The 102394-nt window shown below is 33.5% G+C and overlaps 10 protein-coding genes, 1 long non-coding RNA gene and 2 pseudogenes across 15 annotated transcripts; 6 read left to right on the top strand and 7 right to left on the bottom strand.

Moving 5' to 3' along the window:
- Positions 1-886: 886 nt before the first annotated feature.
- On the top strand, positions 887-2533 carry LOC18596140 (putative acetyltransferase At3g50280 pseudogene; annotated as a pseudogene).
- Positions 2534-16593: 14060 nt separating this feature from the next.
- LOC18596139 (beta-fructofuranosidase, insoluble isoenzyme CWINV1-like) lies at positions 16594-20166 on the top strand. Its single transcript, XM_007024428.3, has 7 exons — positions 16594-16854; positions 17081-17089; positions 17275-18137; positions 18381-18539; positions 18733-18971; positions 19067-19157; positions 19691-20166. The coding sequence occupies exons 1-7, from the start codon at positions 16665-16667 to the stop codon at positions 19877-19879; spliced, it is 1740 nt and encodes a 579-aa protein (XP_007024490.2). The 5' UTR covers positions 16594-16664; the 3' UTR covers positions 19880-20166.
- A 3225-nt stretch (positions 20167-23391) lies between these two features.
- On the bottom strand, positions 23392-27400 carry NAP1;4 (nucleosome assembly protein1;4). Of its 3 annotated transcripts, XM_007024424.2 has the most exons (11): positions 27170-27400; positions 26927-26970; positions 26565-26660; positions 25558-25650; positions 25269-25356; positions 25118-25179; positions 24843-25030; positions 24583-24760; positions 24443-24486; positions 23902-24100; positions 23392-23677 (listed from the first exon to the last, which is right to left on the bottom strand). In XM_007024424.2, exons 1-11 carry the CDS (start codon positions 27237-27239, stop codon positions 23609-23611), a joined length of 1131 nt encoding a protein of 376 aa, XP_007024486.1. In that variant the 5' UTR covers positions 27240-27400; the 3' UTR covers positions 23392-23608. The 3 variants fall into 3 exon arrangements, with proteins under 3 accessions (XP_007024486.1, XP_088663669.1, XP_017979439.1); XM_088807543.1 differs by lacking the exon at positions 25558-25650; XM_018123950.2 differs by lacking the exons at positions 26927-26970; positions 27170-27400 and having other exon boundaries at positions 25558-25790; positions 26565-26654.
- A 782-nt stretch (positions 27401-28182) lies between these two features.
- LOC18596138 (SMAD/FHA domain-containing protein) lies at positions 28183-29650 on the bottom strand. The gene is made up of 2 exons (XM_007024427.3): positions 29172-29650; positions 28183-29001 (listed from the first exon to the last, which is right to left on the bottom strand). The coding sequence occupies exons 1-2, from the start codon at positions 29590-29592 to the stop codon at positions 28505-28507; spliced, it is 918 nt and encodes a 305-aa protein (XP_007024489.2). The 5' UTR covers positions 29593-29650; the 3' UTR covers positions 28183-28504.
- A 1568-nt stretch (positions 29651-31218) lies between these two features.
- Positions 31219-38519, top strand: LOC18596136 (WD-40 repeat-containing protein MSI4-like). Of its 2 annotated transcripts, XM_018122492.2 has the most exons (15): positions 31219-31554; positions 31931-31994; positions 32477-32563; positions 32698-32760; positions 33109-33174; positions 33323-33397; positions 33695-33770; positions 34708-34933; positions 35136-35217; positions 36349-36422; positions 36710-36821; positions 36946-37020; positions 37192-37271; positions 37707-37806; positions 38282-38519. In XM_018122492.2, the coding sequence occupies exons 1-15, from the start codon at positions 31310-31312 to the stop codon at positions 38378-38380; spliced, it is 1524 nt and encodes a 507-aa protein (XP_017977981.1). In that variant the 5' UTR covers positions 31219-31309; the 3' UTR covers positions 38381-38519. The 2 variants fall into 2 exon arrangements, with proteins under 2 accessions (XP_017977981.1, XP_017977982.1); XM_018122493.2 differs by lacking the exons at positions 36349-36422; positions 36710-36821.
- A 1423-nt stretch (positions 38520-39942) lies between these two features.
- On the top strand, positions 39943-44757 carry TMN7 (transmembrane nine 7). The gene is made up of 7 exons (XM_007024418.3): positions 39943-40249; positions 41671-41835; positions 41960-42069; positions 42256-42364; positions 42444-42556; positions 43019-43169; positions 43253-44757. The coding sequence occupies exons 1-7, from the start codon at positions 40148-40150 to the stop codon at positions 44408-44410; spliced, it is 1908 nt and encodes a 635-aa protein (XP_007024480.1). The 5' UTR covers positions 39943-40147; the 3' UTR covers positions 44411-44757.
- A 954-nt stretch (positions 44758-45711) lies between these two features.
- On the bottom strand, positions 45712-49936 carry GLYR2 (glyoxylate reductase 2). Of its 2 annotated transcripts, none has more exons than XM_007024416.3 (12): positions 49589-49936; positions 48625-48703; positions 48251-48316; positions 47625-47700; positions 47482-47537; positions 47136-47220; positions 46936-46996; positions 46633-46685; positions 46444-46514; positions 46287-46359; positions 46082-46186; positions 45712-45990 (listed from the first exon to the last, which is right to left on the bottom strand). In XM_007024416.3, the coding sequence occupies exons 1-12, from the start codon at positions 49791-49793 to the stop codon at positions 45919-45921; spliced, it is 1002 nt and encodes a 333-aa protein (XP_007024478.3). In that variant the 5' UTR covers positions 49794-49936; the 3' UTR covers positions 45712-45918. The 2 variants fall into 2 exon arrangements, with proteins under 2 accessions (XP_007024478.3, XP_007024477.3); XM_007024415.3 differs by having other exon boundaries at positions 45712-45998; positions 49589-49933.
- A 544-nt stretch (positions 49937-50480) lies between these two features.
- Positions 50481-55512, bottom strand: LOC18596133 (CA-responsive protein). Its single transcript, XM_007024414.3, has 7 exons — positions 54633-55512; positions 52512-52564; positions 51981-52068; positions 51784-51882; positions 51066-51193; positions 50893-50979; positions 50481-50808 (listed from the first exon to the last, which is right to left on the bottom strand). Exons 1-6 carry the CDS (start codon positions 55251-55253, stop codon positions 50943-50945), a joined length of 1026 nt encoding a protein of 341 aa, XP_007024476.2. The 5' UTR covers positions 55254-55512; the 3' UTR covers positions 50481-50808; positions 50893-50942.
- A 4123-nt stretch (positions 55513-59635) lies between these two features.
- Positions 59636-66452, bottom strand: BGAL1 (beta galactosidase 1). The gene is made up of 19 exons (XM_018123450.2): positions 65899-66452; positions 65546-65641; positions 65311-65423; positions 65157-65223; positions 64894-64986; positions 64582-64725; positions 63948-64036; positions 63718-63823; positions 63550-63637; positions 63248-63366; positions 62991-63155; positions 62523-62701; positions 62260-62369; positions 61839-61948; positions 61636-61746; positions 61444-61554; positions 60976-61181; positions 60550-60886; positions 59636-60210 (listed from the first exon to the last, which is right to left on the bottom strand). Exons 1-19 carry the CDS (start codon positions 66073-66075, stop codon positions 60100-60102), a joined length of 2532 nt encoding a protein of 843 aa, XP_017978939.2. The 5' UTR covers positions 66076-66452; the 3' UTR covers positions 59636-60099.
- Positions 66453-74727: 8275 nt separating this feature from the next.
- Positions 74728-75475, top strand: LOC148762221 (uncharacterized). The gene is made up of 2 exons (XR_016027208.1): positions 74728-74828; positions 74965-75475. It is a non-coding gene; the product is annotated as an uncharacterized LOC148762221 (long non-coding RNA).
- Positions 75476-82204: 6729 nt separating this feature from the next.
- Positions 82205-83157, bottom strand: LOC18596131 (antimicrobial ginkbilobin-2-like protein). The gene has a single exon (XM_007024412.3). It carries the CDS (start codon positions 83113-83115, stop codon positions 82387-82389), a length of 729 nt encoding a protein of 242 aa, XP_007024474.2. The 5' UTR covers positions 83116-83157; the 3' UTR covers positions 82205-82386.
- A 4217-nt stretch (positions 83158-87374) lies between these two features.
- LOC18596130 (Ribonuclease III family protein) lies at positions 87375-90632 on the bottom strand. Its single transcript, XM_018122614.2, has 7 exons — positions 90375-90632; positions 89993-90132; positions 89698-89787; positions 89567-89619; positions 88991-89093; positions 88146-88251; positions 87375-87653 (listed from the first exon to the last, which is right to left on the bottom strand). Exons 1-7 carry the CDS (start codon positions 90577-90579, stop codon positions 87634-87636), a joined length of 717 nt encoding a protein of 238 aa, XP_017978103.1. The 5' UTR covers positions 90580-90632; the 3' UTR covers positions 87375-87633.
- A 6910-nt stretch (positions 90633-97542) lies between these two features.
- LOC18596128 (inorganic pyrophosphatase 2-like) lies at positions 97543-99820 on the top strand (annotated as a pseudogene).
- The last annotated feature ends 2574 nt before the right edge of the window (positions 99821-102394 follow it).

Below are 102394 nucleotides of genomic sequence, written 5' to 3'. Positions count from 1 at the left end.
TTTAAAATTTTTGGGGGTCGTGTGAAGGGATGTTCTTCCCCTAACAAGTAAGTTTCATGAGTTTTTTTCATATTTGAGTTGTTCTAAAGAGTTTGACTTTGTAACTTAGATATAGAAGTAGTTAAAAGGGTTTTCTCTAAACTTTTCCTTAAAGTACACTTGTTTTACCTTTTTCTTTTTTCTTTCTTTACACTACACGTGACATATTTTTAAGTGTCTCTACACCACTATCCAAAACCTACGCATATTATCCGATTACATACTCATCCCATAACATTCAATAAGCTGTTATTTAATGTGCTCTTCCCATAAGCTATTATTCCCACAGTGAACATGCTCTTCTCATAAAAAGCACATTCTTCCATACAAAACATGTTCTCTTAGAAATACTATTCAATTATATACTCTTCTCATAACTTCTAACTTCTAATAAGTCGATCTTCCCATAATAGATATACCTTCCTGTAACAAGCATGTTCTTTCATACAGAATGTGTTCTCTTAAAAATACTCTCTGTCTATCAATAATTCTTAAGAGAACGATCCTATTTAGTATAAATATGAAAATTTCGTAATTAAGTAAGAGAAAAACAAATCATCAGAGATTACTCTCAAAAATCTTTATAAGTTCTTCCAAATATACTCTCCACCCAACTCTTTCTATTTGTCATGTTCTATTGTTTTCTCCATTTTTCTATTTCCTCACCACCTACGTTTCAAGGATAGCGCATCTCATTTTACTTATTATAATAACACCTCCTTTCTCTCTCTACCATCTACATTGGCTATACTTAGATATATCTAACAACCACCACCTAACTTTGAATCTGTGAGTTATAAATTACTGAACAACATCCAGCACTTATTTTTAGCTGTACTTACCTTTCCTTTGAATGCATACAGACATTGAAGAGTATACGTCGAATTTTGGACTATATGCAAACATGAAGGTCCAGCAATTGAGTGCTGGGGTCCAGAATTGAGAGGTGGGATAGCAAAATGACAGGAATTCGGCTGATCTCCACCAGCATTGTCCAAGCTGCAAATCCCAAGGGACAAGCTCAGAAGATATGACTTAACCCCACGCTATCTTCAGTTCCTTCTAGCAGGGTACATTCAGAGGGGCCTTCTCTTTTACATGCCAGAGTTGAATCAGGAGGAAGAATCAGAAACCGTTTTGGTACACTACGTTTAAACCTCTCTTTCACAGGCTCTGGACCACCTCCCACCTCTTGCCGGTCGCCTTGCCACCATTGAACATGACAACGACCCACTTCCTTTTCCATTGACTGCACTAATGCTGGGGCTCGCTTTGTCCATGCAACAGTTGATGATGAGGTAACCACTCAAGATATCACCCAACCTGTTTATGTTCCTTCCGTTGTCGACACGTTTTTCCCGTTCAATGGAGTTAAAAATTATGAAGGTACTGTCAAACCATTACTTGCTGTACAAGTAACTAAACTTGCCGATGGCGTCTTCATTAGTGTTTCCATCAACCACACAGTCATCGATGGTGCATCCTTTTTCCATTTCTTCAGTTCTTGGTTGGAAACTGCTAGGGGTTCCTCTTGTTTATCTAAACAACCTATTTTCCAACGTTGGTTCCTTAATGCTACAGATTGTCCTATTCGCATCCCTCATTCTTATATCAATCACATTGATAAAAATGAGTTCAGCCCATCAGTACCCGTAAAAGTAAGGGTTTTTCATTTCACCAAGGAGGTTATTGCAATACTCAAAGAAAAAGCTAATGCGGAGGTTGGCACCCACGAGATCTCCTCTCTTCAAGCTCTCTCGTCTCACTTTTGGCAATCCGTTGTTCGCAACAAGAAGAATATTGACCCCGATGAAGCGACCAGCTATTGCTTGCTGATCGGTGCTAGACAAAGATTGCAGGAGTTGTCTGAAGGATACTTTGGGAATGCGTTGGAGGTTGGGATTGTAACTATGAACGCTAAGGAGCTGCTAGACCACGGACTTGGCAACGCGGCATGGGAAATGAACAAGGTAGTTGCTTCCTGTAACATGAAAAAGCTAAGCAATTTCTTGGAATCTTGGACAAAATGCCCTAAGATAAAGAAAATGAGCAATATGGTACGGAATGCTATTGGCACGAGTGATTCACCTCGATTCGATATTTACGGTGGTGACACTGGATTGGGAAGGCCAGTTGCAATACGAAGCGGGCCAGCCAACAAGTTTGATGGGAGGATCACAGTGCACTGTGGAGTAGAAGAAGGGAGTATTGACATTGAAGTTTGCCTTTCACTTGAGACATTCCAAGCCATGGAAAAGGATAAAGAGTTCATGGATACTGTCAGCATCAAATCTAATTGGCCCTCCAAAACCTTTAAGGGATGATATATAATTAATATTGTGATAAACAGGGGACATATCAACAGATTGCTTTTTTAATCTTTTATTAAATGGTTGGTTTTCTGTGGAGCTTTTTTTTTTTTTTTCATTTATATGGATACGAAAGCTTGCTGTTTAGTTATGGAATATGTAACCCCACCCCCCACCTCCCCAAAAAAAAAAAACTCAGAAGTTTATCAAATAAAAATGTATCTAATATTTATTATATATGTTGTGACAAAAAAAAAATTGAACATAAAGCGATAGGCAAAGCTCCCTATACCTAATCCCATTGATGAACTGCTTTTTCTACTAGACTCATCTCTTTTACAAATATAAAAAATTTTAATATAACGTATATATACTTCTTTCTGAATAAAGTCCATTAAATTCACTCGAAATGGAAAAGAATTACTTGGGAGTAAAAATGATGTCAACTTTAAGCCTTTAGCTTTTGTCTCTGTTAATTTTTACAGAGACAGTCAAGTAAGAAACGATTTCCAGAGGACAGAGCCCACCTCACAAATTGGGCCTCTCTTATTACCCTAGAGAAAACAACTCATCTGTCAACTAAATTGCACACGCATAAAAGGGACATTGGGCTTTTCTTTCTGATATACTATAGAAAAATAACTTTGACTATGACTGGGATGGAGCCCAATAACGAATCGGGCCATTCCAATGAGCAAAGCATATGCTTCCCCGCCTGGGTTCATCTGTACCTTTTGTTATATTATCATGACTCAAAAGGAAAATGAAAGGAAAAGAAAAAGGATACGAAAACATGTGATGTAATGTTGAGTTGGGAACAAATATGTTGTGGAGTGCATTCAAGTTGTAAAAGATTACAAGTTTTTATATATAATTTCCTTATGTCAATTTATGTTTACACTTTATAGTGACCCTTCCACTAGTCGTCACTCTTGAGGTGTGCTCTTATGTATAATGTGAAAATTGTTTTCAGGTTTTTTTTTTTTTTTAAATCCATCAAGTCTTTGTTCTTACTATATATTCTTAATTTTTCTATACTAACTAATTATATTAGCAGTAACTGTAATACGCCCAAAAAGATCACAGCTTGTACCAATTAATAAATAACACTTGAGACTTCGATTTAGAGTATTGATAGTAATATTATAAAATATTTTCTTTTAAATTTATTTTCCCTGGTCCTTTCTTGGAGTATATGCAAGAACTTTGTTCCAAAGGAGCATATACGACTTCTAGTCATAAGAATACGTACGCATGGTGATGGGGCAAATATAATAAGTATAAAGAAGGATGGGGATTGGCTTTGGCCTTTGTCCACATACTCAAGACTTTTCAACGATTCGTCCCATAAAGGAATAAAAAGTCAGTTTCGTCAACTTTCCTTTCAATATTTAATTATATATCTATAGATATGGGTATAGCCCTTACTTATATTTGCATATATAGATATATCGAAATCCAATCTTATTATTATCTCACCAGCTCTCTTTTGCTCCTTTCTGTAGCCGCATTCCCATTTCTTTTCTTTTTCTAATATTTTATGCCGATTTAAGCTGATCCAGAATTAGATAATTGAACAGGAGGAATTTATTTCATATTATTTAAATCATCCACTGATTTTTTTTTCATTATATTATATAATGTATGATGTATAACGTGCAACCATGACCCTATTAAAAATAAAAGAAGCATTGAAGAAGATTAAGTAAAAGATTTATGTATCTGCTAAGAAGCTGTATAGCATGCATGAATTTGCCAAGAAACAGTTTGCTTTTGGCTTTTACCTTCCAACTTCATTGGCATTTGGCTAATGCATTGAGATGGATCATGAGCCACGTGTAATTTTTTAACTAATTATACAAGACCAATTTTCCAGTTTTCCCTTTCTTTTTTAATTTTTTTTTATCATTTTTGAAGTCAAAACTAGATTACATAAGGCGAATCTAAAATATCCCACCTAGCAAGTCAGGAAGAATAGATAGCAATTAAAAAAGATTATTTTTTAAATGAAATAATCTTCAGGTTTAGCGAAGCATAAGTGGTTAAACACTTTGATTATTCTTATCATGTGAATAAAATAAGGAGACAATATCGTGGATTTTTCAAATTTTATCATTGATTGTAATTAATTTTTGTAAAAAATATTATTGAATAAAGAAATGAGAAATTAAGATTTATTTTAATAAAAATCTAAATGAATTTTTTCTATAAATAAAAAAATTAAAAATAACGATCAAGTACCCTACTTCTACTTAATTTTGTTTCCATAATTTATGTCATACAACTACTTAATGAATCAATTAGGCAGTGTACGCATATAACAAGGAGGGAGGGCTTCATCGTCATTAATTACCAAGGAAGCTAATTAACTTATTGATTTGAAGTGAAATTAAATTGAAATGTGAGAATACATTAAATTAGGTTTTACATAAATTAGCAGGGAACTTACATGTTTTGGCGTTTAAAACGAGCGACCGAGCTTTTAAGTCGTAGCCTGAAGTTCACCCCGTTGGCTACCCTACGCACCCAGCCGACTTGGGTTCTACCGCTCCGATCCCAACTCTTCAGTGTCATGTTGTGTTGCATCATCAATAGTCAATGCTCAGGTTTCTTTTGGTATTTTGTTGAAAATGAAATTACACGTTAGGTATAATATGAAAAATAATGATAAGTAATGTGATTATTGATAAGATTAAATTATAATATTTGATTTAAAAATATTTTATTGAAAATGTATTGTAAATATACAAAATTATCTTATAAATGAAAATATAAAGTTGAACACTTATATTCGTTTTAATATAAATTTTTAAATGTACATTTCTTTTATAAAAATTGATTGAAGTAAAAAAATATAAAATTATTTATTTTTTTAAAATGATAAATAAAATTATAAGGAGAAAGAAATAAAAACACCAAATAAAAAAAGAAAGGCAACGAAATCCAAGGACTGTTGAAAGCCTTTGGCAAAGCAAAAATTACTCAACAAGCTATGGCTCTGCAAAGTAAAAAGATTAGATCCAACTTCTAATCATACCACAAAATGCTCTGAGCTAGAAAGAGAAGAACAGAGATGGACCTATTTTGATGATAGGTCTTAATGCTATTGGTAAAGCCACTATTTTGTACAAGCTTTTAATTTGATGAAAAAATAAAAAACCATGACCACTGGTATTAAGATCATTTTTGGAAGAAGAAGAGAGAGGGTCAGATTATGATGAGGATAATTTGAGAGAAAAAAACTATAATTTTATTTTCACGGAAAGAAAAATAGCTTTCCCTCCGTGAGAGAAGGAAATGATATTCCATTTGCGCTCTGCAATCACTTTACAATGAGAAGATTTTCCTACATCTTTTTTACAAATCAAACGCTGTAAGCACATTACAGCCAATTAAAATGTGGAGAATCTTTCCTGCTTACACCATACCAAACGGCGAACACTCCCTCCACACTAATCAATCCCATTCAATTTTATATATTTCTATATCTATATTTTCGTGTATATCTATATTTGTAATCTACAATCTACTTATATTTATAAAATATATAAAAGTATGGATTACAAAAAAAAAATTGATTGGTAAAAGTGGACATACTTAGTATGGATTACAAAAAAAAAATTGATTGGTAAAAGTGGACATACTTTTTATTATATTTCTAAATTGTTATTTTAATAATAATAGTAATATTTTTTAATTTATAAATAAGGATCCCTAATTATATCAAATAATTTTCATTAAAAACATTTTATATTATAAATATTAATAAGTTTTATCCAATTTATAAATAAGAATTTTATTTAAATTAAATGACTTTTATTAAAAAATGTATTTCTTAATTCTAATAGTCTTAAATGATTTATAAATTAATATTTGTAGACACCCTAAACCATCCCCTCACCATCCCTTCACCATCCTATCCCTTCACCATCCTTTCCCATCAAGTCCCCAACCACCACGCACCAGGGGTTTTGGCCACTAACTCCCTGGTGCCAGAACCCCCCCTCGCCGGGTTGTCCAAATTTTTGGACAACCCGGCTCTTTAAAAAGACACAGACCAGAGGAGACAATAAAAAAAAAATCACCAACAGTTGGCCACAGAAAAAGAACAAAAAAAACAAAAAAAAAGCAAGCAAAAAAAAGAGAGAAGAAGAAGAGAGAGAGAGGTGAGAGGTCGGCAAGGGAGAAAGGAAAGAAAGAAGAAGCCAACGGGGAGAAGAAGGAGAAGGAGAAAGAAAGGAAGAAAGAAGAAGAAGAAAAAAGAGAAGGGGGACCCGCGGGGAGAAAGGAGAGAAAGAGAAGGAGAAAGAAAGAAAGAAAGAAGAAGCCAACGGGAGAAGAAGGAGAAAGAGAAAGAAAGGAAGGAAGAAGAAAAAGAAAAAAGAGAAGGGGGACCCGCGGGGAGGGAGAAGAAAAGAAAGAGAAAAAGAAAAAAAGAGAAAGAAAGGAAAGAAAGGAAAAAAAAGGAAAAAAAGAAAGAAAAGGAAAATAAAAAAGAAGATAATGTAAGTTGATCAAGAAACAAGACAAGAAAAAAATGTGGGCTTTTGAATTCACCTGGATTTCGTCGGACTCAAAATTAGGTAAGTTTTGTATTTTATATTATTTGAGTTATTATATTATTAGTATTAATTTTATTAACATTCAATATAATTTTTACAAAAATTATAAATGTATTTATAAAATAATAAATAAGAAAAAATATATTTAAGAAAAATAAATAAATAATAATAATAAATAATATAATTGGAACAAATATTTGAGCATTACCACCAAAAAGGAGGTAAAGAGTTGCCTCTTTCCGGTGGATATTTTCGGGTGCGAAGTTAGAGACAGATTTTCACCGAAGCGTCGGGATAAATCTGAACTCTAAATTTCAAAACCCATTAAGCCAAATAGTCATTATTAAAAAATAATATATGTAGAAAGATTTTGTTAATTCAAATAAATATTACTAAACAAAGTTAAATTAATCGTTTAAAAGTTAATTAATTAATTATTTAGATAAGCTTTGTAAACAAGTAAAAAAATTGACCAACAACAAACATGGATTTAAATAACCAAAAAATAAAGTATATATATAAATAAAAAAATAATAAAATAATAAATAACAAATAATCAAAATTTTTAAATAATCAATAAACGCGTGCATGTAGATACCATCGTTTTATACTGTCATTGCATGCCACTCTTATTTTGCAAATGGCACGGGAATCCCGATGATGAGATTTCCCCGAGGAGCTTGTAGAGACGAGTTCTTCCGGGGATATCTCTAGGTGAGGAGGATTTCGAGACTTCACCAAAGCGTTGGGATAGTCTTCGAATAATTTTCCAATAAAAGATTACCGACTCCATCATTTAAAATAAATAAGTCACGACATCATTCTACGCTTGCATCATATGCATACGTAAGACCAAGTGAATAACTCAGTCTGACAATTCAATAAAAAATTTAATTAATGAAATAGGGATTAAACTAAGAAAATACTATATTAAGATAACTTAAGATTGAATGGTACCGTTCGTAGAACGGGCGTCACGGAGGTGCTAACCCTTCTCCGTGCGTAACCGCACTCCCGAACCCATCTATAAAACGTGGACCAGTTCTCGTTCTTTCGACGGACCTAAAATTAGTTTAGGACTTCGTCGATTAAGAATCGGGTTAATAGGTGACCAATCACACCTAGATAAAAAAAGATTGGTGGCGACTCCCACACCTTGCGATTTTAATTTTCGCCCCGCGTCTGGCGGACGGGTTCCCGGACCCGCACGTCACGACAATATTACAAATTTCATTTATTTAAACTTTAAAGTTACACTTTAGAAATATTTATTTATATATATAATTATTATTTAAAAATAAATTAAAAAACAAGTATTCATGTGTATTGCACATGATAGGAAATACATTGTTTCAGCCCAACCTGTTCCATATATTATCAAATTTGTAACTTGAAATAAGAGATTTACTGATGATCGGTGCTTTAAAATCATTTTATAAGGACAGTACTTAGAAAAGAGAATTCCTACTAACATGAATTATTGGAAATGACTGCCTGTACCTACTAACAATTTGCTATAGCATAGTTAATTTATAATACATTAATTGAATTAAATATAAATATTTTAAGGGACATTTATTATATATTCTTTATCACAATCTTTTAAGGTTAATAGTGTCACCCTGATTGTCAAACCCTATTCTATAAAATAATTACGACGTCATTTACATGCTCAATAGAATGTTTGCATGTTTAGGAAATTCGAGAAATCGTTAAAAGACGATATTGCCCCTAATTGTACAATTAAGTCGATTAAGCCTCGAACTAATTCAAATAGGAATTTTAAGGTGAAATTAAGAGTTTCACTGTTCAAGGATGACTCAAAATGGTAATTCGGAGTTCGAGGATCAATTTGGAGTCAAACCGAAATTTTCACTATCCATGGGCAAAATGGTCATTTGCCACTTGGGGATAAAATGAAAATTTTGAAACAAGATTTTTTTGGCCCCATTTAATTTATTGGAGTATGATTTGAGGTTTAGAAGTGAAAAAAAAAATTTAATTTCGGTAAAATTTTCAAGTTACAATGCTATAATACTTGACATGATAGGAAATACATTGTTTCAGCCCAACCTGTTCCATATATTATCAAATTTGTAACTTGAAATAAGAGATTTACTGATGATCGGTGCTTTAAAATCATTTTATAAGGATAGTACTTAGAAAAGAGAATTCCTACTAACATGAATTATTGGAAATGACTGCTTGTACCTACTAACAATTTGCTATAGCATAATTAATTTATAATACATTAATTGAATTAAATATAAATATTTAAAAGGACATTTAGTATATATTCTTTATCACAATCTTTTAAGGCTAATAGTGTCACCCTGATTGTCAAACCCTGTTCTATAAAATAATTACGACGTCATTTATATGTTCAATAGAATGTTTGCATATTTAGGAAGTTCGAAGAATCGTTAAAAGACGATATTGCCCCTAATGGTACCATTAAGTCAATTAAGCCTCGAACTAGTTCAAATAGGAATTTTAAGGTGAAATTAAGAGTTTCACAGTTTAGGATGACGCAAAATGGTAATTCGGAGTTCGATGATCAATTCGGAGTCAAACCGGAATTTTCACTATTTAGAGGCAAAATCGTAATTTTTCCACCCGCGGATAAAATTTGAGATTTTGAGAGAATTTAGATCACATTTGATAAATTGGAGAATGGTATGAGTATAAGGGATGAAAAATATATCTATGGGCAATTTTTCAGTTTTTGGAGCAAAAATATAATTTTTCACTTTATGAGGGTAAAAGTGTAATTTTTAAAAATTTGCTCCACCAAAACTTTGAAAAAGTCTAAAAATTTCATGGAAGACATGGATAAGTGAAAAGGATTGAGTGGTAGAAAAAAAAAGTTAAAAAGATGACTAGAAAAAAATAAAATAATAAAATATTTAAATAGTAAATAAAATAATAATATTTTATTAAGCCTATTAAAAGGCTTGAAAATTTCAGAATTCTTCATTGGGAGGGTCAGCCAAAACCAGCAGAAGAGAGAGAGAAATAAGAACAAACCCTAGAGTGAGAAAATTCAAAGAAAAAGTGAGATTTTTCAAGGAATCAAGTGTTTAAAGGTATGATTTTTCAAGCTTAGCTTAAGATTTATCATTTTCACGCATTTCTCCTTATTTTTCATAATTAAATTATGTGTTTTGATGATGGATTCAAATCTGATCATATGGATTTAGAGAGAGAAAATTGTTAGATTAATTTGATTTTGAACTATGTTAGTGTTTAGTGTTAGTTTAGCATGTTTATGAGTAAAACAATAAGAAAAATATTCATTTTCTTCATGAATTTCTCTAGGCCCAATCTAGCCAATGGTGTGTGAGGATGAGGTTGACTTTATTTTAAGAGAATTAGATGGAAAATGATGAATTATGAGGTTGAAAATTAAATGGGAATTTTTGGTGCCAAAAATTGAAATTTTTACCCACTAGAGGTAAAAGTGTAATTTGTGGTCCGAGCTGATAAATTGGACCACATTCACAGTCATTGAGGTATTGTGGATATAATTGGATAATTGAAATTGAAATGGATGGAATTGGAGTTGAATTTGAGATTTTAGAAATTTACACCGTGTATAGGCGAGTTAGGTCGGATACTGTGATTAAGCGATTGTCCAAACATTTCACACCCTATTTAGTGCATACGCATGGATAAGAGCCTGAAATAATATATATTGATTTGACACAAATTATTGAATTTTTTGTGTCATGTATTGTGGATAGGTGGTGAACTATCTGATACGGGTAAAAGACTACACCCGAGGATCGAGAATAGGAGTATATCTACTCCTAGTACAGTGAGTAAACTTACTATCATCTTAATTATCTAGAGTAGATTTATTTAATTGTGTGATTTTATGGAAAAATGGTTTAATTGAAAAATTATTGTATTTTATGGGAAAATGGGATTTTATAAAATAATTTTATAAAAATTTTAAAAATTTAGTAATGATTTCAAAAATAGAGTAATTGGAGACCTATACTATGATTGTGTTGTTTATTCATGATTTTACATTAAATGGCTTATGATAAATGTCGGTATGACTGGTTATTTTTATGATTTAAAGAATATGTGAATTGCTTTTATTTGCCTTGAATGTGTTAAGTGAGTCATGTCATACTATTGTGATTTTATTGGTTGGTGGATTATAAAGTGGGCACTGCAGTGACGGGGGTTCCGTGGGCCAGCCTAATTAGAGGGGCACGGTTCTCAATTATTGAGCTTACCTCAATTGGAGAGGCGCGTAGGATAACTCTCGAGGTAGGATTTGAGTACACTTTACGCTGGCCACCACGTGAAACTGGGACTCAGCTAACGTCGAGGAATGGCTGTGTTGTCAGAGGTGAAATGTGTTTGTGTGTGTGATAATAAACAGCCTTGACGGTCTCGGTAAGATGCCTTCGTGGGGTATCCCCGAGAATGGATTTTTGGCAAGGGTTAAGTTTTTAAAAAGTACATAAGCCATGTTGAGTAATTGGATGAAATCCAATTATTTATATGGGTTGCGATGAATTATTTTAATTGTCTCCTATTACTCGGCTTTAGATTATTTTGATGATGTCTGTCTACTCACTGGGATTTTATAATCTCACCCCTTCTTCCTATACATTTTTCAAGTTCAGAATAGGCAGTAGACTGTCAATTGCATCGAGAAATAAATTTCAGAGTTGCATCATAGAAAGCAAGGTTATAGACTTAAACCTTCTCAGTTATTTTGGGGCACACGTGTCATTGTAATTTAAATTGCATACTCCAGTTTTCTATATTACAGTATGTATAAATTATTTTGTTTTTATGTGCAGAAAATTAATTTTTGATGTTTCAAATATATATATATATATATATATATATATATATATTGTTTTACATTAAAATAGATTACTTTAATTAATATTTTTATTTTATTTTATTATTCAAAAAAAAAAAGAAAGAGAGAGGAATGAAAAAACTGGTACAAAAGCCTTGCGAGGTCTAGAAAGGCATTCGAGGAAAAAATGTCTGTCGAGGCTTCGCGGCTGTTGTCACGGATTCGATGGGAGTTCCGGGTCGTGACAATTCTAAACAGTAAATATTTAATTATGAGGACCACAAGTAGGCTCTGTGTGCTATTATCGAAATTGATTTACCTTTCCAAACTTTCTTAATAATTATTGCAAAGGGCTCCTTGGGAGCATGCTTTTCATCAAGTAAATTTTTCCGTTGATGCTATGCTAAGAGTGTGGGAACAAAGCTAGAACAAGATATCATTTTAATTAATACGATGCCTAGCAAACTATATAGGATGGAGTTTACTTATACTCGAAATATATAGTAACCCAAAATTAATAATTAGTAAAGCTTACTTTTAGGGCTAACCTAACGTACTTTGGTACATTATTAAATTAAAATTTAATAATTAAGTGTGTGAATTTATTACTTATCTCATATTAATAAGAAATGAAATGAGTTTTAAATTTATAAGTGAAATTTTTTTTTGTTAAATATATATGCCTTTAGCTTTTCAGAAAAAAAAAAAAGATTGGTTTGTCTTTGGTTTAGAAATGTGGGTTTGAAATATATTATTGTATTTGAAAAATTGAATTTGAATCTTCACTTCTTCTAAATCAAAATAAAAAAATTAAAATAAAACTAACCAAATTTATCTAACCAAAAAAGAAAAAAAGTGTATAAGTATATATTTTGACTTTGTATATATTGTTTAAATTAGATTTTATTTGGTCAATGTTAGAACATTGAAGAAATTGAGGTGTATATCAATGTCACTATCCTTAAAGTTTTATTCGTCTTCACTTATAATGTGTAAAACAGTTACTGGTGTATAAACATCGAAGATACAATGAAATTCAATAATTGACAGCGTTTTGTACTGACGAAATCAATCGATTGAACACTCATCAGAGTATAACAAGATTTTCAAATTTTTATAAAATTTTTCTACAATAAAATGATATAAAAGAAAACTTAGAAAATGTTTGAGAAAGAAAGGAAAGACATTATTACTTTCTGTTATAAGTTTTGTTGGTAAAGAAAAGTCCTTTTTATAAACTTTGATGCCTATTATTCTCAACAGACACAATTTGTATTTCTGTCAAACAGTTACACCTATCTATTTCAAATAGATATAATTTTTTTATTTTTCTCAATGGACGTGACTCCTCTTTTATTTTCTTATTTTCAATAAATATAATTTTTCAAATATAATTTTTTCAATATAATTTTTCAATAGATATTTTATTTGAAAATGTTCCAACTTAGTTAATACTTTTGTAACATAATTTATTTATAATTTTTCAAAAATAGCATTAATATTTGTTTTATATCTAAAAGCACTTAATTTTTTTCGTCTTTAAAAAGAATGAATAATTAAAATAATCATTAAATGGAGTACACGAACAAATTTTCCCCTAGAAACGAGTTTTCGATTAAGACTAGTCAACGAATAATATTGGTGAGTAATTGTTTTGAATGAGACCCATCAAATTGTGTCATACACATATGGGCGACGGGACTTTCAAATCTTGAGGCTTTGAATATAAGATAAAAGATGAGTGCTAATAGCCAAGCCGTTGGCTTTTGACTTTAAATTTAATTTGCTTACTTCTCCAAAATCCATCTCATTTTCTATTTACTTGCTTCCTTAGGCCGGATGAATTTTATTCATATTTAAGTTTCAATAATATTACCATTGCAAAGCATGGCATCATCGAGCTGAATCACAGATTTTTCAATAACCAAAAAAAAATTAAAAAATAGAACTAGAATTTTCTCTTATTATTTTTTGCATTTGGTAAAATTAGCTGTTAAAGGATTGATACTTATCTTATTAAGTATATTTAAAAATAAATAAATAATTAATTAATATATGGATATATGATAATTATTTAATTATATTTATAAAATAGTAAAATTTTATCATTAATATATTAATATTTTTGGAAAAAATATTCTAATTAAATAAGAAAAACATATCCTTTATATATCGTTTATCGATAAATTTCGAATATGGGAGAATTATAGAATACATAGTCATCTTTTATATTAAAACCCTTATTAACCATAGGTTAGAGTATATGCTTTCTTAAAGATAGGCCGCGTTCTAACTTTCCATTGGCGCTGAAGTAGTTGCTGAATGATTGACAACATGGATGACTATTAAACGAAGCAATGAGCATTAAATTTAATTCCTGATTAATTTTTCTTAACGTGAAAAGCATTTTAAAAGTCATAGAATCGCGTTTTAATTTGTTATAATTGACTAACCCCTTGGCCTTCGTAAGCTTAATACAAAAAGGTCAATAAATAAAAGTGAAAGAGGTTAGGAAAAGGGATGAGATAAAAAAAAAAAAAGAAATTGACGATAAAAATGATTATTTTAATTGAAAAGCAACAGTATGCTTGGGGAAATAAAAAAAAAAATTCAGTGGACTTTTCCATGTGTATTTAGCACGTGGAATACCACTAAAAAATGCTTGGGGCACGGACTATCAAGTGCCTTCCCAACACTTTTCCATTTTACCTATTTTATGCATGATCATCATGAGAAACAAAAAGCCATGAAAAGCATTTCATAGATTTGGAAATCCAAATCCTTATCTGTTCAATTTCCACATAATGCCACATTTGACTCACATATCAAGAATATATGTATTTTTTATTCCCCAAAAAAAATTGTATTTGAATTTTTTATTTCTTTCGAAAACAAAATTCATATTGTGTTACTTCTTTACAAGATTTCAAGTAATGATGAAATTTATTACTGATTATTTCATATATTATAAGTTTTATTCACCTGATATCTAAATTAAATTAACTGATTAAAAATATTTTTTTTCATTAAAAAAAATCTTGTTGTAACTTCAATATTGAAAAATAAACTTTCTTTAAAAAAAGAAGAGGTAGGTACCGAACAAAAATCATTTAATCTCTATTTGTGCTTCTTACCCTATGTATTTAACTTTATTCTTTATTTGAATATAAAGATAGCATAATACTAACAAAATATTTTCATTTTTTTTTACCGGTTGGATTGATCCAGAAGTATTAATTCGTCGTTCTCATATCTTTAATCTATTTTTTGAGGACTTTACAAATTTTTGAACATATAATATATACTATATAATGTTCTTAATACTTGTTGTTTTTTAACATAATTTAAGATCCAATTGGTCGGCTTATTTGTAGAGGGGTTGAGGCTATGTATCAAGTAATAATAAATATACTAGCAATATAGAATATGAATATCTATCCATCCTTAGATGTAGGACATTAATATTATAGATAAATCATAAATAATTGTACATGTTGTTTTGAATTTGCCAGTGAAAAAAAATAATTGTACTAGCTATCTGTGGCGGGGTATCTCGTGTTATGGAGCCGTTGGCCAAGAATAAATAACTTGCAGAAGGGTAGACGTAGACAGATCCCAAGAATTGAATCCATGGGTGGATGGTGGACTTTTATCAGCTCATGACTCGAGATCTACGAGAAGCAAAATTTGCTTTAGAAAACCCAATGGGAAAACTGCAATCCTAGGCAAAGAAAGAAGGAAAAACAAACTCAATGGTCGGTACCCAAAACATAGAATTATATTTAGTAGTCAAAACCTGACAGATTAATTCCAAAAGTGCACATAAACAAATCAATATGTATAAGCAATGGTATTGGTAGAAGTGAAGCCAAAGACTTAGGTGCTTTGTCCGTTAACTAGGCCTTATCAAGAAAATAAAATACTAGTTATTTGTTAACTGACATATATGACCTGTTGCTAAATCATAATCATTAAATTTAATATAGTTAAGTTGGATGATAATAATTAACTTAAGTTTAGTCTTATAGTAAGAGCTAGTACTATTACTTTTCTTTTGTATGAAATTAACTTTGTCAGTCACAGAAGAAAAGAACGTAAGAATCAAACCATCTTTCAATATGTAAATTGATCCTTTAAGGGAGGATTCAATGCACCTAATGCTTAGCCAAGTTTTCAGGTGCAAATTGATCCCAATTTCAACACGTTTTTTTCCAGTTTTTTTTTTATTTTTTCACTTGGAAATTGGATAAACTTTCCTAATAAAAAAAGTCTTCAACGATTAAGGAAGCATCAGCTTAAACTCCGGAGTAGAGCTTTGAATCTTTTGATAACTGCATTTTTCTGAAGTTGAGGGGATGGCTAAGTTGCATCAGGCCAAGGCTACTTTGAGTATCTTTAGATTTTCATATAATGTTGTTTTCGTTTATGCAGTAGGATTAGATTAACCCATAATTTACTCCATTTGTATAATCATATTTAGCAAGCTAAGCCAGCCTTTAGGCCGACATAAGCTCAATTTTATTTTCTCACTAGTTTTAGATAATGCGTTAGCCAATTTGATAATGTGTTTGAATTGCATCCTTTTAACCAAACCCTCTGATTCCTTGTACGAATAAAAGTCAACCTGTAATACAGTATGCAGAGAGTGATAAAACAATGGAAAACCAAAAAGGGGAGAAGAATATAGAGATAAATAAATTTCCACGTAATGTTGTTGTCTCAACTTGACTTTTCACTTTGAACGGAAAACGCAGTGGAAATGTCAGCAACTTCTGTGTCGTTTCTCACCCAAAGACTTTGATGACAGCTTTGAATTCTCATTTTTATTCACTTCATTGTTCATATCCTGCCAAAGGAAGCATTTTCTCTTCCTATAAATATACGCCTTTGATAGGTTCAGCCTTCAGTTCTCATCCATCCCCAGCTATGCTAAACATGGCTCACTCTTTCGTTGGCTTCTGTTTGTTCTTTGCTCTCTTGTTTGGCCATGGAGTTGTGGAACTTGAAGCTTCACACCATGTTTACAAGAACCTTCAAACTGACCAATCTACTGCATCTGCAAATCAACCTTACAGAACTGGCTATCATTTTCAGCCTCCCAAGAATTGGATAAATGGTATATATTCCTTCACCTAATTATAATCTCTCAGGTGCCTTTTGAACTTTCCATTTCTTTTTTTTTGCTTTTCTTTGCTTTCTTATGTTATCTGTATTAACTTTATTATCTCCTGCTAAAGTTCATTTTTGTATCTCTAATTATGTGTCTTCTTGTTTCCTCGTTTTCTTATCATTTGATGTGCTCTGACTTTGGAATGGACAAATGACTACCTCTGGATGAACAGATCCTAATGGTAAGTTCCTCTTCCTGTTTCTTGTTTTTTGCTCCTTGATTTTTTGTCCTCAAGCACATCCTTTGTTCTGGGAATTATTCTTAGATTAAAAAATAAAAAGGAAACCAGACAAGCTGAATTCTAATCCTAGATTTCTATGATATTGTTGAATAACAAAAATGCCTAAACTTACTGCTAATTTACAGGACCCATGGTTTACAAGGGACTTTACCACCTGTTCTACCAATACAATCCAAAAGGCGCTGTGTGGGGCAACATTGTCTGGGCTCACTCTACATCAAAAGATCTTGTGAATTGGACCCCTCATGATCCTGCCATCTATCCATCCCAGCCATCTGATATCAATGGTTGCTGGTCTGGTTCAGCCACAATCCTCCCTGGTGGCAAGCCAGCTATTCTGTATACTGGAATTGACCCCCAAGACAAGCAAGTCCAGAATCTGGCGATGCCCAAGAATTTATCCGACCCTTACCTTAGGGAATGGATTAAGTCATCAAAAAATCCTTTAATGCAACCCACTGCTCAGAATCAGATTAATGCAAGTTCATTCAGAGATCCAACCACAGCCTGGTTAGGCCCTGACAAGAAATGGAGGTTGATCATTGGAAGCAAAATTCATCGCCAGGGCCTTGCTATCCTTTACAAAAGCGAAGATTTTGTCCACTGGATTCAAGCCCAAAGCCCTCTGCATTCTGCTAAGGACACTGGAATGTGGGAATGCCCTGACTTTTTCCCTGTTTCAGTTCGTGGCCAAAATGGTGTTGATACTTCTGTTAATGGTCCTTTTGTCAAGCATGTGCTTAAGGTCAGCTTAGATGATACCAAGCATGAATATTATACTCTTGGCTCATATGATACTGTCAAGGACATCTATACACCAGACAAGGGATCTGTGGAGAGTGATTCAGGCTTGAGATATGATTATGGCAAATTTTATGCTTCTAAGACTTTCTTTGACACTGCCAAGCACCGGAGAATCTTATGGGGTTGGATTAATGAATCATCAAGTGTCCATGATGATGTTAAGAAAGGATGGGCAGGAGTTCAGGTACATTTCCATCTAATTATTGATTGTTTATTAAGTAACTTAAGTCGAAAGTTCCAACCAAAATATAAGATGCCGAGCAAAGGGCCAAATCCAACCTTAACTAGTCAAAAACTTGATTAGATTACTATTTAATTTACACTTGAAAATAGCAAGTTTGGTTTGATGGTTTAATCAAGACACGAAGATTTGTTTCTTGACAGCTGCAAAGTCTGTTCAAATCACCATTATGGTCTCATTTTGCAGGCAATTCCTAGGAAACTTTGGCTGTCCAAATCTGGAAAACAATTGGTACAATGGCCAATAGTGGAAATACAGAAGCTACGTTCAAACCACTTGCGCTTGCCTAGCAAATTGCTCAAGGGAGGATCAGAAATTGAAGTTTCCGGTGTCACTGCTGCACAGGTAAGTTGGTTGTTTATTCTTCTTTATCTTAATCAATTGATGAGCAATTCATCCATTGCTGGCAAAACCAGGCACTGGGTTTTTGCTACGTGCCCCGCGCATGAAGAATTTTAGAGTCAACATGTAAATCATATGGCAATTTGACATACTTCTCCCACTTATTTGATTATTCTTTTTAATTCCTCTTGTGCAGGCAGACGTTGACATCTCATTTAAGGTAACTGACTTTGAGAAAGCTGAAGTGTTGAAACCAAGCTGGACCAATCCACAGCTCCTATGCAGCCAACAGGGTGCGTCAGTTAAAGGTGGTCTTGGTCCATTCGGGTTGCTGGTTTTGGCTTCAGAGGGCCTAAAAGAGAACACGGCGGTGTTCTTCAGAATATTCAAAGGCCAGAACAAATATGTGGTGCTAATGTGCAGCGACCAAAGCAGGTCTTCCCCTTAACACACTTAAAATTCTTCAAACCTTTTCAATTTTCTCCCAAAAGGACAAAATTCTTCAGCTCTTTGTGTGCTTTTGTCGACAGGTCCTCCCTAAATGAAGATAACGACAAGACCACATATGGGGCTTTCCTGGATGTGGACCCTGAGCATCAATACTTGTCATTGAGGAGCTTGGTGAGTTGATTTAGATAATATATGGAATCAAAAATATAGTTTACTTTTTGAAGGTTCAGAGTCAACCAAGTACCCCTGCTCAGTAACTTTACTAGAAGCGAGCATGATGTGGAAATCCAGCTTTCCAAAAGGTTAATTGAACATTTTGCAGTCTTATCCAATTACCTAAACTCTTTCGTCCAACCGATGGGATTTCATTTTAGTTCTCATACGTATAAAATTTGATCAGATTAGGAGGTTAAACTTTTCAAGAAAAAGAAGTTGCTACTTGGTTCCATTTCTTCACCATACACAGCTTTGCTTCTTTTTGACAATTACGTATGTCTTGTATCTCCGTTGATAGCGAAAGAGCCATCGCGTGTAGGGCAGCAGGCCCACTATCATCAAGTGGAAAAATTCAGACATCATTGAGAAAAAGTTTTCTTTTACCATCCCAAAGTTTCAGGATTTGGAAATAATTTGAGATCAAATGAGTCTTTCATTTTGGATAAGTTTTTGTCTCTTACACACTTCAAATCATCCTTCTTTTGCAGATAGATCATTCCATAGTGGAGAGCTTTGGTGGAGGTGGCAAAGCTTGCATCACAGCTAGAGTTTATCCCACCTTGGCAATTAACAACGCTGCCCACTTGTACGTTTTCAATAATGGGAGCGAGGCCGTGAAGATTGCAGAGTTGAATGCTTGGAGCATGAAGAAAGCCAAACTCAATTTGAAAGATTAGGTCAAAAGATACAGAGGATGAAGATCCGAGAATAGCAAACGACATTTTAATCATGGATTCATTGTTGCAATAAAAAGATAGCTAGAGAGAAACCCATTGATGTTATCCCAAGCAAACCATTTCTACTGTAACTACATATTTATGTTATTCACCTCACATTTTTATTATTACCCTTTTTTTTTTTTTGCTCAATTTTTATGATTACCTTACGCTATATGTTATAGATTCAATTAAGCTTTGTATTTCATCTCTTAGGATAATGAAATAAAACTAATAATTCGACCGTAGATCAAGTTATTCAAACAAATTTCAATTGCATTGTATTGGATTTGGATGCCCTCCAATTGGTATAATACAACATTTATAAGTGTTACACATCTTAACCCAATTATCATTTAATTCAAGCATTAAGTGGATTTGACAGGGATTTATCTACAATAATTGTGCTGAATTAATCTTCTGGAGTAGCCAGCAGCAAATGGAAATGTGTAGCAGTTCAACTTTGATGATGCACTAAATGAAGGAAGAAGGAAAGAACTAGTGGTATTTCAAAAACTCAAACGAGGCAAAGGTGATGATGGCCCTTCAAGCTACATGGCTGCTGCTATAAGCGAGGCGGCAAACAATAGTTTTCACATATGGCTCATATTTGTTGGGGAATAGTACTGCTTTAATTAATGATGACGAGCAATGTGCTAATGACAGTGCATTGCACTCCAAAAAATTGAGAATAAGGACTTGTGAAAAGCAAGCACGATCATTGAACACGTAAAGAGAAAACCGACTAAGCATCCTTTTGTAGACTAGGCGGCTATTAACAAGGCCAAGCATGCCTTGGGAGGTGCAGACTACAGAGCTAGAATTCAACCTGGCTTGAACATGCCCTTGTTGCTCCTTTCTTGCAAACTGGTTCTGATATATACATGGAATGTTAATTTGTTGGGTTTTTTTTTTCATTTATCAATTTGAAGCAAGCACCCATATCTATATCTTACAGTATATACTTGTTTAGCCTAGGTGTAATATTAGAAAACTGTCATCTGATTCCATGTTAATAATCACCACTTGACCAAAAAACAGATGTTCCAAAAAGCCTACAAATTAAGTTACCATTATTACTTTCTAATAAACAAAGAAATCCTGCCATTTATGAACTTCCACAAAGAACTCCTTCGCGATTGAAGCAATTCACCTTGCATATTGAAGCTCTCAGGTTGGCAGATTTCTCTCCTATGCCTCGGGTCATCAATGATATTGCATATGGTCTTGCCAAATCAACTAGAACTCAGGATTTTCTGCTTTTGAAATAGTTAATTTGTGTTGCTGCTGCAGAGTTGGAAGATTATTTCCTGCTTACTGGTTTACGTGTTCTACTATGCATAGCAACTTGCTTCTTTGCTCATATGCTTTTGCTTTTCGTCTTTATTAAAGAAATTGACTTTTGCCTTTCAAAACATATAACTCAAACTCAAGTTAAAGAAAAATATATAGAATGAATGCATATAGCCAAAAGAAAAAAAGAAATAGACTCTTCTCTTTTCATCCCCACAAAGGGAAACATGGTCAGCTCTTTTGGTTCTTTTCTCACTTTGTTAACCATGGTGTTGTGTGGAGATAAAAGCTTCATCTCATGTCCACGAGGGACTTAAAACTCTTGAATCTACTGTTCCTACAAATCAACCATAGACAAGTGCCTATCATTTCCTGCCTCTCAAAAATTGGATTTATGGTATTCATTACCCCTTCAGTTCCTTTTTTTTTTTTTTTGTTATGAATTAATGTACATCGTGAATTTTGTGGTCTCTTGCTGCTCTGCTTGTTTGTATTTCTAACTTTTTCTTCTCTCTCCCTCCTTTATGTGGTGAGCATAGATTAATGGACAAATGGTGGCACTGTTGACTCTTTTTTTGGGATAGCCAGTTTTGAATTATTTGCCTAACATGGTAGTGTTATTCGGCAAGAAGAAAAAAAGTTCGTTTATTTGGCATACATTACATATCAATGCGGGACCCATGATTCACAAAGGAATTTATCACTTGTTATACCAATACAGACCAGAAGGTGTGGTCCGGAGCTTTAAGGCATGGGATCACTCCACATATACGGATCTCCTCAACTGAACCCCCATTAATCACGCCATGCCATCTATCTATCACTAGCCGTACGATCTGGTCGGTTGCTGGTCTGGACCGGTTGGCCATTCTCTACAGTGTCACAATCGACTCCAAAGACGGCCAGGTCCAAACACACTACTGACCAACACTTTAGAGCATGGATCCAGTCACCAAAAGATCCTCTGATGGCACCCACAGCCCAGACCAAAATCAATGCAAAGTTCATTTGGAGACCCAACCACGGCTGGTCAGGCCCTGACGGGAAATGATCAGGGACTAGCACTTGTATACAAAACAAAAGCACATTTGGTTCAGGCTACACACCCTTTACATTCTGACGAGGACACTGGAAGTGTCGGAGTTCCCAGATTTTTCCCTGCTTCTGTTCGTAGCCAAGATGGTGTTCAATTATTGGTCCTAATGCTAAACACGTGCTCAAAGTCAGCTCAGATGACACTATTGGAACATATGACGGTGCCAAGGGTATCCATGTTCCAGATAAAGGAGCTGTGGAGAGTGATTCAGGTTTAAGATATAAATTATGGAATAGTTTATGCCTCAAAGACTAGTTTAGACAGCAGCCAAGAATCGGCGAAATCTTATGGGGTTGGATTAACGAATCATCTAAGCTTGGATGATGATATCAAGAAAGGATTGTCTAAGATCCAGCAACTATCAATATCGCAACTATATTTAATACCTTCGACATGAGTACCCGGTTTACAACGCTTAACCATGTTGCCATAGTTGCAACATGTTTAATTATGGAGAATGACTATTCAGTTCTCCGCTTTTGATTTTGTTTAATTCTCTTCTTTTAATTTTATTTAGTTCACAGAGTGACCATTTTGAGAGAAGTCAAAATAGTTATTATCAACCCCTTCGGTAATAACTATTCCAAAAGGATTGAAATGAATTAAACAAAATTTGAACAAAAATACCCTTGCAAATTTTGTGAAATTACTACCTGATATATAATAAAACCTAACCCTAACATAGAAAACTTTTCTTTTTCCACTTTTTCCTTCACTTTACCTCATTTGCCTTTCTCTTGCTCTCTCTAAATTTCTCCACCCTCTTCGTCTTCAAACATAGAAGATAGTGGCAAGGGCAGTGGTCGACCGACGCCTCCAAAGCAAATTATTCTTCTAATTAGAAATTTTTTTGAAAAAGTTTCTAATCTATTCTTCTAACTTGAATCTTTTTTAAAATATTTTTATTATGAATAAATCAAACAAGCTTTCTTATTTCCTAACTTTTGCTCCTAATCCCTGTCAACTAGGGAATTATTCTCCATTACCAAGCAAATTAAGAGATTATAGAACTTGAAAAATGGAAAAACAAATTCGTAATCTTCCGAAGGCTAATCAGAAAATGCTGAGAACAACAGTGGAACGATTTCAACAAAAGTTGCACAATACTATATTAACTGACCATTTACAATTTAAACAGTGCATACGTTTAGAGTTTCCACTGCAAAATAACAGCAATGGCCAACCAAATACTCCATAAAAGAAAAACATTAAAACAAAAGTTAAACCAAAGCAATGGGCAAACAATTAGGGAGAATATTGATCACTCAAAATTTTATGCAACCAACAAGGCATCAAAAATACTACTGTTGCTGGCACAGTGGAGGAAGCTCACCTTGCTGACCTCGACCAGCTTTTGCACTTCCATTCCTCTGCAATTTAAAGAGGACGTTATCAAATCACAAAAACATCACATGCCTTGTAAAGCCCACGTCTAGAGTGTACATATAGTACCATCTCATCATAGGCCCAATAACTGAATGCAGGAAATTTTCAACAAACGAAATGATAAATAGACGGAAATTTCAGAAACAAGCCAGTACAGAAGTTCAAGTGCAAGATTATGGGTTCAGTGAAATGTTAATGAGCTATTAACCTTTTTTTTCCCCTTGCCTTCTTCTTCCTCATCTTCCTCATCTTCTTCCTTGTCGCCATCTTCATCCTCTTCATCGTCACCATCTTCGTCATCACTGTCATCGAAATCACCTTCTAAGCCATCATACTCATTCCCCTGAACAGCTTCCCCCGTAAACCATGATACTGCATGAGGAATTAGTTTGTCCCGAATCGTCGAACTACACACAACACTCCAACATGTCACTTGAGCAATGAAAAACAGATAAGATCCAACACCTATCTCATACAAGCAAAGTGAAAGGATGACATATTTCACTTATGGCACTAGTTTCTTCACATTTCAAGAAATAGCGATGAAAATTCTCACTTACAATTTTCCCCATTTTCATTTCTTACGTAGCATCAATGACAATTCTTCTCAGTGCAAAATGATTTTATTCTTAAAAAGGTACTAAATGAAAAACATTTTTAATGCCACAATGACCTTACCCTGGCAAGGTAATAAACAAATAAATCAGTCTTCTTATTATATCTAATGAAGAGAGATACCAGAACCTCACCCAATGTTATAGTCATGCTCCATCCGATCTTGAAGTTCTTCAGCCTGTTGATAGATACATCAAAGGAACTAAGAAAAATAATCCATACAATTATTGAATTTTCCTTGGCTTCTTATTTCAAAAGAAAATGCTGAACTTACAAGCTCATCATCAATATCATCATCATCATCAGGAATCTGCGGAGGGTTGAAGAAGTTGAAGAAACTGTTACAATTTTCAGTTTTTGTGATGGGCTTAACGATCTTCGATCCTTTTTTTGGCTTCTTTTTCAGGACCTTCTGTGTTAGGCATTTTCCAGGATACCATTCTATCTTCGTTCTACAAATTACCCAATGTTATAAGATATTTATAGAAGGGGTGATGTAAAATGTTCTCAGTACAGCAGCATACATTAACTTACCCAATTGCTTTCTCCAAAATGGGCTCATTTTCATCATCAACCACATGATATGTTTTTGCCAGGACAGAGTTCTTAAAATAAGGATTAGAATCAAAGAAAAATTCCAGCTTGAAACCCTTAGGATCATTGATTCTACCCCACTTGATATCTTTAAGATATTTGAGAGCCCCTTCATCCCGTTCTGAAATCTATGCCAGAAAAGAATATATCACAACATACATTTTCCAAAACCAAAGATAAAACTCCTTAGACAAAGGCTTATACAATTCACATACTTTGTCAGCCAACATTTCATTACTTTTCATTGCAGTGAGCCAAAAGTCAGGCACTCCTTTTTCTGCATTTAAGATTACATCAACCCAAGCTCAGGAATAATGCATTGATACAATTTCAGAAATATTGCATGAGATAACCAAACTCCAATACCTTCTGCACTTTTATTCCCTCCTCCGTCGATTACAGCTTCATTTGTTTCTCCTTCAACTTTCAATACTCCATTCACAATTTCATATCTCTGCTTTTTTATTATTATTATTATTGAAAAAGAAGAAAGAATGAAGATAAAGAGGAAGGCTAACACAATCAGCCAAGCAATACCAGAAGAAATATGCATGTGAATAAATCAAGCCTCATGAAACAAGAAACATCATAATATACCAAGGTTGAGATATGAAATAATGAAACATTAACATCCCAAAAAATAGTCCCTACAGACCTTAGTATAAAGCGGTTCATAAAATTTCTCATATTTAGCCTCCAATGCAGCTCTCTCCTCAAAAAACTTCTTCTCCAGCTCATCATGTTCACTCTGCAAATTGAATGTGTGTGACAGTATTCTTCTTATAAAACCAAACAAAGTCATAGTCCAATACTCCAACTAATTTCAGGAGCAAGAGTGTCAAACTCCAATTATGTTTAACATCACCATTCTTCAGCCAAATCCCATCACTGTAAGCGTTAAAGACCAAGTGAAAAATCATCTTAAATCCCACCATCAGTAATATGGTAAATAGAAAAGTCACACAAGGAAATCTGGTTTTGAGTTCAAGGAAAGTTGATACTAAAGGAACCAAAGAAAAAAATAAGAGCTAAGCTTGAAAACACTATGAACATTATAGTTATACATGATGTGCATGAGCCGTAATTCCTATCAACTGTTCAGGTATTCATAAAACCAGTATTTAAGGAGATGTAAGTAAGGTCTCTCTGAGTAACTCAACATATTAACTAGTTGAAAACAAGCAATTTTGAGAACAACAGCCAGAGAAACCAAACAACAGAACGTTTATACCTGAATGTCAAACTGTTGTGACTTAGAAATCAAACAATCAAAGCAACCACAATTGAAAAGTGATCCATGTAACTTATTCAAACATCAATCAGCATTCCAATAAATTATCCTCAAACAAGCACAGCATACTCATTAGCACAAGTTACTTTTACAGAGCAAAAGTTTATTCGCAAGGCAACAAATTGACAAACCACAAATTGCCAACTCCCACTCGAAAGAATGACGGTGAGTTTCTCTAAGTAAAGACCAATATAACAACTTTGAGAAGCTAGCAATCTTGATTGGGGAAAAGCATGAATTGGCATGTTGAATCACATCACTCAAATTGCCAACAAGGAGCATGTAATTAGATGTACAATACACACACGTGCATGGAGTCAAACAACAAAACAGGAAGAAAAAGAAGAAGAGAATTTGAAAAGGACACAAACCTGAGTCTCTCTGAGAACCTCCACACGCTTTCTGACATTTGGTGATAGAGTTTCTAGAATATCATTATGTTGTCCCGCTAAACTTTGAAGCTTATTCTGCAAAAATAGCCAAGAAAAGAGGGGAAAACACACAAATCTAAATCACATCGTAATAATAACACAACTTCACAGTTCACATACCATCCTCAAAACTATGTATATGAATGGTGAGCGATCAGTGCTCAAAACTTTAAGACCGCTTCTAAATAATACAAGCTAAGCATTGCTTTCATATGTTTGTTTCTATTCTAAAAAAGATTTCCATTCCATTTTGACATCAAAATAGAAAAGCAGAAGCATTATAAATAACAAGAATCACTTGCCTTAAGCGCATTAACAAGCCCGGCGCGATCTTCTGCGCTAAGAGCTAGAGACAAAACAATGAGATGATCAAGAAACTTCAGATAATCTCAAATACTGATTAATCAGACACTGATTTCAAATAAAATCACAAGCGAACTCATAAAAAAACTGCAAAATAGGTAAAAGATAATCAAAAGGATTATTCCACACGCCATTTTAACAAAAGCGAGACAGGAAGAACGTAAGGGTTTAAGGTGGGATACCGGCAGCAGCAGCCGGGAGGGCCGCGCGGAGGTCAGACACGTCGACGTTATCTGCGTTGTCGTTACTCATTTTCTGGCGTAAAATGGCTGTTTTGGAAGCGAGAAAAGGAAAAGGAAAGGGAAAGACAAAGGAAACTCGGCAAGGGGAGAGGAAAAAGAGGGGGTGAGAATGAGTGATAGGAATCGTTATTTTAATGGAGAGTAAAGTGAGGGAGTCCCAGAGACACTGACTGAGGGTGGTAATTGAATGTCACGCGCGGTTGAGGAACGTCCTACTTAACAAGGAAGTGGATATGTCAGTTGGACCCACAAAAACCACCTGAACTGACTGTTTTGCTGATGACAAGATTAAACGGCTAATTTGCCGCCTTTTTTATAAATAAATTTGAAGAAAATAGATTTAGGGAGAACAAGATAGAAAGTAAGATATAGTTTCATTTTATTTTGTAGGATTGAACTGACATTACCATAAATCCATAATAACAGATCAATTAATGAAATTACTGGAGATATCTACTACCATCAGTGAAATGTGTGGAGATTCGTACTAACTATATTTATCAAGACTCTTTGAAATTTGAAATTTGAAATCTGAAATGACGCTTGTAATGCTTTCTTTGTATTACTACTTTTCAACCACCCTTTTGTTTTATTTGTTTATTTGGAAATTTGGCTTTTACAAGGTAAAAATAATAAATAGAAATAGCATGTATTATTTCATTAAAAATTTCGATAAATTTGTACTTAAAATTAGTTTTGGGATAATTCAATGAATGGCTTTTATACAGTAGTGCCAAGAAGAAGAATGACGATGCGGTTTCTTTCTTTCTGGTCTTGAATAAAACTGAAATGAAGTGTTTCTATGCTTTCCACTTCCCAATTCCCATGCCATCCTAACCCAAACAGATCACAAGGTTTTAAGTTTCATAGCAGTTTGAAATTTGAATGCCCCCGACAGATATTCCTTCCCGGAAATGAGATTAGCAAGCATTTCTACATCAGAAATATGCAAGTTGCCAAAAAAGCTGAGGCATCTTCACCTCCTTTGTCAAAGCCTTTAAGGCATATTCCTCGGATGCAGCTCATAGCATTCATCAGGTAACTACTAAAAGAAACAAACCGAATAGCCTATGGACTATATATATCACAAAAAAAAAAATATATATATATATATATATATAACTCATTGAAATTAGCCTTACAAAAGATTCAAGAAATAAACTACAACACTTGTTGCATACTCATTGTTCTTCACCCCATGTTTGCAGACAAGACAGCCACTCTTAACTTGGATGTCATGCTAGTTAAAACAGGTTAAATGGGAAAGCTGTCTACTTACTCATCATCCTCGTTGTCCTCATCTTCATCATCAAAATCTTCCTCCTCTTCTTCATCCAATTCGCTTTCTTCTTCTAATTCTGCATCATCATCCTCCACAATAAACCCTCCAAGTGTTTCATCATCTTCATCTGCACCGTTTCCTTCCCCTGCAGAAACAGATTTCTTCCGCACAGAACTTCTATTTTTTCCACCACTATCCTTCTTTGATTTGTCACGTTCCTTTGATCTCGTAGAATAAACTGCTCTCTGAACCTTTCTTCCTTTCGCGTTAACATCCTTATCATCCTCACTCTCACCAGTCCAGTCGTCATCATTGTCTCCTTTCCTTCTCTTGCTCCCCTTACGTCCCCTCCTCCTTTCTCCACCAGCTTCATCATCATCCTCACTATCTTTTCCGGATTCCTCAAGGAACCAGTCCCAATTCTTTATATTACGGATGCTTTCATTCGGATATTGATCAAACTCATGCCCCATTACGAGAAAGCCAAATTCTGCATTTACCACTTTATTATACAACTAGAAAAAATAAATTTGCCAAATATGAAAGTTATAAACAGTTCAAATGAAAGATGATTAAAATTAATCTTCCTGGATTTTCTTTTCTCAGTGATCGAACTCAAACTAAATCTAACGAACTTAACAAAGAAAAAGTCATTCTTACCTTTAACAGGGTCAATATCTTCTATATCAACAATCTCTGCTCCACTCTCACTCCCTAAATCTCCTTCTTCTTCTTTTCCATTTTCTTCACTCTTCTTCAAGACAAACCAAACAGGGATTCGACTCGAAACGCAGAGCCAATCGCCATCTGCCAGCTCATCTTTGTCGGAATTTTTAAAAACCTTAATCGCTCCGTTTTTTCTGCTACGTACCCAAACCGGGTTCTTGCCTGTAACTTCGAATGAAACCCTAGGCTCCTTTTGGGTCTCGCCTTTTTTGTCTACCGGAGTTCCGAGCTCAAGTAAAACGTGATGGCGAGACACGGTCCGGTCGCTGGTGTTGAACCCTGAGCCTCTTCCGAATACGGTCTTGAAACCATACTTTAGCGCCAATTTTGAACCATTTGCTCCTTCGATTTCCATCACCTTTTTCCCTGCTCTTTTAACAACGGTTTGGTCGATTGAATTTTGAAATGAACATTTGGATCTTTAATTTTGGTCTAGGCGCTTAGCGCCGCTATAAAGACGGCACCGTTTCATTTGCTCTTTTTCTTCCCACCAACGAATGACTCTTTAAATAATAATAATTAATTAATACTAATAGCAAAAACTCATCGGAATCAAGGGGAATGAGGGCACATACATTCTTTGTAGCGTACTCAATTAAATTCAACAAATCACTGATTACGATGTAATTATATTATATTACATTTCGTAATATTATTAAAAATATTTTTATTTTATTACTTTATTAAAAATATTTTAAAAATATTATAATTTTTTTATATATATAAATTTCAAAAAATATCTCCTTGTTACTTTTCGTAGTATTTTTTATTTGATGATGGATGATAACTGTTAATAAAATTTATATTATTTTTAAAATAAAATATATAACATAAATAATTATATTAAGTATGAAAATAAATAATATATGACATTAAAAATATATATAATATTATATAAAAATTAATAATAAAAAATGTAAGTATGTTAAACTTATATTTTAATAAATAAAAGTAATTTTATAAATTTATATTATATTCTTAGTTAAGTACTTATAAACTAAATGTTGTAATATTGTTTGTCTTATATTTTAATTATTACTTTATTTATATACCAAATATTACAATGTTATCTTCTCTCAATCATATTAATTGTAATTACATTACTTATAATCATATTTAATTGTAAAATACCAAATGTCACCCTAATATTAAACTTATTCAAAATGACAATATTCCTTTTACAAATGTTACTTTATTTCGTCCATTATTTGAGAGTCCAGTCTATCTCAAAGTGGCTTGCTTGATATTATTAATGTCTTTCATTTAGTCGGTCGACTTATAATTGCTTTCTATACATCTCATTTTTTTAGTTATCTTGCAAATCCTCCCTCAACCACCAAGTATTATTTCTTTTGGATGTTTCTCACATTATTTTGAAGTAAGAAGTACGCTATACCTACCCATTCTAGCATTGAGTCTGAATATCATGCTTTTACATATGCTACTTCAAAATGACTTTGGTTTTGTTTAATATTGGAGGATACATGCATCGCCCAATCTTCTGTCATTGCCCTTCACATTGATGTTCAGAGAGCTGTCCAAATTGCTTACAAATCATGTGTTTCATGAGCACACCAAATATATTAAAATTAATTATTATTTTGTACATCATCATGTCACTCGAGGGACTCTTCATTTTACTTTCATGTTTTCTTCAAATCAAATTACTAATATCATTGCTAAAAACTCATATTCCATACCACCTTAAATTTATTGGAGAGTGTTATAATTATACTAAGGGTTCGCTGGGTAATTAAAAAATAATTTATTAAGTAAAATTTTTTGTGTAAAATATGTTATAAAAAAATTTAATATTTTAAATTATTTAAATAAACAGTTAAAAATATTTTCTGTTATTTGAATTATACATAAAATGTTTTAAAAATAAAATTTTCGTCTTTTTATCAGGATAATGTATACATATATATTCTATAATATAAAAATTAAATTCAAAATATTACCTATTTTTCTTGTCTGCCGTACCATGGCTAGTTGATCAGTACGGCTGAATCAAAACGAGTCCATAATGACAGGTCTCTCCTCACGGGGACACGGGAACGCGACTCAACTCTATGCAAAACCCAAGAAAATCGGCGGAGGCGGGAAAATTTATTAGACATAAAGAAAACAAAGGCAAAAAGAAAAACAAAGAGAGGGAGGAGAGAGAAACTAGAAGAAGGGAAAGGGTAGGGAAAAAAATGGAGGCTGAGAAAGGGAGATCAGTGGAGGAGAGATACACTCAATGGAAGTCTCTGGTGCCTGTCCTCTACGATTGGCTCGCTAATCACAACCTCGTTTGGCCTTCTCTCTCTTGCCGGTCCGTATACACACACACTCACACACTCTCTCTCTCTCTCTCTCTCTCTCTCTCTCCCGCCTCTCTAGGGCTTCGACTTTAAGAATTTTTGATAATGTGTTTGGTTTCTGAGAAAATGAAGGAAAGAGCTAAAAGGGAAAATAAATAATTTTTGCAATGTACCAAATGTTTGCTGTTGTTTTGGATTTTATATTTCTGTTTTTGGTTTTTTTCAGGCGCATTTAATGTCTTTTTTATTAAATTTGATACTGTTATAATTAGTAATTTTTTGTGTATGGAAAATGGCGATGAATATGCAACTCTTTTAAGTTACAGAGTTTCAACCATCAAACTGGAAAAGGAGTGGCAGTTATATTTTGTAGTTTTCTGATTTTAGGTGGGGCCCGCAACTAGAGCAAGCTACTTACAAGAATCGCCAGCGTCTTTACCTTTCAGAACAGGCAAGTCGCTGTTTGTGGAAGAATTTGAAATTGGATCCTTATTGTTCTACTACTATGTTTATATCTAACAGAAGAAAAAGGCAGTTACCCTTAGTGCTACATTTGAACGGGAAACTTGTTATTCGAAGGTGGTTATTGAGTTGCTCTTTGTACATTAATTCTAGTAAATGAGAGGAGTTTACTGGGAAACCCCATTAATTTTTGTTTTGCTTCTTCTTGCTGTTGGATTTGAGTGAGCCTGGTAACTTACTTCCACGTTGGCCTTCACAACGGGTAAAGCTGCAGACATAAAACATTATTGTGTTTTTGAAATTTTTCCATGCGTGAGAAAGAAGTGTGAACTTATGGTGTTTTTTTATTTGGCTTTATACATACCAATCTACTTTAGAGAACGGTCGTTTGTTCTGATTGACTCTCGACATTCTTTTGCTTGTTTTTTGATTCATCCTGGTTGCTCAAGTTTCATTTGTGTCTAAAACCAGACTGATGGAAGTGTTCCAAACACACTTGTAATAGCGAACTGTGAGGTTGTTAAACCTAGGGTTGCAGCTGCAGAGCACATTTCTCAGGTGATATGATTTATAATACTATTTCCTTTTTCCCTATTTAGCTCATATGCTTTCCTTTATAATCAAAATTTTTATCTGGATTTTGTCTAAATTATTGGAATTGCTGTGGTACTCGTTTCTTGCTTGATTTGCAGTTCAATGAAGAAGCACGCTCTCCCTTTGTGAAGAAATATAAAACTATTATACACCCTGGCGAGGTATTTGTGACTCCCATTCTCCCCTTGTTTTAAACTTAACTAATTAGTTGCTCTGGTAGTTTATTGATCTGATAAAAACTAAGTTTTCATTAAGATGGTGCCTCCATGGAGTAGTTTTTAATTACTGAAATAAAAATGGAGAAAAAATAGATTGCTTTCTAGAAAGGACAGGGTTTATTCAAAGAACTTCTGATATAACTTAATACACAGGAGAAAGTCATTTATCTATTAAGTTATATGAAACCTTTCTTTATGATTCTCTAAATGATGAAACTTTCTTGTAACTCCAATGGAATTTTGAAGGAATCTGTTGGAGTCATTTAGCATGCTATGATTGTCATTTTGCAGGTGAATAGAATCAGAGAACTTCCACAGAACAGCAAGATAGTGGCAACACACACTGATAGTCCTGATGTAAGCATTTATTACTTTCGTCTTTCTCTTTCAGATAAAGAAAACTAAGGATGCAAAGATGTCTAACTTATGTTTGTTTTTGTTGTATTTGAAACGTATAAGCCATTGATGCTCAATGTGGACTGAGTAGTTTGAATTTTCGACATAGGTCCTCATTTGGGATTTAGAGGCCCAACCAAATCGTCATGCTGTGCTGGGAGCTACAGATTCTCGCCCAGATCTGGTGTGTGCTGAAGGGAATTAAGTTTTTGATATTTTTATCAATGCCTTTTTGTCTTTAATTTTCATTTGAAAATTTTGTGACTATATCTGTATACTTACCCGTAACAATCAAGCCAATCTGCTTGTTTAATTATCCAAAAAGAAAAAATATCTGCACATTTCATGATTGCATAAATTACATTAAAACTTTTACTTACAGACCTTCAGAAAATTATAATAGTAGCTTCTGCTAGATGGAAATTTCATTTCATGTTCTTGTCATCAGGTTGTCTTTAACTTAGAATCTACTATCTTACAGATATTGACTGGACATCAGGATGATGCTGAATTTGCTCTTGCTATGTGCCCAACTGAACCCTTTGTGCTATCTGGAGGTTGGAATCATTTTCTTACATTCATGGACTTTTAAAATCTTTGTATAACGTAATTCTTGGCTAGGCCATAGTTAGATAACATAGGGTGCATATGCATGTTGCTCTGCATATTTACTATTATTATTCAAGTATTACTGAGTGATGTAGTTGTCATATGTTCACATTTATTCTTCTTACAGTATTTGTCAAAATAAGAAACTATCTTTGATGCAACTGCTACTGTAATGAAACAAGATTTTTCTTTTGACTTTTAAAAATAATATGCTTTTCCAGAAAAAAGAACTTTTAGAAATATGCTTGTTAAATTGGATATAAACATAATATTTACCGGGTATATTTAATGCATTTTCTTCTCTGGATATGTGATTGACAATATGACTTTTGCTGTCTCTTAGCTTTTGGTGGCCATTGGGGTGAGACAGCTTATGGTCTTAAACCAAGGCTTAGTCTTGTGGTAATTGTGGTGATTTTACTCAGAGTCTTTGGAAACATGTTATCGACTTGAAGTGTAGTTTTTGGTATAGTGAATTGTGGCACTCCAGTAGTCAATTCTTATTATGTGTTGGTTCGTTGAGGGGCACTACCATCATGAGGGATTGTTTTTTTCTCCCTTCCAAAGTGGATGGTCAGACAGTCTGTCTTATGTTCTATTGGTTTTGTCTGATTTTTAAACTTCTTGAGGCAAATGGAGTATACATGCAGCTTGTACGTTTGCAATACAGTCAGCTTATTCCAATTACCTTGGAGAAACTGGAAAAAGTTGGCACTATAGGTATATTCTTTAATGGATGCCTGCATGCAGGACTCCTTCTGGAAAATTTAAATAATATACTATTGTTCCATGTGCTGGAAACTTAATCAATTATTTTCCTCTTTGTCTGTTACATTTTGGTTTTCATCTCAAATAATCCTTCTGACCAAGGAGAGTTACTGGCAGGCAAGGACAAGTCAGTGGTTTTGTGGAGCATTCATGATCAGATCTCTACTCTTGCCATGGAGCCAGGGCCCACAAAGTCTCCAGGATCTACTGGCACAAGTACAAAACATGCCTCTAAGGGTGGTGGGAATAATGATAAACCTGTGGATGGCCCTGTCATTGGGCCACGAGGTATCTACCAGGGCCATGAGGATACTGTTGAAGATGTACAATTCTGCCCGTCGAGGTAACTGGCTTGATCACTGTCATGGTTTGAATTATTGTTACTTCATGATTTACGTGACGCAGTTGTCGATGCAAGATGTGTCATTTTTTTCAAAAATTTATTACCTAAAGTTTATTCGATGTCATCTGTAGATCTTTCCTGCATCCTTTTAACTATACAAAAAATTTACGAGGAGTCCTTTCTCTGATTTACTTGTGTTTAGCACTCAGGAATTCTGCAGTGTAGGTGATGATTCTTGTCTTATATTATGGGATGCAAGAGCCGGCGTCACTCCAGCTGTCAAGGTTTGAATTCTTCTTTGTATAAATCACATCAGCGGTCTGCCTTTGATGAGAAAACTTTTAGTGGATATTAGCAGTGGCGGATCCAAGATTTTGTACGAGGGGTGGCTAAAGAGCAATCAAGGTCATGGATCGGGTCAATGATGTCATTAATCATTTTTGAAAAAAATTAAATTATAACATAAAATTTCATTAACAATTTACATATAAGTTTTAAACCTTAAGAAAAAAAAGAAGTAAAATAGAAAAAAAAAACTAAATCCATGTCAATGGTGTTGGTAATCTTTTTCTTAAATAATTCTAGAACGAAAAGAAAAAAAAAAAGAGAAAACAAGCTTTGAACCCAAGAAAAAAAAGAAAAGGAAAAAAGAAAAAAAGGATAAAAAATAATTCTAAAAAAAGTGAAAGAAAAATTTCTAAAATTTAGGCTTAGAAGGGACTGAGCCTAACTCCTTTAAAATTTAGCAAAAAGACTTACCACTATTCCAAACCAATATGTTTTATAAGTTTAGGGGGTGGCAAAGCTATACATTTGCTATTTTATACACATTAAAAAAAAAAAAAACTGAGGGGTGGCTGCCGCCACCTCTGCCACCCCTCTGCCTCCGCCACTGGATATTAGTGACCCATGATGTGTTATAGCCTTATAGATGTCATTCTTTATCATGCTTAAATGTTCAGTGGCTATATCTTCAAACCCTTGCCATCTTGATTACTGGACAAAAAGCCCCTTCGAGTGGTGAGGACTGCTGTTTACCAAATATGTCAGTAACAGTGAAGGGAATGGTGTTTTGGTCCTAGTGAAGGCTGCCACCAAGGGTTGCTAGGCATTGCTTGTGGTAAAGGGGTACATTTAGCATTTTTTTAAATTTTAAAGTAGTGCAGTATAGAGGAAAGGAAAATGCATGTTATACACGGTTTGATGCACAAATATCTACATCTTAAAATCATTATTTATGTTCTCTTCAAATATCCTCTTTATCGCATTGCCTTTTTGTTTGCTGTCTTGTGCACTTCTCCTGCATTCTTCTCAAAGTCTCAATACTTCTTTGACAATTTGAAATTTCCTTGTAGATGGTTGTAGTTTTTTCTTTCTTATAAATTGTTTCTTTTTTTCTTTGGGGGTATGAGCAGGTTGAGAAAGCTCATAATGCTGATCTTCATTGTGTTGATTGGAATCCTCATGATGTAAATCTCATTTTGACAGGGTATATAGTTCTCTTAGACATTACACTTGTATTCTCTATTAGGTCGCAATGTGGGATGTTCTGGTCAACTTTTACATTTTACATCCCGTATCTTTATGAACCACTATATATATATATATATATATATATATATATATGTATGTATATGTATATATATGTATATGTATATGTATATATATATATGTATGTATATGTATATGTATATGTATATATATGTATATATGTATATGTATGTATATATGTATATGTATATATCATTGGCTTTTAATTTAGTCTGCATTTATTAGGTCTGCTGATAATACTGTTCACATGTTTGACCGTCGAAACCTCACTTCGGGTGGAATTGGATCACCTGTTCATAAATTTGAGGGTCACAGTGCTGCTGTCCTTTGTGTACAGGTGCCAAGGAAACTTTCTAGCAGACTTGCTTAGCTCCAAATCTCAAATGTTCTCTGTTATGTATTAATAAAAGGGAATGCTTTTAGATGTTCATGTTATGACAAAAATATTCTTGTCTTTGCAGTGGTCCCCAGACAAGTCATCAGTCTTTGGAAGTTCTGCTGAGGATGGGATATTAAATATCTGGGATCATGAGAAGGTGTGAAGTTAAACACTTCTTCAAGACAACTGTGCTCTTCCTCTCTTTCTCTCATTTTATAGAAAATAGGACAGATTAGAGCTAAGAAACTGAAGAATCAAGAAATCTAGTTGGAAAATCTTTTGATATATATATTTCTGCTACTGCATGTATGACAAAGTTGTTTTTCAGATTGGGAAAAAGCAAGATACTGCTGGATCCAGGGCAGCAAATGCTCCTCCTGGCTTATTCTTTCAGCATGCTGGGCATAGGTATAGAGCTCTATATTCTTTCCTAAGTTAAGAATCACTCTCTGGAAATCCTGATATTTCTAATGTATCTATGTTTGAGATATGCCATAGGGGACATCTGTATGCTGCATACAAATATTTTTACCAGATGGCCTGTTGATTATGTTCTAGTGTTTCAATGCCTTTTCGTGTTTCTTGTTGCACTTAACAAATAGGTTAGATTTTTATGTGTATGATGATAAAAAACGGGAATTATGCCTTTGTATGATCCCCTCCCCCCATAATGTACAATTTTAAATTTTAGATGGTGTATTGGAATCGTCAGTCTTAATTTCCTGTGGTTCATTTGAAGATGGTAAACTTGCATAGTCTTTGAACAGTGAACTCTGCTGTCAACGTAATCTTTTAAAAGAAACATTTCAACATTGGGTGATTAAGTTGTATATATGTGTACAGAGACAAGGTTGTTGACTTTCACTGGAATGCATCTGATCCATGGACAATTGTCAGTGTGTCGGATGATTGTGAAAGCACTAATGGTGGTGGTACTCTACAGGTAATTAAACTTATTTCCGTTTAATATTTACAAATGGACTTTCGCTATTACATTATTGCGGCTTTAGGTGGTTCTTCAATCTTTTATTACTTGTTTCTTTGTGTTCTGTTTTGCTACCGACGGATTAAGATATACTAACATGGGAAAATTATTGAAACTGGAGCTCAGCAGCGTAATTTACAGTAAAGATTTAGTATTTAGTATCTCATCACCTCCTTTGCCCCAACACCATGTACAATATGCTGCATCATATGGAACAGGTTGGTGCAATGGCACTACTTTGTCCATATAGGACGTGGCCCTTATTGGAGATATAGTAGAAAGGTACAAATTAAATGGAGTCCTAGTCATAGATAGATTTATATTGTTTTATATAACCACTGTAGAGATCTGATGCTTCCCTCCTAAAGAAGAGAAAAAATTTGGATGCTTAAAACATACAAACGTGACTGAACCAAGTGATGTTTTGGTGCAGATGTGGCGGATGATTGATTTGATTTATCGTCCTGCGGAGGAGGTCCTAGCTGAGCTGGACAAGTTTAAATCTCACATCCTGGCATGTGAAAAAAATTAGTGAAGCTCGATGTTCTTTAGTCCTAAGTTTCTGAAACTAGATCTGTTGCTTGAGAACCATCCTTTCTTGTGTAGGGAAAACAAATTTGAGGTACGAATGGTAATGGATAATACTTGGTTGGTTGGTAGGCCCTCTTAAACCTTGCTTGTCACCTACTTTTTCTCTTCGTTTTTCAATGTTAATGATTGTTCTAATGACACGTGTTAACATCTTTCTATGATCAACACCATACTCAATTTACAAGTTTGAATAGTATGAATTTTAACTAGTGCTGATAGCAAGGGTTTTAGTTATAGAGGGTTTTTTTTTTTTTTATTTGAAGGAAAGAGATTCGAATTTTATTTTTTTAAATAAAAAAATTATGCATTAATTAATGATTCAATGTTTGAATTGAACGTGGGTTTTAGGTATGGAGTTTGATAGGTGTACATTTAAGGCGGTGCTTTTCCTAGGGAGGATTGTTGGAACTTGAAAGCGGTGATGGCCCACGGTTGGCTGGGCTTACACTGCTGAAAAACGTATGCAAGGATATATATATGGACCACTGTTCGCTTCAATTCCAGTTCTCGAATGGGAATTTCATCGTTGCTGGGTTTTGAAGGGAATTTAAGCGCTCCCAACTTTAGAAGTATAAAATGCCTCTGATCATTTTTTTTAATCGTTTGTTTACTCGTCCATTCTAATATTTTAGGAGAGCGGCATATCATGAATTAGGAAACCATTTCTCCAGCTACTTAAAGGGTCACGCCATGAATAAAGATGTCAATGATTAGGATATTTAATATTTTTTTAGTTATTTTTAGATAGGATATTTGAGTTTTTTAAATGTTTGATTAAATTTTAAAATTGTTATTCGAATTTGTATTTGAATATTTTTGTTATTATCTATTAAACATAAAATTAATATATATATATATATATATGTATTAATTAAAAATTAATTAATTAAAATTAGTTTTTTAAAAATAAATTAAATAATTAATGAATATTTGAACTTCACTATTCAAAATTTACTTGAATTAATAATAATTTTATTATTCAAATTTGAATATAAGATATTTTAATTTTATTTAATTTAGTCAAGTAATATTATTATTATTACTTTATATATGATTACAAAGTACATATTACTATTCTCATGAAAATAAATTCACGGGCTACTAAAAAAATTTACAATAATAAATTTCTTAAAAATGATAACAAAGGACTTGAGTTAAAAGACACGCATCATTGTCTTGCCGATAAAACATGGCAAAATCATTGCATGCTTAGCTTCAAAATATTGTTAAAAAATGAAGAATAATCAAAGTTAAGAGATTTCATTTCCTTGCAGGATTAAAGCATACTATAATCTAGACCAAATTATTTTGACTAAGGAAATAAAAAAAAAAAGTAACAGTCAGGCAAAAAAGAAAAGAAATTGGTAATTATCAAGTTTTCTAATTGAAAATTGAAAGCTTGTCCTTTTTTTTTTTTTTGTTGGAGGGTTAAACTTAAAACTTAAAAATAAATATATAAAATGTCGGGTTCGCAAAACCCAAAATAAGAAAACGAAAAAAAAAAACTAATAGGCAGAAGCTCTGTGTAGTTTAGTAGAGTACTCTGCTTGCTTCCCTGACCATTTTCCAAAGGCTTATATTATCCATCCCAACTCTTTCAACTCTTCTCTCTCTGTCTTTCTCTTTCTCTGTCTCTCCCTCTCTTTCTTTTTCCCAATCTCTCTAGAAGCAGTGACCAGACCAATCGAAGAAGAAAGAAGAGGAGAAGATGGGAACGAAGAGGAAAACTCTCTTCTTCGCTTTTCTGCTGCTGCTATCCACTGCTCACTCCTTCTACCTCCCTGGTGTCGCCCCGCGCGATTTCCAAATGGTACCCTCTTTCTCTCTCTCTCTCTCTCTCTCTCTCTCGGGGTTTATCTTTGCTCGTCTTATCTTTAATGTTTTTGTTGATTTCTGGTTGAGTTTTGTTTTTGTTGATGGAGATAGGGGTTGGATCTAGGGTTTTAATGGTTTGATCTGATGTGTTACTGTTTCATTCTTTTAGATCTGTAGTTCTGTTCTGTCTCCTTTTGGGTTTTGATTTTTTTTATTTGATTTTTGTTTTAGTGGTAATTGCCTTGCTTGTTCTGGATTTCGATTCTAAAATGGTGGACTAGTAATAGTGTAAGCTGAAAATAGATTATTCAGTTGAGTATGCCTGAGTTTTTTTTTTTTTTTAAAGATTAAAGTGAAATTACAGAGAAAATCAATATTTGCTAACCCTATTTGTTATTTTTGGAATCTTAATGCTGAGAGAATCATATATTGTTTAACAAATGATGGAGTATTATAAATGTAAGGCAGATTGCCCACTTGTAATGTTTTTTGGCAAGAGATTTTGCTACTGTATCAGTTTTTTTTTTTTAAATTAACAATGCAAGTAAGAAGAGGAAAGTATAAGCATGAATGAGAGATCTATTGCCTTTTGCAAAATATGAATCTGAATTAACTTATCTTGGCTTAGAACCACACTTTCTTTCAAGAAGTTTATGTTTAAATCAATAATTATTATGCTAGCTCAATCTTCATATTTGGCTTCCATATTGTATGATGCCCAAATAAGCACCATGTCTCCTGATTGTGCAACGTGAATAGCAACTCCTAAAGGAATTTAGCTTTGGATTCATAATACTAGTTTACTCTGATGCATGATTATTCTTGATTGCTTATAGCTTATCATTTTGATCTTAGGGGGGCATTTGGTGTGGGGTCATGAGAGGGGGTGATAGAGCTCTCAGTTGCAATGGTAATGATCACCGATATGAGGAAATAAAAGCTACTTCATTCTTTGTCTAGATCTTACTTTTTGTGTTTCATAATATCTTTTAAAGTTAAGGATGTGATCGCTTTCACCTTATTTCCTTTTATCAAAAACTATGAAGAGATTACAATAGTTCTTCAAGTTCCAAGGGATCACTGACTATAGGCTTGAAAATATAAGAGCATATGCATGGAATGGAAAAGTCACATGGTGCTTGGGATATCTGTTTGTACAATTTAAAGTTGGTAAATATGTCAGTGCTGATTTGCATTGCACTAATAGACTTGCATTTTCCTCAAGGTCACATATTACTTTGCTTGAAACATTTTTTCCCTTTTCTGATTTTGGGGGCAGGGGGCATGTGGAGGGTATATTCAGATTATTATTGTCCAATTCTGAATTATGGTGAAGATATTTTTTGTAATGGTTTCATGTCCTTTATTGTTTGTAATATTGTGTCTTAAACTGTCCTTTTTTCTGATTCTGAACAGGGCAATCCCCTTTCTGTAAAAGTGAACAAATTGTCATCTACAAAGACACAACTTCCATATGATTATTACTACTTAAACTACTGTAAGCCATCCAAGATTGTTAACAGTGCTGAAAATTTGGGGGAGGTGCTACGTGGTGACCGCATAGAGAATTCCATCTACACCGTGAGCATCTGTTACCTTTCTTAGCGTAATTTACTTGCTGTTGGCAACAAGTAGAATTTTATGAAGGGTTTATAGGTAGTTTCTGCAATTCTTACCTAATTGTTTATCATGTGTTTTGCCCCAGTTTGATATGAGGGAGGATCAGCCTTGTAAAGCAGTCTGTCGAAAAAAACTTGATGCTGAATCTGCAAAGAATTTCAAGGAAAAAATTGATGATGAATATCGAGTTAATATGTAAGTAACAAATATAATGCCAAAGATTCATGTTTCCTTGCTCCTTTTTCTTTATGGAGATGTTTTATGTGATTTTTACCTCTATTGCTTTTAAATGTTGTTTCCTGCGACTCTCCTCTTTCTCCTTTTGCTGCTCGTAAACTGGTGGTGCATGTTTATACTGAATTATATGGAGTTGATGCACAGGATTCTTGACAATCTTCCAGTCGCTGTTCTTAGACAAAGGAGAGATGGAAGTCAGTCAACAACATATGAACATGGTTTCCGTGTTGGATTCAAGGGGAATTATGCTGGGGTAAGCTTTAGGAAGCTAGTATTGTGTTGGAAGTTTTATGTGTTTCTTATTTATCTTAATAATTTATATGCCTTTGCAGAGCAAGGAGGAGAAGTATTTTATCAACAACCACTTGAGCTTCAGGGTCATGTTTCACAGGGACACTGAAACTGATGCTGCTCGAATTGTTGGATTTGAGGTTACCCCAAACAGGTTTTCTTCCAATTTCATGACTCTCTTTTTGTCTTTTTGCATTTGTTTTGACACTTAATTAAACTCTGTTTATTAGTAGCTTTTGTGGATTTGGATTATGAAGCATTGTTGCAACTTAATCCTCTTCAATTTCCTTATCTGGCCTTAGAGGGGAACAGGGTTAAACTCATCATAATGGTATTCTAAGTAAATATAGTCACTGGAAGTTATCTACTACTTCAGATTTTTTTTATGTGCTTAAAGAGTTACTGTTCTTCAATTTATTCAAAATATGGTTAAAGTAGCAATTTGTGTTGCCCTTTTTGAAAGATGCTGAAAGAATTACTGAAACTGTGTTGAAATTTTTGTACATTATGCAACATAAGAAACTAGGATTTTAGGAACAGGGTAATTTTCTGTTGGTTATCAAATGAGTGGCCCACTTATGTCATTATTGTTTATATGTATGGCTTTTATAAACAGCATTAATCATGAATACAAGGAATGGGATGAGAAGAATCCCCAGATAACGACATGCAATAAGGACACCAAAAATCTAATTCAAGGTAGCACTGTTCCACAAGAAGTTGATGTAGGCAAGGAGGTTGTGTTCACATATGATGTAACTTTCAAGGTACAGTGCCTGCTCTTTCTCTTTCTTGTCATTGTTTTTCTATTGTATATCCTAATGCACAGGTTAACTTGTGGTTTCTTCAGGAGAGTGATATCAAATGGGCTTCTCGTTGGGACACATACCTTCTGATGAACGATGATCAGATCCACTGGTTCTCCATTATAAACTCACTGATGATTGTTCTCTTCCTATCCGGCATGGTGGCCATGATCATGATGAGAACATTATACAAAGATATTGCAAACTATAATCAGTTGGAAACCCAAGACGAGGCTCAGGAAGAAACAGGATGGAAACTTGTCCATGGAGATGCCTTTAGGGCTCCTATCAATTACGGTTTACTCTGTGTTTATGTTGGTACAGGTGTCCAGATCTTGGCAATGACACTTGTGACAATGATATTTGCATTGCTGGGCTTTTTATCTCCTTCCAATCGTGGAGGGCTAATGACTGCTATGGTTCTCTTGTGGGTTTTCATGGGAATATTTGCCGGTTACTCCTCAGCACGTCTATACAAAATGTTCAAGGGCACAGAGTGGAAGAGAAATACTTTAAAAACTGCATTTATGTTTCCAGGTATCCTCTTTGCTGTCTTCTTTGTGCTGAATGCACTAATTTGGGGAGAGCAATCTTCTGGTGCAGTCCCGTTTGGAACAATGTTTGCTCTTGTTTGCTTATGGTTTGGTATATCAGTTCCATTAGTCTTTGTTGGGAGTTACTTGGGTTTCAAAAAGCCAGCCATTGAAGACCCTGTGAAGACCAACAAAATTCCCAGGCAGATACCAGAGCAGGCATGGTATATGAAGCCAGTCTTCTCTATACTCATTGGAGGCATTCTTCCATTTGGAGCTGTTTTTATTGAGCTGTTCTTCATCTTGACATCAATATGGCTGAATCAGTTCTATTACATCTTTGGCTTCCTTTTCATAGTGTTCATCATTTTAATAATCACTTGCGCCGAGATAACAATTGTGCTATGCTACTTCCAGTTGTGCAGTGAAGACTACCACTGGTGGTGGAGATCTTACTTGACTGCTGGCTCCTCTGCTCTTTACCTTTTCCTGTACTCAGTTTTCTACTTCTTTACCAAGTTGGAGATCACAAAGCTGGTTTCAGGCATCCTTTACTTTGGGTACATGGTAATTGTTTCATATGCCTTCTTTGTCCTGACAGGGACAATTGGCTTCTATGCTTGCTTCTGGTTTGTTAGGAAGATCTACTCCTCTGTGAAAATTGACTGAGATGAGAATGTAGAAAGAGGGTCAGATCTATGCAAATTACGGGGTGGAAGAGAGGAAAGCATGATATGGACTTTTTCAGCTGTCGACTTTTTCGGGATAATGATATGCAATGGAAATTTTTATTTCCTACTGTCTCTACAATCTCTTTTCATTAGGTAGGCTTGGTCTGTTATTTTGTCTACACTGTTAAAAGTTATGTACTGTACTCTTTTATCTAGTTTCTGCAAGGAGTAACATTTGTGATCTAGTCTTTAGATATTTTGATACTTAGATATCCACTGTCAACAAAACAATCAGGAATTTGTGAATTCTTTAATGCTTCTTAATTGGCTTGAGTATACTCCAAATTGTTCCTCCTTGGTTGAGTCTAGCATTGCATCCCATTGTAGTAGTAGTAGTATGCAGTTTAAATTGTTAGGTCCCGCAAATCATTACATACTACTGTTTGCTTTAACACAGTGAATAAGGGGCCTGAATCAGTTTCCATTCTCCATTTCAACTTCTTTATTTCCATTTTAACATTAGATGATTATCTTTCATTGTGCATTATTATCCTAGTTTATGCTCTATGTTCATAGGCTTTGTTTCATCCAATTTAGTAATTCAAGCTGATCTTTATTCCATTTCTTCTCCTGTCATGTTGAAGAGAACCTAAGCTATTTTTGTCTAATTGATAATTCTGTACAAAATTTATCAACCTATTTGATAATGCAAAATTTTGGCCTAATGCTTGTCTCATTTCGTGGTGGTTGGTACTTATTGAGGTGAAGTTGGTTTTTGTCTTCACAACTCTCCATTCCTGGTTTAATTTATTTGATCTTAGGATTAGTACAATTACACCGATTTTTAAAGCAGGAAGAGGCCATTCCTATTTGCCAGCATGGTAGTGGGATATCCCAAACCTAGGACTAGGAGTACAAGAGCTCTGCACATTCTTCTTTCTTCTTCTTCTTTATCAACAGCTTTTGAAGATGGGTTTTGCGGTTAATGTGGCATCATGATTAAATTCCCATGTCGCCGCCGGGCTTTGAAAATTCATATGAAGCAGGGTAAGAGACTAGGCAGAGGCTGCTTATGCTGCATCAGAAACATTGATATTCTTATTTGCTTTGGAATACTATCGGTACTAGAGGCCAATCTGATAAGGTCTGGCTAAATGTTGTGTTTGCCATGACTTTGTGTAAAGAAATAGGTTGGGTACGGATCCTCATATTTTGGATCGTTGACATTCACCAAGTGTAACATTTTGGTTATTTTAAAACTAATTATACAGGATAAGAATCTTGGCCAAGGCGGAAAAGAGGGGAAGAAAAGCTTAACCTAAATATCACTAATCAAAAGCATGTTTAAATCACCAATGGGAAGGTGCAGTTTACATCAGCTCTGGACCCTATGAACGAAAATAACATATATATATATATAGTCAGGCCGAGTCGTCAGATTTAGCCTTCAATGCTTCAATTACCGCTGAAAAATCCTCATCACTGAGGCCATATGCCTTTGCAACCTTATACAGCTCGTTTGCTGCGGCTGCAATTGGAGTGGATTGGGAAACAGATTCTGCTAATCCCAAAGCAAGTCTGAGGTCCTGTTGCCGTTAGCTTCTGTTATGATATGAATACATGATAGCATATGTCTTTGCAATGTTGATTATCTCTGTAACTTACAAACCTTCTGTTGATGCTTTAAGGGAAAGGCTGTGGGATAGTGGGATTTAACCATTGAGGGGCCTTTAACAGAGTACATTGGTGCACTAATAGCACCCTGTGCGACCACCTGCAATACCACAAAATAATGCGAACCAAGGGAAGAAAACAAAGACCACATTCAATCATCCAAATCCAATCAACTCATGCATGTGGAGTTTAGTGAATACCTCAACTAGAACATTCGGGTCAAGTCCCACTTTCTTGCTAAGAAGTAATCCTTCAGAAAATGATGCCATCATACTACAAGTTTCCAAAGTAAAGCATTGTCATCATATAGTTATCACATACACCAAAAGCACAAACTTAAAAGGCAGAAGAACTTACCTTCCCATGATCATGTTAACAACGAGTTTCATAGCAGCTCCATTTCCAACCTCCCCAAGGTAAAATCTTGACTGGAGAAGGAACATAAATATTAGAATTTTCTTGTAATGGTTAATTGGATTAACAGGGGTTAAGAGATATTGTTTGAATGAATGTGTGAGTCTTTGTGTGTGTGTGAAGACATAGTACCTTCCCCAAGATGTTCAAGAGTGGAGCAACTGAATCATATAGAGATCTGTCACCTGAAACATATTTTGAGTCCCCCCATCACCATGTTATGTGACACAGATTTCAATGGTTTAAAAAGCTTATATTCTAAACTACGGATTAACCAGTAAAGAGGAAAAGATCTGAAGCTAACTGAGGATATAATACTTGAAAATCAAATTTTGAAAATATTTTAGCATTTCTTGCTACATTGTTGGAATTTAGTTCACATTAGATTAGACAACATATTTAGCATACTAAAAGATGATGCAAAAATTTTCTTACCTGCAGTAAGAAATATCAGCTGTCCATCTTCTGCTGGCTTTTTGGAGCCTGAAACTGGAGCCTGCAAAAGAAGCAATGGAGTTTGATTAGCAGAAATTCCAAGATTATCACATTGCTGAAGCACACTCAAATGACAAATCTATTTGTACTTGGGATGAGTGGCAAGGGTCTTAGAAAATGAAGCCTGATTGTAACTTTACCTCTAGAAATAATGCCCCAGTTGCTTTGATATGCCCATTGATCATTTTAGAAGTGGCACCATCAACGGTTGAAATGTCTACATAGCTGTCAATGCCAATGCAATATCATCAATTCAAAGACGCCATGTGGGACCCTATCAACTAATTCAAGAAAGAAGACAGAGACACTATAATTAGTTATTTACTTAATCACCAATTAACAACTAATAGTTGGATGAATTTGTTGTACCAATTGAAACTTAATGTTGTTACACTAAACGCTTCTAGTCCGGTGCTCACTGCCATAAGGAGGTATCTATTTCATAGTGCTAAAAACTTTTAAATGAGAGCAATGGAGCAATGTTACCCTTTTCCAGGACCCATGCCACTCAGAACTCCATTCTTTCCACAGGCAACATCAATCTGGTATAAAGCAACAATGAGTTGCCAGATCTTAATAGTCCAAGCAAAACAAAATAACAATAAAAATTATTACAGAAACATACGCACTGCGCTTTCAGGGTCAGCAAGCATCGCAAATGTGACATCACAGTTGGCAGCTACTTCCTCGGGAGAGGATCTATACCTGCACAAATAAAATAACAACAAATACCCTTTTAGTGATAATTTTACCTTAAAATCTGGTTATCTTGAAGAGCTCTGGACAAAAACACCAATAACAAAAGAAAGCTAGCTTTGCAGATGAAGAACAAAGGCTGCAAGATTCACACAAGAATTATAGAATTCATAGCAAATTCCCCTAGATTAAGTTTACAATTTGTTTCTTTAGTAGAATTAAATAAAGTTAGGTGTCCTCTTTACTCTCTTTCCGTTGAGCAAGTATTTGCATTAACAAAGAGACCGAAAGCCAACAGGTCAGGAATAGAAAAATATGAGACATAGACTGTGACTTTATCCACTAAAGAATATGTGGCAATTGTCTACTAAGTGACGTAAATTTACCCTGTAAGCACATCTACCAACGGTCAAGAATATAACCAGTCTGCCTAACCTAGTATTAACTCAGACTATGTATAACTGAATGTTAATATGTAAGGATCCGAACTTTAAGGAGTTCATAACAACATTGTAGTGCTAAGAAAACTAGTTTCACAGAAGGGATATTGAAATCTCACTTTGCACCAAGGCTGATGAAAGGATCACATTTGCTTTTTGTCCTGTTCCATACCGTCACATCACATCTGCAACATACATGTTAGAGGATTAAGCTCTAAATACCTAAGAGTTAAATCATCTTTTTTTATTGGAAGAGTTGAATCATCTTTGATGCTTAAGATATTGAAATTACAAAGGAAATTTTTTTACTCAAACTGATGTTAGAGGATTTGTGTCAAAGAAAGAGAGAGAATCAGATCAAAAGGAAATCAAACATAGGATCTTGCAGTTCCATAGTCAGCTGTTGCGAATGAAGAACATCTCCTATGAGACAATTTTATTTCAGTTTGATTGTTCTTTCTGTACTAATTAGGTAGAGAAACCATGTCAATACCCAGCTTTTATGAGATTCTGTGCCATTGGTGAACCCATAATTCCAAGACCCAGAAAACCGATTTGGCCTGAAAATTTACCTGTTGCATTCAGCATAATCCTTGCATGAGTTAGATAGCAGGTTGTGGCAATTGTACAGCATATCTTATACAGAATAAAAAATGGTTTACAAGTTAACCATAATTATTCCTCTGACGTTTGAATCAATATCAAATGTAAGGACCTGTCATGACAGTACTCAAGAAATCATACAGCACACATTCAGTGGGAATCCTGGCGCAACAATCAAACACAAAACTTTGCAAATGACATCTCCAGAGGCCCAAGCAATGCAGCCTAACAATAGCCTAATCTCTTAAGGTGTAAGCCCTGATTGTGCTAAAAATATCTGCATTTCTATCTTTTGGTACTCCTATCAATTAAGTGCTCAATATATCTCTACCTCCCCAATTCCCTGGTGGTCCCCGCTAAGTTGATAACATAGCTGAACAATACAAGCATACAGCCTGAACATCCATAACATTGTGACCAACATAAATTACGTAGTGAAAGTTACCATCTAAGAAAACTGCTGACAAGGGGAAGCGCCATATTCCTTGCTTAATCCATGAACTTCCATTACCAAATCCATGAATTCCAATTTCCATTTTCTTACTTAATCCATGAACAACCATTACCAAATCCATGAATTCCAATTTCCAAATAATCCCTCACGTTTTTTTCTGGTTGCGAAGACACCCAACAAATTTTTAATGCATTTTATATGATCTATCTGTAACTTTTTGAACCAATGGAGAAACCCAATGCAACTGGCTCTTAGAGAATGGAAACACGTTCAGGATGAAGCCTTTGTCATTTTCTTTCCTTTTGTGGTAGAAAAAGAAGCAGTCATCAAAGAAGAATCGAAAAAAAAATATAGATAACAGAAGAAAACGTGACCAAAGGGATAGCCATAGAAGAAATACCTTGGGATGAAGCATCAGAGGCCTGAGAAGAGAGAGCCTTGACAGAAAGAGAAAGCAGGGGTTTTGAAGGAAACGAAGAAATGGGTGTTACTCTAAAGTTGTTAGGAATACGAGGGCAGAAGGTAGAGCACAATGCCATGACTGTTGAAGATAAGAAGTTGTAAGAGCAGTTGGCGTTGGGCTTAACCAACAAAGTGGAAGTCATCAGCCGTTTTTTAAAGTAGGAGGAATGTAATGCAAGTATAGGAGGCTATGACAGAAGCCCGCACATCCATGCAATCCTTTCTGTTTGTAAATGTTCGGATAAGCCGATAAAGAATTAGGGCTCAGCTGACCCTTGTTCAGTCGCTTGCTTTGCCTTGTAGAAAATAAGAATTATATGATATATTAGTAGTTTAAACTTTAAAAACCGTCTACCAATTGAAATTAATATGTTTGTTTTCTTCTTCTTTTTCAGAGCGGTGATTGTAGTAATACCTCACAAGGAAAAATATAGTAATACCGTATCTCACAAAACAAATATATAAACTCTCTTTTTTTTTTTTGAGTATTCCTATATAAAATTCACAGCCTAATTCCTTTGAAAGCAAAAGTTACTTACAAAATGTTAATTAAAATTTTAAAAAATCACAAAATATCATGTTATGTGACAAAAACTAAAACTATAAAAAAAATGTAAATAAAATTTACCCTAAAAATTTTTGCCTTAGGAAAGCATTTGTTGTTGGGTTGGATCAAAAAAGGTTTGCCGTCAGTGTTGTTCCTTCCTGCATTACTTTGCCTAAATCTGAGCTTTGTAGCTCTGGCTTGTCTCTTTTCTTTTTGGACACAGTTAAGGAAGACCGGGCCATTGAATCTGTTGTGGCATATTCAAAATGCATTTATCAAGTAATTATTTAAATACTAATCTTCTTCACATTCAACAGTAAGATACTTTCAGGTTTGGTTACATCTACAATAACACCACCTGTCTATTCACAGGCTTCGGTGGAAGCTGATGTTTGAGAGATGGAAGAAGCTACCCAAACCTCAACTCCATGACAGGATCATTTACAGCCAAATATCAGGCAGATATAAAGATTTGTAGCACATAGCCATAGCACGGTACAGTACATCTCGGAAGGTGGTGTTTTGTTAGCTGAGGGCTGAAATTCAGCTGAACATGGTGCAATTATCAGAGCTTTGTCATTTTTATGATTGAATAGCTTCCATTGGACAACCTATAAATAAAAAGCAAGTTATGACAATTATTTTGCTACAAAACCTAAAGAAACATAATAGTATTAGGTATTGAAGATACATACTACAAAAGTGGTGCGGTTCCAGAGTAGAGTTAGCTAAACAAATGTTGTCATCAGTTTGAGCTTAATCTTGATTTCCCATTTTTCTGCCTGCACAGAGCATAAAAAAGGAAAGGGTGAAACACAAGTGGTGCCAACAAATTTAGAAACCAGGATTTAGAAGATGAGCAACCAACCAAAATGAATCCTTCTTTTCCTGAGCTAATAGCTCTTCAAAAGAAATGTCAGCAAATTCAGTGTCTGTGCCTTCCATCAGCTCACCAGACTTGGACTTCAACTCCATGCAAGCACCAATTTCAAGCATCTGAGAGAGAGAGATCAGAACCATGACAATGATTCTTTTAATTGCCAGAAGAGACCAGATAAACATGGGGGACGAAAAGGACATCTCAATGATCCTTTGTACTCATTTATGTGGAGAATTAGAAGGACAACTGAACAAGACCTCCCCGTTCTCTTGGTCCCTCACATTAATTCTGTGTGGATGTCCTTTCTTTCTTTTTTTCTTTTTTGTTGGGTGAGGGGGGAGAAGTTGTTTCCAACTATAGAAAAACAACATATTGGAAGAGACATATAGCAGAAGTCCTAACATCTTTTAACTTTTTTAACCCAGATTAAGTTCATAACAAAATTGAAGCCCATGACACTAGCTGTTGAGTTGCAAGTACAGAAGGGCAATGACTGACAAAAGAAAGTTCCATGAAACACAATATGAAGTTCCAATGTTGGAAAGAAGCCACTATAAATTACTGCCAAAAGAAGTGATGGAGACGACCTTCATTAGCAATAATTTGAGCAATTAAGTTCTGTTATCCTTCCTCAGAAACTTTATTGACAACAGAATTAACAAAATTTACAATAAACAAACTATCAGAATGCAGGTCTGAACTGTACCTTCTTATATGCCGGTGATAGTTTAAGTTGTTGTTGGAGCCAATTATAGACAAATGCATCCTCTTCTAATCTCTTCTGTTCCATTTCTAGCTTGAATATCTAAACAAGCAAATCTATCCAATTTTAGAGGAGATCAAGATGAATGATAACAAGCAGTTCATGCCAGAAGCTTAAGTTTATCTCATATGGTTGCTGACCTGTTGCCTCAGGCGATCAAATGAAGATCGATCTGCTTTGAAAAGTAGAGCCTTTGTTATTGTAAACTTACGTTTGATGACCTCAGACCTACGGTAGGATCATAGCAAGGAAATCAATCATGCCAATATTCAAAGGACAGATTAATGGTGAAAAATAATGAAAAAAAACCAGTGGTGATGTCAAAATTTAAAATATGGGGAAAACATTAAAAAGCACTATGTTTTAAGGAGAGAAGAAAGAAAATAGAAAAATATTTCAAAATTCTGATATTGCATTCTGGAAAATCTCATAGATAGTACCAGTACAATTTGTGAGTAGGAGATGATAAAATCAGTTTAGAATTTGTCTAACAGACAGAAGACAAGTACTTAGGACTTGAAAGGGAAAAAAAGGAGTGAGCAGCTTATCACATAGATCAATACTAAGAAGCATATTTTCCACAAACAATAACAACAAAGCTAAAAGGAAATAATTGAAAAGCAAAACCAAAGGTCTAGATTCCTAAAACATGAAAATGACAATGAACTTACTTGTGCTGCAGTTCATTTCTGGCCTCAATCAAGCAATTAGCAAACTCTCCAACCTACATAAGTGAAAAATAGTATGTTAGAATTGTTGCATATTCAACCCCACAACTAAATTTCCAACATATATACCAGAATAAAAAGAGGCAGGGGGGATCAAGGCATGTCATAGCTTATCAATGCTACTACTAACAAATTCTTAGATAACTTTATAGCGTAATTTGAAATCTTCTTCGGAAATTCTGATATCGAGAAGTGCGTAATATGAAATAAAAGGCATGAGTTAAACTAGTGCAGGTTCATGTTTTCAAGTATAAATAGACCAAAAAATGTTTTTAAAAAGTTGCAAAAACAAAGGGCATGAAGAGAATAGTACAAATTTATTATCTAGCACTATGATGCTATATAACAAAAAGAAGAAAATACTAGATTGTAGTTCATTAGCCCAAATACTTAACATACCTTGTGATTGTCAGAAACTAAAAGCAGAAAAAAATTAGGATTTTGGGTATAAGCATTTGAAACTTCAAATAATGCAGCATACAATATCAGATACTGAGCCTAAAAACACATTTCATGTGGGGGAAGTTACATTCAATCAATTCTTGAGATGCCATATGAAAAGCACACATCTTTATTTAAGTGTAAATGGTTGTCTAAACGATGATGTTGGGATGCAAGGATCTCAGATTGAACTGGGCTTAAACTTGAGAGCCTTGAGTTGGTGTGAAGGTGTAAGTCTTACCATTCTTTATAATATTGGTACAACTGAATCTCCATAGCACTGATTTATCAGCTCAGAAATGCACCAGTCAAATTCAATACAAAAGTAAATGGCCCTACATTCCCACCTTATAGCAGTTCTATGTTTTAAATCAATTTCCAAGCAACAAAAATAATATAATTACTCTCATAAGTAGCTGGAAACAATTGTATTGAATACCAAAATCTTCTTTGCTCCTGAAAGTTTCTAGAGAAACACATCCATTTGGCCTATAAAATTTTCAATTCATTTGATGCTTCCAGCAGATGGCTTGCAGAAGCAAGTGAAAGCTCTAACTCCCAGAATCCAAGATCTACAAGTAAACACTTGAATCCACACAAACTTCACTGAAATCCTCAAGTTTCCCTTTATCAAATCCTCTGAGAACATAAAACTAGCCTTGTACTTTCTGTTATTCAATAGGAATGACGAAAAATTCCCTATGATCTCCTTGAACTAGCAACTTTCTATGAGGCCCACATTTTTTAAAGAATAGTTGTAGAACTTGACTCATGCTTAACCTAGAAGTCCAGGGACTAATTCAGAATCTATCTTCTCAAACTCTTTCCATAAATTAGCAACATACGATTATAGCCCCACCAAAATGAGAAAATGAGTCTTTCTCAATTGCTGGCAGACAAGAAACCAGAAATTTAGTGCTTTCTCAGAAACAAGGCAACTACTTATTCTAATGGCAATATTCTTAAGAGCACAATCTCACATTCAGCATGTCTGAAATTTCATCAGAGTTATAATTCATATCTAAATGACAAAATTTTAAATCAGTGCTCTACAGAGCAAGCCAAATAAGATGAAAACAATCAACCAAAGGGTTTGAGGATCATCTTAACTAACGGAAACTAAACCCTAGTATTCAAGTTATGTCCAAATGTGGCCTAGGTTTCCTCAAATGAGTTTGTACCTTTATTCACGCAAAAGTTTTCAAATTCTATTCCTTTATAACATCTTGTTGCAGAAAAGAAACAAAGAAAGTCATAAAGAATTCCGAAGTGGATAATCTTACCTCAATGTAAGCAAAGAAAAGAAGTTTCAACTATAGCTTGGAATGAGAAAAGGCTTTACAAATTGTTGTCCAACTAGCCTAAAGAAAGTTAAAGAACTAAAAAAGCACTTAAAGATATCTTAAAACACAAGCAACAACGGGAATTTCTTTACTATAAAGATAGCCCATATATTAAAGCAGCGTTCAAAAGAAAAATCTTAAACTACAATAAATACAGATTACAGAAAGTGTAACCTTTATTATTACTGGCTAAATAAATCAACAGATAAAATAACCATGAAAAATCAAAATTACGAAGTAATAATAAAAAGAAAAAACAAGAGAGAGAGAGAGAACCGACCTGAGCCAATGTTAATCCTTGGTTTTCATGACACTTAACAAGCTGATCATACTGTTGTTTGATTTTCCTTTGCGTGGCACTGCTCGTCGATGTAAAAGGGTACAAGCAAACCAGCTCCGGCTTGAGCCGAGGACGCGGACAACCCTGACCCGATTCTTCCCTTTTCTTTTTCTCTTCCTCAACAGAACTACACCTTTCTTCCCCATTTTCTTCTTCACCTTTGGAATTGAATCTCTTCTTCTTCCCCCTTTTCTTCTTCTTCTTCGTCCTCTGATCCCCACTTTCCGATTCACAGCGTTCCACTTCTCGACCAGACCCGACTTGGCCCTTATCTCCCCTTCGTTGATTTTCACCGGTAAACAAACCAGCCCATTTTGTAGAATCAAAAGGCAAGATCTCTAGAAGAAGCGAATGGTGCAAATGGGTCGGGTCATTTTCCCGGGTTTGGGGTTTTTTATCAACAATATCTGAGAGAGAGCGGTTCAAAAGGGCCGGTTCATTCTCGGTTTTTCCTTCTTGCTGTTGTTGTTGTTGTTGTTTATGGAGATTTTTATAGTAGAAAGAAAAGAAAAAGAATAAGAAAGAAAGAGCGAAGGAGAAGAGAAAGAAGAAGAAAAACATTTGGAGCGATTGTTTTGGTTTTGGTTTAAGTTTTAAACAAACTAAATATAAAAAGGAAAGGAATGCTACAGTTTTATCTTAAGCTAAAATGAAGACGAAGATGATTTGAAGGTTTAGCCGCCATTAAAACGCGTCATCACGACAGACAGAGAGAGAGAAAAAGTGTTAGGTGTTCTTTTGTGAGATAAAAAGTTGAGCTTTAATGTTCCTAGTACTACAGCCCAAGGCAAGGCACTGAAACTGTTTTCTTTCCAAGTTCTATGCGATAATGTTCGTTTTCAACAGTCTGGGGTGATAAATTTGGCAAGTGCTTTTAAAGCCGTTGATTAAGGGGAAGGATCATGCGGTCAACTAATATGGTCAATCACAGTGTGTCGGTTTTGGTTTGTTTAGCTCGGTTGATTATGAGTGAGTAAATTCAATCCAGATGAATTACTCATTCAAAGTAAATATTCGATTTAATTATTGTTTTGGTCGGTTCTCGATTTTAAAACTTTTAAATCAATCCATCAAAAAATTAAATTAAATTTTTATATATTTATATGTATATTAATATATATAATATTTTCATATATATTAAAAAGAATTGATAGTAAACTTAATTAATAATATACTTAAAATATATTAAGATATTATATATACATATACAAATCATAATTATAGTAATTTAATATTTTATATATATATTTATTTATAAATTTATATTAAGTTAAAATTACAAGTTATATATTTTAAATGATATAACTTATACGTTAATATTATAATATTTGATAGTAAATATCATACATATTAATTTATTATAATTGTTACACTTTAGTAATGTTTCGTAATATAAAAATATTATGAATATATATAATTGTATAAATATTATATATATATTTAATTTATACATAAATATTACTATAATTTATCATAAATTTATTTATATAATTACACTTAATAAATTTATTAATTATTATCTTAGATTTTATAATATATTTTTTAGAATTTGTTGTTTTTTATACAAACTTTGATATAAAATATTATAACATATAAGTTATGTCATTAATTATATATATATATATAATAAAGTAATATGTTATATATACATATTTAATTTATACATAAATATTACTATAACTTATAATATATTTTATTTATATAATTACACTTAATAACTTTATTAATTATCACCTTAGATTTTATAACATATTATTTATAATTAGTTATTATTTATACAAACTTTTATATAACATTATAACATGTAACTTGTATCCTTAATTATATATATAATAAAGTAATATATTATACATACATATATTTAATTTATACATAAGTATTACTATAACTTATAATAAACTTTATTTATATGATTACACTTAATAAGTTTATTAGGTATTATCTTAGATTTTGTAACATCTTGTTTATAACTAGTTGTTATTTATACAAACTTTAATATAAATCATTATAACATATAAGTTATATTATTAATTTCATATATATATATATATAATTACAGATGAAGTTTATAAATTTTAATATTATAATTTGTAAAATAAAAGTGATAAAATTTTGGTCCATTGGTCCAAAACTGAACCAACCAAACCAATTCTATATTTGATTAATTTTGATCGATTTTTTAAAAATAATTAGTATATTTGGTCTTTAAGTATGGTGGATCAAACCACTCAATCTACCCATTTGCTTACCCCTACAACTGATTGCCTCTCGTAATTAATTTCTTAAGTAGCTATGTTTTTTAGTAAGTGAACGAATAAACAAATTCAAAACTAAGATTTTGGCTTAACCTCTTGAAATTTGCTTAGCTTTAAAGTCTTAAGTTTTTGTTTTAGTAGCTATAAATTTATAAAATTTTTATTTTTTATTATATTCAATCAAATCTTATATTTTAATTTTGAGCAAAATAAATCTTTATGACTAATGATGAATTAATTGTCATTAATCAAAATACCATTTGTCAATGTTATACTTACATGACGTTAATGTGACATTAACATAGAAGATAAAAATGTCATATGGTTATACCATTACGTCACATCAGCATATTATATTATCTTCTACTATAACATATCAATATGTCATGTCAATACCACGTGATATAAAAAATTATCAGAGTCATTTTAATTAACAATAGATAGTCAACCATTATGAGAGTTTATTTAGATAAAGTAAAAGGATAAAGACTTGATTAAACATAATAAAAAGTAAAAAATTATTTAATTTTTTTAAATAATTCAAAAACTTCTTTTAAATATTATGCTTATTTTATATGAATTTTATTTAAAAAAAAAAGAGACGAAAGACCATGTTGTTTAAAATATTCAAGATAACACGAAATGATCTTTTTGTTATGATTTTATTTTTTATTTTCATGATCTTAATCAATAATGAGAAAAAGACATTGTTATTTCAAATTTTGTTACTATTATACTCTCATACTTTTAATAATGTAAAAATATTTGAGCTTTACTCACTAAACATGCATGAAAGATATAAAAGTGAATTCATATATGAAAATGATAACCAAAAAATAAAAGGGGACTGAGATGGAAAAAAGCAAACTTTCCTTTCTCAACCATCATGGATATATTGATTTTTTTTATCAATACCCCTAATGTCATGAGTCGACAACAAAAGAAATTCACGTAAGTGAAAAATTAAGTAGATTTTGATCTGTAATTTCAACTTAAAATACATGTATGTTAGATGAATAAAAAAATTTATTTTTATATTAAAATTTATATATTTTTTATTAATGTGAAATTCGTGATATCAACATTATGCTATGACACAATGAATGGTTAAGAATTTTTAAATTTGAGCAGATATAACTTTGCTAAAAGGGGAAAGGAGGAATCCTTTGTAACAAGAAATGTCAAATTGATAGTCTTAGCCTTCAATTGGTTTGGAAACTTGAAAAGAATGGAAGAGCAGAGCACGCTAACACTTAAAGCCAAGAAACAAGGGTCTTTAAACAAGAAAAAACCATGTGCGCGCCTTCTAGTCAAAAGACTACATTTATGTCTCGACCAATTGGTTTTGATCAGCAAATCTTCTTAAAATTAATTAAGTTATATTCTTGACCCTTGCCTTTATTCTTTGATTGCTGCCATCAGACTGTGCATCACACACCTCCAAAATATATATATATATATATATATATATATAGAAGAGGTCATCCATTCAAAAGGTGGAGCCCGCCGTTGAAAGGGTTTGGGACGCAATGCATGAAGCGATTATAAACGTCTACAATTGCAGAGGTCAAAGAGAAGAAAGCTACAAGTAATAGACTTGAGGGGGGGGGGGGGGGGGGGGGTTCCAAATTACCATTCTAATTGAGTTAATAGACTTAAGCATTTTACGCAATCTGATTTGATTATTATGGTAAAACAATTGGCTAACCCTTTTTGTTCTGCCACTTTCCCAAAATAGTTGTCCAAGCATGCATGCGTTGGCCTTTGGAAAAAACTCAAAAAAGAACAAAAAATTGGTCTGAGAGAAATAGCCAATTTAAAAGGGTATTGGGTTGGGTTTGCAGATACTAGGCTGGCTTTAGGCTGAGGTCTTCACCCTTGATGAGCTTGTTGAGTTTTCATCCTTTGATTAGCTTGCTTTCACTTTGATGGGCCTTTAGGGAAGAAACCCCATGAGCAGTTCAGGCAAGCAGTCAAGCGCCCGTTAAGCTCTCAACTTTTAAATTCTATGTAATCCAATGTTAAATGGAATAGTAAATTTCTAAACTTGCCTCCTTCAGTTTCACAAGGAAGTTCAAACTTCTTTTATATTTAAGCGTTGACATGGGAGTTTGAGTGGAATGGATAGATACATTTAAGTTCAGTCAACCCAATTACTAGATGGCAAAAAGACAGAAAAAAGCTTCACTAGGACTCACAGATGGTGTCATATGGTCATTAATAAATAACTCGTACAATTAGTTATAATTGAAGTGCTGAAAGCAAGCCGACATAGTTCTTGGATTCTTTCGAGTAAGATTATTAAAGGATTTGTAGCAAAAAATTTGCCTCACATGGTTACTGGACCCAATGATAACATATTTTATACACTATGCACAGAATATATATTTTCAACCAGCTCTTTGATTTGCATCTAAGGAACTTGAGTTTTGTCTTTTTTTTTCTTATTTTTAATATCCAATTCCCCCACCCTCCATGTGTTCTCAAAGATGTTGGCTTGGTGCTATGAAAGGGCAAGCACAGTTCACTTTATGATACATTACGACTTGGTCAGAAGATATTAGCACACTCAGCAGGAAAGGGCAGTTAAGTAACGAATGCGCTTCACTGGCATGGGGCAAGTTGGATTGAAAATATGAAAATCATGTTAGTGATCATAATAGGTAAAGAAAGTTACTGGAGACAATCTGAAAAACTTAATTTTATTCTCAAATATTCTTGCACGAACAAAGCAATGAAGGAATTGCTTCCCAGGAAGTTAAAATAGATTACAAGGCATAAACTTTGGTAGAAACCAGAGGGTTTCCATATCCTAAAAACCAAAACATTTGCACATGGATTCAGTACACCTATCGTCTCAATGCGCTTCTACTGACCTCATCAATTCTTCGAATTCTCTGTATCACGCAGGGAACAAACATTGTATATATACATAGAGCTTATCTGCAATCATTTCACAATCGATATGAGCTTTTACCAAGGGGTGTGTTGTGTATTTGTACAACTTCACCCTGGAAAAGCTAAAACAAATGGTTGTGATCTTGGAGTGTGGACTTAGTTTACCCAGAAAAGAAAAATGCTGAATGGTATGTCTGATTGAGAGAAAATGAATTGAGACCCCTGTTTATTTCATGTACTTTTGATGCGTTGCATCAGCTGCAAATGACCTCCACAGAGAGTTTCTTCATGACACTAGGACATGGGTCTCCTCCAAACATTTCAGGTGCTACAGTCACCGAGCAGAAGTTCTGCCCAACACAAAGCTGCAAGGACAAAGACATAGGTCAATGTTTATGAAGCAATGAAACAAAGTGCTGTAAAAAGAGAAAAGACAAGGAAACTCAGGTACTATTATTATTTTGGGATGGTATAGGTAACTCAGATACTTTGGTGTGTATATCCAAAGGAGGAGGATAAAGAGATAGCGGTGGGGGAATTCATAGACTTGAATTACTTATGGGATTATATATAAAGGGCAATTAGAGAAGAAATCAACAATTGCTGGACAAAGCTTAAAGCCTGCGTAAGATACTAGTAAAACCCCAAGAGTCACCATTCCAAATATAAAAGAAGATGAAACAACATAAGCAAGTGTAGCATACCCTATTAAAAGCATCATAAGAGTGGTGAGCATGGCAGCTTCCTTCACGGTAGCTTCCACAGGCCCCTTCTGGCGTTCCAAAGCTGGCAAACTTTACTGCCGAGATTTTCTGCCCAGCATCGCACTCTAAATGAACTTTTGGCCTTAGAGGTTTGTTGACTTTACCAGAGGCTTGCATCTGGTAATTCATAAGAGTTGGTTGCCACTCATAGATATCAGCACAAACACTGTCAGTTTCTCTGCGGACCAGAGAAATTGCATTGGGGTCACCACCCCATTCCTCAAACACAACCAACAAATTCCCTGTTGGGTTGAGCCATGAACGAGGAATGTGATACCTAAATATCAATTAGTGACCACAAATCAGTTTATCAACAATTCCACGCTTGTAAGAGAAACTGTAAAGCAGATTAGTTTGTTCTCTTACCATCCTTGAGAGGCCTCTCCACAATTAGTTCTACATTTCTTCTCATCATATGTTCCAGCATAATTACAGTCACCACAATTGCCAGATGCTTTATATGCAGGCCAGTGGCGTCCAATGCTCTGTCCATTTATCCAAATCTGACCTTTCCCCATACTGTGCATATCTAAAGCCAACGGAGCATTTCCAGCTGGAGCATTGAAAGTTGTCTGCAAAATTAATGCAGATGTCAACAAATGCAGACTAAAGGTGGTGTTCAGGTGCATTTTTATTTCTATGAAATTTTTTCTAATGAAAATACAGTACAGTCAAAATTGTCAGCAATTCTTTTTATGACCGTAGGACACCATCAGCTTTAGGCTCAAACAGACCCAGGCTTAAGTAATGACCAAAACAATATTCATGCTTCCCATGCATTTTTTGTAGAAATATATGTGGTATTTTAAGAATATTGTATTTTGAGATACTTACTTTATACCACATCAGTGGCTGCCTTCGTGCAACAAAGGACCCCTGTGCCCACTCCACTGAGGAACTACCACTTAGTGAATGAAGATTCAATGCTTCTCCTTCAAGGCCAATCTGCAAGGGGATAAATAACCATATAACTCTCTAGCACATCAGGACAATTAGAGAATAAATACTAGTATGCAAGAAAAAGACCTTGTAAGACCATTTCTGCCATGAGAGATCTCTCCTTCCCTCATTGAGACCATTCAATGTAACCGGGCCAAGAATACCAGCATTCCATGTCTCAAAATGTGGACCAACATTCTGCACTCAAACCACAAAATCAATCTTTCATGAACAAATTTCTATGGCATGAGGCTGTCTGCACAGAGAGAGAGAGAGAGAAGAGAGCTTACTGGGAGACCAACAGCAATACTCAAAAGTGAAATTTTGTTGACACCAGCTCTCAAATTAACACCTTGGCTGAATGTTAGTTTGGGGAATTCAAGACTTCCATAGGCACTTCCTGACAAATTTAATTAGTGGGAAAAGAAAAAATATCAGGGGCACCGCAACGCAATTTGGTGCTGTTGACCTACATTAGGTAGTCTGAAAGTAAAACCAAGGACATCTAAACTCCTGTTTGTACGTGTTTTTTGTCAACTTAGCACCATTTCTTCATGCTTTAGTTTACCGCCTATTGAAATTTAAAGTTGTATATTAACTTGCATGGCCAGGTATTACGATTTACATACTACTCTTTTCCATTTTTCTTAAGATAACTTCCATATAGCAACTTAAGTCACAAACCAAAATATAAACCAACAATAAGCCCACCTGATAGTTGACCATTGACAAAAACATGCAAAGCATGGCCAGCTGATAAGATAGTAAGAACAGGAGAGTTTCCATTCTTCAAGAATCCTTCACTGGGGTCAATCTTAATGCTAGGGATGGAAACAGAATGTACACAAAATTTAGAAAGTCAAATACTGGTAATAGAAAAGAGTGCAAATAATATATACATTGGTTTGCAATAAATGAGTTGAATAAAGACAGACGATGCAAATCACAATGATGTATTATTATACACTACTTACTCTGTTGTGTACCACAAATAGTCAGTTGCATCTTTGGTTGTATTTATCTGCTCCAACAATCCGACCATTGTGAATGAACTGTCAACATCCGAAGCTGTCTCTTCACTGAATGCCTGCCAAGAGAACGCTCCATGCATGGGAACAGGAACCATTTTCTTCCGTGCAATTTGGGCACCAACCTATTGTGAAAGTTTGTTATAAAATGTCAAAATTATGTTTATTTCATACTATCAACAGAAGGTGAAAAAATATCATTGGTTGATTCCTTTTTGTACTAGTTTTAGATAAAAACTTCAAAGTGGAAACCATCTAAATGATAAACAAGAGGATATACTGCAAAAATAGTGTTATGATATTAAATTAGATAAAATTTATCTGCAAAATGCTTGGCCAGAAATCAATCTTGACACCGGTATTGGTAAAATATGAACAAAGAAAATTTCATGTCTATCAAATCTTTTTTCTCACCCTTGCAGTGTTATACACAGTATTCTTGCAGTCAGGAAGAATGCTGATAGACCAAGGAGGCAGGTTGTAGTGCATGTTCCCAAAGGCAACTTTTGCAAAAGATCTTGGGTTGTAATTTGCAAGGAAGGCAGCACAACCTCCAGACTGATATTTGAATACATGAGCCTGTATTTTTAGAAAGGAATTTGAAAGTAAGTTTTGCATGCAAACCAATGCAGAGTAGGATTAAGGTTCTCAGAAATATAAGTCAGACTAACCTCCTGATAGTTTCCAAGTCGCATCACAGTGGGATCTCCATTTACTAAAGCTGGTTCACAGAGTTTTATTGCTCTATGCAAATCTTTCAAATGGCCCCATTTGGGTTGCCTCAACAGTCCTGCATGACAAAAAATGGTTCTCCTTCAAATCAATATCAAAGAACTAATCCTTAAAATTTACCCCACTTTCACTCTCTATGAAAGCTAAAAGGCATAGAATGTAGGTTCAGATTAAATAGACAATAAAAACAAGATGGTGCATAACCAACTTGAAAAATGCATCATTGGTACTTCATGCATACCATATTCATCAAGAGGAGCATCATAATCATAGCTAGTAGCAATGAAAGGACCCCCAGCAGTTCGGCCAAAATTTGTTCCTCCATGATACTGGTAATACAAATAACAAGCATATAAGACTCACTCTTCCAAGGATTGAACTTGGTAAATTGAATAAACAATTTGATTACCATATAATAATTAATGAATGCTCCTCCTTTTTGTATAAATCTTGCAACTGAAAATGCCAAGTCTTCAGCAGGTCGGTAAGGAACTGCACCTCCAAACTCAGTATACCTACATCGTAAAGTAAATGAACAATCAACCAGGAGGCACCTGTATCTTCTTGTGAACTTGTAGTTCTTTCAAGCAAGTGAGAGCTACAAAAGATAATCTCTCAAAAAGGCAAAAATATGCTTACCAGCCTGTCCAGGCTTCAGTCCATATCTTTGGTTTGTAGGCCTTGTTAGGAGAAAAGTAGTCACAGTAGAAACCATTGCAGGTGTTAATCTGTTGGAAAAAAATAATATTTAAGAAAACACAATATGAATAATTATAAAGAACACCTCACCTTGCACAGAAACACATGATAAGACTAGATTATTTTATTAGCCAAAAAGGTCAATCAAACGCCTATCTGTTGTGCTTTCATAGAATTGGGTCACAACTTAGAAATACACTACTGCTTTGACATCTCCAAGCATTGACAAAAGCAATGGTATACTTCACCGACACCACTAATTATGTAAGTTCAAATGGGTACAATAATAATTGATGAAAGGAAAATGCTCATCAATATATGATAACAAAAACTGAAAGTCCATAAAGAATAAAATAAAGACACCCTAACAGATAGGACTCGGAAAGAGCAAAGCGGAGCCATGTGAAATGAGAAATAATTATTCATTTCAACCATGACCAAGGAGTAGACAACACAATGTTCACTAGCAAACCCACTAAAGAAGATTGAGCATAATATGACGGCCATTAAGATTGGATATGGAAAATGACAAGAGAAGGTAAAAAGATAAAGGAAAAATGCATAGAACACTCACAATAGGATCGGGTGCATCATCTTGTTTGCACATGACCCATGGGACACCAGTGCCTAGTCCCACAGCCATTTTAGCTGCCCAATCAGTGTAAGCTTTACCGGGTGCCCCAAGTTCATATTCCATGGGTCCATATTCATTTTCAATCTGTTAAAAGCAGAGATCATAAATGACACTTTTTTCTTAGTTTACCACAATGAATTGACAATTAAACCGAGAACAGATAGCGAATATCCACATCTTCAACAGAGAAAACTTCAAACAAAATGTCAGATCGAGAATTTAACTATTACTGTAATGTATCAATTTGCCTACCTGAGATAGAATTATAGGACCTCCTTGAGACTCAAACAACCTTTCAGCTTTCATCATATCCACAATCTTTTCTGTAAATCTTTGCATTTGAGCCTTCATCATAGCAATTCAGTGAGTGAGTATATGTTTCTCAAAAAAAAAAAAACCTTCAGGACAGCAAGGAAAAAAAATCAATTTCCAGAGATTTAATTACAAGATTAAATTAGAAAAGAATACAGATTATTACAATGAAACTTCAGATGGAAGGATGGAAATTGGCTAACCTTGAAAGGTCCATTGTTTGTTCTGAAATTGATACCGGGAATGTACTTCAGCCAAACAGGAAAACCCCTGAAAAATAAAATAAAATAAAAATCAATTACTTAAACTACGCTGTGATTTCTTTAAATTTTAGAAAATAAAATATTTTAGCATTACCCAAAGTTCCACTCAGCACAGACATAAGGACCAATCCTCAGATGAACATAGAGGCCTGCCTGCTGAACCAGCTTAATAAATTTGACCAAATCATAGTTGCCTTGGAAGTAATACTACAATAACCAAAAATAGAAAGAAAATTCAGAATTTCTTACGCAATTTACCGAAAACACAAGCTCTGTAATCAAGAAAAGAGATTTTTTTTTCTTTTCAAAAAGATGTTGCTTTTCATTACTTTGCCAGGTGCAGGCTCATGGCCATTCCAAAAAACATAAGTCTGAATCACATCTAGCCCTCCTTCTTTAGCCTTCTGTACAAGATCTGGCCACATCTGCAACAACCAAAAAGACCCAAATTTAGAAAAAAAGGAATAAAAAATCAAACAACTTAAAGCAAACATAAACATGCTACATTAACAGAATGATGTACCTGTATGCAACTATGCATACAGAAAGAAAGAAACTTTAGAGGCACCCAGATGAAGAAATGCATCAAAAAAAGCTACTAAACTTGGACTTTTGAGGAAATAATGGAGACCGAAGAAGTACATTTTGGAGGGAAAAATAAAACATGAAAGAAAAAGTTCACCTCAGGTGAGCTTCTTGGGTAGTGAATGGATCCAGAAATGAGGATCCTTCTTTGCCCATTAATGGTGATAGCCTTACGGTCATAGGAAACAGAGGCAGAAACTGAACAAACCCAGGAAGCAAACAGAAGAACCAACAGAGCATTCCACATTACAGGAAGCTTGGAGTTGGAGTCCATGGCCACGGCGAAAACAAAAAATGAGCAAATGAGCCTCTAGTTTAAACAAAGCAATGCCCTTTTTTGCCTTGTTCTTTCTCTAGTACACTTTATTCTATTCTTCTCTATCTAGAGATTAGAGAGGAAAAAAAAGTTCAAGGAGAAAAAGAGAAAAAGAGAGGGAGAGAGACAAGTAAACAAAACAGCTAGCTGTTATGCCTTTGTTTGCCCAGTTGAGCTCCCCCGTTTTTTCTAATGGAAAATGAGGGACAGTAAAGGGGAAAATAAGCTAAGGCCTAGCACACTAGTCTCGGTAATGTGCTAGTTTTTGTAGGTTTTTTTTTTTTCTTTTCTTTTCTTTTCGTTGGGTTTGTTGATCAAATGAGAGGCTTGGTTTTTGCAATGAGTGAAGAGGATTTGCAGCTGCATTTAAACACGGAAGCATGGGGGGTTTGAAAGTGAAATGTGGGACCCTTTTGACGGCCTTTGGACCCCACTCTTCATCGTCACTTTTTACACTTACGCGGAGCTTCAATCCAATGAGGCAATCAAGTTTTTTGTTCAATTCCTTTGTCTTTTTTTTTTTTCCATCCTTTGTATTTTTCGAAAATTATTAGTATGGGTTAATTATAGTTTAATTGATTAAAAATAATTACTGTAACAAAGCTAAAGGTCTGTTTGGCTGTACAAAAAACCTGAGGCATCTAATCTTTCTAACCCCTATTTTTGGCGTTTTTGAAAACACAAAGATTCTCTCCACACAATCCCAATAAGGTCGGTTCTAATCAATCAAAACATAAATTTTATCCTTACGTTTTACTTCATCTCACATCCACTCGCTATCACCGCGCGTGAAAAATATCAAAGCACAACATCAAAGTGTGAAATACAGAAAAAAAAAAAACAAAGTCGGGGTATAGGGTACAGGGTACTCGGTGCGAAGATATTTCCCCTTCTTACTTATTTTAAGACCATTAATTAGAACCAGGCCAGGCATGGTATAATTATTGACAGTTGAGTGCAGGTGTAGTACCGGCGCGTGGAAGGACATAATTTGGTCTCGGAAGCTACGATAAAAAGTTTGGTTGGGAAATCAACAAAAAAAATTGTGTCTGGTGTTAATTTTGGTCACGGGGGATTAGTTTTGGTTCGTCGAATGAAGACCGCACAAATACAAGAAAGGCCGCACTGTATACCTGCTCCCGACTTTTTAATTTTTTTTAAATAATTGAGGAGGGGATTTGAATATATTTTTTAAAAAATCTTACATCAATCAATAAATTTTTATTTAAAATTTTAATTTAAATAGATTTACATTTTGAATGATGTCAATAAAAATTAATGAATATTTAGATATAAGATTTCCTATTATAATATACGAAATAACTTAGTGAATCCTTATTCTTATCTGCTACATAAATGAGCATGCGCAATTGGGTTAAATTTCCTATCCCGATAACTCTAATTGTATTGGAGCATTTGACTAATTAATTGATACATGATCTTTTTGTCAAATACTCTTCCTCTAATAAAAAAAAAAAACTCTAGTTACACAATCACTGCAAATTTAGTTATTAAAAAGTAATTGATTTAAAAAAATGAGATGAATTATAACATTATTTTATTTTAATTTGTTTTAAACAATTACATCCGAATTGTACTTTTATTTCCTAAACTAATAGAATGTCCTATTGGAAATTCGAATTGTCAAAAAAAAATTATAATATTTTTAAAAATATAAATAAATTTTTATTCTTTTATCACATTGAATCAAATTCTTCTATTTTATTTTGAACAAAATAAATTTTTATTAATTAATTATCATTAATCAAAATAATGCTTGTTATTTTTTATTTCACATGATACAGTGTGACATATTGATATATTATAATAAATGATTACATAATATTGATATATCATGATATTGTAATCACGTGTATTTTTACTTTTCATATCAACATCATATCAATGCCGCATATGATTAGTTATAAGAATTTTATTCGGTTCAAAATAAAATATATAATAAAAATTAAAAAAAATTAAAAATTTTTAAATAATTCAAAAACTTTTTAAAAAATTAGATTTTTTTTAACGCAAAGAATTGAAGTGTTGTTGAATTTAGCCCATTTCCACTATTTCTTTTATCAATACAACTAAGTACAAGCTTCGTTACAATTTATAAAAACAAAAATTCTTAATTTATGAGTGATAAAATGTATCGGCCAAACAATATCATTAATCAGAATATCTGGACCCATTATCATTAATAACCCTTGAACGAAGGAAAAAGAGCTTCCAAAGTAGTATAGATTCATAGATTTAAGGGTTGAACTTGAAAGTTGAAACTTCCTAATACATTGGGGGTACAAATTTACTGAAAAAAAATTTGATGAAGAAAAATAAATAAAATTTAGTGCCGTTGGCATCAAGTCAAGCAGCAAGAAATATCTAATTACTAGCATAAGCTGGTCCTGGAAAAATATAAAACCTAACTGGCATAAACTATAAAGCTCCATGTGAATAATATGGCATGATGGGTTTGAGGTTAGTTAGTAGATTTAATTGTCCGTTACTATCAGAACAACTACCGCATTTAATAATAATAAAAGAAGTCAAATTGACTACTTTCTATCCAATTCTTCATTATTGAAAATAATCAATTTTATTTTATTTTTGTTAGCAACCATTAATAAAAATTTCTCTTTAAGCTTATTCTTAACGAGAACAATTACCAGGAATCGCCCTTTTTTTTTTTTTTTTGCTAACACCACCCCCCAAATTGATATGAAGTGGCACATATTATATATCTTTAAACTTATTGTATATTTTAATCAATGAATCACTCTCAATTGCCAATATTTTGGAGTGATTCCAAAGTACATGTTCTTTCTTTGGGTATAATTACTACAATTATATATACAGACTTTTTTCTAAGGTTCTAATTCCTTGCAGTAAGGGGGAATAAACTAGACAAACTATTGATGATTTCTTCATGATAAACTTCTAAAATTAGCTGTAATTATTTATAACAAAAATGATCTATACTTGCCATTTCTTTCAATGCACTCAAGCCTCTTAAAAGGGGTGATTCATAAAACAAGCTGTCGGTTGGGTATTTCCTAGTATCATAAAGTAAATTGAGGGGCTATAATAAAAAGTGCTTTTAAAGTGTAAACAGGAATATGACTAAATAAATTTTCATAGTTTTAACTAGTTATTCACGTCAGCTTAATGAAAAGAATTGGTTTTAAGAGGGGAATGAACTTAAATATATGATAATTCAACTGACACCCTTCTCTTTTACATGTTTACACTCGCAGAGTGGAAAATAAACCCAATTTCTTTTAGTGATGGGAAATGATACTCTAACAATATTTAAGGCCTTTATAATTAAATAAATGAAATTGCCATTAATTATTTTAATAAAATTTATTCTATTTTATGTATAATAATCAACGGGATTTAAAATTTGGTATGAACTCAAACAGGGTATCTCGACACGCGTTAGGGTCATAGAAATTAGGTCCCAACTTCACCAAATTAATAATTAAAGGATTCAAGTCGTTGGATGCACTGCTTAACCCCTCTATTATTAATAATTCATATGTGTATGTTGCTATCTATAGAGCACTGATTGAAGATGAAGAACCTTTCACTTTCAGAAACCATAAAAGGAATAAGATAGTTTACTTGCCGGGGAGAGAAAGCTGAACAGAAAGCAAAAAAACATAGAAAGGTTTTTATGAATATTATAATTTTAGGTTAGCATTTTCCGTTAGAAATCCCATAAACTAAGCAAAGATAAAAAAGAAAAGGGATTGCATGCACGCTTCCTCCGCCCTCGAAACCGAGCATGATTACAAACACCCACCTCCTCAAAAGCTCCAAAGATTCAACCAAATCATGATTTCGTGACAAGTAGTATTTCTTAGATAAATGATCTTTCAATCAAAACCCTTATTAGGAAAATGCTGGATAAGACACGTGATTAGCTTGATGATTTAAAAGCCTAATCACAATTAGGGGGTGTGAAACTATACCTCCCATACATATATATATATATATATATGCTCAAAATAATAATGTATAAGAACGTATTATAAATAATGGACAATTTTTATGCATAAGAGTACCCTATCACATTGAATCTATAATCGTTTAATGCATGTATTTAGAAATGAAACAACAATAATGTAGGTGTATGAAGTATGAGAAACTTGTTTTTGGCTTTGTTGTAAGATAACAAGGTATACCAAGACAGTGTTTCAAAATTTGTGGGCTATTGAGAAGAGAATCGGAGGATTAAAGAAACAATAAGATTAGGTGTCGTATGACGCGTTTTGGGGTTTTTTTTTTTAATGAGTTGAGTACTCAAAAAAATCCAGAACGTTGTTAATTTCATGCAATTATTGTGATGCCCAAATCCAATGGTGTGGATTTTCATACTAGAGTACTTCATCGTATGCGACACAAAGATCTTCTACAATCCAAAGTTGATAACATAGTTTACCTATATATAACTATAAAAAAGGGTAATACCGTGTTATCCCATAATCGAACATTCTAATTATTCATTTTAAATGAAACTTAATTTAAGTGATTATTCTTTACCTAAGTATAGTAAAATATAGGCTTTGCATGTTTTTAAATTGTTAGTAAATTATAAAAAAGAAAAAGGAGTGGGGAGAGGACGAAAACTTGGAAACCATTTATTTAAGCACAAAAAAGGATAGTATCGAAGTAGAAAAAGAGCAATACAAATCTTGCAAGGGATAGTGAAGTATTCATCATTGCCTTGGGGAAAAAATCTGGCATTGCTGTAAGCTGCAAGTGCATTTTGTAAAACCCTTTCCAAATGTGGGTGGGTGCAAAATACTAATTCTATAATCACTAACTAATATTATTGTCTGGCCTTTGAGAATGCAAAATTGCACGTGAAAATTAGAGGAGGAAAAGGAAGATACAATCACTCAGCAACAGAGGCATAAATTTTGTACATCATCTCATGAAAGCTAGTTTCCTACTTTCCTTCTCGAACCAAGCGTCAGTTTTGGAAACATCGGAGTTTTGGTTGGATTTGGAACCCCCCTTAGCTTCCCGCCATTTATGTCCTTTTTGATACACAAAACAATTGGTGCTGTGTTCCAATTCCATTCTCCAAGGTGATTTTCCTTCACCGGTTTGCGTGAAAAACATCAACTGTGTACAGCATCATCTGGCCTCCTGTTTCCTTGAAATTTACAATCACCTCCCTTTCTCCCCCCGCCGCTTCTGTTGCGCGTGAACAGTTATCTCAAAAAGCACTTTTTAAGTTAAAATTTTAAAATGAAATACGCTGAATAGTATGAATTTAAAAAATTGATAAGGTTATATAATTAATGTTTTTGAATTTTTAATCATTTTGTTTATTTTATCCTACACAATTAATGTAATTAATTTTAAATATAAATAAGAGGGGTTGATTCAATTAAATATTGTTGCATAATTATCTTAATTTTCGAATTTTCAATAAGATGTTAGTTATGCAAACTAGATTATACTATAAATTTTGAACTGAGTTTCCAATCATCAATTGGGGAAGCTGGGATTTTGAATAATCTTTTAAACCAAATTAAACTCATCTTCAAAGCTACCCACTAATTAAAACCGTTCAATTTTGCTTGAAAATCAAGCGACATTCAACAGCAGAGTCCAACGCACAAACGTTTATCTAGCTTTCGAGGAACGTGGAGTCGACGGGCTCCTGAGCGGCGCGTGTGATGGCAGCCCAAAATATGGAAACGAAGAGTCCAAGGGTTGGTGGAGCTGCACAACCATCATCACATGCTTTGGTTTGAATGGTTTCTTCATTTTCTGTATAATAGTGGGGTGAAACTGCGGCGTTTTGGTGTTGTGGGGGTTGTTTTTATTTTTTAATCCCAAATGCAAAAGATCGCTCTGTCAAAAACGATTTTTTATTTTTTTTGCCTCCATTTTTCAAAAGGTTGTTTGAAAATTTTCTGAGAGCTTTATTTTCGACCACAGGTATATTCTGTCACTTTCCTCTACTTGTTGGATTGAGAATTTGAAGCTAAATTTTCACACCTTAATGGCAAATATGACCCACACATGAACAACTCATGACTCAATAATTACGGTTCTGTTTCATCTATAATTTTTTATTATTTTATAAATAATAAAAAATTAAATTAGGATCAAAGCTTTCAATACTTTCTCATTCAAATTTTTATATTAAAAAAAGGATTTAATTCTTATTAAAAAATCTCCAACAGAGAATTATGTTTAAACTATTACATCAAATGCTTACGAATAATTATTGGGTAAAACATGGTACCATATACACCTTTTTCATAACCATATAAAGATCTAATTATGAACAAGATAGTAAGTAAATTATTCTCTCTCTTTTTTTTTAATTTTAAAAAAAAATTTAAACACGATTCTTTAAATAGGAGGATTATACATCAATCAGTGAGTTAAATATTGGAATGTAAATTTTTTCTATTTTATATCAAAATCCATGTTCTGAAATTTGCAAGTTAGGGTTTTTATTTTATTTATTTTCCTTCCAATAATACTGATCCAAATTAATTAATTAGCATGTGAAGGTGCAGACATTAGCTGCCCCTGCCAAAGTGTTCCAAACTCAACATTATCTGGATCCCTCAAAGGTCAAATTGCAGCTTAAAAATACTTGTCAAAGCTGAGGCTGAGTGGTCCTTTTTTTATTTGTATCAACGTAGGGATTTATTAGGAGGCAACCTAACCACCCTTCACAAATTTTGATGTGTCCCTCAACGATTTTATGGTGTAAAGCAGGTAAGGTAAGGTGTGGAACCGAACGTGCCAAACGAAATCATTAGTAGAACAAATGGTTTTATTGCATGAACCAATCACTTACTAAATGATTTAATTTATCATTTCTTGACTCTAAAATTGATTTTTTGGAGTACTATTCTTGTCCGCTACTATTATTAAGTTTGTTGGGATCTCTTCTCTCGGGGGCATATGATTTTCCTCCAATAATGAAAGTATTAGTTACTGTTGCCTTTGACTCTAAAACAAAGTTATTATATATTAAATAATTTGCTCCTTTTTTAACCTACAACGTCCACAATCGTTTTCACTTCTGAAAATACCATTAATTACTGTCGTGTGTGAAGAGGTTTTTGTTGTATATTTATTTCGGAAAATATCATTTTTTTCCCATTTCATGCTATCAAACTATAGGCTTTTAATTATTAAATATAGTAATATTCGGTAGTAAATCCATTTTATGTAAAATGCATAAGTTTCTCTAATGGGTCCAACATTGGGTGCAAAAGTTAATAGAAATGATTTAGGAGATCAATAGCACCTAATTTACAACACATTTCTAACTAATTTTTGATGAATTTGTCCATGGACACAGGAAAAACTTACCATAAGAAAAATATTCATTTTACATTTTTATATGGTAGGTAAGACAGCATTTTAGTAACATGAAATATTTATACTAAGTGCCAAAAAAAAAAACCAAAAGATAGTATGTATGTATTTGGGGATGAGACATTTTTTCCCAACTAGGTGCAAATGCAATTAGAGACGTAAGGTGCTCTAATTTGCTGTTGTGATTTTCTCGACACATGGGGCCCCTCCTTTCTCAAGCTAGGCCAAACTTATCATCACCGCCTTTAACTATTTTCTTGGAGCCTCTCATCAGATCCAGCTCATATATGTATATTTTATTTTCATCTCAATCCATAATTGCATTATTGATTTAATTTTATTAAAAGTCCGTTCATTTAATCACTGGAAAAATGCCAAAGTATTGTATAATCCCACTCCCGGCCATGCGATTATTATTAGCACATGACGAGCACGTGGTTTACCTGCTTGTTTGAGCATGACACGTCAACGAAAATGTGAAAATTGTTGGCAAAGGTGAATTTTTGTTTAGTAGTAAAATTTGGGTGGTCCGGACCAAATCCAACCCAAGAGCAAGTTGCATTGCAAATGGGAGTAAGTCTGGCATCAAATCAAACTACTATTTGCTAAGCTGGCGTTGAAAGTGGTAGCATATAATTGCTATAATTTGTCACATCTATTAGGGACGGGGGGATGCGCATGTGAAATGCTTTTCAGTTCCCTTCCATTTACTTACTATCAGCAGCAAGAATTTGTTTTCTGGCTATGGTGTTGAGGTGGAGTAGTGACGATTTGGATTACGACAGTTTCATGACTAAATATATTCTTGCTTTCCATAGGAAATGAGCAATGCCTAATTAGTGATGAAATCACATGTAATTATTACATAAATAATCAACTTTTCATAAGAGACATGGTAGTACTACTACTAATTAACAGAAGAGGAGAACTTAATTTTTAGTCAGTGATAGATTCTGCTCTGTCCTGCATGACATTATCTCTTTTGTTTTCACTTGATCGCCATGGAGCAATTGTTTTTCCTCTGTTTTTTTCTTTGCCAAACTTGTTCTCACCTTATCTTGGCCAAAACTGAACTCGTCCACTTACACTGCTTACTTGAAAGTTTTTGGGGCTGTTTTTAATTTGTGGCTGAAGTAAGTTGTTGTCATGGTCCATCTCAATCCCCTAACGAACAAGCAATCCCACATTAAAGTTGAGACTTTGCCTAACTTCTCATTCAATTCTTAAATGCTTTGCTTTTAGTGTTACACTTTTACATTTATCAAGCCAGAGTTCACAGGTAAAGCACCATGGATCTTTAACAGAAGGTTTGGCAGTCTTTTGAATGATAGATGGCCCTAATCGAGGTACCACCATTAATTCCATTCCATTCGAGATTTTCTTTTAATTTTGACTTGTGTTATTCATCTTTTTTTTTCTTTTTATATTGAATTAAGTTATTTTTGGATGAATTGCGTGATAATTACTAAAGTTACTGTTTAGGCAATAGACCCCACGAATAAGAAGGAAAGTTGACAGATTGTTTCGATACTTTGAAGAATTTGGACTAGGCCCAGGCGGCTGCTATAACTTTGATAGGTATGGACTTTCTGTCCATGGGTACTGTTCAGTAGCCAGGCTGTACGACCAGCGTAGCAAAAACGTGGTAACTCAGGGTCCACTTCAGTAAAAAAAAAAAACCAAAGGATATGAACGTGGGACACGTTTGAGGCATGGACAGACAGCAGCAGCAGCAAAATAAGAAAAATGTAGGAGACATTCTTGGCCTCTAAAATCTTTCATTCCCCCTTCCTTAAGGCTCTAACCTTATTCATGTTACTGTCCATGAGGATGAATTGCTCTTTTGTAGATACTTTTGAAGTCCACTTTGAGTATTTGTATAGCATCATCAAGCAAACAAAACTGAAAGAATTACATCTGTCCTGTTACAAGTTGCAATATCAATACAAATGCCTGAATAAGTATGCTTGTAGGCCATTGTTTTTGGAAGAAATATTTTGTCCCCAACATTGAAAATAAATATCCTCAAAAAATGAAATTGGGAATTTAAGATGAGGATTACACACATCAGCAAAAGAAAAAGGGATAGGCAGGGGCAGGGGCAGGGCAAGATTAACAGACACATCAGCAAAACGAACTGGGGTCCATATGGAAACATGAATATAATCCATCAAAACAGCTAGATGTTTCAAGAAAGATGGAACTCGTGGCTAGCTTTTGCAGCAAAAATTCCAAAAAAAAAAAGAACAAGGCAAAAGAGAGAGAAATGTGGGTAGCCATAAGAATTATAAGTTTATCTAAATATATGAATGAGTTTGCCACATACACAAAATATATAGCTAACCATTGTAGTCTGCTTCTTTCACTCTTAGTAGCTATTTGGAATTTGGTGGGTCCTTGCCAATCCATTGAAACAGTGTTTTTTCTCTTGGTGTGGGCCTAAAAGTGAGAATAGGTGGGCCTCAAAAGGTCAAAGTTAATGATCTTTTGTGGACTCTTTCAACGAATTGGCCCATTTGTTCTTTTATGGGGGGTATATTTGCTAATATTAGCCAATAGGGCAGCATTCATTTTCATTTGGAAAGGTCCTGCCACCCTTAAATCCCTCTATTTCATTTATTGAATAATTGTGCAAGGAAAACAAAAAAAAAAAAAAGGGGTAGAGACATCATTGTCATAAAATTAATTTTTTTCAAAGTTGGACATTCCATATGATCTCTATTTCATTAACTTTTGTTTTGTGTATATTCAAACAATTAACAAAAAAATTAATTTATTTTTCATTTATCCTTTGATTTGGAGCAAATTGGTCTAATACCATCAAATTTTTAGTGCAACTTCTTATATTGAATAGATATATACCTTACCATATATATAGCTAGGTGACACTCCTATAGAATAACAGAAAAAGGGGTTGATTATGCTTTCAATTGACACATACCTAAACATGAGATTCATTAATTAATTATGTTTTTTTTTTGCACCGCAATTGTGCGGTCAAAAACGGTAAACATGATGATGTTTGCCAAATTGTTTTTAATATTAATGTGATTAATTACATCATGGATTTTTTGTTTTGTACCAAATTGGAACAGATATGATTGATGGAAATTCATATTTGGTAGTGGTATTATCAAAGGGGTCAATATGGGATTCTTCTGTCTAAATCAATGTGAGTTTATTTAATTAACCTCTCTTAAGTTATCGTTAAGTTATGTGTATGAACTTTGCTTAGGCTAATGTCGGTTCTCATCGTCACCATGATCACAAAATTAAAATGATAAATGAGAGGGAGAAAAGGCAAGGCATTATGACTAGGATGGAGTTAAAATTAATGAGTTACGTACTAAAGATAGTCGATACAGATCAAATCAGTGGTTAGCGTGGTTGAAAGCATAGTTGGCTTTTCACCCGTTTCCCTTTTTTTTTCCTTGAGAATATGCACCAAATTAAATAATGATTGATAACTTGATTAGTTTCTGTTTTCTTTTGCATGATAATGAATAATGGACGTCGAATTCCTCAAATTTTGAACAATTTATCTATAGACATTAAACTGTCTTAATCTCATAATATGACATCTCAACCAATTGTCCATCAATGTTTAATGCAAATAATATTTTGATCCAAATCACTGGAATCTAATTAAGTTATTTGTTTTCTCTTTTCTTTCTCCCTGTGAAGAAGCAGCCCTTACTTTATTTAAGACTCTTCATTTTTATATGACGGCTGTTGTTATCTCTTATGAGCCCTATTTATAACAAAGTTTGGATAAATCTATCAAAGTGATTAAAATTCATACGACTTACTCTTGTGTTATTTGTATTGATTCGGATGTGATGATTAAATCAAACTCATCTACTTAAACATGATGCATATAGATCAATGTCATAGTCGTTGGACAATACCACCCAAAAACCCCACAAGAAATATTTCCTTTTTAACTCTATGTGTGGTAGGTTCGTTGGACTGTACCACCCAAAAACCCCACAAGAAATATTTCCTTTTTAACTCTATGTGTAGTAGGTTCGAAGTTGTACAGTTTGGGAATGGCTGCTTGAGCCCCAAAGTGCGTGTCCGTTGGGGAAAACAAACTAGGTCCAATCCATCTTTCTTTTTACGTCTTGGACCACTTCACCAAATGGGTCCATTTCCACGTTTGCTGTGCAACCTAATGCATCTTTCAATCTTGAGAAAGACGTGAACTGAATGAGGAAATGAGAGAGGTAAAAAAAGAGAAAAAAAGGTTCTATAAAAAATGGTCACGTAAAGTAAGCCATGCCTTTCGTTATCATAGCCGGATGGTTTCCTTGATCTTCACTTAAAAAAGATTTAAAAGTAGTAATTATTGAAAGATTGAAACAACTTGAGCTAATTTCAACTCCCTTTCACTTGAACAAGTTCGATTTAATTGGAAGATGATGAGGATGACAACTCATCTTATCCATTGTAAAGAGTCGTTGCTTTACTTCCCACTGATCATTAACATTTCTAAAACGCAGCCTAGGGTCTAGCTTTTTTAGTTGCTAGCTATCCTTTCAGCACCAAGGCATTTTAGTGCTGCACTATGGTAAACGATATTAAGATTGGGATTCTCCTTGTCCTGTCTATATATATATATATGTAGGAGAGTTCGATATCTAAATGAGTACTCAAGTAATAAATTGGTTAAACTTGTAAGTTTTGGGGGGAGTCCAATCAAGAGAAAGAAGGCTAAAACCGACACGAATTGTCTGCTTGCTTTTAGAAATGTAGTCATGTACACACCATGAATACCCTTTGGCATGCATGAAGAAAATATGCAAGAGAATGCCGTTTTAACATTTTCTTCCGGTATAAGAAATAGTTTTTATATGTTGTTATTAAAGATGTCTAGAAATACGGAGTTGACACGAATATGAGACTTCACATATTAATAGTACTAGCTTTTTCCAGGTTTTATAAATGCAATATGATTTTATCTTAATGTAGCATAAGATAAATTTACATAATTTGTATTGCCAAGAAGGAACTGGGGAGTGAAGGTAGTTTTAATAAATATCAAACATGGAAAAGGGGAAAGTGATCTTCCTTTGAGTTTGGATTGCCACAAACTGAACAGGACCCTTCACGAGAGCCATATCCAAAAAACTAGTGTACAAGTTGGTCCTACATGATCCGAACATATATATTTAAATGTGTGGGCAAACTTTCCTGGTAGAAAAGGGCGCTTTGGTTTTTTGTTTGTGCTATCTGTCTGTCAATGGCCTCCCAATTAGAAAAAGGGCCATTCCCCCTGGCATCCTCAATTGCCTTATCTCTAAAATTTATGACCCATCATACGTATACACTCAGCTGCTAAGGTTCTTTGAGGATCCAAGATCAGGGAATAACCTTAGGGCTGCTGCAAACCACAAATTCCCTCATGAACAGCCCACCCCCTTATCTATTTATTTCCACAATAATTGAGTGTGTCCCCCTCGAGATACATACGAACATGCAATTTGACTTCATCTTTGAAACACAAAATATTTATTTGGTAGGCTACAAGATACCTGATATGGTCAAGTGTGTAGCAATCACTAAGGACCTTTTTGGTGGTATATATGAATACGATAATTCTTGTGAGCTTTTGTGATAATATATAAAAGGTTAATTAAAATAAATTCGGATGGTAATCAAAGATGACATTAAAAAATTTGATGTAATCTTTATTATTCATTTTTCATAATAAATATTTATCTCTTTGATTTTGTTCTCTTTGAAAAAAGTGATTCAAAAAAGATTGTATGAGAATCATTCATCAATATATCTAGTGAAGTTTCGTTATATAAAGGCACATAGAAGTTGTTGTGTTTGGTATGAAGGAAAATGTGAAGAGATAGAACCATTTTCTTTCCTATGGTACCAAACAATAAGATGAAGAAAATTGAAAACAAAAGGTAAAACCCAAGATATTAAAACAACTTAACCGCAGAGGGTAAGTGAAAAATGGCTGAAATTGGATTGATGGATAAATTTTGCTCCAATTTTTCATGTAATAGATGGTTTAATTCGACTATTATTCTTCTGAAAGTTTCATTTTCTTGTCCATTTTGTTTCAAGGCAGAAAAGAAATACAGGAGGAATCATAGGCTGTGCTTTTTTGAGGCTTGGATTAGTGCTCCAAAATGATGAATCACGAGGGCCCGGTGTTACAGTTGGTGGGTTTGGTGGTCTTGATTAGGTTTCATTGCTGGGTTCAGAACTTTTCGATTGCCTTGGGCTTGTTTAGCCCAGGATAATTTTGCATTGACAACCCAAAACTTGTGGAAGATCACAATGCAGAAAAAGCGCAGCTTTCACAGCTAACTGTCATTATAATAATGACATTATAATTAACTATCATTAATTAAAATTTTGTAATTAATAATTGATTAATTATCATTATAATAAACGTTATTGGTTATTTTTTATGTCACGTGAGGTTGATGTAATGCTGAGGGTGAAAATATATCATTTGATAATGTCAACATGCTACACAAGCACTATGTAGTATAAAATTGATAAGTGAAATTTTTATTAATTACAGTTAATCAACTGTAAAAATTTATTTGACACAAAAATAAAAATTTAAAAGTTTGAATAAAAAACTTATTTGAATTTTTCTAAAAAAGTTTAAGAACTTTTTCGATATTATGACTTCATAAAAAAAAAATATCATCCAAAAGTACAAATTTAAACTTTTTAAAATTATTTACGTAGATTAGTATTTATGCATTTAATTATTTTGACGATGAAGAAGTTATTTAATTAGGCCATAGACAAGGAAGCAGAGGAATAACAAAGTCAACTTCTAGAAATCATTGAAGAGACAAATGTGACAAGGATTGCTCATATTTGTTCATCCCTTATACGTTCGGTAGTCGCCAAAATTGCCGAAGTCGGATGGCACTTATAAATATGCTAGGGGGATTCACGAAGAATATATAATAAGCAATATTAGCTAACCCTAAATATTTTGTAATCTAAAAAGGTTCGTAACTAATATCTTTGACTTGATAAGTTTAACCCAAACTAACGTTTATTTCCTAAAAAGTAACTTGGAAAGTTGAGCAATATCTATATGTATTTCATTATCTAGCTAGGTCTCAAACATATATGCATAAATATATATATATATATATATATATATATATATATTTAATGATAAATACATATTTTGTCCTTCTTAAACTGTAAATCATGAGTTGCATCAGCATGATGACTCTGCATATATGCAAATTGCAAGCAACATTGTCCATCAATTATGAACAGAAAGAAGTACAAGGTTTTGACTTTGTTAGTAGCTTAAAGAAATTTGGCAGGTGATGGTGGCGAGCAAATGAGGGCTAAGTTTTCAACGAAGCACTTTTGTTATAACTCAAATCTCATAAGTATATATGTCAATGTTTTGGGCTTCTGGCCCCCCGTGTCTGCATATCCTATTCTTAACTCTAGAACATGAACATCAACAAATAGTGCCTCTAATTTATTTCCCTCTTACTCTCTTCTAGTGGGGGAAAGCAAGTCTATCACTTTTACGTTTATTAGTCAAAGATTCATCGTGCTATGCGTCACTCTAGCATTTTGATACCAAGACAATATAAAATTACAATATTAAAATCTCTTTATATATGTATTATTTCCGCCATGACTCCCTCTCTCTTATTTAAGAAGGAGATTCAAATTCTAAATTTAAAATAACAAATTATATATCAATTAATTTTTTTTTATTTCAAGGAAAACCAATACATGCATTGTTACTCGATAAAGTGAACGACCATCCCGCTCCAAAAACAAGTTAAACTCAAACTTTTTAACTTCTTTTTGTGCCATTAAGTTGCTCATGGCAAATCAAATTACCTCTAGGAATTAATAAGAAACCTAAGCACTAAACAGTTAATAATATACGTATTTTTATTCCCACTTATAACACAAGTTTGTTATATATATAGTAAGAAAACTATAAAGTGCTTCCACGAAGTATTCTCAATAAATGCACTAAAAAATTTCATTAATCGTCCGTCGTGTGAAGTAAACATGCAGGTAATACATATCGGTAAATGTGACTAGTAGGGTGCAGCAAGTGATGAGTTCCATGTGCATAAATCAGAAGAGATTTGGGTCTTCCCCAATTCTTCGTAAAATGGTAGAGAGGTGGCAAAACAAATTAGGCTACTTAAAAAGTTCCTATATTAGTAATATATAATACCGGGGGAGTTAATGTTACAATAATCAAATAACTTGGTCCAGGTGTGGGTTCCATTTCAATATTTGACTACATCTTCATTTATTAGTTTGATTATCTAATTTTTAATTGATTGGAGAGATTTGAATTGACTGTATAAAGATCATCGATCCCGTGAATCATGGGGTTCTGATTGGTATAAATTCCTCTTGTTGATATGAACCCCACATACTTTAATAACGATCTTAACAGTAAAACTTGATGAAATTATTATCCGCATGCACGTTTTATTAGGTCTTAACGAGCACATCATTTAACAAAGAAAAATGCCATACTTTTAGATAACGAAGTAAGCTATATAGAGTAATCTTGTACTAGAGTTGGCATTTCATTTTGATTTTAATTTCTCACATTTTTGCTTCAGAGAATGTCATTCATATCCAAGCAAAAACGACTTCTGTTCAGTTTTCATTATCACCAAAAGGGCATATATAAAAATGACAACTGCAGCAATGGTATTTGGAAATAGGAAACTGATGCAACTGAAGTTTTGTTTATTCAGGTGATAACCAGAACGTGAAATTGCTTACAATGATGGGAAATAATCTTATTCCCATACTAATATAAGATCATACATATTCCTGCAAACTTTATTATTTGTTCATAGCACATGAGTTCTGCTATAGCTCTAGTCTCTGGAGGTTTCTTCCAAAGGTTTAAGCATTAACAAAAGGGTATATTTCATATCGGAAGTTACAGCTGCCACCAACAACTCTACCTCCTTCTTTCCCATCACAGCAGCTGGGAAGCTCGCCAATTATACCGTCAAGGCACTTCTTACAATCACTGCTGGAAAGGTCCCTTGTGCACTGAGTCAATCCATAAAGTTTCTGTGAGCCGTAGAGCTCCGTCTCTCCAGTGGCATACAGTTTGGGAGTTGCATAAGCTTCGTTGGCCAGTTGACTAAGCAGTTCCTTAGTCTTCTGATTAAATGACTGAGGATCACTCACATCTCTCAAGTTCCACATGTAGAACTTGTTTTGATTATCAATCTGGCCAAAGAATTCCGTGTTTGAATACTTCAGAAGACAGTTGTCGTACCAGATAATTGCACCTTTGTTGGAAGGGCAGCGTTTGCGGATTTCACTGCCTGCTTCAACAATACAGGTTTTGCAATCTGGGGTTGACACATCGCCTCTGCAAAGCGCAAGGCCATACGCTTGGTTTGGCTTCTGGCCTATGGAACCAAGGCCAAAACCTGAGGGAGGAGCTTGAATGGAGAGGTAACCAGTGAGCTTGTTTAAGTTGTCTTCATAAGGGTCATGGGCGGAGAAATTCCCAGCGTTTGAACAGAAATGGAAGAGAGGGTCCACTCCAAAAGCTGCTTGGAGAAGGAAAGCAAAGGTTAACAGATAAAGAAGGGAGGGAAATCTTGAAGAAGACATTGTTGATGTTAATGATGATATTGTAATTAGCTTGGTTGTTAAGCTTTAGGACCATGAAGTTATTTATAGGGATAATTTCAGGTTTGACCAAATAGATGATAGGTTTAAAAGGCTGACCTTTTCCGTTCCCTTTTGTTCATTGTGCAAGCAAGGAGACAGGACATTTTCAAATGTGGGCTGCGGCGCTAAGATAATTCTTTAATGGGTGAGCTCAAAACGCACTTCATCAACTATCATGCAGGACTAGTAATAATAGTGGGAATTACTATATAGAATAATAGAACCAATTAAATAATACCTGATTCATTATCATGCAGAATGAGTTCCTTCATCTTGTTTTCTATTATACTAATGTCGTTAGAACAGTAATATTATAAGAACTTAAATATAATAAGAATCCAAATTCTCTGTCCCCAATATATGCCCCATTCTCTGCTCCATCTCTCTCATAAGCAAGAAAAGCAAAAGAATCATGGCAGAACTTGTCTTTTACTCAGATTTTGCTGTGAGATCAATACAAAAGCAAAACATAAAAAAAGCTTTATAATTCATTACATGCGTTTAGTTTGAAAATAACTCAAACTCTATTAGAAAATAATAACCGATATCTTGACCCTCCTGTCCAAACTCTACTCCAAAACTAATAAAATATTAATTCAAATATTAATTTCAATAAACTAACTCTACCCATAACTGATTATAGGTATATATTAAAAACAGCTACAATAAGTTTTTAATTTCAATGACCACTTTGGTTACTCTGTTAAAAATTGCTCGCTATCATTCGTATCAGGGACTGATTTATGAATTTTTTTAAGTGATGTCATTAGGATGATACTCAAAATTTTTTTTCTTCATCCAAGATCTACTAAAAGAGTACTTAGATCAAATTTAATACGATATTGCTTAGAAGAATATTGTTGAGTACTATCATTAGTAGAATTTTGTTGTTGTCCGAGATCTAAGTCTTGTAAGATTAGTTTTTTCTTTTAAAATATCTTTCCATGACTTATTTATCAAAAATTATAAAACTGGTTAAAAATTACTACTCATTAGCATAAATTAAAATATGATCTTACATAGCAAATTATCAAGTTCAGCAATTAATAATATGACAATTTTCTATTAATTGATCAAAACTAAATATAAGCATCCACAAATCACATGAAATTAAAAACAAAATTCAAATAATCAAATAATATATATACAAAGTAAATAAAAAAAAGAAAGACTCATAATTTGAAGATATTATTTGACATGCAATACTATTTTTCATTAGCTAGATTACAATTGTGAACCCAAAATTATCAAATTAATCAAAAAATATTTAGACATGAAGTATTTTAAAACTTAGTTTTGATTGAAAATTACTTACAATTGAAAACTAAATGAGTTATTTTGAGAGAGTGAAAAACACAAAAGGACCAAAAGGGGAAGGACTTGAATTTTTAGATAGAGAAAGTAGTTTAAGTTTTAACTTTTTTAATAAAATCTTAAATTATAATTTTTTTCTTTTTTTATAATATTTAAATATTAATATATAAATTGCTTTTTAATAAATCACTTTTATTCGAAGTATTTGACCCCACTCTTTATAAAATTGCAAAAAAAAAAAAAAATTAATATTAACTACCTTAAATCCTAAATAAGTAATATAAAAATTTAAACATCTTAGGAGGTGAGTGGGGTCATGGTGTCATATGACACCACTCCTTCCAACATGGGTCCGCCCATGATCCCTACTTGTTAGCATTTTTCAATGCTCATGTGTGCACATCGCATCAGAGTAGGTTAAGTTTTCTAGATATTAGTTAATGTTTTGACTATTTAATATATATATATTTTTATAGTTGAAGGAAAGGAGATTTGAATTTTACTTTTTATATAAAAAATCATGCATTAATTAATAAGCCAAATACTCGAGTACTTAACATAGTTTTACAACTCTCTCATTCGAATTTTAGATAATATCTTCTCGTTTATGTTTTATTGTTCATTGGATTATGCAATATTTTTTTAATTTGCACTTTCTTTTTATGTGCAAGTCTATTAATTGTTCATCTGATTTATACGTGAAGAAGTGTTAGAACTTGACTATAATACTAATCAGATTATGTTTTTAGAACAACCGGGACACTCGATTTAATGAATATTAATCCACCTTTGTTTTTATCCAAGCTGATGGTGGAAAAACATTGAATGAGTTGAGCATCACCTAATTAGTACAGTAGTTAAATTGAAAGCAGAAAAGCAATGCTGACACTGTGTTGTGACGAATTTTGCATCAAATAAGCTTCTAAAGACATGCAAATTGCAATGGCCATAAGGGAATTAATTAATTATAATGATTAGTGGAAGATTGGGTATACATGCATGATGAATGGATAAATGTTGAATGTTTAACTCATGCACAGGTAGCTGCCAAATGGTCATTCATGCATGCATCTTTCTCTTACTTCGAAAATGGAATCCTTTTAACATGGAATATTGCCAACAGACATCGACGGATTTCTTGATTTATCGATTGAAATTGTCGATGGAATATGACGTTAGTAATATATCAATGAAACATTCCCTTATTGAAGGAATGATCTAATTTCCCTACTATGATATCTTCCGCTAACAATACTGATGGAATTAATTTTTCATTGCATTATCGACCTATTTTTCACCTTTATCAATAGAAATTTACAAGTTCAAAGGCTAATGAGATTCTTCAGAAGAAAAGAAATTGCAGACGAGACCTTCACAGTGGCCAATGCAGCGCCAGCAGATTGAATGTTTGCAGCTTTGCTAACGTGTAATATTTCTAGATGATCATTGACAAAATTGCCTCGATGTTCAGAAAAATGATGGTGAACAGCTCGTGGGCCTTGTCTAAGTTCTAGAAACTCATTACAGCTTTGTTTTCTGTAGATTAATAATATATAAAAAAAAGGAAATTAACTTTTCTTATTCTTGTTTTATTTCAATAAACTAGATTTTAGGCGGCTATCACTTCAGCATGAAGAATCAAAGGTTTGACCAACCAATAGGTTTACAACATGCCAAAGTTGACTAAGTTGCAATCCCTCGTTCTAAGCCTAACGAATGTTTCCCAAGACTTTTTGATGCAGTTTTTGGAGGATAGAGGATGCTAAAGTTGTGTTGACCCACAAAGCATAAATTGTCATGTACAAAATAAAAAAGAATGTTTTGTTCTTAAAGATATTAAGAAAAAAATTATATTAATAAAATAATTAAGGAGTGCAATTTTTCTATTATATACATTCGTGCCTTACCCTGTCTAGAATATTTTAGCAATGAAAAATAATTTTCATCAATAAATACATAACTTAAGTATCTTCCGTCTCTTTAAAAAATTTATGAAGTATAAACATAATGATGGGCTAAATGCTTATTTCAGATCTAATATTTACTTTTTTTTTCTTATTTTCAGATTAACTTAAAATAATAAAAATATCCGTCAACTATTGTCATTTCTTCAATTAAGCTTTTTATCTGAAATTATTAAATTTAATATCAATTGACATTTTACACTCGTATAGCATATGACTTGGTTAGCTGACTTGCCTGCGTGACAAAATCCAGAACTCAAAATTGACGAACCACACCATTGTTGTTGGCCGCTAGTGGATTGTGCTGGTGATAGTCAAATTTTGGGTCGATCCTAGAGAAAAAAAGGAGAAGGATGGTGAGGGAAGAAGAGAATGGGAATGCTTACATAGCCTCCTCAAAATGGACTGAGGAAAAAACAAAAAGAGGAGAAAATTTACATCATGCGATCACATCAGCAAGTCATGTGAATAAAAGGTGAAAGACTTAATTGAAGAAATAATCATAATTCATAAACTTTGTTTTTACTATTTAAGCCTTTAGGATTTAACTTATTATTTAGTTCAAATATATTAAAATGTAATCTTTTCGGATTTGTTTATTTAAGAAAAATTGACAATAAAAGTTAAGAAGCCATTATTATTAATAAAATTAAGAGATTCCAATCTATATTTATTAAAAATACTAACTTGATACTTAGTGTGTTGTGTATAATGGAAAACTTGGTCGATACTTGACCATTGCCGAAACACTAATTATTTGTTTGGATGTCGGATACTAAGATATTGTAATCTGGCATACACATACACTATTTAGCATAGTCTGCCCAAACATTTCATAGTGAACCAACGTCGTAGGTGAGCTAGCCCCTTCTTCCCTGCATCCGTTTAACTTTTTTACAGGGCAGAAAACTCTGAGGACTCTTTTGTAGACACAATTGCTCATGCTTTTCGATTGTTCTTTGTATTTCTGCTCACATTGAATTTTATAACTGATCATACAAACAATTATAAATACACAAGCAAATGCCAAAAGCCTACAGTATATGTTGTCTAAAATTTATACAGGAGGCTTCATCTTGAACCGCCAAAACCCACAACGAAATAAATGATGTGGGCGGCTCTTTCTATATTTGACTTGAGCCTGCTTGGTGGAAACAAGTGTTCCACCACCATCTTTTATCTACTGTACTGGTTTTGCACCTGTTAAAGGGAAAACAAAGTTAATCAGCAAACCGGAGATGGCAATGAAAGATGAGAGACTGAAATTACAACTTGGGAGCAGAACATTCGACAAAATTGGGGCTTTTTACAATGGTTTCTCTGACATGATCCATCTAAGAGAAATGTACCACAACCTTTTATCATTTCCATACTCCAAAACTTATGATTTCCTTTTTCTTTTTTCTATAGTGAAAAGGGTTATCTTGTTATAACAGGCCAATTTTAGAGATGTTGCCCTAAGCAGTCACGAGTTAGATCAGAAAAAAGACTACTTTCAAATGTTGAACTTCCTAATAATTTTACACCGCAGTTGCAACATGTAAGCTTTTAGTGGTACATGAACCCTTCTCCCACAACATATAATTAAGGAGTCGTAATTGGTGAAAGAAGGCAACATTATCAAGAGAACAAACATAAGCTTGAGACATAACAAACAGTGTTTTTTTGCACTATGGATTAATTTTAACTTACCATTTACTTCCTTCAATATCATTTCCGTAGATGCACCAGTGGAAAATCCGAGCTTTACCATGAGTTTTTCCAGCCGATTCACATTTGTCAGGTAGAGATAACCAATCTACAAAATTGCATGATTAAGAACTCGAATCAAGAGGCCTTTCAAAAAAAAAAAAAAAAAACTCAAATCAAGAGAAAAGATTCTTGAATTATGATTCATGACTTGTTTTGAACATATCAAATCTAAATATTGAATAGTATAACAAATCAATTAATTATATAGTAGAAATCATAAAAAAAAAATACATGACCTCGGAGGACGAAATCACAATGAAAAACTCAATGTATGATACAATATAGTAATCCTAGCATGAATCAGAGCGAACCATATACTCTATCTGTAGTAAAATGAAATCTCATAGGTACATATAATTTCTGTGGAAAATCATTTTAATATAATCGTATAAAACGTTGAGTGGTTGAATTATATCAAATCGCTAGATTTACCAAATAGATAAACATAAATTTATCCTCTTCTAACCAAAAGCAGATCCCTTAAAGTGACCTCAATTTTACCATCCAAATATAATGCAAGTTCCAACAAATCTTCAATGAACTGAAAACAGAATGGTCTCCCTCATTCTTTAGCAGTAGCAAGTCATAAATAGAAGACTATGGACCTGGACAAATTTTGTGTTTAAAACAAACCAACTACTTTGGACGACGTCATACCCTAGCAGTGTTAGCCACAATTTTCCTCAGAGAGAAGGATTCAAGTCCAAACCCATTGCCAAAACTATCAATAACTAAATAAACCAAATGCTCTTGCAGAGGAGAACACAAGGAAGTAGGGTACTGACTAGTGTTTCCAGTGACGATGCTCTGTTATAAACTGCTGCACCGGCTCGCTTTTTTGTCCGTGTTTTAGACGAACTAATATTCTTTCCCCATCGAAGAACATTCCTGCCGTAAAAATGACCAAATACCAGTTACAATTTTTGCAACATAACCATTAGCTAAAAGAACATAACCTGTATGAGGTACATTTACTTGCATATGTCGTATTTTTAAGAAACTGCATTAGTAGATAAACACCCTTAGCAAAAAATCCATCTAATTCTCAATTCCAGAGAGCTCTTATAGAGGTTTTGAGTGGATAATTTATCAAGCATTTAACTCTTTTTAAGCCAAAGGCATTTGATTTCTAGACCAACCAATCTCATCTATTCTAACCAGTAACCAAGCAACTAGAGCAGTTCTTTCATTTTCTTTTCTCAATTTAACCAGTAATTGAACAGCTCAAGTGCAAATGAATTTGTCAAAGTTCAATATTCCAAATTTTTGAAGAAGCAGGATTTGTTTATGGGTGTGCATATCCATACAAACAAATGTATATAAAAAGGAAGGATAAAAGCATGAAGAACATTTCCACTAACCTTTCATCATTTGATAAGAAGCTATCATCAAGAAGTTCCTGGAGCAATGCATCCTAAAAGAAGCAAAAAAATAACTACATAAAAATATTAACATGCACAAATAACAAAAAGTACTCAGGAAAACATCATACTTGTGCCTCACAGCGTACTACTGAAGTCACACGATCGTTATATTCTTCAATACTGAGTGGAGGAAACAAAAAATGCCTGCGCGCGTATAGCTGCAGATTTCAAGAAACATTACAAGTAAGATATGTCCAAACATATAATCAACTTCAAGATTAAAATTATGTCCTGTACACCAAGAGTGGAATTTAAAAACAATATAGACACATGTTTATAAGTTTGCCATGTGTTCATATAACTAAGAAAATGAATAGTAGTGTATCAAATTACAAAACAAACATATTGAGCATATAAAACAACCTCATAAATGCAATCACCAATATAAGCTAATGTTGCCGCATTGAAAACTGATCGAGGCTTCGCCACTTTTGGAGGGGTTGGCAACCATCTCTCGTATCCCATATAAGACTCATCCGTATCTACCTTTACGGGCGTTACTTCTACAATTATCATAAACTAAAATATATCAACATTTCAGTTAAAATTTAGACTCTGTTTAGTTACCATTTATATATTCTTTTTTTTTTTTGCAAAAAATAATGGGAAGGAAAAAGTAATAATAAAAAATAGTTGAAAACTATACATAGCACAAAGCTAAAATAAATAAATAAAAAAAACTCTCAACCAAACGGAGCCTTAAAGAATGAATTAGCCGTGAGGAGGAGGAGGGGAGGGGGATTACCTTGAGTGGGACGCTTGAGGATGTCGAAAACTGATGGGTCGGTGCGGGTGGTGAGGGTGACGGTCGGTGAGGGTTTAAGGTTGGGATTGGGCTTCAGCTTTCTTGGAGCGTTGGGGTTGTAAGAGGGTCTTTGTTGGGTGTCCCACGAAGCTGTTACCGCTGCGGGAACTGCCGTTGGAGGTGGCGTCCATGTTAGAATTGCCATTTTGCCCCCCTTAGTTGGAAAAGCAAGGGGATGGGATTTTGGCCGGGGTTTACGAAAGGAGTGGTTTAAAGGGGCTTGATGGGCTCAGAGCCCAAATTTAGTCGGCTCCATTTCTTTGATTTTTTATGGATTTGTTGATAAAACGATATAAGCGGCAACCTGATGGATTTGGACGATTATTAGTTTGTTACCCTGCGCTCATAATGTTAATTTTTTTTAATTGAATTGAGAATACTTTGTAAAGTAAATAAATAATAATAATAATTATTATATTATTATATTTAATTATTGGTATATATTGAAATATACAAAATATTATTTTATAAAATATATAACTATTGTTACTATTACTTGTATTTTTTATTATTCATTTTTATATAATATCATCTCTTAAATATATTTTTAATGTCATATATTTTATTTTTATTTTTTATTATAATCTTATATATATTTTTATTTTTTAATATAAATTTTTATATTATATATTTTATTTTAATTTTTTTCTTTAAAAGATAATATCAATTTTGTTGACAGTCACGACGACTACTGGCAATAATAAAAAGACATCATCAAAATCTATATAAAAAATAAATTATAATATTATAAAATATTTTTAAAAAAGTAATAGAATTGAAGGGTAAAATTATCTTTAATAATATTGTAAAGTGCAATAAAATCTTATTGTATTAGTTTTAGACTGCAATCACATTATATCCATTGACTGTAATGTGATTCATTATAATCTTACATTACAGTTGTTTGTTGCAAAACAAACACTGTAATATAATTTAATTGGGCATATTATAGGAAATGTGTTCTTACTTTTCTTATACTAAACACTACCTAAGAGCATACATATACCTTAGTAAGACTATATATGAGTCAATCATTTCTTTCTTTTTCTTTTTTCTCTATCTTACTATGTTTGCAAATAGATACTAAAGTTATGTCAACGGATATATTTAAGTTCTCTTAGATTGTTATTTTATTAGTTAGTATTTTTTATTTTAGAAAGTGAAAAATAGAGTTTATATTTAAGTATAAGAAAAATTATTTTTTAAAATTTAAGATTTAGAAAAATTAAAATTGAACTTTTATGAATAACAGTTGCATATTTTAATTTGATAAAGAAAATTATATTATATAATTTGATTCAGTAATTGACATATATACATTTTTTCTTAAGTAAATAGATGGATTCAAATTTTTTAAACTTTTAATGTAAAGAAAAGATAATTACATTTCAATTATTATTTTAATATTTATTAAATACAACTTGATATTTAATAATAACTGTTGAAAAATCAAAGAAAAAAAAGAATAAGTAATAACCATATGGAAGAGGCCTTCTTTTTTCAGAAAATATTGCCAAGTGTCAAGTAAGGAAGTCTCAAAAGATTTAGTAATTATCATGTATATATATTTTTTAAGTAAATAGTTTGATTCAAAATTTTTTAACTTTTAATGTAAAGAAAAGATAATTATATTTCAATTGCTATTTTACTATTTATTATGACTTGATATTTAATAATAATTGTTAAAAAATTTAAAAAAAAGAGAAAAAGTAATAACCATGTGGAAGGAGGAAAGCCCTCGTTCAGGTAATATTGCTAAGGGTTAATCAAGAAAGCCCTTTGGGGCTTCATTTAAATATAGTTATATTGATAATTTTGAAATCGAAATCATTTTAGATTTGAATTATTTTATTGATTAATTTAATACAAAAATATAATAAAAAATTAAAATTTTTAAAAGTTGATGAAGTATTTATATAAATAAAATGATATTATTGATTAAAAAAGGATTGATTTGGAGAATGGGAAACAACAAAGATATTTGGGTGAGACAACATTGTTGGATACTTTATGAGAACCCGAGGAAAGTGATGGTATGTCCAGATGCGATGAAGGATTTGGCGAGGGTAGATGATGTGATAGATTTTTTTTTTTGAAAAACATAAACTTTCATTAAAACAGAAGGCCTGAAAGTACCCTTGGACACAACAACATGCCCATGAAAGGTCACAAAAAGCTCAGACCTTCCCAAAAGACCTTGCGCAAACACCATGCCAATTCCAATAATCAAGCATCGCAAAAAATCAAGGTGCCTAACCCAAATCATACAAAAAAAAAAAAAAAAACCAGAAACAAAAACTCATGTCCACAATTCAGCTCAAGAACTTATTTGCAAGGAGCCAAAAACACCTACCTTATCATTTACAACATCCTTAAAACCCAAGATCCATTTCTTGAAACAGGCACCATCACACTCATTCGAGATCATTTCAAAGCCAAACCATAGGTCTCATCACCACCAAACAACCACTATCAAACAAATCCTAGCAATCCATAACTCAAAAATTCCAGTAGAACCCAGACTCACTGACTTCCACCACCAAATCGGCATCCACCCAAAAAGCCATTATGACCCAACAGTAAAAAAGACATCGAACTTGAGTACTTACAGAAAAACACGCAAGGAATTTGACATCAGATCAACTCCTTCTTTTGCTAATGCATCTACCCTCTGATTTGCCTCCTTTTTAACGTGTTGAATTTTTCAATCATTAAGCTTTTCTCTCAACCTTTCAATTTGAAGCAACCATTTTCGCAATCTCCAGGGTGCCGTTACAGGATGTTGAATCCATTTCACTGCATTACTAGAATCGCTGTCAATGATGAGCTTATAGTGATCCTTCCACCTTGATGTTACGAACACCACAAGTGCTTCCCTTACTGCTAGTATCTTGGCAAGGTTGGCATCTCCTATTCCTACTGATTTGGAGAAGGTAATTTAACATCGCCCTGGTGATCTCTCAGAATGCCTCCTATCCCTGCAAGTCTAGGGCTTCCTCTTGCGGCACCATTAACATTGAACTTCATGCAATTACTTAGAGGTTTTTCCCATACCACTCCTTTTTTGCCTTGGACCATTTTTGTTGTTCACATTTTGTTGGAGGTTGTCGATACGTATCAAAAATAGAAGGAAACTCCTTTGGCCATTTTGCATTAGCCCAAGTTGCAAATATGATTTTCACCAGCTCAAAACATTGGTTTGCATTCCACTGTTTCCCTTCGAACACCATCTCATTCCTGCACTTCCATATTGACCAAACAATAGAAAAAAAAAGAGCCATATTCCCAGTCTTTTTGTCAAGCTCTCCCATTTGGCATCTATTCCATGCCAACAGCAACTCTTTAATCTTCCCTAGTGATACCCAAACACATCTCCAGCTTTTACACCACTCTGACCAGACCCTCCATGACTCAACATATTCTACAAATAGATGATCACAAGTTTCCCTAACCCTATAACATAAGACACACTATGGTGTCCCATCGAGTTATAAACCCCTTTTCACTAATTCATCATAAACCCTCCCTTACCTTGGATTAATTGCCACACAAAAGACTCCATCCTAGATGGTGCAAGACTAACCCAAACATGTTTCCAAATCTCATCATAATCCTAGTAATTAGTTAAGACATGCTTACCAAAAGACTTCGTAGTATAATTACTGCTTGTCTCATATTTCCAAACAACCTCATCTTTGAGCTCCTTACTTAACTGGAAATCCTAAAGCACAATCATAAACTGCTCCTATCGCTCACCTTCCCAGTCGAAAATCTGCCTTCTTAGTTCCACATTCCAAAACCATTTTTCATCCTCCTATCGTCCAAACTCCTCAATCTTGCCAAGCTTATTGACTGCCAAAGCATGGATTCTTGGGAAGGCATGGGCCAAAGTAATTCCCTCGATCTATTCATCTCTCCCAAACAATAGGTTCTTCCCATCTCCCATAGTGTACCCTATGTTAGCATGAATCTGCAAAAAATATTTGTTAGAAAGGGAAAGAGGGCTGATGATTTTTCTCCATAAAGTCGAAACTCTCCTATTTGCACTCGTGTTTGGCAACAATTCTATTGGATCGCTTTCGATTTTTTCAGCCAAAACTTCTCTCCATAGGCTATCTCTGTCTTTCCCATATCTCTAGATCCACTTGTTCATTAGAGCTCAATTTTTTATTTTCGAATCGACCATCCCAATACGTCCACATTCCTTGACATTACAAACATTCTGCCATTTCACATAGTGGATTTTTCATTTCTGTTTCGTATCCCCTTATAAAAAACTTCTCTAGATCCTTTCCAATTCATCTTTTACTTTAATTGGAATTTGAAAAAGTGACATAAAGAATATAGGAAGACTTGCCAAAACTGATTTGAGAAGGGTGATCCTCCCTCCAAATGAAAGAGTTTTCGCCTTTCATCTTGTTAACTTAGTTCCTACCCTCATGTGATAGATACGGTATGATGGTTTGGAATGAAGAGAAAATTCGTTTGTGCTTTCCACCATATGAAAGCAGTTTAATTTTGGCAATTCTATTAAGTAATAGGCAATCTATGGATCACCAAATATGATTCTATAATAAACATGGAGATTATTATGTTAAATCGGGATATAGATTGCTCTTCTATGGCAGCTAAGATGGAGGAAGCTTGTTTGCTAGCTTGGATGGAACATGGAGAAAATTATGGAGCTTGGTGATGCTAAGAAAAATGCTCTTACTTATGTGGAAAGTTCTTAAGGGTATTCTTCCCTCTCGTGCAGTACTAATAAAAAGGAAAATCAATGTTCAACCAACTTGCCCATTTTGCTTTATGGAGATGGAAACAGACTTCCATTGTTTGTGTGTGTACCTGTGAGTTTTCTAGAGTTGTATGGCTGATGACTAAATGGGGTTTCAGGGACTTAGCAATGCACTTTTTTTCGATAAGTGACTGGTTTCAAAATTTGTGTGAATTTGTTGCAAAGGAAGAAATAGAAGCTATCGTCTATGTACTATGGGCAATATAGAAGGCCTGTAATTCCCTTATATAAGAGTAGCATAAGCCAGACCAGAAAATGGTGGTAGAGTTGGGAATGGAAATGATTAGGCAATTTTGAGAGGCTAATACACCAACCAGAATCAGAGAAATAATAAATAAGCTAGGGATAGGTTCGTGGACATGACCTCGAGGAATTAAATTGAATTCTGATGTTGTAGTTTTTGATGTACATGGAGCTGCCATGATAGGCTCTGGCTTTATAGTCAAAAACGCAGTAGGGAAGCTTATTCTAGTTGGAGTAAAATGAATGGTTTATGGCTCTATTATTGAGGAAGCAGAATTAGAATCGCTGGTGTGGTCTTTACTCTGTTGTGATAGAGAAAATTTGCAAGTAAATGAGGTAGAGATTGATTGCTTAAATGTGGTATGCTGGGTAAGGGATAGAAAACTAAATGGGGGATTGGGGCACATCATTGAAGATTGCGTTGGGTTAATGAAGAAGATCTCAGGTGCATCGATCTCATTTTCTCCAAGAGATACAAACAGGGTTGCTCATTTAATAGCTTAATTTGCAAAAAAGTTGCATGAAGACCAATCAATTTGGAAGCATGTTACATAGGTTCTGAATCAAATTAGAAGCTCTATTCTTCAAGATATAAATCTGATTTAGTGGAGGTGTATGAGGAGTTGGGATATGTGAATAGGAAATTAGTAAGCCTATTAGGGAGCATACTCTTTTTTCTTTATCCTTGGTTTTTATCCCTTAGGATTTTTTCATGGAGAAGTTTTTAACAAGGCTTTCCCTTTATGCATTGGGGTATTGTAATGTGGGTTGGTATGAGAGAGCTTAGAGGGTATGATATTGTGATCTCATAATGTAATTATGCATTAGTAATTCAATGAATTATTTTTTTCAAAAAAAATATTATTACTTATTAATATATTTTTAAATTAATATTTTAGTTTATAAGTAATACTTAATTTTATTTTTAATTTAATTTTTTAAATAATTAATAATAAATTTCTCAAATTTCAAATTAAATTAAGATAGTAAATTATTAACTTTTGGATTTTTTTCCTCTAATTGAAGTTTAAAATTTAAAACAAAATAAAAAACAAAATGATGATAAAAATATGAGGGAAAAAGAAAAAAAGTCCCAAATTTTCTTTTCCCAGCAACCCTCTGTCCCTTATTTTAAATTTCCCAAATTTAGCTTTTCAAATTTCTGATTTCTAACCAATTAGTAAGTCATATGAATAATAGCAGCTCATATAAAATAACAAATATGTTTAAGATGGAATATGTTTTATACTAATTTTGCAACGATTTGATCTTTCAAATGTCATATAATAAAAAAAAGATCCCGGATCAATTTAATTAATAAGGAATGACAATGTCTTATCCCTGATGTAATATCAAATATGAAAGAATTATTTTAGTGTCCTCTTTGTTTTGTCAATTTTGCTTAAGTAAAAAATTTCAACTTGGTAAGGACAAGGAAGACCGCTCATAGGAGTGGGGTCGAAAACCTTAAAGCTCGGCAGCCACATAAAGTGACTAAACCATACTTAGAATATTCTCTCTGTTTGTTCTATGTGTGTTGCAAAGGTGGGCAAGTGAATTTAGTTTCCCTAGAATATTCACTTATTCCTCCCACCATTCTTATGCTTCTGATAAACCTTAAACCTAACCCTCAATCAACTATTGACCCACAAATATTTAACCTCATTTCACACATTTTTACCCTTTTGATCCACTAACCAAACCTAATCAAAGTCATCAAATAATGGCTAATGTTGTTTATAACAGGTTACAAGCCGTTGTATCATATTAGGATGTGGTATCCAAGAAGCTTGCTGGAAAAAAGGATTCTTCTGGCCCTGCTTCCTATGTACCTTTAAAACTCCTCCACGTAATATTCCTTTGGCATAAAAAAAATCTAGTGTTTAACAACTATGTTATTCTCCAGATGCACATGACTTTTTTCTACATATAAATACCCTCTCCTATTACGTGTCTCTGTGCCCAGAAAACATTCAGAGTTCTTTAGTTTTCCATCCTACATCTATACTCTAACCAAGAGTTATTCTTTTTCCCTATTGTTTTGCAACTATTTGATTTTCTTTCAAAAAGATGGCTGGAATCGTTGTAGTTTTTGATTTTGACAAAACTATCATTGACTATGATAGTGATAACTGGGTTGTTGATGAGTTGGGTTTTTCTGACTTGTTCAACCAGTTTCTTCCTACCATGCCCTGGAATTCTTTCATGGTAAGCAGTTAAAATATTTGTTTCTCTTGTTTTGACATTAAAATAAATGGACTCAACGTTTAATTATTTTCTTGTGGTATAATATTACAGGATAGGATGATGAAGGAGCTTCATGCATAAGGAAAAACCATTGATGACATTGCTGAGGTTCTGAAGCGGACTCCTATACATTATAGGGTCGTCCCAGCTATTAAAGCAGCTCATGCTTTAGGGTATGCTTTTTTTTATCTGCGCTTCTCTTCTTATAGTTTATGTGTGTTTATGGTAGTACTAATCAAATTGGTTTGTGTTTTTTAGGTGTGAACTCAGGATCGTAAGTGATGCAAACTTGTTCTTCATTGAGAAAATTTTGGAGTATCTTGGATTGAAGGAATATTTCTCTGAGATCAACACCAACCCCGACTTTGTTGATGAAGAAGGGAGGCTGAGGATATTCTCTTACCATGATTTTAACAAGTGTTCCCATGGATGCAACCTCTCCCCCCTAAATATGTGCAAGGTATTATATTTTTTGAGACTTGAATTTGCCAATCAAGACACCAAATCTTGTAGAAATACCTACATATTTCATACAAGTGAATATTTTTATGAAGGTTCTTCTGTGCCTACAAATTCTAGAAAATTTTGTCAATTGATGGTATTCCACATGTACATAGTCAATTGCATCCCACTAGCTTGGAATTTTTTTAAAATCTATTTTGATTTTAGACATGTCAACTTTTTTTCTTAACCCCACTTTATCTATAAAGTAATGGTTCATATAAAGACATTGTAGATACTTGATTTTGATTAATACCTATTCTCTAAAGAATTATATTACAACATAATATTGTACAGAGAACAATTAGAACAAATAAAGTGCTACTTCATGCAGAATAACTAGAACAAGTGAAGCGCTACTTCACGTAAAACAATTAGAACAAGTGAAACACTACTTAACATAGAACAACTAGAATAAGTAGAGCACTACTCCATATGGAATAACTAATACAAGTAAAACAACTACTTCGCATAGAATAACCACTTCACTTGGATGACAATAAAAGCAACTCGAAATAAGTGGCAGGGTTCATGGGTTATTTTCATTTTGGGATGTTTCGGAGAGTTTGGCTTGGTGGTTTAGATATGGAGGTAGCTAAGAGGTCTTCATTTTAACCATTTCCTGAAGTACAAGTGTTTCACCCTCCTACCTTGATCTCGTATACCTATTCTCATACACCTTCGTCTCTTGTACTTGTTCACTTACAGCTTTTTCTTTTGTACCTTTTCGCGTATATCTCTTTTCTATTGCCTTTTACTTGAGAACAAGTCTTATTACATTCAATTACAATAACGGTTACTTAAATTAATGTTTTTCATAATAATGTTATTCATTAGGTGCATTAAAGCCTATTCTTAAATAATCGTCACTTTTAGCACTATATATAGAGCCTCACAATTATTTAAAGGGGCTCTTCCTTCCCTAAAAAAGCTAACATATTTTCCTCTAAAGCTTCTATCTCTAATTATCTTCTACTCCTTAATTCTCTTCTTATTTTCTTCCACCTGTCACGACACTCAGTACTTCAGGAACTGCTCCAATCTTTCTTTCTCTTGCCTCTGATACATCCTTTTACTTGTTTGCAACGCTTCCTCTCCCTCTCACAAGAACCCCCTTTATAGACATAAATCATTTGCATGATCTTGACATGTGTCAACAATTTTTTTTAAATCATATAAATATACAATCATGAAATATGATATCAAGTGTTAAGAAGTTTTAATTTTTGGTTTGGGCTTTGTGCAATAGGGGATGATCATTGAAAGGATTCAAGCTTCTTTAGAGGGGAAGAAAAAAATTATCTACCTTGGATATGGTAGCGGGGATTACTGCCCAAGCTTAAGGCTTGGAGAGGCAGATTATATGATGCCAAGGAAGAATTTCCCAGTGTGAGATTTGATTTGTGGGAACCCTATGATCATCAAGGCTGAGATTCATGAATGGTCTGATGGTGAAGAGCTCGATCTTATTTTGCTGCAAATAATTAGCATGATATCTGTTGAAGAAAACAACGACAGCTCTGTTCAATTGATCTCTATTGATGGCAAACTGCAAACCATTTCAACATCTACCCATGAGGCCTTGCCAGTTACTCAGTAGAGTAATTGTTAAGCTGATGCCAATGTTCATCTAATTACTGCTGAGTTGCTCAAAAGATTTTGATTGTCAGGCCTTATGCCTTTTCTCCAGTGAAAGTATGTTTGAAATAACTGTAAATAATTTTTCTAAAGAAAATATGACTGCAAAATTGTTTGCAAAGCAAATTCAACAGGTCTGTTAAGAAGTATGATTGTGTCAATCCATTGTTGACAATCGTTAAACCAAGTGTACCAAAGTTATAAAGAAAAGATTATTCCTAGTTTTTGTCTATCAGTTAAGAACCATACCAAGCTATGGTCAAATTCTGAATTAGCTCTCTTCTTTTGCAAGTTGCTTTTATTAGTGTTTCTTTTTGTTTTATTTCTAAATACAAGAATAGAAGTACGGTTAAGTTTATTCCAAGTTTTCGAAGATTAATGGATTAGTACTCTTCATCCTCATACCTCTTTGTTGAAGGAAGATGTAATGATTGATTCTTAGTAATAATATTTCATAAAATTTCCTTTAAAAGAAAAAAAATTAAAAAGCAGAACCATAGCCAAGGAGTAATAAAATCTTTTGACTTTAACATTACCCTTTGTTTTATGAATTATATATGATCTAATCCATGTTCAAAACATGTTTAGTTTATCTTTGAGTTTCGTCATCCATTACTTTCTTTTCCTCATCATAGGGGCGGCTTAATAAGTTCAAAAGCTTAAAACAAAATATTCAATGAGGCATTCTTTTATTAAAATTAAAAAAATTATTAAAATTTTAATCTTCTATCTTTTTGAGATGCAAAATTTTTATATTTTTTAAATGGCTAATACAAAATCAACAATCAAAATTTTTAATTCAAATAAATCAATTATCACATAAAATAAAGGTAATATAACAATATAATATAAATTTTAAATTAAAGTAAAAAAGCCTATAGATATTAGAACAATAGTACTTAATTGTTGAATGCTTATTGCAAACCACAATTGAGGCTTATGGCTTTATGAAGATAATAATACAACAGATTTCTTATGTATTCTTTGAAAAAAAATTGAAGTTAAAGGAAGAAATAAGAAAGAGCAAATGACAAAAGAAGAATTCAAAAGTAGATATTATATATTGAAAAAGAAATAATTGGTTTTATATATAGGAAAAAAATAGTTGTTGGAAATCATTAAATATGTTGATTGAAAATAGGAGAAATAAGTAAGAAAAAAATAGTTATTGGAGATGATTAAATACATATGACCATTAGTTGATTGAAAATAATATAGTATTTTAAAAATTAGAAAGTAATAAAAAATTGAGATTTATTAGGCACATAATTAAAAAAGTAAGAAAACAGTTAATTTTATTAATTATTAATTAATTTATATATATTTTTAATATAATAAATTATATTATAAAATTATAAGATCTCTCTAAATTGAGGACCTAAAGTCCTTGCTTGAGTGGCTTCACCTAAGGGGCACCGGCCCTACCTCATCATATATACCATCCCTTGAGATGTCTAATTTATTACACATGCCAAATGTATATATATGTGTCGATTAGTTTAGTTCATTTTGTTGGAATTATGCAATGAGATAAATTTAATTTGATAATTGTGATGAACATTTCAATATGGAAAATTGCTATTTCTATAACTAGGAAGTTACTTAATTTCACATCAATGAATGGGTCTTTTGCAAAGTTTAATTAGATTAGTTAAGAAGGAAGATTACATATAGTAATAGTCTAGAAAGGAAGGCACCAAAGTAAAACAAATTATACAAGGTTAACCTAACACTTATTTTCACATGGCCCGCACCTCAGTTTTTGCATGTCCCCATGTGCCAGAAAAACAAAAATAAAGCAACGCCTCCACCGGTTATCGTGTTTTTCAACAAGAGTCGTCTCTTCATACCATGTTGGATAAATAGCGTCAACCGCGGAATACTTTGGTGATTCAATAAATAATGAATTAACTTAATTACCCGCCCCACGACCAAGGCTCAAAATCTTGACGACGCTACTTCTTTATTCAGCCCATCAGAGAGGGCTGGACGCCCTCTAATCCCACCACCTTTCAAAGTGTATATTGGGAATAAGAATATTGTGTGTACTTATATATATATAGATTTATATATTCTAATGATAAAAGAATGCTTCAAAAGAAATCGAATAAAGTATAAAATCATATACATCTTAAAAGTTTATATATGTGACACTAAAGGTATATTAAATTTAAATCTTATAAATGGAAATTTTTGTTTATATTTATGATTATAAATATAAATTATCTTTAATTATATAACTCAAAATCCAAACATATATAAAAAAAAATTAAGAATTTCAAAGCTTAGGACAAAGTAACTTGTAAATTCAAATAAACTAAGCTAACTTAATTTTTCTTTAAACAGATTAAGCTTTTCATGCTAGACATAAGAATAAGCGGAACAGAACAGTATACCCTTTTTGAAGGTATTTCTCATGGCACATTCTCAATATTCCTGCTTTTCCGCCATAAAAGCAGTTGGCTAATTAATAACCATAGCAAACAAAATCAGACTACAATTAATATTTAAAATCATTTGATCTTTCAACTGTCAG

Source organism: Theobroma cacao, chromosome 6 (assembly GCF_053813885.1).
Source record: "Theobroma cacao isolate CCN51 chromosome 6, ASM5381388v1, whole genome shotgun sequence".
Classification (NCBI taxonomy): Eukaryota; Viridiplantae; Streptophyta; class Magnoliopsida; order Malvales; family Malvaceae; genus Theobroma; species Theobroma cacao.
This window is presented reverse-complemented; position numbering and strand designations above follow the sequence as displayed.

What these genes read in the sequence shown, in the direction of transcription:
- LOC18596139 (XM_007024428.3), top strand. Translation starts at nt 16,665, where the DNA reads ATGCTAAACATGGCTCACTCTTTCGTTGGCTTCTGTTTGTTCTTTGCT. An exon ending in AAGGATGGGCAGGAGTTCAG is followed by an intron (nt 18,138 to 18,380) that starts GTACATTTCCAT and finishes CTCATTTTGCAG; the next exon opens with GCAATTCCTAGGAAACTTTG. An exon ending in ATGTGCAGCGACCAAAGCAG is followed by an intron (nt 18,972 to 19,066) that starts GTCTTCCCCTTA and finishes TTTTGTCGACAG; the next exon opens with GTCCTCCCTAAATGAAGATA.
- LOC18596138 (XM_007024427.3), bottom strand. Translation starts at nt 29,592, where the DNA reads ATGGAAATCGAAGGAGCAAATGGTTCAAAATTGGCGCTAAAGTATGGT. An exon ending in AGATATTGACCCTGTTAAAG is followed by an intron (nt 29,002 to 29,171) that starts GTAAGAATGACT and finishes TGGTAAATGCAG; the next exon opens with AATTTGGCTTTCTCGTAATG.
- LOC18596136 (XM_018122492.2), top strand. Translation starts at nt 31,310, where the DNA reads ATGCAAAACCCAAGAAAATCGGCGGAGGCGGGAAAATTTATTAGACAT. An exon ending in CACACACTGATAGTCCTGAT is followed by an intron (nt 33,175 to 33,322) that starts GTAAGCATTTAT and finishes TTTTCGACATAG; the next exon opens with GTCCTCATTTGGGATTTAGA. An exon ending in GCGTCACTCCAGCTGTCAAG is followed by an intron (nt 35,218 to 36,348) that starts GTTTGAATTCTT and finishes GGGTATGAGCAG; the next exon opens with GTTGAGAAAGCTCATAATGC.
- TMN7 (XM_007024418.3), top strand. Translation starts at nt 40,148, where the DNA reads ATGGGAACGAAGAGGAAAACTCTCTTCTTCGCTTTTCTGCTGCTGCTA. An exon ending in TCAAGGGGAATTATGCTGGG is followed by an intron (nt 42,365 to 42,443) that starts GTAAGCTTTAGG and finishes ATGCCTTTGCAG; the next exon opens with AGCAAGGAGGAGAAGTATTT. An exon ending in TTTGAGGTTACCCCAAACAG is followed by an intron (nt 42,557 to 43,018) that starts GTTTTCTTCCAA and finishes TTTTATAAACAG; the next exon opens with CATTAATCATGAATACAAGG.
- GLYR2 (XM_007024415.3), bottom strand. Translation starts at nt 49,793, where the DNA reads ATGACTTCCACTTTGTTGGTTAAGCCCAACGCCAACTGCTCTTACAAC. An exon ending in GCTGATATTTCTTACTGCAG is followed by an intron (nt 46,686 to 46,935) that starts GTAAGAAAATTT and finishes AATATGTTTCAG; the next exon opens with GTGACAGATCTCTATATGAT. An exon ending in CCTTAAAGCATCAACAGAAG is followed by an intron (nt 45,999 to 46,081) that starts GTTTGTAAGTTA and finishes TAACGGCAACAG; the next exon opens with GACCTCAGACTTGCTTTGGG.
- LOC18596133 (XM_007024414.3), bottom strand. Translation starts at nt 55,253, where the DNA reads ATGTTTTTCTTCTTCTTTCTCTTCTCCTTCGCTCTTTCTTTCTTATTC. An exon ending in TTGATCGCCTGAGGCAACAG is followed by an intron (nt 51,883 to 51,980) that starts GTCAGCAACCAT and finishes TTGCTTGTTTAG; the next exon opens with ATATTCAAGCTAGAAATGGA. An exon ending in GAAAAGAAGGATTCATTTTG is followed by an intron (nt 50,980 to 51,065) that starts GTTGGTTGCTCA and finishes TGCTCTGTGCAG; the next exon opens with GCAGAAAAATGGGAAATCAA.
- BGAL1 (XM_018123450.2), bottom strand. Translation starts at nt 66,075, where the DNA reads ATGGACTCCAACTCCAAGCTTCCTGTAATGTGGAATGCTCTGTTGGTT. An exon ending in TGCTCCTCTTGATGAATATG is followed by an intron (nt 63,367 to 63,549) that starts GTATGCATGAAG and finishes TTTGTCATGCAG; the next exon opens with GACTGTTGAGGCAACCCAAA. An exon ending in GACTTGGAAACTATCAGGAG is followed by an intron (nt 63,156 to 63,247) that starts GTTAGTCTGACT and finishes CTAAAAATACAG; the next exon opens with GCTCATGTATTCAAATATCA.
- LOC18596131 (XM_007024412.3), bottom strand. Translation starts at nt 83,115, where the DNA reads ATGTCTTCTTCAAGATTTCCCTCCCTTCTTTATCTGTTAACCTTTGCT.
- LOC18596130 (XM_018122614.2), bottom strand. Translation starts at nt 90,579, where the DNA reads ATGGCAATTCTAACATGGACGCCACCTCCAACGGCAGTTCCCGCAGCG. An exon ending in TTCTTATCAAATGATGAAAG is followed by an intron (nt 89,094 to 89,566) that starts GTTAGTGGAAAT and finishes TTTTTACGGCAG; the next exon opens with GAATGTTCTTCGATGGGGAA. An exon ending in GATATTGAAGGAAGTAAATG is followed by an intron (nt 87,654 to 88,145) that starts GTAAGTTAAAAT and finishes TCCCTTTAACAG; the next exon opens with GTGCAAAACCAGTACAGTAG.